The 144,179-nt window shown below is 38.9% G+C and overlaps 7 protein-coding genes and 1 long non-coding RNA gene across 12 annotated transcripts; 4 read left to right on the plus strand and 4 right to left on the minus strand.

Annotated features, from left to right (window-relative positions):
- The first annotated feature begins 813 nt into the window (after positions 1-813).
- On the plus strand, positions 814-14,676 carry LOC132127252 (chondroitin sulfate proteoglycan 4-like). Its single transcript, XM_059539036.1, has 10 exons — positions 814-1,200; positions 3,910-4,073; positions 4,740-8,258; positions 8,355-8,828; positions 9,029-9,205; positions 9,634-9,832; positions 9,921-10,052; positions 10,328-10,503; positions 11,578-11,755; positions 11,885-14,676. The coding sequence occupies exons 1-10, from the start codon at positions 1,116-1,118 to the stop codon at positions 13,966-13,968; spliced, it is 7,188 nt and encodes a 2,395-aa protein (XP_059395019.1). The 5' UTR covers positions 814-1,115; the 3' UTR covers positions 13,969-14,676.
- Positions 14,677-16,614: 1,938 nt separating this feature from the next.
- On the minus strand, positions 16,615-20,285 carry snx18b (sorting nexin 18b). Its single transcript, XM_059540080.1, has 2 exons — positions 18,631-20,285; positions 16,615-17,322 (listed from the first exon to the last, which is right to left on the minus strand). The coding sequence occupies exons 1-2, from the start codon at positions 20,075-20,077 to the stop codon at positions 17,075-17,077; spliced, it is 1,695 nt and encodes a 564-aa protein (XP_059396063.1). The 5' UTR covers positions 20,078-20,285; the 3' UTR covers positions 16,615-17,074.
- A 1,446-nt stretch (positions 20,286-21,731) lies between these two features.
- Positions 21,732-72,546, plus strand: arl15b (ADP-ribosylation factor-like 15b). Of its 4 annotated transcripts, none has more exons than XM_059540081.1 (5): positions 21,732-22,147; positions 38,219-38,363; positions 38,597-38,656; positions 43,102-43,310; positions 71,633-72,546. In XM_059540081.1, exons 1-5 carry the CDS (start codon positions 22,040-22,042, stop codon positions 71,783-71,785), a joined length of 675 nt encoding a protein of 224 aa, XP_059396064.1. In that variant the 5' UTR covers positions 21,732-22,039; the 3' UTR covers positions 71,786-72,546. The 4 variants fall into 4 exon arrangements, with proteins under 4 accessions (XP_059396064.1, XP_059396067.1, XP_059396065.1 ...); XM_059540084.1 differs by lacking the exon at positions 71,633-72,546 and adding an exon at positions 46,294-46,470; XM_059540083.1 differs by lacking the exon at positions 21,732-22,147 and adding an exon at positions 23,498-23,652.
- Positions 72,547-80,814: 8,268 nt separating this feature from the next.
- On the minus strand, positions 80,815-85,627 carry fstb (follistatin b). The gene is made up of 6 exons (XM_059539176.1): positions 85,438-85,627; positions 84,496-84,687; positions 84,095-84,313; positions 83,012-83,236; positions 82,509-82,739; positions 80,815-81,084 (listed from the first exon to the last, which is right to left on the minus strand). Exons 1-6 carry the CDS (start codon positions 85,520-85,522, stop codon positions 81,002-81,004), a joined length of 1,035 nt encoding a protein of 344 aa, XP_059395159.1. The 5' UTR covers positions 85,523-85,627; the 3' UTR covers positions 80,815-81,001.
- Positions 85,628-93,988: 8,361 nt separating this feature from the next.
- Positions 93,989-95,588, plus strand: LOC132127607 (molybdopterin synthase sulfur carrier subunit). 2 transcript variants are annotated; one of them, XM_059539547.1, is made up of 3 exons: positions 93,989-94,132; positions 94,307-94,428; positions 95,449-95,588. In XM_059539547.1, the coding sequence occupies exons 1-3, from the start codon at positions 94,121-94,123 to the stop codon at positions 95,573-95,575; spliced, it is 261 nt and encodes an 86-aa protein (XP_059395530.1). In that variant the 5' UTR covers positions 93,989-94,120; the 3' UTR covers positions 95,576-95,588. The 2 variants fall into 2 exon arrangements, with proteins under 2 accessions (XP_059395530.1, XP_059395529.1); XM_059539546.1 differs by having other exon boundaries at positions 93,992-94,132; positions 94,304-94,428.
- A 174-nt stretch (positions 95,589-95,762) lies between these two features.
- LOC132127606 (molybdopterin synthase catalytic subunit) lies at positions 95,763-97,419 on the plus strand. The gene is made up of 4 exons (XM_059539545.1): positions 95,763-95,877; positions 95,967-96,120; positions 96,207-96,330; positions 97,173-97,419. Exons 1-4 carry the CDS (start codon positions 95,763-95,765, stop codon positions 97,257-97,259), a joined length of 480 nt encoding a protein of 159 aa, XP_059395528.1. The 3' UTR covers positions 97,260-97,419.
- On the minus strand, positions 97,290-97,989 carry LOC132127609 (uncharacterized). Its single transcript, XR_009427555.1, has 2 exons — positions 97,950-97,989; positions 97,290-97,752 (listed from the first exon to the last, which is right to left on the minus strand). It is a non-coding gene; the product is annotated as an uncharacterized LOC132127609 (long non-coding RNA).
- An 848-nt stretch (positions 97,990-98,837) lies between these two features.
- itga2.2 (integrin, alpha 2 (CD49B, alpha 2 subunit of VLA-2 receptor), tandem duplicate 2) lies at positions 98,838-124,362 on the minus strand. Its single transcript, XM_059539548.1, has 29 exons — positions 124,252-124,362; positions 115,565-115,688; positions 113,551-113,660; positions 113,299-113,393; positions 112,996-113,110; positions 112,504-112,631; positions 112,274-112,422; positions 111,025-111,175; positions 110,746-110,911; positions 110,526-110,605; positions 110,294-110,432; positions 109,745-109,890; positions 109,513-109,656; positions 105,285-105,482; positions 105,071-105,201; positions 104,526-104,689; positions 104,167-104,426; positions 103,262-103,344; positions 102,693-102,834; positions 102,400-102,492; positions 102,247-102,323; positions 101,996-102,079; positions 101,058-101,160; positions 100,827-100,937; positions 100,610-100,720; positions 100,236-100,349; positions 100,070-100,159; positions 99,470-99,586; positions 98,838-99,390 (listed from the first exon to the last, which is right to left on the minus strand). Exons 1-29 carry the CDS (start codon positions 124,340-124,342, stop codon positions 99,295-99,297), a joined length of 3,612 nt encoding a protein of 1,203 aa, XP_059395531.1. The 5' UTR covers positions 124,343-124,362; the 3' UTR covers positions 98,838-99,294.
- Positions 124,363-144,179: the final 19,817 nt, after the last annotated feature.

Below are 144,179 nucleotides of genomic sequence, written 5' to 3' on the forward strand. Positions count from 1 at the left end.
TACTGTGGAATTACTCTGAAGTAGGAATACCATCCCAGCTAGTACAGCTACATTGTTTAAACACCCTCTGTTCATGGAGATGTTGTGATAATGTTGTATCTTATGTATTTAACACAGTATATCTTCTTGTATGTGTATTTAAATAATTAAAAATAAAATATAAAGGCAACAATATGTGAACTTGGTCTACTTATTGTTGGGCTACTACTTAAAAAAAAGTGATTTAGGTACACTGGCCTTAGAATAAAATGTATTGAGCTTCTTACCTGTGATCTGTGTGTTAAGGTGTTGTTTCAAAGGAATTTAGAAAGCGCATACTTAACTATTATCTCCATAAAGACACGTGCTACGAAGGAAGCAATATTAGATTAAGTGCACTCACGGAAAAAAACTGTTAAGGGTTAAATTAGGTTTTAACACGTTATGTTGTGTGGTCGCGCCCCCTCGTGGTCATTGTAAAAATAAATAGACTATAAACAAACACATCACTAAACGCAGATATTGAATTGATGTCTATCTTATGATATGCTTATTTTTTTTTACTAATATCATATTATTTATATCTTAATATTTCTACTTATTTTTTTTATATCTATAATGATTTGAAACGCTGGAATTGTTTACGTATGCTATATTTATAAAACAAGAACAAATAAACAAGCAAAACATAAAATAGACTACATACTTTCAAAAAAAGAAAAGAAAAAAGAATGACAAAATATGTCAGAAAAACATTGTTTTTAATATTATGATTATTCCAGTACGCATTCGAGCTAATGAACCGATCGATAAGGATGACAAAAACGATCCACATATTTTGCAGCTTTAAGATTTCAGTAGCATTCATCACTGCTACTAAAGTAGAAGCATACTGCAAAATATGAATGAGGAGTTTGGGCAGTTTCTGAGACTGGTATTTTCCTCCGATGGCATGAGAATTATGAATATGCATGAAGGGGCGGGGTAACCCGTCTCACACCCGTGACGTCGTTTAGTTGACAGATTTGCAGGTACAGTGATTTAAAGTTAACGATGATTTAAGGTCGCGCAATGGACGTACTTCAGGGAATATTAAATCAATAAGACATTTAAATTGACCTGAAAAGCTATGAAACATGTGGATTCACATTTCCTTTGAGCAAAAGTTTTTGTGGCGCGTGTTTGTGCTGCTCTCTTTGACTGTTGGAGAGGCTTTCGGAGGTGAGTGTGAGCAGACCACGACATTAATAATATAATATAATATAATAAATATAATATAATATAATATAATGATCAATTTCTATTTATATTTTAAGACTAAAACAACAAGTTTTGTTTTCAGTAGTTAATATAGGATCTCAGTAGAATTTCAGTTTGGTTTCAATAATTCTGTTAAAAATGGAACTATTTTTTATGTTGACGACATAAAATATAAACAATAATTCATAAACAACATATGTGGCGAGACATTTAAGGAGTAATTAATACCTCATTGTACAAAGTCACTTCTGCACATGTCTAATATGGGATTAGATATAATCCGATCTGTCCAAGTTCATTTTGTTTACTTGCAGCATGAATGGAAGCAACATCCCCCAGTCCAAAGCCAGATAGAGACCGTAATCTGCAATTCAATGCATTTTTAAAAACATCCTAACATTGCTAGAAAGATGAGATAATGTTTGCTTTAAGCCTTTAAAAATATGAACCACAGTTTTCAGCACTGAAATACTTTTATGAGTGTAATTCTTCTGTATTGAAGTTAGGTTATTGGCTATTTAAAGTTATGTAAACATTAATGTGATGTATGTTCATCCCAGTGCCCATGCATGGACTCACTGTTTTTTCAATAGGTGTTTATGTTCGCTGCCACTTTGTGGTGCATGATTTGACTAGTTTATACTGTTATTTGGACATAATTTACAATCTGTCTCTTACAGGTTGAACAATCAAATTAGAGCAATCTAATTTATAAAATAAAAATTCCCTGCCCTACTAACTCAGTATGGTTAGCATTTTAAAAAAGCATGTTCATCCGCAGTCACTGTGCTAATCTCTATTGACTCCTTTGACACAGTGCTCTAGAAATGAAGCAGTACTACTGTGCCCCTAAAAGGTGTTCAGCTCATTAAAATGCATTAATTGAATTCTGATAAAGCATTAGAGGGTTGCAGACACAACAGCACTTAGTCTAAACTGCATTAGGCACAGAGCAGCAGCTGTCACAGAGCTGTTCAGGCCAATAAAACTCTTAATTTACAGGGGGCAGTAGCAACTCGGATACATACAGTATGCACAAATTATCCATGCCATTATGATGAGACACAAAAGCTGAAGGGATGAAATTAAGTAATTTGAAAGTGTAAGTTGTATGTCTTAAACCAGTGGTTCCCAAACTTTTCCATTCTACGACCCACCTAGACAAGTGTAATCTATTTCACGACCCACCAAAATATATATATATAAAAAAAAATAAGAAAACGATTGACATTACTTTAAGCCTAATCTTAAAAGTTTGATGACAGAAATTAAGTATTTAATAAAAATAAAAAATTTTCACTACTAATATTTCAGTTTTAATTTTTGTTTACAGACGTTAAAATATGTAGTGTCCATAAAAACGTGAAGCAGGCTCACTCTAGTGAACTGTAATCTGCGCTGCTGTGTTTTGTTGCAGAAAATACATTCATGATCTTCCGTTTGTGTCGGCGAGAACGGAGCACAATCCAACACTTATTTAGAAAAGCATGAGAAGCAAAGCAGAGCTATCTAACACAGTTTTGAGATTAAAATAATTGTGAAATTGGTAAAAAATTATAATAAACAGATGTGTCTCATTTTAAATAATAATAAAAAAAATATATTTATTTTTGTGATGGTTAAATAAATGTTCAGCAATATCTTCAAAAGACTTCTGAACTTTGGCAAATTTTTCTCTAAACAGAGATGATACATCAAGGAAATATTGCAAACTTTTGTACATTTTGTTACGTGGAAATGTTTAAATCTTGTAGTGTTACAATTAATCCTGCATTTGTGCCCTGCTTATGGAATTACATTTGTTTCAATAATAATGAACGAAACTTTATAAAACTGAACGTAACTTTTTCAGAAACTATCAAAAATATGCCATTACAAAAGAAGAAAAACACTATGAAAATGAAAAAAAATTAACTCAGTCGCACAAATTTAACAGGCTCTTCAAATATGCTTCATTCTTTGTTAATGTTTTTCAAAGATTCGTTTTCGCTAATCGTGGATTCTGAATTCATTGCTACAGATTTCGCTTACGTTTCGCAGTTTTTCGTTTGGTGTTTTGACACAAACATCTCATGGGGGTGGTGTTAACAGTGATCTACTCTGATTGGATAGTGAGCTTTTGATGGACAGGTGCTCTCTGACCGGGAAGTACAGACGCCACCCAGTGGCCTCTCTCGTCCTTCACTGTCGTCGCTCCTCTTTTGTATACTTCCTATCTCCTCCGGGGTTCTCGAGACCGGTGAGTGTTGCAGGTGTCGCTCATTTCCCAATCACTCCACGGCTCTCGGCCCCGCCCCACTCGTCACATTCGTGCAGCCCTAGACTGAACTGTGTGAGTGTGTGTGTGTGTTTTTATTGAAACGCAAATTTAGCTGCAGCCAAGTGACTTTGTGTGACCCACCTTGTTCCATTCTGTGACCCACAAGTGGGTCGCGACCCACAGTTTGAAAACCCCTGTCTTAAACAACAAGACATATTGCCCTCTCTGGCACTTTTTGTTTTAAGGAATGTGTCCTTTGCCCCTTACTGTTGTAAACTGCAAAATGGGAAAAAATGTGTCATGTTTATGTATATGCTGTATTAAGCAATAGTATTATAAAACATCTGGATCAACAGGGGTTCCATATATATATATTTATAAAATTAATCCTAGTACAAATGACTTTGCAGCTTCTTTCTACGGAGATGGGTTTGTTCATTTGAAAGCAGTTGAGTTGTCTAGTCAGACATCTTTCCATGTACGGTTTCGAACCTCTGGACCTGGTGGACTGCTGTTCTTGGCAGCTGGGGAGACGGACTTCCTCTGGGTTGGGCTGCGTTCTGGTAGAGTACAGGTGATTTAATTAAATGCATTACATTTAAATTATTTTTCTAAAAAGATATTCATATACAACAGTATTTATAGGTATAGACTTTAATGCAATCTGTAATTTGATGTTTTGTAACATTTAAGTGCATATTATTTATTAGTTTCTAATTGTCAATTTCAGAGATAAGTCAAAAACAGAAAGATTATTTTAGCATAAGAACAGTACAATAATTGTCTTGAGATCACTGCAGTTTTGCAAATGCTGTAAGAAGCTGAGATTACTTAGCGAAATGTTGCTTATGTTGATCAGTTTAGATGAACTGGCTAAACTACAGTATGTTGAAATCTTATATGAATACTGAGCTTAACTGTCTTATTCCCATCTATGGCAGTTACATTCTTCTGACTTGTAATTAGGTACACACTCAACTCAGATATTTTTTGCCCAGAGGCAAAAACAAAAGGCAAGTGATTTCTTGTTGCTTCCAGACAAAAAAGGTCTGTTCATAGTCTTAACCTCCACATGCATCACTGTACTGACAAGTTTTTTCTTGCTAAGAAATACTGACACGGTGACTCTGTTGCCTGCAGTTAATGTAGTATGAGTGTCTTAGCAATACTGGTAGTAGTAAGCTTTTTAAGAGATTATTTCCTACATTACTATAAAGATCTTCTTGTCCATCTCTGTCAGGTGCGGATTCAGCTTGGATCTGGGGAACGGACTGTTCGTTCTGAGAAGGGTATTCCCTTAAATGATCTGACCTGGCATACATTAGAACTTCAACATGATAATGACAACATCACGCTTACTGTGGACAAAAACTCTATAACATCTGCTAAGATGCCAGGACCTGATTTTGAACTGGATGTCCAGGATGGACTTTTTGTTGGTGGTGTCGGGGATCTGGAAAAATCCTACCTCTCAGCAAATGAAACTCCTTATGGCTTTCGTGGATGTTTGGATGAGGTTCTGTTCAATGAGCATAACCTCCTGTCCTCCCTTAGGCCTTACTCTGGATACAAAATGGTTCATGAAGTGTCACTTGGTTGCAGCCCACAATTTTCAGGCACTGTCAACGATTCTATAAGTTTTTTCAGTTCCAAAGCATACATGTCCCTGCCAACATGGGACGTACCCCAAGAGGGTGTATTTGAATGTGAACTACATACAGTACATTCAGAGGGGATCCTTTTATACAGCTCTGCAGGAAACAGTAACTATTTTGCCCTGGAGATCCAAAAGGGTCACCTTGTTGCTGTAATTAAAATAGGTGTAACCAAGAAAGCATTGCGCTCCTTGATGGTCATCAATGATGGGGCATGGCACATTTTGCGGCTCTATTTGTCTCCTTTGAATCTTCAGTTTACTTTGGGTTTGGAGATGCACAATTCTAGCTTTGTGATAAATGCCAGTGCATTACAGTTTACTGGACCTCTGTTCCTAGGTGGGGTCGATATTAACACTTACACAGAGGTCCGCAAGAATGGATTGCTCTCTATGGTAGGGAAACGTATTGGAGGAGGTTCGTTTAAAGGCTGTCTTAGGAATATCAGAGTCAATTACCAAAGGATGGGCCTTCCTAAAGCATTGGTCACCAAGGATATTTCTGTTGGATGTGAACCAGCAATACAGCTTGGACCCAGTACCACAAGTCCAACAGTTATTACCATAGATTCTGAAAATATCACAGATGCCCTACCTGAGATGGACAAGAAAAATTTCCTTTTACTCAAGGATTTGGAGGTTCTTGAAGGCAGACAGGCACCACTTGAGTCTAAACACATTAAAATGAATCTAGAGTTTCGTAAAATTGGGATCCGTCAGTCACAGATTATGTTTCGAGTTGAAGAGCAGCCGGTCCATGGGCAACTCCGACTGGATGTTGACCCTGATCTGGGTGAGAACACCTTCAGTATTCTGGATCTCTGGCATGGAAGGGTCATGTATGTCCATGGAGGATCTGAGGACCTACTTGACTTTTTCATGTTTTCCATCTTCACCAACAGCAAAAAGGAAGTGCCTAGCTTTCTCAAAGGGAACCGTCTCCACAGATTTAACATCAGCATCACACCCGTCAATGATGCTCCTGAACTCAGCCTTCCTGAGGGCAGTCTCTTCATTCTTCTAGAGCGCTCAAGACGTCGCATGAGCACAGATGTCCTCAGGGTAATCGACCCTGACAGTAACTCCACAAACCTGATGTTCTCAGTCCTTGGAAACCTGAATGCGGGTTCAGGCTTTCTAGAGATTGAGGAACACCCGGGCAGAGCAGTTACCTCATTTTCTCTAAGTGATCTAGAGCAGGGTAAAGTGAGTTATGTCCACAAAGGTGTCAAGAACGCTAGAATGGCTATTAGGGTAAGTGATGGGGACAAGTTAAGCAACACAGTGGTACTCAGGATCATCGCTGTTCCTCTAGAACACAAGGTTGCCAACAACACCGGAGTAGAGGTAACCCAAGGTGAAGCAACATTTATTAGTAACAAACATCTTGCTGTGCAAGTCAATGTTCCTAAACAAGCAGTGGACATTCGCTATGACGTCACAGTGCCACCAATCTACGGTGAGCTTCAAAGGCTGCATTCAAGTGGACAGTGGAAGCAAACAAGCACATTTACGCAAAAACTTCTGGAAAAGGATCGTCTACGATATCTCAGCACCTTCCATGGGACACAGCAAAGTAATATCACTGACAGTTTCAAATGCAAAGCCACAGTTGGCTCAGTCATTACGGATGAGTTGTTGTTTTTGATTAGAGTACGCTGGATTCGTTATAGAATCACCAGAAATAAGGTAGAGATAGATGGTGAACAGAAAGTCACATTGACACCTCAACAATTCCATGTTGTAACCAAAGGTGCAAGACGTTTGGAAAATGACCTTCACATTCGTTTATTGACATTACCAAGGAAAGGACATCTTCTCCTCGGTAATAAGATTTTAAAAAAGAACTCAACTTTCAGCCAAGATGACATTGCTAATCACAAGTTGCAATATGAGCTCTTAGAAAAGCCAGTTGACGATACAAGAGATATGTTTCACTTTCAAGTATTCTCAAAATTTGCCTTGTCAGGGATTCATGAGTTCAGAATCAGTATCAAAGCAGATATTCATAACATAATTTTAAAAAATCATGGACTTTCTCTCTTGGAAGGGGAGAGCAAGGTCATTACTAAGGCAATGCTTTTCTCAGAGACACCCAGCTCTAGAGCAGTATATTACACTGTCACCAGAAGCCCTAAACGTGGGGTACTGAAAAGAATGAACCTCTCTAATTCCTCTGCCAGCAATGACAGCGTAGTAGAGTTCACCAATCAGGACATTTTAGAGGAAAACATCTTTTATGTCCATGATGATAGTGAAACCACCCATGATGCATTTACATTCCTGGCCTCTTTCGGCTCTCTGAAAAATAAGTCCCAAGGCACTCCAGGTACATTTAATATTTCCATCCAGTTGGTTAATGATCAGAAACCCATCCGTGTTGTGGATAAAGTTTTCCATGTGGTGCGTGACAGCCAGCGGTTGCTAACACTGGAAGATTTGTGCTACCATGATGCTGACACAGACTTTGATGACAAAGATCTGCTTTATACCAGACGAAAGATCCCTATGGGTGAGCTGGTCCTGGTAAATGACACCACACACAAGCTTTATCAATTCCATCAGTTGGACTTAGAAGAGAAGAGAGTGCTGTTCATTCACAAAGGGGTGAGTTATGGCCGCTTTGTCCTCTTTATATCTGATGGGAAGCACTACACATCAACACTACTTGAAGTGTCGGCCAATGATCCATTTGTTAAGGTGGCAAATAACACAGGTATTTTGGTCCAGAAAGGCCAGATGGCCAGTTTAGGAGTTGCTAATTTCAGTATCTCCACTAATATGGATGTCAGGCATGATGAAGAAGTAGTCTTTGAGGTGTTTCTACCACCGAGCCATGGAACTCTTTACTGCAATGATATAAAAGCAAATACTTTCACACAGCATGACTTGAAGATGGGTCATGTAGTGTATCAACACGATGACAGTGAAATCCTGGAGGACTTTTTTAATTTCACCAGCAAGGTTAAAGGCCTCAGTTTGGATGTTAGTGTGCCAGTTAAGGTGTACCTTGAGAGTCACCAGAAGCCTCCTAGAATCATTCACAATAACCCAATTGTAGTGGAAGAAGGAAAGCCTGTCAAAATCAACAAGGAAATTCTTCAGGTTAGTTTTGCTTTATTAAAATAATTTTCAGATAACAAGGTTATGAAATGTAGACTATTATTTACATATTTACTGTGTATATGTGGTGTGTTCCAGGTCATTCATGAAGATAACAAACCTTTTGAGATTGTGTATAGTGTGAAGGTGGCACCCACCTACGGTTTTCTGCGGATATCTATGCTAGAAGAAGATCACTACCGTGGCAGTCAGGAGAATCCCATCCAAAGCTTTTTACAGGGTGATATCAATAAAGGGCATGTTCAGTATGTTCAAACTGAGCATGGATATGTCAATGACTCCTTCTCACTTGACGTAACCAATGGCGTTCAAACAATCCGTGACCTTGTAGTCGTAGTGGATATTATCCCCTTGCACATCCCGCTTGAAGTGTCCAATATGACCCTGATGGAGGGTTCTTCTAAAGCTCTCACTCAGGACATCATCAAAGTTGTCGACCGACACTTTCATGGACTCCAAATCTTCTATCTTGTAACCGAGGGGCCTCATCATGGACGAATTGAACACTCAAGGATCCCTGGTGTCCCAATTCCGTCTTTCACAAGGGCTCAAGTGAGTTTCTGTTTTTCACTTGTTTACGTTGTTTCTCTTCACTCCCATACAACACAGGTTAAAACAAGGCGTTTAATTTATCACAGTTTATATTAATAAATTTAATATATGTATAATCATTATGAAAGGATGATTTTCTCTAGTAGTTTTTATAATAAATGTTGCTACAAAAAACTATTTTATTCTTTCTTTTGCCACAGGCTGAACAGGGATTCATATTCTATGTCCATGATGGAAGTGAGACCGTGGCTGATAATTTTACAGTGGTGGCCAATAATACAGATATCAGGAAGCAAAGTTTGCCATTTGTGGTTTATGTCAATATAACACCCATAAATGATGAACCTCCAATTGTAACTGTAAACAGAATTCTTAAGGTGAGGTTTTTCCTTTAAGCCAATGTGTAATCTTCTTATGTGTATAGTATTTGTGAAATTAAATCTTAAGTTATAAAACAAATATACAAACACACCGAAACAGGATTTTTCAAATGACAGTTTACATCTTTCCATAGACCCAACAAATGTGTGCACTAGCACTAAAATAGTGGTACATTTATCTAATATAGGTTTGGCACATATTGTTTTTCCATTTTCATCATGGAAAAAAGCACTGGTTAAAACCAGCTTAAACTGTGTGGAGGCCTAGACTTTGAGATGCCTGCTTTGGCCAGAAGGAGGCTCAATAAACACATTCTAAAATAGTCTCTGGTGTCAAAAAAATAAAAAAAGTTTCAAGTGAAAAATGTCAAACCTCACCTGACAAAACATGACCAGAACTGACAGCATCATGTTTCTTTCATTAGGTGTGGGAAGGTTCTGTGACAGAGATAACCACTGAAGACCTCAGTTCTGAGGATCCAGATTCTCTTCCTGAGAGCCTAGAATTCATCATCACTCCACCGAGTAATGGGCATCTAGCCCTGAAGAGCGCCCCCTCCAGGCCTGTTCTGAACTTCACCCAAGAGCATATCAGTCATGGCCAGCTGGTGTTTGTACATAGTGGTTAGTTTATGTTATAAAGTGCCCATAAGATTTGATAACCCATTTTCCTTGATCTCTCAGTAGGTCTGTGGTATTTATGTTTTGACAGGTGCCCTGTCTGGAGGATTTCACTTTCAAGTCAACGATGGGGTGAACTTTGCTCCAAGGCAAATCTTCAGTGTTGCAGCCCAATCTCTGGTCATCAGCTTAGAGAAAAATCAAGAGCTCAGGGTTTTCCCAGGTTTTATTTTATTGTGCTTTAAAGAAAATTCAGGACTTTTTTGTTGCTGTTTTCTTCAAATAAAACCCAAGTGATATTTTTGTACTGCTGTTTTTAGTAGAAAGAAGCTGGTAAGGGTGCTGTTTCATATGAAGCTATATGGTAGCAAAAGAACAAGATATTGTAGCAGACTGCAACAGATGGACTGGATTGTAAAAAGTGAAAAAGTCAATGAAACAGTAATGGTGCAATTGTCTGTGTGATGTAAAGGATGAATTTCCTGTATCCTTCTACAGGGTCTTCAGAGTTAATTACTGAAGATGAGCTGCTGATAATCACAAATGACTTTGATGATATTTATGGCAATCGCACCATCACGTACACTGTGACCTCACCTCTAAGATTTGGCAGCCTGATTTGGAAACAAGATGAAAATTCCACAGAAGAAATCTCATCCTTTACCCAAAACATGGTATTTATGAAATCTGCTTCTCAGTTTTGTTGGCTGATGTTAAAATGTGTAATTCGTTTCAAAAGTATGTTCACATGGAAGTGTTCTTCAATTCCAGAGAGGAATTTGTGCAGGACATTGCTAAGATAAAGGCAAAACTCTTTTGAGCTAGCAAGTTCTGCTAATGTTTAAAATTTAAAAGGCTCTATCACAAAGGTCATTCTTTTTTTTGCATCATTTTTTGGCATTTTTATTTGGGCAGTAAGAAATTTAGATGTAAACTTCACTCTCTTGCATGTTATCTGAATCAACCACATAATGTTAACACTTCCTCATGTTCTAGTGACTTGCTTGTTCTTTAAGCTGATTTATTTTTTAATGTGATATTAAATAACATTTATGCACCTTTTTCCTGAACGTGGAAGTCTTGCCCAACTCATATTGGAATGATGCTTTACATTTCTGGTCTCTGGTGTTTCTAGACAAATTATAGTCAAAATTTATTTTCCAAGTTAAACCTATGAAAATGGTTTTAAAAACTACATTGCGCCATAGTTTTATTACATTATAGTGTTGCAATATCCATATTTGTGCAGTTACTCAACTATAGTTGAGTGAGTTGATAACATGGTTAGATGACATGAAGCGACCCACGGTTAGCTGCATTGAAAACACATGAGCACACATATCCTACATAGAGCTCCCGATCAGTGTGAAGTTCAAGAGGTTTTGTCCATAAAACACATTATTTTATTATTTTACCTACTGTATTTTAACTTAAGCATTGCAGATTTGCTTTTGCGCAAAACAAGTACTTTTTGTACAGGAATTCTTGAATTTTATGGCTGTTACTGTGGCAGCCGATAACACAGCTTAACCCTGCCAACATTTTTATATTTAGTTATAAATTAAATTCATTCAGTCGATCTTTACACCATTTTAACATTAATTTCGATCGAGACGGAAAAATGTGAGCATCCAATCTGAAGTTAGAATCCATCATGACGACATTGATAGGTTATTCAGGAAAAAGGTGGATATGATCATTCTAACCTATTAACAAACTAAATTACTTGTGTTAATGTGTTATTTTAGGTGAAAGAACATGCTGTGCTGTATGCACAGACCAAACCCGTTTCATGGACTGCTACAGATTCCTTCACCTTCACTGCGTCATGCCCCCCAGCATTCCTCCCAGGTCATACCTTTAATATCCACATCTCTTATGAAAATACAGGTCCGGAGCACAGGAGTGCACTCTTAACAAATACTGGTAATGATTTCTGACTTCTGGTTATTTTAATATGAAAAACAGTTAAAAAAAATTAATCTGATTACCATTGGATTAAAAAAACAATAAAACACAATATATAACATATATATTTTCATATTTATTATTTAGGTGCTGTCGTCGCTGAGGGAAGTAGTGTTCTTATTGATAAATCAAAATTGGATGCCTCAAACGTTTTGGGAAAATTAGATGAAGCGGAACATAATTTCTATGAGGTCTGGTACGAAATCACCTCTCCACCCCACCATGGTACAATTGTTGTAGGTGAAAAAAATCTGACACATGAAAGACCAAAGTTCTCTCAAATCAACCTCCATAAGCATGGAATCATATATGTACATGACGACTCAGAGACCACTCATGATAACTTCACTTTTGACGTGTGGCTAATCCCAAAAGGAAAACTTGCTCAACGACCTCAGAATACAGATTATATAGTATCTGAATTATTTAACATCACTGTGACCCCTGTTAATGACCGGCCTCCTGTGCTTAAGACAGGATCCCCTCGACTCAAAGTAGTCAAAGGGGACACTGTGACCTTGGATCCTGAGAATCTTTATGTGGAGGACCAAGACACTCCACCTGAGGAACTTTATTATACTGTAATCAGCAAGCCCAAAAATGGCTTCCTTGCTTTGGAGGGTCAGCTCAATGAGTCTATCAGCACCTTCACCCAAGCTGATGTAAATCAAGGAAGAGTGCACTTTGTACAGAAAGGGGAACTCTCATCAGGGGTCATCCACTTCAGCATCACTGATGGATTCCACAGACCACTCTACAAGCTCTTCAGTGTTGAGGTAGAAAATATCACCATCAGTGTGGTCAACAACACTGGTTTGACTCTATTGCAAGGCCAGACCACAGTGACTCTGACATTTGAGAACCTGGCCGCAGTGTCCAATGAGAGACATGCATCCATTAAGTATTTAGTTACAACCTCACCAAATCATGGGAGTGTCATGGTTATGGAAGAACCGGTCAAACACTTTGACCAAGAGGACCTGCACACCGGCAGAGTATTTTATAACATGAGTGACCTGTCATCCCCTCGGGACTGCTTTGAGTTCACGGTCTTCACATCTGAGAGTAACCTGACCAACCAGGTGGTCAACATCACAGTCAAGCCACTGATCCACCTTGGAGAGCATGTCAGGATCCCAGATGGCATCCCAGTGAAGCTAAGAAAGGACGTCCTGGATGCAACAGAATTGGCCTTCCTTAGTGCTAGTGATCCCATTTTTGAAATTCTTGAGCCACCGAAGCACGGAAAGCTAGTCAAAGTCACATTTGACCTTGGTGGAGCCTCTCACTCGGTGGAGTCCTTCTCATTCAGGGATGTTGAACAAGGCAGAGTGGCTATTGAGGAAAACATCAACTTCCATGCCAATTATGGCAACACAACAACACCCAGGTACAACATTACAGCAGTCCATCCACTTAATGACTCATTTGTTTTCCTTTTGAAGGCAGCCAACATCCAGCCTGCCATTGGTGAATTTGTGTACCTAGTATTACCTTATGACCCCATTACAGGGAAGCATATGCTTTCAGAGCCGACCAAGATGCCAACTTTGAACAAAACAACAAATGCTATGTACCCTCCATCACACATAGATCCATCAACAAGACCACACAGGACTGCTTCAAAGCTAAAACCTCGAAACCGCTGGGGGAACCACACACGAAGCAGATCCACGGTTCCTCACGTGCCCCGTACCACTATGAGCAAGTTGGACCCCTCCCCGAAAAATACTTTGGTGAGGATGGAGACTTTACCGAGACCTGCATCTGATCCCCTGTTCATCATCCTGCCACTTCTGGCCTGCCTCCTCCTGATTGTTATTCTTGTGGTTCTCATACTCGTCTTCCGGCACCGCAGGGAAAAGCGGGCCCACCCTGCAATGATACAGCATCTGACAGGGAACCCTAGTGAAGATATTTTAGCCAGAGGCCCATATCTGGGTCAGCCTGAGAGAAGTCTCACTGTTCCTTCAGTTATAGTAACCCCCCTCACTCCGAGCTGCCCTGGTAGTCCGGTTTTACAGGAAGTACATAATGCACCCATGGTGCCAGCAATTGAACAAGCTGTGTCTCCATTTCTCCTTTGCACATGGAATCCACTTAACCCTGATTCTGCCCATCACTGTTCACCAGCAACACAACCCCTTAAACAAAACCAATACTGGGTTTGACTCAACCCTTTTTATCACATCCAGATGTTGCTTGAACCAATTTCATGAACTATCATTGTGCATGACCATGATCGGAGACAGATCTTAGCATTAAAAGCAGAAGAAAGTAAGCTTCTAAGTTTAATACCATACATTGAGAAACTTAATTATCTAATCAGACTCTGAAGGTCTCTTGGCTTAGTATCAAGGAAAAAAATCACCAAATAACTACAATTTTAACATAAATTTTTGATGTTAATCCTATTGTTTAATTTTTTTCCTGTCACAGATGCAAATTGTTTCTTACAAAACACAGATGGCCACCAATCTTATTTCAGAGTCACAATATTTTGCAGTTACATTTTCCAGTACACATAGTCAGAAAAACATGTGCAAAAATGTCACTGGGCAGGATCCTCAAAGGTACACTAATATGTACCCTTTATGGGTATATATGGTACAAAGGTAAACATTTGAGGGTACTACCCCGTGACAAACAATGGGTTTTTGCACATTTATTTGATGTGCTATGGATAGAATGAATGAACAATGTTTAATTCAGTTCACTGAATACAGTATAAACCAAATGTTTATCATAAATTTAAATCATTTGCTACATTTTAGAGGTAAAACACCACAAGTGTTTACATCCAGTGTTCTTGGTTTTTATAAAATACTGATATAGGTCACTATGCTACTTCACCCTTCATGTAGTAACAATACATGATTGTATTACATGTAAGCCTACAGGTAGGGAAGGTACTGGAATAGGGAAGGTAAAGTTTAATTCAGTGTATTCGTAATTATATAAAGTGCAAGATATAGAATAACCACTACTTCTACAAGATAACTAAACTGAATATTTCTTTCACAGTTTCTCTCTAAATGGTTTTCAAAAAACACTATAGCTTCATGCTGTACCTTAATGCCTTATGTTTGTTTATATGGTCTCATTTGCTGTAAACAAAGTCTGTCAGAAAGTAATGAAATTGAAGAGAGAACTGAAACTGCTTAAAGGTGCATTTTGAAGAAGTATCTAAAATTAAAATATTACGCTGAGCACAAAAACAAAAACTCCCTCAGAAATATTGCACCATAATTTTTACACTCCTAGCAAGATGGCATTAGCAGGAGATAAAACAGAAATGTGCTGATATTGACAATCTGTTATCTTGTAATACCTATAATTTACTTTGGGCTACAGATTTATGAATGTTCACATGTATGTGTGTATTTATGTCTGTGTGTTAGAAAAAGTATATCTGAGTTAATGTAAAAATGTTTGTCATTACATGTATAAATCTATGAAATAATAAATGATTGCTTTTTTATAGTCCTTTGACCAGTTTCGAAAAGTAAAAAAATTATATTTATGATTAATATAGTATATAAAATATATTAGTGTAGTTAGGGTTAAAATTGAATTGCATTACATTACTGGTAATTAATATAGCTAATTAATATAGCACCAAATATTGATATGAACAGTGGTTCATAAAAACACAAATGAACAGTGTAGTTATTCCTTTTCTCCTTATCATTGTTTTATGCGTAATATGTGTGGGCTTGTTAAGTGATCAGGGTGTGGGAATAAATTCTTCATGATTAAGGACCTGAGTGTGGAAAGAGAAGCCTAACTTTAGCTCTGATAAATAATTCAAACGCAGTGAGAGATTGACTGCTCTGGGCAGCTCTGGTTTTTCTCCCTAGTAAGCACAGAAACTAATAATGGTACAATCTCCTTCAAGAGGTCATTTGATTGGAGCTCTGAGGCCCAACTCTTGAGTATGCTGATCTTCCTTGATGGTTGATTATTTTTAACCTTTTTAAATGACAGACCATTTAAAGAGTAAAACAAAAATTATGAAACCCCTAACAACTCAAATCTCAAATGGGGCTCACATTGGTCGTCCTTTTTACAAGCCAACTATTCTCAAGCTAAACATTTGGAATAAACATTGATATTATAACTGTTACACTGACATGCAACAGCTATATTATCAAAGTGCAGAACCAAATTTGACAAAATTATGTTAACACAATCGGTTGATTGTTGTGTTAATAATAATTCATTGTTGTGAGTTTATTAATTGGATGATTTATTTAATGTTGGTGCTTTTTGTCAGATATATTTCTATATTTAGGTCTGTTTTGGTGAACCAGCCAGTAACAACTGGCAGATCACTGGGAATCTTTCACGGACCACCAGTGGTCCAGAGTTTGAGAACTGCAGTTCCATTTTTAAAGGTTTCACTTCAATTTTTCTTGCTCATACAGCTGGTAACGGTCTTGAGCTCTTAAAATATTTCCACTAAGCTCTCATTTGCTGTACTTTAACTAAAATACTTATGTTGTAACATGGGAGAAAAAGTCTAAACTGAATAATGAAAGTGCTGGTAAACTAGTATTGTGAGGGATCCACTCTACCTCGTCTGGAATGTCCTCTAGATAAAGAGGGTTCAGCCCATGTTTTCTAGGTCATTGTTCCTTTGCACTTTTCCTCCAGGGCTGAGAAACTGTGTCTCATCTTTCTCTTGCAAGCTCTTAATTTAAAACAGACACAGGCTTTCCTTCAGAGCAAATTAGATAAAGGTTACTAAAAGTATAACTTGCAGAGACTGACAAGGATCATAAACAACCTACTTAACAGACCGACACAATAAGATATTCAAGTGCATAATGTATCTTTATATCTCTATTAAAATCCATTGGAATCAGAGGACAGGTCAGAAGACACAAATGCCTTTAATTACCATCACCACAGGTCCATGGAATGAGTCCACTGACAGAATCGTATCAGTACAGGCACACAATTATAAGTAATCTATTTCATTTATATCGACTGTAACTACAAAGCCGATTAAAATGTAAACTTAAAATTGTGATAATGTTTCAAGGGTTTCAATTCAAATCAATTATGATTAAGTTATGTATAATCAGATTATATAGTACTCTAAATTTTAAGGACCATTGTCAATTTCTGCCACACGTTGTCATCATTTTTTGTTCTCAAAGCCACCCCAAACACTACTACAATAAAGTAAGTGTACTTTTATGATTCTATAATAAAAAGGTTGCGTATTTGTTTTATTTCAGTTCTCTCACAACAGTGTGGAAATGTAACGTCCTAAGCCTGGTCATACATGTCCAAGGCTTCCTCCAACTTGCCTGTGATTTTCTGAAAGAAGCTGATCTGCTGCTGTAAGAAATGCTGCATCTGTGCCTTGAAGTCACGTACACGTACGCGATGAAAATGCTGGATCTCAGCTAGCGTAGCACAGGAGATGATGTTGCAGCGGTCGTGGATGCCTCCACCTGCAATGCCATCTTTTTCCTCCCCGTGTTTCTGGCTCTCCTTAGCCTTAGTGAGGGCTCCTGGAGAAATACAGAAGTGAACAGAAAGTAACGGAAAAAAAAAACAATGAAAGCAATGGTTCATTTAAAGTATTAAAATCTACAACACCCAATCACATCTGTAAAAACACACATGCACTCTTTTGAACACATTAAACAGCCAGGCTTCTGATTTATGGCTTACGGCTCTCTTTGGAATTTCTCAAGGAAAAATCTATATTCCCTGTGCAGTCATGAAATGATCTCTTATTAACATTCTAATTTCACATTCCTGGTCTTATTGCTCATCAAAAATGTGATAACTTGCTCTTTTTCTCAAACAATATTTCTTTTTGCATGACTTCACAGATAACTTCTGCTGTTCACCCCTCCATTCTGACATGCAACGCCTACTTTTCATGATCCAATCAATTCCAGATGGAAAAAAATTCTGGCCTACATTTTTTTCTTGCCAAATATCATGTTTCACCCTGGGATATTTTTGATTACGGAAGTAAAATAAGCTGTGAATGTAGTTTCACATCAACGTTAAGAAGACAATCACATACAGTATATAAAATGTTTAGTTAAAAGATGTGTTTTTACATCCAAGGCATCAGAATAACTATGTGTGTTAAAATGTAGTGTAAGCGTTTACAGCTACCCTATGCTGGGGCCCTAAGTTTAGGATTAGGGCCTTCATCACAAAAGCTTTCCCAGCATCAGTTGTTTTATGTAGACAAGCTATTTCTCATACAAAACCGCATTAGCTATTTGCGTCATATAAACGCAGAGATACGATTCTGCAATAAAGAATGACATCATTAAATTTAATGTCACAGTAAAGGAAAAACTGATTAGTCAGAAGTACACACTTCCCCCACTAAAGGGATGTGGGAATTACAACAGGGTTGGCGTCATTCCACCATACCAACACACATCTCAAGCTGCAAGAGCTAGCAGGCCTCATATGCATCCTCTCTCTCAAACCATGGAAAAATCAGGACATGTCATTTGACACACTGCTGAGAACCTTGTGCCATTTGCTATTAGGTATAAAAAATGTATAAATCTGAAAAGCATGCCATTTTACATCAGCAGCTAGAACGCAATGCATCCAATTCAGTATGTATAAGATGCTTCTTAGTTTCATGAAAAAGCAGTTTATGATTCTGATTTAGGTTTCCTCTTAAATATTAACTTGATGCATGGTGGGTTGACAGGATAGTGCGTCACTTCTTTAAACTGATGGCATGCACATAATCTACTGACCTACTGACCTATATTCATTTTATGGCATGCCATTCTGACAAGTGGTTTTGGAGCAAACACATGAGAAAAATCCCAAACCTTTCTGAACGTGGATAATGTCTGGAAAGTTAGCAAGATGGCCTTGGTAAATCGCTAAAAGATCGGAAATTGGCTCCAAATCCTGACGGGGCTGCTCTGCAAAGTAATCCCCAATGGTCTCGTAGACTTCTCCAGTGTGTACCATGGCCTTATTAAATGGCACTGAATATACTTGCTGGTCAAACTCAAAGGCCTGACTCAGAAGTCTGAAAGCCTGTCCAACCCTCTGATATTCCTTTTTAAAACCAGTGATCTGCTTTCTCGCAAATTCGTTAAGAGTGACATTGAGCTGTATGATGTTTTCGTCCATCTTTTTGGTGAACGTTTTGAAACCATCTACATTGCTTTCCACCTCTTGTAAGTCAAGTGGTAAAGCTGGAGGACAGATAGTGAGGAAGAAGTTAGCACCGACTAAGTCGTCCTTCTCGGCCTTTCGCTTGCCTTGCTTCCAAGCCTTTTCGTCATTGCTGCTGCAGGTGAGAAAATGCTGGAAAACGTCACACTTAGATAAAATAGGATGACTTGTCATGTGATTCATCCACCATATTAAACCTTTTCTCCTCTTCGAAATGAAATCTTCTTCGAAACGACCCGTAGCTTGTTTCTCAGGCAAGTGAGGAACCGAAATGACAGGGAATTTTTCTACAAGCCGTGCATAAAGCCAGTCAAAGTGCTTGTATCTTCTATTCACCTGGATTTGAGTATGACTAGGCGTGAGTCCGTAGGACATATAGCTCTTCATGCCTTTAAATTTGGTCTGTTTTGTAGGATCATCGATAGTGCAAGTGAATGGATATGGGTTCTCTTGCCATTCAGGACCGTATTGGCTCATAACCACAAATATTTTATCTCCATCTCTGACCAAACCTGAAGCTTCACCCAAAACGAATGCCTCACCGCCCGACTTTACAAAGGTGGAAAACCTATTGAGATTTTTCCCAACTGTTCCTGTACTTTTGGACTGCTGCGCACTTCCACGTCGAGAAGCTGAGGTGCTTGTCATGGGATATCCCGTTTGAGCACTCCCGCGTTTTTCAGGTGTTCCTCCGTGTTCATCCGCCGTTCCGCTGTCATCCCAGTCATCGTCCCAATCCTCATCACTTCCCTGGCTCGTCTGAAAACTGTGTCGCTGTTGCTGAAGATGTCCCTGGTAAACAGCAGAATGAGTGGGAGTCGATTCATTTGAGGTGTCCCTCCTCTGAGGACTAGTTTGTCGGTTATAGTGCTGACTGGCGGATGTCCCGTTACCGTGTAGTGATGTGTCAGTCTTTATAATCTCCACGTATGATGCGGGGAAGAGCCCCGTCTCACCTCTGCTGTTCGTGCCCTCCAACCAACCATCGACAACCTCTTCACTAATCAGCTTTAGAAGCTCACTCTCTGTCACAGAGATCTCGCCGGGGTTTTCAGAGATAAAGTCGTATAAAGCTCTCGCCCTGAGCGCCATAGTTGTGTGGAAACGCTTTGTAAACTCAGTTTACAAAGTTTCAATAAACTCTCCTCCGCGCTGTCCCGTTAAAACAACCTCTTTCAGGAATTTACGCTCTCTGTTTTCTACCAAAACACGTCGATAACTTTTGAAGACATTATCCCGTGAAAACAGATAGAAATTCCTCTCAGTAGAGTATGTAAAAAGTGGGTTTTGTGTGCGCCTGCCTCCCTCTCCGCTGAATGCTCTGTGGTCCAAGGCAGAATAATCGAGGGTGGAGCCAATCCGAATAATCAGCCCTGGGGTCACGAATAAACCCCAATACCCCTTCATAGAGCAATATGATGAATGTAAACCATCATAGACCTTGTCTTATCGAAGACATGTCATCTTTATATCATCATATGTTGTTACATTTTTATAATAACTTTGTTATCAAAGTATAATGACCATTATATATATATGTATATATATATATAGCACTCTCTATCAGTGGTTATTTATAACTATTAAAACGTTCATTAATATTTTTTTTAAAATTGTAAAATTTAATGTAAAAATGATTGTTAATCGAATGCTGGGTAACCTCTTTTTCTCTAAAAAAAATACCCAGTATGTATAGCAGTATTGAAATCAGTAATTATTTATAACTATAATGTTCGTTAATCATTTTTTAAGCATTTTTTTTAATGAATGTAAAAATGATTGCTTACTGAACACTTAATAAATCACATTTCCAAATGTAATGTCTTTTTCGCTTGTACTTGTAAAAAAAATAAAATAAAAAAATAAAAAGGCTTTTATAGTTCACTTAGGTTGGATTGGGTGTTAAGAAGATAATGTGTTGATTAAAAAGTTTATCAACATACTTCATTGGCTGAAGATATATAAAAGGATAAAGGCCTAAAAGGTCATACAAGTCACTGTGACAAATTTAATGTAATCCTAAATAGACACATTACTTATGAAAAGTAAAACATGAAAAATACATCTCAAACATGCATGTCATTTAAACTTACAGAGCATTTTGTTCACTTTAACAGAACTATGCACAAACAACTGGTTATAATAGGTAGCAAATTAACCTTCAAACTCAATTTGTGCCAAAACTGAAATGTTATTGCACTATTGATAATATGGCCAAATGAGTATTAGGTCAAACATTGCTTCAAAATGTTCTAAATGTGTATATTATACTTAAAGGCAAACACAAAAAACGCTATGCATTATGATAGAAACTAGCAGCAGGTCACGTTTCTATGGACATATGATCTCAGATCACACAACACACTGTAGGTCTCCTGTCAATCTTTCTGAAGAATAATACATTACTTTAACCAGCAGAGGTCGCCGTCAAACAAAAGTCTGGCACCATTTGTTCCTTGTCATGTGATGTTAAAGGACCTGTAGCGTCACAGCTTTCAGATACGATCTACGATCACGTGATCGTTCAGATGTTCGTAGAAGAACCAGCACGTAGCCTACCTTATTAATATAACACAAAAACAATCTCGAAAGAGTGGCCAATTTATATTAGATATCGGTTTAAACAATTAAAAGTAGTAAGAAACGAGAAAGAATTTCAATCCACGTTGGATGAATGAACGTAATATTCCGCGTGACAGTGACGTCACGTGGAAGTCGTGACGCTCGAGCCTCTGTGGCTCGCGAACACACAACAAACAACAGCGTCTCTCCCCGCCCACACCACCAAACTGTAGTGCATTCGCCGAACATACATCTCAGTCCGAATTATTACGACTTAAATACATATATAGTAATGTCTTTGAATGTATTAAAAGCCTGAATATTTTGTTTGTTTTATACATGGACGTGTTTTAGTCAAATAATCGCGCGCGGGATTTACAGAGGAAGAGGAGTGCACAGCTAACACTGCTAGCCGCTTTATTCATATATTATTTTCCTCATCTAAGAGGCGGGGAATCCAAAACTGTCACAAAAAAAAATCGAGACTTTTGGATGCATTCAATTAACGACAGCGTTTCATTTCGTAGTCGCCTTATCTCAGGACTTCTATTTTCTGAAGACGACAGCAAGAAGCTATCGAGGAATTACATGGATTATCTGGTAATTTAGAGTGTTTTTTTATTTCTTTTGGAAGAATGTCAGAATATGTAGGATCAGGTGTTTTGTTTTCACAGTTTATGAACCTTGTTCATGATTGTTTTTGAACAGTTATGTTTTGATGCAGCTAATACAAATATACTCACTAGATGGGTGAAGTCACTTACAGTTTGCTGTTTGTTTCGCTTAAAAACAAACCTAAGCCAGTAGAGATGGGTGTCCAGAAAACATAGTTCTGAGCACACTTAAAATAAGGTCTTTCCTTACATACAAACATTAGATGTAATGTATAGTAGTTTTCTGTAAGATAAGGTAATTTATTAAGTCTGCAAAATTTATTTAATTTGCTGCACTTATTCGAAATCAGGTAACAAAACTATGCAAGTATTAAAGGAATAGTTTAAGAATGTGAATTCTGTCATTATGAACTCACCTTCATGTCCTTCAAAACCTGTACGACTTCCTTTCTTCCTCTGAACACTAAAACAGCAAACAGAATGTGCAAGCTGCTCTTTTCCATACAGTAAAAATGAATGGTATGGATGCCTGTTTTCACCACAGGATAATATATACTGTATATATTTTGTGTCACAATCCAGACTTTGTTTCTAGCGGTTTCTTTGTTTCTATCTCGTAATTGTCTTTTTTTTTTCCCTGGTAGTTGCGAGCTTATCTCAGTCACAATTCTGGCTCTTCTTCTCAGAATTGTGAGTTTATATCATGTCAACAGCAGTGCCCTTTCACTTTCATTTTGTGGAAAAGAGCACTCTGGGTACTCTGCTAAACATCTCCTTTTGTGTTTCTCTGAAGAAATAAAGTATAAGTTTCAGAAGAATTGAGGGAAAGTAAATGATGGCGTAAATGTCGTTTTTGGGTGACCTATGTTTAAGTCACATATATCAATGATACATATATCATATGATTTCTTGACACGTTTACAGATATTTGTGTGCTCTGGTTACATTTGGAGCTTATTGTTTGTTTTCAAAATGATCATCCTTTAATGTGACCTTGTTACAGTCCATTTAAAATTCACTACAATTACCTTTTATGACATTTCTTTTCATCTAGATATTATAGTGACATAAACAGCCACTTATGGTCACATAAGTAGTCACATATCAAATATAATCTTTTTTTTATGGTATTTTATGTTTACTATCAGCTTATTTGGCCTTGGTGTGACCTCTTTCAAAGTCCTTTCTTTGCACCATTCGTGTTATATAATTTGCCTACAATATTCAGTGTTATAACAACAGTTTCAGAGGAATGCTGCTGTATTGTTGTGTTGGTAACGCTCCACAGTGTGACAGTATTGAATTCTGTTGCCAGTACATTTCTCGCGCATTCAGTGCTTTGATACTTGACATATGCAGCTAGGTCACAGGGGTGTTTCCTTTGGGATGTTCCGGTCAGGATTCTCAGAATAGAACCATTTCCTCAAGAAACAGAGCTGAAAAGAGACTGGAAGTGCTGGCAGTGTGTGGATTAGGAGCATGCTTGATTATGTAAGTATTTTTATCCGGAAAAATCACACTTTTTAAGGACGACGATGTTTTTTCTCACTCCAGTTTTTCTTCAGTTGATACATTATAAAATTGAAGAGTCTTGTACTTCTTGAGACTTTTATTTCACTAGAATGTGGAAACTGGGTTGGACTGAAACCACATGTGCACACCAGCATATATTTGTAGTTAACAGGTTGTACACAACTGTAAACAGACTTTACGCTCTTTTAATCAACAGTTTGCTTAGAAAAAAGGCTTTAGCATGGTCAGTGAAAGCTTTGTCATGGGCAGCTCTTAAGATTCATGCCATGCACAGTTGGTTCCCCTCTCCTCGAAATGGGTGGAGCTAAAATCTGTGCCTTTGTAGTTGGCATGGAAACCACATCATTGTATCTACTTTACTGGTATGTTTTTCCAGAGCAGTGCGTTTCCTTCACGCTTTTTAAGTGCGGGCCGTCCGTGCCCAATGGTTTTAATGTTCGCTTTGAGTTCTAACTGTTCAGGTTTGAGTTCATTCTTCTGGGTGTCCCCACGGTTTTCCATATTAAAGGACACAGGGGATTCAGTGCAGAATCTTAGCTCGGTTTAATTATGGATCTGGCCTTATTTGGACCAGGCTCTGCTGAATTAGGAATGAATGGGCACAACAATGATCCTATTGTACTGTGTTCTGTTCCCTGACTCTGTATGGTTAATTTGTGAGAGGAATCATAATGTTTTCAAGGATTTGTCCAACAGCCGTTTTTTGGTGACCCTCTCATTAAATCAAGCTGGATCGCATACAGCTGCTGTATTATTTTAATCCTTTTTAAATGTTATATATTTTACGGACAGCCGAGCTAATTTACAGCCAACCGGAAGCTATATTTAATGGTTAACTGAGGGACTGAGGTCAGACGTAAGCAGAGGGGTCAGACGTAAGCAGAGAGTATGTTTATTTTTTAATTTAGTCTTTGGAAGACAGTGTTTTGGAGACAGGACATGCAGTTGATGGGGTGGAGGTGTTATTTTAGAAGTAGGTAGGGTTTTTTTTTTTGATTCCTCTCATACCTGCCTTATTTTTAGATTACCTTTGCCATCATCTGATGCTCACTCAAACTTAATCTTTAAATGCATGAATAATTTGATAAAGTAATCTACTAATCTTCAGCAGAAAAAATACTGTACATTACAATTTTGTGACACCTAAATTTACTAGCATTTGAATTGATTGGTACGGAAGTTTTAAGCGGCCATGCATTATAATTTTTATCCTTATTGTTTTATCGTTATAACTACTTAATTTTCTCGTTATCTTGACATAACCAAAGTCGTTTTCTCGTTATAACGACATGACAGTTTTATTGTTGCTATAGTAACGAACTCAACTTTGACAGGCATCTGATGGACAACCATGCAGGCGCTCTTATATATATTTTATATATATATATATATATATATATATATATATATATATATATATATATATATATATATATATATATATATATATATATATATTTAGCAGCGATACATTAACTGCTTAATAATGACAGTACTGTCATGACCTTTGCATTGTTACAAAAAATTAACTATTTAAAAAATATTGAACAATTTTAAACAGCACAAATGTTTTACAAACATTATCACAAACATTGATAATAAAATAGGCCCTAAATATTTATTGAGCAGTAAATCAGCATATTATAATGATTTCTGAAGGATCATGTGGCACTGAAGACTGGAGTAATGATGCAGAAAATTCAACTTTGATCACAGGAATAAATGATGTTTTGAATCAATTATACAACATTTTAAATTGTAATAATATTTCATAATATTACTATTTTAATAATAAATGCAGCTATGCTTTGCATATGACTGAAAAATCATAAAAAAAGTTTTACTGATCTCAAACTTTTGAGTTGTCACATTTTTTTCTTCTTCTAAATAATCATTAGTTGCAGCTCTATTCTCGACCATGGTATTCCATCACCCATCATACCACCCAGCCCTCTTTAAGAGTATGTGAAATCTCTTTATCCTAAAAAGTAAAACATCTTCTGGTTTTACTTAATGGACTTTTAAGGACTATTATCATAGCTTGTGGACATGGAAATTGTGTGTGAAACTGGATCAATGACAGTGGATTTTATGTTAATGGTTAGTGCTGTTCAAGTGCATTTTTTTGACAGAAGTCAATGACGCTTCTTATGGACTATTCTAGTGTGTTAAAGCCATTAAGCTAAAAAGTCACAATTATTATGTTTTTATGTTTCATTGTAAGTTGACGGTTGTATCATATTGGCTTATGGAAAATATGTGTCCGGGAACATTGTGTTTGAATTGTTTGTTTAACTTTTACCCTGGTGAGCATTAAAGCCTTGGTTTGAGTTTAACTGCCAAAAGAAACAGCAGTAGTTGTGAGCTCGGCTGTCTTTAAGCAAGAGAGAAAGTCGGGGAATGCAATGAGGAAGTCAGTGACTAAAGGTAAAGATCCAATGATTTACTATTATAAAGACACTTTATTCTGCCATTAATTACTAACCCTCATGTCGTTCCAAAGCCGTAAGACCTTTGTTCATCTTCGGAACACAAATTAAGATATTTTTGATGAATTCCGAGAGCTCTCTTGACCCTCCCATAGACAGCAAGAGCTGCAACATATGTACACGGATACATTGTTTACATTGTTTATGCTTTGATCTGAACGTAAACAACGTATCCATGTGCATACGTATCCACATTGCATACGTTGTTTACATATGTGATACTCTCCAAAATGGTGCTACAGAGTGATGCAGATTGTTGAATAAAGTCATTATTTTTTGCTCACAAAAAGTAGGCCTATTCTCGTAGCTGTGTAAAATTACGGTTGAACTACTGATGTCACATGGATTATTTTAACGATCTCCTTACTACATTTCTGAGCCTTGATCGTGTAAGGATCCTTATTAAAAATATCTTAATTTGTGTTCTGATGATGAATGAAGGTCTTACAGGTTTGGAACGAAATGGGGGGGGGGGGATTAAACTATCCCTTTAACTAGCAGGGCTGATTTGAAGATTTGAAGGATCTTCTATTGTGATCTCAGACTTACACATACAGAAACTGGTTTCTCTGTGGTGTGGACTAAATTATGCACTGATGCAATTAAACAATAATCTCTGCATCCATCTCTTGATTGCTTAATACCATCTGAGACCATCTTAGCGTTGCACTCATTAGCAGCGGCAGTGCTTATGACTGAACTCCAAATCTATAACACCGGACACCATTTTCTGCTCTTCCTAAATGCTTTATAATTAGCTCAAGCATATTAGATTTCTAAAACTCTCAGGCAATCCAAAATTAGAGTGGCCCTTTCCCTGGCGTATTTTCAAACTATCACAGCTTGGATAAAATTGAGAGGTTTGACACAGAAGCTCCTCTGTTTATACTCTCGGGTGGTGAAGTCTTGGCTCATCCTGCTCAATTATCTGCCTGGTGGCTTTTGCTCACAGTATGTCATTGGGGCAGTGGAGCAAAACAGATCTCATCTTCTCCAGGCATCTTTGGATTTCCTAGCTGGGTTTGGAAACTTCATGACGTGCTCTATCATGTTACATATATAGGGTCCTTCTCTAAGGGTTGAGTTCCTCTCGGGTCTTCTTGCAGGAGACACCCCTCATTGGTCTGGAGTCTGGAACTCCATCTCTGCTCTACATACTAAGTCAAACCTATAGTCAGGAGCAAGCATTAGTGACAAAAAAAAAAAAATTATTAAGAGTTTTGTCATTATGTTTTGTCAGGAGGTGACCTGAAAAGATCTGACCTCATATCTCCCACTGATAAAGTCAACATGAAGAACATCTCTCTGCTTAGTCAGGACTTGTTTAATTATGTATCTTCGCTCTTTTAATTTTCTTTATTTTAATTATTTAATATTATTAGTTTAAAGTGTTTAATGTTGCTGGTATATGGTATTGATGGGATCAAAAAGTGCATTTCTGGACTTTCACCAGTGATAATGAAACTTATATTGCCAAAGTCATCAGATTTTACTAATAGAATAATAATAATAATGAACTTATAATAAATAATTAAGTGCTACCAGCTTTCTAAAGTCATTTTTACACCCCTGGAACTTGGCTCCAAATTTCAGGTAAAAATTGTCATTTTGACCCCCTCTACAATACAGTGGATTACTGATTAAATATAAATCTGTGAAATGTAATATTTTGGCTTTCTACAGAAAAGAATTATAACAAAATAAAATAATTGAGATGTGGAAGTTTCTGAAATTTGGTACATTTGACAAGGAATGATCGAAATGTGAATATCTGCTAAAAGTGAATTTGGCAACTTTTACGTTGCCATAAAACAAACAGACATGGGCTGAAAGAGGTCCTTAGGCTTGTGTAATGTGGGTCATTTGTGCCCTGTGTGATCTAGTTTCAGTGCTAATGGTGTGTTAAACAGTCGGTTTATCAGGCTGATCTCTTAATGGATGCTATGAGGTCACTAGTCACAGTGACTCAAATGTTTATTAAACAGGCTAAAGCCCTATTTGATTCAAAGGCCATGATAAGATTCGCTGCTTGAGTGAAAAAAGTAGAGCATTAAGTTGGACCTCAGAAGCCCACAGGGGATGCACCTCTTCTTCTGTAGCTCACCCACACCTTGTTCACTGATCCTCTGATGCATATTGCACATAAAAATAATCAGTGCTGGCTAAAACCTACAGTTCCAGTCTGATTGACTAGCTTCATGCAGCATTTAGGATCCAGGGCAAGTATTTGTTTTGAATTAGTCTTGCTTAAAACATACAGAGTAATCACAGTGGCATATTAATTATATTACCATTCATGAGCAGTTTTGTGTCTAGTTCTTTCTGACCTGGGCTAGAAAAAATAAGAGCTTGAAGGTTCAAACCCCACACACTATCATCACTGTGCCCTTGACCAAGACACTTGCCCCAGGTTGCTCCAAGGTGAAAAAGGTGAAATAATTGACAATTTGCAGAGATGTTGCTAAGATAGTGAATGTAAGACTGCAATAAGCAACCTTGTAGAGAACCAACCCTTATGCTAGAGTTATCTTTGTTTACCGGTGGTTTAAGGTGTGAAACCAGTTAGGCAGTATATTTAGTGTCACTTTTGCACAATAAATGACCTCATAGGCTAGGTTAAAAAGGTTTGTATCCAAAAGCATGCATGCAACCCAAAATATGCAGACATGGTTAATCAGGTCAGTTTTCCAACCCAAACAACAGACTGGGCCAGAAATGTGATCTAAGTTACTGTGACTGTGAAAAGATTGTTGGTGCCAAACAAGGTCGTTTGAGTGTCTCAGAAAATGCTAATGCTCTCAGTTTTTCACAAAATCCATTTTTTTTATATATTCAGGGAACATATAATACACCCATATAAATATACACGTTGTAGTAGAGTCCAGCTCATTTAAAAGTCAGGAGTGAGACTAGAAGAGTAGAGCACTATTCAGGAGTCCACATGCTATCAAGTCTAAGCAAATAAAAATAAAAAATATGGTTATGGTCTTGGTATTCAATTCTGAGTCCAAGACCATATTTTTATGTCCTTTGTCTTGGTCTTCAAGTCTCAAATCTGACAAGACCATGAAGCGATATTCTTGGTCCTTGAGTCTGTTACCAAGGTCTTGAGAACCAAGACCATAAATATATGGTCTTGAACCCACACTAAAAATGTGTGGTCTTGGCCTTATTGGACTTCGACAAGACCACAAATTCTCCATCTGAAGTCCATGTATTCATGGTCCATGTATAGTCCAAAAGGACCAAGACCCTTGACATGGACTCAAGGGCCAAGATCATATTTGGTCTTAGACTCATATTGACTTGGACTGAACCCTAAGCCCTGTATATTTGGGCTGGATTTGGGGTCACCTGTCTTTGATAAGATGTATTTAATGTGAGCGTTTCAATAACATGCATTATAGTGTTCAATTAAACAGCATGCCAATGTAAACCAACTAGTCAGTTGTTGGATGACTAGTTGACCATCATGACTTTTTCCTAGCACTTCATTCTGTATGGTACAATGAGAGGGTGGACGAAATCTCTGGCAGACGGCGGCCCACACTGGAGACTGGCTGGTGTTGGAATGGAGACGCTATCCATGTATTCTGTTTGCTTCACATCCGTGCTTTGATAAGCCAGGATGTGGCAGTCAGGTCGCAGAGTTCCTCTCGAGCGGGGAATATCCCACAGTCCAGTATGGCTAGTGGGACCCAGGAGCTGCTGGGAATTGGAAGCCTCATCAGACCAAACAGGATACCACTCCAAATACAGCCCATCAAAGGTGGGAACTGGATGTAAATCATCACAGAATAAGAAAACAAAAAGAAACTTCCTGTATGAGCTCCCAGTGCACTGGATTTGAAGGCTGCTCTTGCCATTCCAGATTCTGGGACCATAACTCAAGCCATCTCTCACTGGCCAGTCGCTCGCTATTCAGAAAGTCTAAATAAAATCTCCATTCACCAGTTATTTAGGGAACGGCTTGACCTTGTGGACGATGTGATTGTTTGATGGTTTGATGGCTGAGAATAGTGTTGTTATCTGAAGTGTTCTAGCTGATGTTTGGAGATTGGAGCCTGTTATTCAACATGTTTAAATGCTGAAGGAGGGGTAACGGTGGAGATTTATAGCCTAACGGCATCAGTGCAGGAGCAGCTGGGGGAGCTCTAGCTTAGCTGGGTATCGTTGGGCCCCTTCCTTTGATCCTGCTGCAGTTTTAATACTGTGCAAATCCCCATGCGCTCTATTGACGCAGAACTCCACTATATGGAAGATAGTCACAGTGTATCCAATCACCACAATGAATTAGCATAAGAGGCAGAGTGAAAGTTCTCAGTTTACTGTTGAGACAGTTTTAAATCGTTACTTAAAGTTGAGAAAAGCAAAAATGAAGGGTATATTTAAAGCAGAAATCTGAAAATTAAATTTTTTTACTTTGATTTACTTTTGTATAATTTGATCTGTAAAGCTGTTAAAATTATTTTTATAGTCATTTTAAGTTTTGTGTTGCAATGAACTTGTGTATATACTATGTTGAAAATTTTCACCCAAGAATCTTGAAAAAATAATGTTTTAAACTAGGGCTGCACAAATAATCGAATTTGATCTCATGCACATGCGTATCTTTTAGTAAAGCATGGTTCTGTGATCAAATATGCTGTGCAGAAGAAAGGTATTGCACATGGTTCCGGGGTCATGGCTAGAAGGAATACCACTATGGCTGGAAACTAACAATAAAGCTGTAGTTCACTGACAAGCTCAAAACTGCTGTCATAATCACAGTAAAAATAATTTAATTGCGTGATTATGAAATTGATGAAATGGTTCTGCGATTATGAAAGTAGTTTGCGTAGCATGTCAGTGAACTACGGCTCTGGGTAGTAATGGCTTGAGATTTGCTTCTGTTTACAGAACCGTGCTCCATTGAAAGATAATCATGACAATCGCAGCTTTTGCCTAATCGCGATTGCGATTTAATTTCGGATAATCGTGCAGCCCTATTTTAAGCAAAAATATTATGCAATCCAACTGTTTTCAGCACTGATAATATGATAAATGTTTCTTGAGCAGCAAATTAGAATATTATAATGATTTCTAAAAGATCATGTGACACTGAAGACTAGAGTAATGATATTAAAAATTCAGCTTTCATCACAGGAATAAATGACATTTTAGAATATATTCAAATAAAAAACAATTATTTTAAATTACAAAATTTCACAATATTGCCGTTTTTACTGTATTTTTGATTAATTAATTGCAGCCTTAATGAGCATAAAAGACTTATTACAAAAAACATAAAATCTTTCAACTCCGAACTTTGCATGTATCTTTGCATAATTGACCTTAACTTGAACCCAGAATATTCCTTTAACTGGATAATGGCTGATAATATTGTTAGGTTAAAGGGAATCAGCTTTTCCACAGCGAATCTCAACTTATTTTTATTTTGCATCCCTTTAATCTTTTTTGAGAATTAAACATTTGCCAAGCAAGTCATCAGCTTGAAGTTGCTTGTGTCTTTCAGACCTTGCATCTATGATATGATTTTTCCACTTTCCCTTACCTTTATCCTAGAACAAACAGGTGCCATTTGCTTTTATCATGCGCCAGCATGTCTCTGGTGCATTTCAGGCATGAGACTACCTCTTCCTCCCAGTCCTCTGATTGTGGCATCAATCACAGTTTAGACCCTTCCTGTTTCCTGTTGTTGGCCTTTCCAGCTGGCATTGGGCCCAGCCTGTATTTACATGGAAGCACTATCATAACAGCAATGTAGAGTAATGTGGGCGTCATTGGCATGGGTGGCCATTTTCACTTAGATGAAGATGCCACTGGGACCTTCGGAGCATGCAAAAACAGCCACAGTCCATTGTGACTGGACCTCCAGAATTAGTCGGCATTTTGGCTTGTGGATATATCCCTTTGTACTGTTGTGGAAGCGTATGATGGTTATTATCAGTGATGTATCAGGATACATTAGGATTACCTGTGTAAAGATTGGTCTATTGATGTTGTTATGATGGTGTAATTTGCTCTATGCATGATTAACTGGGAGAAGTGGGTGTGTTTATACTCTTGTGATAGTCCACTTGATACTCGCATGCCATTGAACAATAGTTCAACTTCCACTTTTGGTCTTAATTTGTTGGTTAGTGGCATGACACTTCAAAAATACTTTTTAATTTAAATGCAGTGGCTCACCTTTTCTTTGAATTAATGTGTTTAAAATAACATAAAATGACATTTTCTGAATTTATGTTATTGGTATTATTGTGACCAGGGCTTGACATTAACACCCGCCAACCCGCCAAATGCGGGCGGATTTTGCTCGTGGCGGGTAACACAGTGACTCCAACTAGCCACTTTGGCGGGTTGAATAATTGTAGTGTTTTTAAAAGGCATCTGAAATAAGCCATATTGCAGTGTGACACTACGAAACTATAACTCCCATGAGTATTACATGCACACAGTGTTGCCTTGCGCTTGCGCGCTAGTGACAGAAACGAAGAGACAGCTATCCATTTCTTGTCAACCCACCCTCTACATTGCGAGTAAATCACTCGCATATGCGACTAAATCTTAATTCTGGCGACTAAATGATGTCTAATATTAGCCAATGGCTAATAAATTCTCAGATTTTACTCACCAGTGTGTGAGTTTGAGGCTAAGTATAAGTTTAGCACAGATATATTTTCACTCGCAAACACTCTTGACTCTGACTGAGGGCTTCAGAGTTTCACTCTCTGTCAAGCGATCTGTGATATTTCTCAGGTCATCTCAATGGATGCACAGCGCACCTGTATTTGATGTACCGTAAACTCTAGTGTGAAGGTGCACAAATCGCGGTCGCTTTCTCTCACACACACGCAGAGACTGAGAGAGAGAGTGAGTGAATTGACTCGCTACATTTAAACAATATTCTTTGTTTTATTTTCCTGTCAAAATGACAGCGTTCCTATGGAAGTCTTCAGCTTTTAAGAACAGCCGGGTTTTCCGGTAGTGGGTGGTGTTAATGCGCAAATGGCAATCCCAATTATATATATATATATATCAATCAGTCTGACGAGTAAACTAAAATATTTACTAGCCAATGGCGATTCAATTGCAAAGGTGTCCGTAGAGGGTTGCAACCTAACCAGTAGTCATTATTAGGGCCTGAGCACAAAAATGACAAAAACTGAAATGTGTTCTTTATGATGAGAGGAACGTTCCCCTCAAATTTTAATGAAGATAAAAGCAACTTTGTCCGAACCATGGCATGCATTTTTCGTGAGGTTTCGAGACTGACCTACTTTCCATTGCAACTTGTAACAAAGAATTTCTCCATGTGGTTCAATAAAGTAATTCTGAGTCTGATTCTGATATTTAAACAGAAAGGGTTTCTAATATTTTATCTTTTTTATTAATCTTCTACATCCATGCACCACTTTTATTATGCAATAAGAAGCTACTTTTTATGTCTTTATCTTAATACATGGTTTTATTTAAAAAAAAAAAAGGAGCTTTATACACACAACCTTATCAGAACTAATGATAATGACCTGCATTGTTATACATTTATTTAGTCTTGATTTGGGTGTGTACAGCGGTTATACATTTAAAGGGTTGTAAATATAGTTCAAGTAAATATTTGCACGCCATAGTCAACTTTTATCAGGTAATTTCACAACAACAAAAATGTGGCTATTAAAAATGCTGTGTGGCTAGTAACATTTGGAGTAATTAAAAAAGTTAATGTCAAACCCTGATTGTGACCAATTATTTCATGCATGATTATTTATTTATTTATTTATTGACTTCATTATTTTTATCAATGTCATGGATCTTCTGGTGAAACATAAGCCTTCTCTTTGGTGATGTATGCTGAATTTCTCAAATTGTTTAATTTACTCTATACTCTTTACTTTTCGAACAAACCTCTGTAAGCTCACATTCAGATCTGCCTCCATCCAATTATGAAGAGAAACCAGTTTGTGACTTGTGTAAGAATTTTTTTGAGTGTAAAGCATATTTTAATAGAATGTCCAATAAGAAAACATACCAGATGACATTTTTTTAATTGTCTCTCTGGGAAGGATTTTGGAATTTTATCATTAAATTAAATGTAAAAGTTCTGTATGATTATTTTTCAGTACTATTGTTGTTACTTGTATGTTTTTGTATAGTAATTGCTTTTAAAGAAGGTGTTATGTTATTGAAAATGATATATTAAAATGATACTGTTAATGTTGCCATTAATTATATAGCCATTGTTGCTGATATGGCATTAAAACATAAATAAACATATAATATATATAATACATAATACCAATATGTAATATAGTAATTTGTTTTCAAGCTAAAGTCATTTAAATGTAAACCTTTGTTGAAAATTATATAAAATAATACATTTTTAGAACCCAATTTTTTTTCCTTTTTTGTAAACACTTTTTGCTATTAACTCGTAAGTTTAGACTTCAATTTGGTGACACTTTATTAATTGTTTATAAACTGTAATTAAGGACATCTGATCATCTTAATGCATGCTGACAAGCTTGTGCATGAATCAGATCAGCTTTCCATGTCTAAGAAAGAATCCTTCAAAACACACCACTGTATATGTTCCTACTGCATTAGTTTAGAAACCTAGATCACCAATTACAGGTCTGACCTGTTTTACTCTCAAAATGCATTACTGTCCCCTGAGATGATGCTCTGCATGATAGAGCACTTTTGCAATCATAGGAAGATTACTTCTTGATTGAATACTTTGCATGTTTATCTTTTTATTACACTATCAAAAGACTGAAAAAAGTCAGTTTGAACTAGACAGGAACATTGTTAGTGCTGCCACCTTCTGTCTGTTGAAGTGCTTCTTCTAGCATTTACTCGCTGAGGAAGTTTTGAGGTAGTGTTTTCATGGACCCCTGCAGGCTGTATTTAGTTTTTGTCTCTTTTGAGAGAAAGTGGGGCAGATAGTGTACTCAGGTGACAAATAATGGGTAGTATAAAAGGAATAGTTTGCCTTAAAATATGGCTTCAGAAAACTGATACACGTGACTAGTTTATTCTGCTTAAATAGAACAGAGTAAATATTTTTAAATTAACTATTGCTGAAGGTAAAAGTAACCCCCCATACCCCCCCCCCCCCCATTTTACTTTTTCTTAAAATAACCACACACAATTACCACATTAAACTGACATATTAGCCATTGACTTTGGGCTAGAAAGCAGTGCCCAAAACACATTAGCATTGTGTTGGGTATTCTATTTAATAAAGAAATAATACAAAGTTTTCCTTCTAAACATGAAAGTCTAGATTTATTATTTTCCCTGTTTGCTTGGAGTGGGTTTATGTCAGTCAAGAAGTATTTCCGAGAATAGCAGGATATTCACTGGGAAAAACAATGTGGGGCGAGACTTGATTTTACCCATTGGGAATTGATTGAATTGTGAATGGTGGTCTCACCTCAGTTGTGGTATTGAAGGTGGAGAGAGCGCTGGTAATGTTGCTTTTCAAAAACTAAATTATAGTCTAAAAGTGTTGCTCATGGGCACTTAGTCCACGTACATCTCATTTAATGTCTTAAAAGAAGCTTCCAAAACCAATGGCCGCTGGTACAAAAGTCATAATATTGTAACCTATTTGGATTGCTTGCAAAAGCATTTAATCAGTATAAAGGGATACTTACTTTTGAATGACCATCAGTGGAGGCAGGATGCCTGCTGACCACAGGATGTTGTAGCATTTATGAGCAGGCAAAAACTCGACTGCTATGACGGTTTTCTCATTTTATTTGATTGGTGTAAAGCTCTGTGTGTCCACTGAAGGGCAGCATTTGCTAACCGCACACAGAAACTCGGTCTGTGTTCAATTTAGAGTGAAACACGCCCACACCCACAGTTTCCTCGCAGTCACATGTTCAGGCTTTATGATGTTTGAATGAAGGAACTAATTTATAGACTGTCATGATTTCTCACTGTATTGGTCACGGTTTACCCTCTTCTATACATTCCAGTGTTTGCTTGGCTCATGTGTCACATGAGAACTCACAGATATTCCCACCATAAGTGATGATGACGGAATGCCCTATTCCAGTGGCACTTCTCATAATCTCTTTAAAAGACTTGTCTGTCTAGCTCGATTTCACACATTGTGTCTTTTAATCAGTCAGAGCACAATTCATAGCATAGTAAACATATGGATTTTATTCAGAAAGAATTGTCAGTGGTATAGAGTGCAACTGTTGGGTTCCATAAGTAAAAATCCCATTGATTTTCTCTATATGAAAATTAGTTTTTAATGATAACTCAGAAATCGTTAACAGATAGACCTTATGTGAATTATGTGGTTGTTAATCAGTGGTGTATTTCTTTGTTGAAGCCAGTAGCTGGCATTATTTAAAAATATATATTTTTAAATGGTCTAACAGTGGGAATGCTGGTCAGAAACTACATTACCCATGATTCTTCAAAAAAACTCTACAATTTAGAGAATCAAAATCTTTAAATATATATCCATATTTTGCTATAAACTTAAAATATATTCCTTCTATATAATCAGCATGTAGAATAATTGTTTTATATTTTCCTGTCATTTTTATTTGATTGTCATGCGGAGTGCTTCATGGGATTGTTGTAGTTCTTCATTTCTTCATTAAAGCTGCAAAGTTCACAGTCTTGTACCTGTGCCTTTTTGTAAGATTTTCAAATACATTTTGCTTCAAATCATAGTTTGTAATGTTGTGATTCTCCTCGTAGCTGGTTTGATTCGTGACTCATAACTCTTTAACATCTTAAAACCCTATGCGAAAGATGCCTCCAGTACCAAGGCCACTGAAAAAGTGGGCAGCCATTGTTGCACTCTGTCTTCAACTTTTTGAGTATGGATGCAAAAAAAAAAAAAAAAATGTATTGCCATCTTAAGTACCAATTGACTGAAAAGTATTTTCTAAAATTCAACAGTCATATGGATTTAACTGAAAACTCTAGTTGTTCACCTAGACAGAAATGTAAGACATTGTTGCCAAAAAAGTAGGCTATTTTTCCACACAATGCTAGAATGCATTGCATGAAAAAGTTAAGTGAACATATGTAAATGTTTGAAAAGGAACAGCAAAAAAATCAACACTAATGTTAGTGTGCTATGTATTTCTATGCTCATTAGAATCTCATTTCATTGGCTTAACAACATTTTTTTTTTTGGCTTATGAAGAGGTCCAAGTCAATCACTTTGGAGGGTCTATCTGGGTCAGGATGCTATGTAGGCAATATAAAGTTTGTGCAGCAGAGGTTATTATAAGCCTCTGTTTAGAGATACAGCTATACACAGCCAACCAGATAAAGACCTTCAGATGTGAAATTAACTTTGTTACTCAACAAAAAAAAAAAAAGGGAAGAATATAATACAAAATATCGGTTTGTTTTGACTCGAAAGGGGCCTGACCGTATTACCCATCCCATCATAACAAAACAAAATGCTTTCTACTCGCACAAAATGCCTGTCAAACATGCTTTGGTCTTCCTTGCGTAGACCGTATAGTAGGAAGCGTTTGATCTGATGTGATGTGATCGGTTTAAGCAGTATTACGGGCTTTCTTTATGTGTGTGAGTGTGTTTTGGTGGTTAGTTCTACTCGCTCTGTCGAAATTTATTGGGTAATTTTTTATTTGCTTTATCACTCAATGTCATGACGTCAACCAAAGGGCTCTGACAGCGGCTTACAGAGAACAGGGCTGTTTTCTGGCGGAAATATATAGGGTTGCTTACTTATCCCAGAACACTGTGGTGACTTTGGGCCCATATGATTTCAATGGAGGCACTGTGTGGTAGACTTTGTTTTTTTCTTTTGCAGTAACTTTTCCTCAACCAGATGGTGTCAACAGATGTCAGATGTCTTTGAGATGTGTTTCTGTTTCTAGAGTGACACACGCATACACCCACAGCCTTTCTCGTGAAGAGAAAAAACGCATAAACACAAACATGAGTGGGACGTTTGTATCTAAATTGTTGTAACTTTTCTTACTTTCCTTCCTCCCCTTTCCCCTTCTTTGCCCCATCTTCAGTGCTTCAGGACGTTGTGCTGTAAAGGACCTCCCCCTCCCAGACCAGAATATGACGTGGTTTGTATCGGCCTGACGGGTTCTGGGAAGACCAGCCTGCTCTCCAGACTTTGCAGTGAGGCAACAGACAACATCGTCCCTACCACAGGTCAGCCCACCATCATAGAGCAATACCAGACCCGTCCTGGAAACACAAACACAGATCTTTGCACTTCCTCTTAGCCTTCAGATACGCTTTCCCTTGTATTGAGATTTTGCCTTGTGATTGTCTTTTAAAGTGATTAAATCTCAGTCAGTGTAGCAGTGAAGGTGTTTTAATGACTTTCTTTTATGAAATCCTCATGCCGGCGGTTGTTAATCTTGTTCAACTTTTATTTGCAGGTTTTAGCATTAAAGCTGTCCCGTTCCAGAATGCCATTTTAAATGTCAAGGAGCTCGGAGGTAAATGCTCTCTGTTGTTCATGAGAATACTGCTTTTATTTTTTTTATTTATGGGTCATTGACAAATAACCATCCAAATAACCAAATGTAATTTATTCCCTTGATGCAAAGCTGAATTTTCAACATCAATACTCCAATCTTCACAGTCACATGATCCTTCAGAAGTCATTCTAATATTCTGATTTCTTATTATCATCAATGTTGAAAACTGTTTCCATTTTTATAGTAACCTGATGCATTTTTGTAAGATTCACAGAGAATTCTAAAGAACAGTATTCATGTGAAATAGAAATCTTTTTTAAGGTTATGAATGTCTTTACTCTCACTGTTGACATGTTTAATGTGTCCTTGCTGAATAAAAATCTTACCTACTCCGAACTTTTAAATAATAGTGTAAGAAGTGCATTCAAGTCATTGTAGAGCAAATGATTCAGTCCAGACAAAAAATGTGCATTATGTAATTGACCCATTAGAGAATATCTAGCGGACGCATCTGTAACAACATTTTAAGCTGTTATTTCACCATTATTTCACATGTGATCTTTTGAAAAGTAAACTTTCGCAACACATCATCTGACATATCATGACGAATATGAATGTAATTTGACACAGATGTTACATGAGGGCTCGACCAGAAAGGACACAAACTCATTTCTTTGATGACTAATAGTTTTCTCTTCAAGGTAAATTGAACCCCAGGAAGCGCAAGTGCTTGGATGCGGCACGCAAAGGAAATGTTTCAGATGTCACTCGCTCAATGAACCCAGAGCCATCTTGGCCCGAGTTTCCTTTTTCGTATGAGTGATGGGCTGAGGCTTTGAATCTGTCTTTAAAATGAGTGAGTGATGACAAGAATAAGAGGGTGTTGAGGATGCAGGGAACCCGAGGGGAAGGGAGGGCTAGATAGGTGAGGAGAAAAAAAACTGCTGGAACTGATATTAAAGAGGCTGTGTATTGACGCCTGTTATAGAAAAGCAGATGTCAGCTTTTCAAAGGAATAGGTTCTCCAAAAATAAAAATACTGAAAGTTTGGATGTTGTTCCGAACTTCCGTCACACAAAAAAAAAAAGTACTTCTATCAAACAAAAAACTCTTTCTCTTTCTTACATCTGACTGCTAGTGCGCATTCATTCACATCTCAAAATTTACCGTATTTTCCGGACTAAAAGTAGCTTTTTTTTCATAGTTTGGCTGGTCCTGCGACTTATAGTAAGGTGCGATTTATTTATCAAAATTAATTTGACATGAACCAAGAGAAAACATTACCGTCTACAGCCGCGAGAGGGCGCTCTATGCTGCTCAGAGCTCCTGTAGCCTACACTGAAAACATAGAGCGCCCTCTCGCGGCTGTAGACGGTAATGTTTTCTTTTGGTTCTTGGTTCTAAATAAATGCGACTTATACTTAGGTGCGACTTATAGTCCGAAAAATACGGTAATCACAGCTTTAAATTTTGACCTGTTCCTGACACAAGTCTTGGAGCACAATTATGGTTCTATGCGATTTTTCCTTCTTTTTGGAGCTGAAAGCTTTGAGGTCCCGTTAAGGGTGTAGCAGTATATTGTGTCACAATATATCACAATACAAAAATGCAACAATTTTTATCATGGATAGTGACCATACAATAATAAATGTTGAGTGAGTGTTATTTTAGGTATTATTTTACATGTACTCAATGATCAGTACACTTACAAAGAGCTCATCAAATATGGTAAACCCAGACGCTCACACATTTTATGAATGATTATTCACAATTTCATTATAACATACAGTTATTAATTAAAAAACAACAACAATATTTAAACCTTTTTAAATATATGTATTCATGGACAGAATGTCTTTCACATAATTCTGTATTTTTAGCTAAGTGGGAAAATGTCTTTCTGGATAATGAACAACACTTTTTGTTAACAATTGTTTTATATGTTTTGAATATGAAGTAGTAGTTTATACATTTTGGCTTTGTTTGAAGTATCGTCAGAGTGTCATGTTGTGAAATTAGTTTTGTGTATCATGACACAGGTGTATTGTTCTACCCTTTATCCCCATTAATTTTAACTGCATGGAAAAGAGAGATCAGCACATTCTTCCAAACTTCTCTTTTTGTGTTCCTGTAAAGTAAATGATGACAAATGTTCATTTTTGGGTGAACTAATCCTTTAAAAGTGAATTCTTATCGGTGAGAAAAAGCCCCACAATGGGAGATCGCCTTGAAATTGATGAACCTCTGAATTCTCCTTGAAAACCGGTATAATTATGTCCTGTTTTCCTTTTAAGCACTTTGGAAACCTTTCCTCCCGACCTTCAACGAGTTCAGCTCTATGTCAGGGGCCTGCGGAGCACGACCTCTTTTCCCCAAAAAATATCAGTGTAGGGTTACGGCTGGGACATTAACCTTGAATCTGATGCGGAAGGCTCATGTCACACTTTATTGATGGAGGTTGTATGCCGGCTTGGCACGCTGGCTCTCCCGCCGTTTACCGTTCTCGCGTGTTATTGCTTGGTCTGCCCGTCTGGCCCGTGTTTTGGGTCTGCATGAGTGATGTCAGGAAGCCGGGAGACATTCAAAGCGCCGCGCTGTCTCCGTGCATTTCCCATCAGTGTCACGATGACACCCTGTGTGACCTGCCAGGCTGACAGACACACCAGAGAAGGGAGCCCCACATGCTCACATTTACCATCTCGCAGCGACCATCTGAAAGCACTTAGCAGACTCTCTCTCTTTGTGTCTCTGGACCACATCCATGATGTAATGATTTCTGCGAAAATGTGCTTTAGTTGCATTATCACATGAGATTGTAATGCACCAGCCCATTGCTGATAAATGCTGTTTTGTTCCGTCACATTGTTTTCGTCTTAATGCACATGTTTATGCATTTGAAATGAAAGTAAACTGCTGCTTTTCAAAGCCCAAGACCTCCCAGCATTTAGATTTTACTTTCACAGCCAGTAGATGGAGACTTTGAGTAAAACTATACAAAAGCCCAGCCACCAAGAAAGTGTTGATGCACATTTGAGACTGATGGGATGTTGTGTTTTGGAAAAGCCAGGCCGTATAGGAAAGAAATATCAAGCTGAGTGATTATGCGTTAATAGGGCTTGGTAAAATGGCAACAGCAGATCAAACGCCTGTTAATTAGATGAGTCAGCCTCGGACATGGCCTGTCTGTGAGGATCCCAAATATTTATTGTGAGTCACAAATTGTCTAAACATCTGCAAAAAACATTATTATTTCGTTGGCCAGCGTGTGCTGTTGCTGTCAGGCTTGCATGTCAGCGGTTGGAAAGCTGTTGCAGAGTACCGCAATGGATAATACCTAATAAGAACTGGAAGTATTACATTGTGCATCATACACGGTGATGATATTGGAGAGAAACTAAATCTGATTCCTAAATCCGGAGTGTGTTCCAAACGTGAACCGAGATCTCTAGAACAGTTTTAGTGCTGATAATTTGGCGAGGCATGACTAAGAGCTCAATTTGTGGTGTGACAAAGGCTTAGAAGTTTGGAAGTGGAACCATTAAACTTGCGTCCAGTGTGTTTAGGGAGGGGAAAAAAGGATCGCACAGCTGCTTAGTGTCAAGCAAACAGCTTATACGTCTTGGCCAAGCTTCAAGAGCTTTGAATAAAGCCGTCGATTACTGTCTGGCATTGATTTAAGACGCCACCTTTTCGAAAAGCATTCTGTTTATTATTTCATGCTTCTAAATGAATACAGAGAAATAAAGCTACTTTTTAGGACTCCTCGTCATAGGATATGACGCGCGCAAGGCATGCTAGTAATTAATACGACAAATTCCATTCGGGAGACTCACAAAGACCAGAGGTATAGACAAACTGGTCTCTGTTTTTTCACGGTTAGGGTACAGGCCCTGCAGTGACTCACTTTAACCAAAGCCATGCTGTGCTTGTGTGTCTTGGTGGCCACATTTTTGTACCCCTAAATTGCTGTGCACAAGAGAAACCATATGTTCACTGTAAAAGTGGGCCCATTTGAACTGTGCTGTAGACTGGCCATCAGAAAGAAACCATTTTTATATGCTCTCAGGGTCGACTTGTTGCATTGAGCGCTCTTCATTTGGACACGGCTTTTCCCACAGGCCTCCCCAAGCGAGAGTGCGAGTTGGCATGTGTTCTTGAAGTCATAAAAATACATAATGCAATATCCGCAATGATTTTTGAAAGGAGGTCTGGGTCCTCACCAAATGCATTCCAGCAATGTTCGAACTGATGCTGTGTCGAAACACGCTGTAGTCCGTTTCCCACTCAGTTGCCAGAAAGTTTCTCATTGTGCTTTTTGTTTAGAGCTTTGCCTGGTTTTCGGCGTCGGATTTATTTCGGACAGGAAAACCACCTTTTTTTGACGAAGTGGTTAATGTGTGTATTAAATGTTATGACTTCCTCGCTGCGATCCTGATGGTGTGAATTTGTGTTTTGTGTTGCAGGAGCAGATTCAATTAAAAAGTACTGGAGCCGGTACTACCAGGGCTCTCAAGGGGTGGTGTTTGTTTTGGACAGTGCTTCGTCGGAGGAGGACTTGGAGGTGGCGCGTACGGAGCTCCACTCTGCCCTGCAGCATCCGCAGCTCTGCACGCTTCCCTTCCTCATTCTGGCCAACCAGCAGGACAAACCTGCTGCCCGCTCTGTACAAGAGGTAACCTAATACTCGCTTAACACTTCCCTTCCTCACCCTGGCTAACCGCCAAAACAAACCTGCCACCCGCTCTGAATGAGCCGTAACTTTACACTCGCTTAATACTTCCCTTCATCGTACTAGCCAACCGCTGGGACAAGCCTGCCGCCCCCTTTGTACTAAAACGAACCTAATACTCGCTTTATACCTCCCATCATCATCATATAATGGTCATAAACTCCTTTCAAGAGCCATCTCATGTCATTCCAAACCTGTATGACTCACTTTCTTCCATGAAATGCAAGTCAGCAGGGTCCCAAACCTGAATTACATGTATAAAAATATATATTTTTAAAATATCTGTTCATGTTCATTGAATATGTTCAGCAGATGAAAGCAAGTCATACAGGTTTGGAATAATATTATGGGCGAGTAAATGATGACAGAATTAAAGAGGTTTCCTAAATCCAAAGTCCCTTTTAAAGCAAAATATCGTCTTCTGCCCTAGGCAGCTATTTACAGTAATGCAGCTGCAGCTCATAAATATGGTACTTTAATCAGAATAGAACAAAATTTCCTCAAACTATGTATCAGTGTTGCATTAAAACAATAATTTGGCAACAATATTGGTAATTTTTAGCTCAAATCCCATAAAAACACCCAAAAAATTGATGCCTTTATGAAAACTTTACAGCGGGACCATAGCCACCATATCTGATGTTATATTTTCTTTCTTGTTTTTATCACTTTTAAGTTGTGCTCACTTTAGCAAAATTTTGGAATGCTTTCATGGGGGAAAAAATTATGGAACTTTTCACGTGAGGAACGTTTTACCCTTACATTCATTTCCTGATCCTTCTTTTTTCTCCAGCAGTATTAACAGAAGAATGGTAAATGCAACCACATCTTTAGACCTTTGCTGAGATACAAAAATGTGTACCACTTTTGAGATATTTATTCTAAATGTTGAATGATTATTTCACCCCAAAATGAAAATTGCCTTAATTTATTTACCCTCATGTCGTTCTAAACCCATACGAAATTTGTTAATCTTTGTAACGCAAATTAAGACATTTTTAAATACAACCTGAGATAAACTTGAAACTTTAAAACATTCGTAAAGAGGTAAAAAAAGATTTGGAGATTGATCTTCTGAAGAGACATGATCAGTTTATATGATGACCAGATTTAATTTAGGCTTTAATTCACATAAACATTGATCATTGAGCATAAATAGAAGCTCAACCACACTTTACTTGATGCACAAGAACAAAACTCATTGGTTCTTTCAGTGAGGGACAGAAATCTGTCAGATGATGAAAAAATCTGATGGGTTTGGAAAGTCGTGAGGGTGAATAAATGATGCCAGATTTTTCATTTTGGGGTGAACTAACCCTTTAAAGGAGTGGTTCACTTTCAGAATGAAAATTCTATCACCATTTACTCACCCCACTTGTTCCAAAAATGTCGGGATCCAAACAGTTGATGAGCACCATTGACTTCCATAGTAGGAAAGAAAATACTATGGAAGTCAATGGTGCTCATCAACTGTTTGGGTCCCAACATTATTCAAAATATCTTCTTTTGTGTTCAACAGAAGAAAGAAGCTCATACAGGTTTGGAACAAGTTGGGGGTGAGTAAATGGTGACAGAATTTTCATTCTGAAAGTGAACCACTCCTTTAAATGACAACATTAGGCAGCTCTGTCTGTTTCAGAGGATTCGATTGTTGTTTGCAAACACTGACAGGCCGCAAGACATTCTCCCACAGATCTGCAGCACCCAGCTTACCCACTTTCTCAGGCTTTCCTGACAATAAGTCTTTGTATTGTTGGGAGCCCAAAACTCTGGTGGTGTGGGGAAACACTACAGCTGTTGTCCCATCTCATAAGAGTGTATTCATTTTACCGATGACTCTATTTGAGATTCTTTCAAACATCGTTTCAAAAGCAAGTGGCACCGAAATTAAGATGAATTGCTGGCCGCTGTTGGTAATCGCAAACATTTGGAATGTGTGGCATGTCTCTGCTGTCACATTTCTATTTTAATGGTCCCCTTGTCACTTTTATGTTTGGAGGATTGAATTACTCAGCCTGTGCGTCTTTTCCTGAATGATTTGGTGTCTGTGTGTGTTATTTGGCTGATACCATGCGTGTTGGTTTGTGTGTCCGTGTGTGAACGTCCATGCGCGCACATCTGCTCTGAGTGGAGAAATCGGTCCACGGGCTGCAGGGTATCACCCAATGCACAGAGCGCTAATTAACTGGCTGAGAAGTGGTCCTGAGTGAGCAGTAAATATCTGCCTTTGGAGAATAACACATCCCAGTTCACTGATGAGTGTCAAAACGGGGCTTTTCAGTTGGCAGCGACACTCGCTCTCCTTGCTGGAGATAAAACTTGGGTTACACAATATCGGTCCTGACCAGCTTGTTTTCCATTAAATTGCTCTCAATCGATTTCAGACTGGATCAGATCTCCTGGACCTCCTATGGGCATTTTTTGAAAGAAGAAAAGATCCACAGTGTAGAAAACAGAAAGTGAACGGCTCAAATATTTTTTGTCATTATAAGAGATAAAGTTGCTGCCAGCATTAAAAAAAAAAACCTTCAACTGTTATGAAAAACTTTATGGGTGACAAATTACATCAAGCTGTTTTTCAGCTTCACCGCTATTTAAATGTACCTTTGAGGCTTTATATAAATAAACCAAAGAGTATTTTCTTATTTTTATTTTTTGGACTGTTTACTTGCCACACCGCTGCATTTGCTGATTAAGTCCACAAGTCTTCAGCCAAAAGCCTTGCTGTTAAATGTAATCTTGAAATACAATCCTCCCTCTGTACTACTTCATCTGCACATGCTATTCTGTGGAGACATTTTAGATCGTTTTTCATTTTTGCCAGATATAAATTGCTGAATGTATCAAATGAAGGCCTGCATCGCAATGTGGTTTGCATGGAAGTGGCCTGTGCGCCAGCATCAACCTGTTTTGTTTTATATTTCAGGGTGTGAACTGTGATGGATCATCTGTCTTGCCCTGAATGACCATTTCATAATGCTTTTGATTCCAGTAAACATTTCTGTACTTCTAAGGTTACTAAGTAATCCACCTATGTCAAGAGTTTGCAAATATTTTATTGCCAGGGAACTCCAAATATGATGATCCCCTTGCGAGGAACCCCCTTCCCAAAATATGCGTGCAGCTGTGTATTTTCCATTATGCAGATTCCTAAAAAATAGTAAACCTGATATTTTAAAGATAGCGTGTTGTTTGCAGAGGTGAATGATTATGTTTTATTTCAATTTATACTTAATCCTAAATAAATTACTACGGACTGGTTGAGTCTCGATTGCTTTTACTATAGTTTGTCTTTTGACATTAGCACATAAATATTTTTTATTTACAGTAGGTTACTGCTATAAAATGAGTTTGAGATGAATGAGCATAGTTTTTTGTTTTTGGATTAGGGTTGAGCAGGAGCAAGAGGACTAACTAGTTGTCCTCCAAACAAATGGTTGATTATTGAAGTTTATCTGGATTTAAATGTTTAGCTTTAATGGTTTTAGCCACGTTGCACTAAATACGACTAGTTGACTAATCATTCAGACAACCCAATGACTAATCAAATTTGAAAATATTTTTGCATATCACTAAACAGCATATATGGTTTTGAGCACACAACTTGAGACTCCGTTTTGCCCAACTGTGTTTGGATTAGATCTGGTCAAGTGTAAAATTGCTGTCTGGCATACAATATGACGCAGGAGAAACTGAAAAAAAATGGAATTTCAAAAGAACCCATTAGTGTTGACTGCTAGATTTATGACTATGTTTTCTTTGCTCTTTATGAAGATGAGACGAAAAGCAAATTTAGGACCTGTTGAGATGTTTGAGTGTGAGAATAATACAAGTGATTAAAAATGTGGCAGTAGGGACCTATTGTACCGAAACTGAATAAACCAATGCATGACTGTCTCAACAACCACATGAAAAATAATGTATAATTCTCTCCTTCTTATGTGCCAATTTGACCAGAGGCTGTAATTAAGGTTGCTTAAGGGGACAAATGTAACTATACAAAGCATATTTTGATGAATGAGATTTGAAAGGGAATGAGGAGTTTCTTTTCTCGCAGATTTGGAAATCTGTCGTCAAACCACTGCACTGTTGACAATCTAGAGCCAAATGGATGGAAAAAAGTTGTGACAACACAAAATTGATGAAGATCTAAAAGAGAAAAGCCAGTTAGGCAGTTAGTACCATTCAGTTAACATGTTAACAAAAGACTAGATCCAAGAAGTGATGTGAGAGACCGGCTCAGTTCAGTCAGTACAGACCTGGAATCTGTGTCCTTCGTGGTCACACAGCAATCTGGGTCCGAACAACAGACCCGTTTGTTGTATTCCTCGGGGGCTCGGAATTTGCTCAGCCGACATTGGCATGGTTTTCAGTGCTGGGTGCCAAGGCCAGTGTCTGATCAGCAGGAGAAACACCATTCTCCCTCATACCACACGCACACACACACTCACTCCACTGTCTGGGTGTCTGTCTGGCTTTACACCCCTTCCTCAGTCTCTCATGTTACTTGCTGTGGGAAAGATTGGTGCTGTCCATTTTTGCTCCTTCCCCCCACTCTATCTTCTTTCTTATTTTGGTTATGCAAAGATACTAGAGTCCAGTGACTCTTTAGACCGGTGGCTCTTGACTGGTTTCGCTTCAGGACACAGCTTGACATTGGACATGAAGTGGCAATTCAGCACAGTAGCAAAATATTTTATGCAAAAGTAAACAGAAATGTCAAACATTGAAATGTATTCATATATTTATTCAATACTAATTAAATCTTAACATTCTTGTCTTTATATTTTGTGCAGGACTCTCTCCACTTTAAGATTTCTGTTTTGCTTGGCCACATTGCAAAGAAAAAAAGTAGCCAACCGTGTAAAATGACGACTTGAAGGGTTAGTGCACAAAAAGTTAAATTCTGTCATTAATTATTCACCTTCATGTTGTTCCAAACCTTTAAGACCTTCATTTATTTTCAGAACACAAATTAAGATATTTTTCACGGTCCAGAAAGGTAGTAAGAACATCGTTAAATTGATGATTCATGAAATTCATGAAGCTACGAGAATGCTTTTTGTGTGCAAAGAAAACAAAAATAACAACTTTTTTCAACAGTTTCTTCTCTTTCGTGTCAGCTTTTGTGAATGAACCACCGATGTCACATGGACTATTTTATCATTGTCCTTGCTACCTTTCTTTGCCTTGAACATGGTAGTTGAGTTGCTCTCAATGGAGGGTCAGAAAGCTCTTGGATTTCATCGTAGTTTGTGTTCTGAAGATGAAAAAAGGGCTTATGGGTTTGGAACAACTTTAACTATCCATTTAAAGCCTCAGCTTTTTCCATCAACAGTTCACTGAGAAAATCCAGAAGCACCCATTCTCCTATGACTAATTACTTTTTCTTCATTTGCCAGATCAGTTAAGACTATGAGGCAGACATCATATCATGCCATTAATATTCATGAGGAAAACATTTAAAAGTTTCAATGTAACAGAAGTGCTTTAGATTGAAAATTATTGTTCTAAATAAAGGAACATATGCATGAATTAGAAATAGGGTGAATAGAAAATAGGGTTTCTATTTCAAGCCACCTTTTAAGCTTTATATACTAAAGTAAATATAAATATTTAATCCTTGTTTCATCCTATATTTTAATATTGTCTGATTTACTTAGTTTTGCTCATTCTTTTGGAGATTGCATAACCTGTCCATATTGACGTTTGTCTAATTTGACATAATTTGGCTTTGATCGCCAGAAAAACTGACTTAAACAGAGCTACAATTCTAAACCAGTCTTACAATTCTAAGGAAATGACTTTTCAAAGCAACACTCTAATGTTGACTATTTTTTATTTTTTTATTTTTTTAAATTTATTTTATTAATGCAGAACACAAAAGCATACAAAAGTATAAACATACATCACATAATATCAACCATAAAAAAGAATGAATAAAAAAAAACAATAAAGAATAAAATAGAACTAAAGAAAAAAAAAGAGAAAGTAAAGAGGGCCAAAATGTAAACAAAATTACACAAGGAGATCAAAGGCAGAGCAAATTCTAACAGTCCTTATAGCCTTTTTACTAGGTGACACTGAGATTAAATTCAAATAGTTTTCCATTTCTTTTAGGAAAACAGAGAAGACAGGTTTACATTTGGAGAATTTGCATTTGTGAATGTGAAATTTGCTTAGGAAAAAAATTTAATTGATGATAAAACTGACATTTTCGTTTGTGGGGTTGGAGTCATAATACCCAAATATAATGTTTTTAATATGTAATGAGAAACCTGGCAAAATCTTACACTCGACAAACACACTGATATCGTCCCACAGTTTCTGAGTGTAATGACATGACCAAAATAAGTGTACCATAGTTTCTTCAGAACTCAAACAAAAAGAGCATGTAAGATCAATGTCAAATTTAAATCTTTGTAAAAACTTCTTTACAGGGTAGAACCTGTGTATGAGCTTAAAACAAATTTCTTTCACTTTGTTAGTGAGAAAGAATTTTTGTGGTAGAGACCAGATTTTCTTCCAAATTAAGGTTACCAAACAAATTATTCCAAAAGGAGATCACAGGTGGAACAGAAATCAGATTCTTAAGAAAAAAAGACCGTATTTTATCATTTTTGGCTTTCGACTCAGAGAAACAAATTTGACCAACAGGAGTATCACAAGGTTTGGGCAAGGATGCAGTAGATACTGAGGAACCATTACAGTTTTTAAAAAGCATGCATAAACCAGAGGGAATGGCTCCCAAAACTGTAGCAAATTCTTTTGGGGTTAGTGGTATTTGGAAAGAAATTCTGAGTACCTGAACAAAAGACCTAGCTCATTAAACAATTGCTCCACCAAAATTAAACCGTTACTGAACCAACTATCATAAAACAAAGACTTATTCTTGAATAAAATGTTCTTATTGTTCCAAATAAAACATCTTTGTGGTGAAAAGTTATGCTTATAAATTAGTGCCCATGCTAAGAGAACCTGTTGATGAAAGTTGGAAAGTTTGATCGGTAGTTTGGATATATCATAATCACACATTAAGAGAAAATTAAGGCCACCAAGTTGTGAAAACACTAATTGAGGAAAAACATTCCAAATAGAAGATGGTTGGTCTAGATATTGGTTCAGCCAATTAATTTTGAATGTATTGTTGAGAGAATCAAAATCAATAAAGTTCAGACCACCATTATTATACCCATTTAATATGACTGATTTTCTCAAGTAATGAGATTTATTTTTCCATAGGAATTTTATTAGAACCTCATTAATTAATTTAGATGTGGGCTTATCCACAAAAAGAGACTGAGCTGCATAGGCCAAACGAGACAAACCCTCTGCCTTAGCGAGCAGTGTTCTGCCTTTTAGTGACAGATCCCTTTGTAACCAACAATTCAATTTTTTTTGTGTTTTGGTAATAATAGGTTTGAAGTTTGCTGAACATCTACATTCATCTTTAGTAATTAATATACCAAGATATGTTACCCTATTTTTGATAGCAATATCCTCAATAGAGGTAAGAGAGCAATCTTTAATTGGAAGCAAGTCGCATTTATTAAGGTTTAATGTTAATCCCAAAGCTTTAGAAAAAGTCTGAAGAATAGTCAAAGCCAATTTAATTTGTGATGTATCATTCAAGAATAAAGCTGTATCATCCGCTAATTGACTCATTTTAATTTTAGTGTTACCAATTGTGATATCCTTTAATTGACTATTGTTTATATGTGTGCTAAGGAACTGTGTTGGAATAAGAAACAGGTGAAAAATCTAGGTGAAGTACCATTACTTAATTTGATAGAACTGTTTCCGTTTATGTAAAGCATTTGGACCATCCTGCAAAAAGCATCACCAAAGCCAATTTTTTTATAGAGCCTGAAATAAAAATTCATGTTCCAATGTGTCAAAAGCTTTGTAATAATCTAAAAAGAAAATGAAACCATCACTGTCAATTAAATCTGAATAATCTAACACATCTAGAACTAACCGTATATTATTAGAAATGTGCCTTTTCTGCATAAATCCCGATTGTGTTTCGTCAATTATGGAGTGCAAAACATATTTCAATCTTTTTGCTAAAACTAAAGCTATAATTTTATAATCATTATTTAATAATGTAATTGGACGCCAGTTATCTATTAAAAGGGGATCTTTATTTAATTTTGGGATAAGTGTTATTAAAACTTGACATAATGTGGCTGGAAGCAGTTTCCTCATAAACCTTTAATAAGAATGGTGCTTTACTACAACTAAACAGCTTGTAAAATTCTGAGCTGAGTCCATCTGTTCCGGGAGATTTGTTAGCTTTTAAAGTATTAATAGCTTCCTCTATCTCTTTCAGTGTAATAGGGGCATCACAAAACTTTTTATCTAAGTCACTTAGCTGGTTTATATTAGTTAAGATTTAAAGAAGTCATTCATATGTTGTTGGGATAATTTAGAAGTATACAAATCACAAATTTAGTGATCACTAATCACTAAATTTGGCACAAAACTTTATTTTTTGGGTCATCCCTAATATTACCATTAATCATAAATTTGTTTATTGCTTGCTGCCTTTCCAGTGTGAAAAAGTATGCAGAGTTCTGTTCACCCTCTTCAATCCATTTTCTACGCGATCTAATAAATGGCCCTTCTGCTTTCTGTTTATATATGTTGTAATTTGCACTGTAATTCAGCCAATTCAGCTTTTTCACAATCTAGTAAATCATCCATATTTTTAGATAAAAGATTAGTGATTTTGTATATAACAATATTTTCATCAGTTTTTTTCTTTTTTGCCACATCACTACTAAATGTTCTAAGATATTTGCCAATTTCGTATTTAGTAAATTCCCAATTGTTGCTGTAACTGTTCTCATCTTTTGCTTTATTCCAATTTTTGTGAATTATCTTTTTGATTTCATCTTTTACTTCATTATAAGAGAGAATAGAATTGTTAAGTTTCCAGTAAGAACAAAACCCACGGACATCATCAGAAGCAAGGAAATGGGCACGAATAAAGATACTCTTGTGATCAGAAAATAAAGATGGTAAAATATCAGAAGAGGTATTGTAAAATTCCTTAGAAACAAGCCACATGTCAAATCGGGACTGGGAGGAGAGAGCGTTATTAATCCATGTGAACATCTTTTGAGAGGGATGTAACTCCCTCCAACTTTTAATCAAAGAGAATCTTTGCATAAACATTTTCAAGTATAAACTACTATTGTCAGGCAGTTTTGGAGGCCATCGGTCTATGCTGCTATCTAAAGCCACATTAAAATCACCACCAAAAATAAGCATGGAATTTGGGTACTTAGTCAATAATTTCAATACATGTTCCTCTAAGCGATTAATAAAGGCTTAATTTTCTTTCTTCTGATTATAACCGTAAACACAAACAAGGATACAAGTCAAATTTGAAATTTCAGTCACTAGACTGATAAAGTGTCCATCTACGTCACTTTCACTGAGTAACACCTTCCCTTTAAACTGATTTTTTAAAATGCATACACCGGCTGAATGTGACGTGCCATGAGACATCCATATGTCCAGACCCCATTGTGATCTCCAGAAATTAAGATCCTCTACAGATGAGTGACATACTTGGAGGAAACAAAAGTCAGTTTTAAATTGTTTGAGATATAAGGAAACATCCTTTCTCTTAGTGAGATTTCTTAGCCCTCTAGCATTTAAAGAAACAACAGATAAAGACATGAGAAGAAGCAAAAAAAAACTGACTACAAAATAAATAAAACAATTGAATAGACCTATTCAAAACAAATACCTTGTCTAGAACTTTAACCGGTCAGGAAATGACAAGGATGAGAACCACAACTCAAACAGTAGAAGATATATTAAGATGCAGTATGAAATTCTTAAGTAATACATTAAATGAAATTTAAGAACATAAGTATAACACCAGAGCTTATACGTTATGAGGAGATTGTGTTGTAATATACAAACCAGACAACACACACCTCAGACGCTTCGAAAACAGCTCAATAACTATATTATATGACCCACCAAACTACAACATGTTCTAGAATAGAACTATTTAAATCTTGTGAAAAGGCAGCGTTGTCTTACATAGTAATCAAAAGTGTAGTACCGCCAGACAGGTGTCTTCAGTGTCTTGAGAAGAACTGTAGACTGGTAATGGTCCAGAGCAAGTCAAAATGGTGGAAGCAGTATTAAAGTCAAGAGATAATGTGAATGAACAAGAAACGTATTCTAGTCATACAGGAGGGAAAATCTCAGCTCCCTCAACAAATGCCATTCCACCCACAAAATAAGCACGCTTATTTTCTTTTCTGGCCTTTTCCACGACGGGCCACAGCTTGTTTCTTCATTCTCTATCTGCTTGCCACAAATCCTCTGATATTTTCAGGTTGTTATTTCTAAGGAAAACTGAATCCTTAGCAGCACGCCAGACCGCGTCGCATTGGAAACGAGAGACAAATTGCATGATGATTCCTCTGGGCTTACTGTCGTTTAGCCGTTTTCGACCCAGGCGATGAACGGTATCCACGGCATCCGGTAGCTTTTCTTTTGCGTCAGGCAGAAGCTGCTGGCAAACGTTGATGATCTTACCTCGGACATCTTCCCGCTCACTTTCAGGGACCCCGTGAACTCTGAGACTCCAACGATGTGAGTAAGCTTCAAGGTGCAGAAGCCGTTTTTCCTGTTCATGCCGGTTAAACTCGACTCTTTTGGCTAGTGACTCAGTTGCACTGACTTTGACTTTCAGCTCTTTAACTTAGGCGCTCATAAAGTCAATCACATCCTTCACTCCAGAAATCTGTCTAGTATTTTCGTTGATTGTTTCTTTCTTACTAGCGATAATACGTGAATTTTCCCCCACCATTTTTTCCAAAGCATCCGAACGATTATTAATCAGCCTCGAGAGCTCCCCAAGTTGTGAGAGGATGGCCGTTGTGTCAGCGCTCTCTGTCTTGCGTAGTTTGATGGCAGGGGACTTACATGGGGTTTCTGGAAGACAGGGAAATTCTTCCTCACACAGCATGAATTCTGCAGAGTCAGTGTCATGGCCTATGTCGTCATGCATGTTCTCCATCAGAAGTTCTTTTCGGGCTTGACTTGTCTCATTACTGTTTTTGTTAGCATTAGCAGCAGCTAAGTTCCAGCAGAGTTCTATTCTTACTTTTTCTTTTCTCTGATTTTCCCATTTTGACAGATACTACAAAATTTAACGCTGGTAGTACGTTGAGAACTGGTAGTACTTAATTATGCTCTTCTTACTGCATTACAAGATAAAATAAACAGCTGAGTTTGCGGAGCTTATCAACATGCCTCTAATCAGAGCGCCATCTTGGACCACCCCCTTCTAATGTTGACTATTACAGGTGTGTGTGTGTGTGTGTGTGTGTGTACTTTTTAAATCCCTTCCTCATGCTAAAGAGAAAGACTCTTGTATCTTTGATATATGGTACCCCTGGAGCTCTATGGTCCTCAAATGTAAGGGCTTGGCAGTTGAAACTCTATCCAGCAGAGTCACAGTCTCCGGTGTAATTTACTTCCCCCATCTCCCCATTTGCTCTTTGGAAGCAGCTCCCCCTCGTGTGGTAATGGAAGGGGTCAATGTCTTACCTTAAACAGAACTGCCCGGTTTTCCCCTGCATGACCCAGTCCCCCTCCCCTTCTCCCAAGGCTGATCTCACTGGGTTGTGATTTAGAGTAATAATAAAATAACCACGGCTCTGGAAGTAGACAGGGCACCCGTAACATCTGGCTCTAATAAAGTTATGACTGATAGAGATGGATGCACACAGAACCAACATGAGTGGGAGACACACACAGACCCCCAAGCTCCAGAATTGGACCTGTTTCTGATGACCAGATCAGATCTTCGATTCCTCTCCACTAATGTGCATCTGTCATTTTACATCGCTTTCCTTGCATAGAGAGCTGGAAAACAAACATGTTTGGTGTTTGGCTTATCTGCTCTTCTTATGTCCTCACTGACCCTTTTGCTTTTCTCATTTTCAATACTCACACACCGTGCTTTCTCAAGAATACTCTCATTCCTGGACACTGCTTGCTCGCCAAATTCATTTAGCTATACAATGGAATTGAATCCCAACGTGTTGACCAACATTATGCAATAAGATGTACAACATACCTTTAGGCACTTTATGTAACTAGTCCAGAGTGGTTTGTTGTGAATCTCTAAAATACATTGGGTGAGGAAAATCTTGAAGTCCTCATTGCCATCAGGCGCCATCAATTGAATGTTTTCTTGGGGGAGGAATTTTTCCTCATCCTGAAAGATGTGTTTGAGATGTGAAGACAAAGGCCATCTTGTTTGCCTGAAGGAGACTGAACTGTGGTAGAACTGTCTGGCTGGGTGCACTCTGTATTCTGTCTGGCCTGGAAAGAAACATGCTGGCCAGACATTATTGTGTGTCTCGGCTGGCAGCCTTACTCAGGGCATTCTGCTGGGAGAGGTCACTGGTGCTGCCACATGGAGTACTTCTGTCTGGTGGCAGTGCCCAGTGTCTGAACAACCAGCAGCCATCTGCTTGAAGACCATATATTCATGGTATCTTGGATAAATGATGAAGTTGAACTATCCAAATTCTTGCAGTCCAATTGTGTGGTTTTTGGACAATGTGCTTTATTGAGATTACAGTAAGCAACTAGAGAACAAGTTGTCATCGAGATCATGGTAAATAATTTATTGTGGTGTACAAAGCATTTCAAAGGGAAACATCATGTGCTGGAACATCTTATAGTTTTATGATGGCAATTAATGTTCTTTCCTCTGCACTTTGAACGGACGTGTGACGTACCGTCTGGCAGATGATGCCCACCTTGTGTATAGAGCACAAGCAAGGCAGTAGTGCAAAAGCTCAGAAGCATTGACAGAGGAGATCTAGAGGATGTGTCTAAGATACCACCATGTATGAGCAACACAATCCATTGTTTTAGCAGATCCCAGTGTACCTTGATCAACCCACATTGCTTTACTTCAGAGATGGTGCTGGTTCTTGGCTGCATCCACGTTTCTGATGACAGCACTGAATACTGATGTCTAATTGAATATTTTTCATTAAACTCAGCATTTAGCATTTCTTGTCATATCTCCTTATTAGTAATTCTTAATCCTTTGCAAATTCTCTAATTTCTCTTCAAACCATGAGGTCTTTCCAGAAAGGATCCAGCCATGTACAGTAATATGAAAAATATAAGGTGAGTGATGTAATACGACGAAAACAGCCACAGCTATGGGCAACTGGGTTATTGGCAGCTTCATCACAAAATTGTGCCTGTTTATCTCATTCAGATTTTTTTGCCAAAAAATGCTCTTCAAGTGACTCTCAGAGCAGTTCTGGAGTTTATGTTCATGTACTCATATACTGAGGTGGCAAAGGCTGAAAACAACATGGGCGTCACACGGACATGTGTGTAGTAAACGAAACCGTGCACCTGCGCCATTCATTCACACTGAGAAGCGGAGAACCAGCAGGATTAATTTTTAAATAGTTTTACATATGAATAACAATTTTTTGTGGCTTAATATTGACAGACAGTTCGTATCGGATTTTGATTGATTTACTTATCTAAAATTTGGAAAATTCTGTGATTTTCTGTGTTATACAGTAAATTCCATTTTTATTACTCGATTTTGTGAATCCGTCTGCATTTTCCATATCACGGAAGTCATAGGGCCCTATCTACAGCCCAAATTTGGCACCCTGCGACTTTGCTTTTCCCCAAACTAAAATAACCTTTACAGGAGACTGAGGCACCATTGTCCTATGTAAAAAAAAAATTGTATCTTGTATACTCTTTGATAAATGTCTCTATTTTTCATATTACATGGCTGGATACTTTCCGTATAGCCCTAAATGTACAACAGTAGTTTTCAGTCCTGATCCTGGGAACTCAGCACTCTGCAGATTTTCATTGTCTCTCTTATTTAACACACCTGATTCGGAGATTAGTTTGATAGGAGAGCACCATGAGCAGAAGTTCTTGTAGTTTTTGTTGTAATGTTCAGAACTACTGCCTTACTACAAATGTTAAAGGAGTCATGAACTGCCTTTTTTATTATTTTGTACTGTTCTCTGAGGTCTGCTTATAATGTTATCAAGATTTTGTACATAAAAAAAAAACATAATTTACATTTACATTTAGTTATTTAGCAGACGCTTTTATTCAAAGCGACTTTTGATTTTACATTTCATGGCATCAACACATCTCAAAAAAGTTGGGAGAAGGCCATGTTTACCACTGTGTGGCATCCCCTCTTCTTTTCATAACAATCTGCAAACATCTGGGGACTGAGGAGACAAGTTGCTCAAGTTTAGGAATAGGAATGTTGTCCCATTCTTGTCTAATACAGGCTTCTAGTTGCTCAACTGTCTTAGGTCTTCTTTGTCGCATCTTCCTCTTTATGATGTGTCAAATGTTTTCTATGGGTGAAAGATCTGGACTGCAGGCTGGCCATTTCAGTACCCGGATCCTTCTTCTACGCAGCCATGATGCTGAAATTGATGCAGTATGTGGTCTGGCATTGTCATGTTGGAAAATGCAAGGTCTTCCCTGAAAGAGACAACATCTGGATGGGAGCATATATTGTTCTAGAACTTGGATATACCTTTTGGCATTGATGGTGCCTTTCCAGATGTGTAAGCTGCCCATTGCCACACACACTCATACCATAAGAGATGCAGGCTTCTGAACTGAGCGCTAATAACAACTTGGGTTGTCCTTGTCCTCTTTAGTCCAAATGACATAGCATCCCAGTTTTCCAAAAAGAACTTCAAATTTTGATTCGTCTGACCACAGAACAGTTTTCCACAGTCCATTTTAAATGAGCCTTGGCCCAGAGAAAATGCCTGCACTTCTGGATCATGTTTAGATATGGCTTCTTTTTTGACCTATAGAGTTTTAGCCGGCGACGGCGAATGGCATGGTGGATTGTGTTCACCGACAATGTTTTCTGAAAGTATTCTTGAGCCCATGTTGTGATTTCCATTACAGTAGCATTCCTGTATGTGATACAGTGTCGTCTAAGGGCCCGAAGATCACAGGAATCCAGTATGGTTTTCCGGCCTTGACTCTTACGCACAGAGATTATTACAGATTCTCTTTATTACAGAATTATTACAGAAACTCCTTTCTGATATTGCTCCACTATTTTTCGCTGCAGCATTGGGGGAATTGGTGATCCTCTGCCCATCTTGACTTCTGAGAGACACTGCCACTCTGAGACGCTCTTTTTATACCCAATCATGTTGCTAATTGACCTAATAAGTTGTTAAATTTATCCTCTAGCTGTTCCTTATATGTACATTTACCTTTTCAGGCCTCTTATTGCTACCTGTCCCAACATTTTTGGAATGTGTAGCTCTCATGAAATCCAAAATGAGCCAATATTTGGCATGACATTTCAAAATTACTCACTTTCAAAATTTGACATGTTATCTATATTCTATTGTGAATAAAATATAAGTTTATGCGATTTGTAAATTATTCCATTCCTGTTTTACTCACAATTTGTACAGTGTCCCAACTTTTTTGGAATCGGTTTTGTGTATATATATATATATATATATATATATATATATATATATATATATATATATTAGGGATGTGCATTTCAAGCAAAAGTAGTAATCGATAATCGCTGGGTATTATCCGATTAGTAGTCGATAATCGTCCCCCATCCCGCGCATGCACCCACGCACGCATAAACACACCCCCATAAAAGGAGAGAGAGAGGGAGAGAGACTATTCTGGCTTTCAATCTGTATGATAACAAACGGTTTAATTCATTAGAGAAAGGTCTATCCTAATCCAAGCCAATTGATGGTTGTATGATTTCTGAAACATTAATATAACATCACCGAATGACGGCACTAATTAACATAACAGTCTATCGATTATCAACTGCTAAGGCTGTAGGAGCCTAAGACATTTCTATTTTAAAATGAGCATGAACATTTATGGCATTTTTAAAAAAGTTTACAGATTAATTAAGATTAGAACAGATTAATTTAGACATGAATATTAGGCTTAAAACACAAAACAACAGCCTGAATGACGACACTAATTTGAACATTAATTTTAATGTCTGTATTTATAACAATAACCTATTTCCTATTTGTATTTTTAAAAATGAGCATGTCTGCAGTTATTGGCACCACCCTCTGGCATTGTCTCCCTTCCCACGTTGGCCTGTACTCACACTGCACTTCAAGCTCCGGGCCGGTGTTCTGTCGATCTCTGCTACCATGTCAGATTCTGTCCTCTTCCATGAAAAAAGTAGGAAGTACTTATATGGGCCTGCCAAACCGAGGGGGAGCTTTTAATTGAAACGAGGGAACTAATATAGAGCCTTACAAGGCCCTGCCCGGGGCTAATCAGATTTCTCTGCCCGAGTTGCTGTCCTCATTACACAGCTGCTGTTGCAGCCATTTTAATAGTTTAGTTTTGGTTTTTAATGGCAAAGTGGTTTCGTTTCGATATTTCGTTTCGATTCTTTATTAATTTAATTCAGAAATATGATTGGAACATTTTATGTTTGTTAAATTCAAGTTTGTTTGTTTTTTAAATAGCCACAAAGCGGCCAGAACAAGACACTGTTTTGAGCATTTTTGTCAGTTCATCCTTCTCAAAAAAAAAAAAAAAAAAAGATTAGCGTCATAATATTTTAGGAATGAAGTCAAAATTACATTGCATGAAGTAAAATGGAATATATTACACCTGTATACTTATTATAAATATTTATACATGTATAAAAATAAAAGGTATTTGGCACCTGTCATTCTACACGTTTAAAACGAAAAACAGCAATAGGCTTACTGACGATTTTTCAAACTCAAATTGATTTATTTCACGAGACACTCATTTGTATTAAATTGTTCTGGGTTTTTTTCAACATGCATTCAAATATTTATTCGGTATTATTTTTGTGCTGCAAATATTAAACAGAAAAATATAATTGATTCACATGCCGCATGAAAGGAGGCGAATATCTCACTACAGATTAAAGAGTGTAAAAACATTTATTTTTTGTATTTTATCTTAAAATTGACAGAAGCCTGAGGCTTTGTGTTATAATAAAAAGTAACAAAGCCCAAAGCTTATTGTGATTAAAACATTACATATTATTTCTAATTTTTAAATGGTTTAAAAAATGTTTATGGTTATCAAACCACTAACTTGATGGTGAAATTGTGATGAAACGATGGGTTTGCTGGGTTGAAGGTGATGGTCCTTCATTCTGTAAGAAATGTCTGTTAGACAAGCTGAGATGCGAGCAGCTACCATCGGATCATCGGGATGGAATGAGAGGTAGAGTTGAGTGTCATCAGCATAGCAGTGGTATGAAAAGCCATGTTTCTGAATGAAGAGAAATGGTACAAGAACTGAGCCCTGAGGCACCCCAGTGGTTAGATGTTGTGACTTGGACACCTCACCTCTCCAAGATACTTTGAAGGACCTATCTGATAGGTAAGACTCAAACCACTGGAGTACGGTTCCTGAGATGCCCTTTGTCAGTAGGGTTGACAGGAGGATGTGGTGGTTAACCGTGTCAAAAGCAGCGGACAGATCAAGCAAGATAAGTATTGAAGATTTGGATTCCGCTCTTGCCAGTTTTAGGACTTCAACAACTGAGAGCAAGGCAGTCTCAGTTGAATGTATACTTCTGAAGCCAGATTCTATACATTTAGAAGTAATAGGCTATTTTCTGTAATGTTTTGACCCCCCTCATCACATTTACGTTTAGTCATTTTGCAGTCGCTTTTATCCAGAGCGACTTACAATTGTGAAATACATAAAGCAGTTCTTCTTAAAGAGGGAACAAGACACAGGAAATGCTCATAATACCAAGTTTCAGGCATTTGTTCAAATAGATAGGGAAGGAATAAATACAGAGAAGGAAAAAGTTTTAAAAAATGTAAAAAGTTTATTTAGGATGAAGTCAAGTAGCGTCGAAAGAGATTTCAGCTGTCCCTTGAAAAATGTTCAGGGATTCAGACTTCGGATAGAGGTGGGAAGATCATTCCACCAGCCAGGAATGGTGAACGAGAATGTCCTGGAAAGTGATTTTGAGCCTCTCTGTGATGGTACCACGAGGCATCGCTCACTAGCGGATCTCAGACTTCTGAAGAGGATGTGGATTCGTAATAGTGAGTGGAAGTAGGCGGGTGCTGAGCCTGTGGCTGTTCTATATGGAAGCATCAATGTCTTGAACTTGATGTGAACCACAACCAGTAGCCGGTGCAAGGAGATAAAGTGAGGTGTAACATGGGCTCTTTTGGGTTCATTAAATACCAGTAGTGCCACTGCATTCTAAATCATTTGTAGAGTTTTTATTGTGCTTGATGGAAGTCCAGCCAGAAGAGCAGTGCAGTAGTCCAGCCTAGAAATGACAAGAGCCTGGACAAGAAATTGCTCAGCATGTTCCGTTAGAAAGGGTATTTCTGATGTTGTGCAATGCAAACCTGCAAGATCGAGCAGTCTTTACAATGTGGTCTTTGAAGGTCAGCTGCTCATCAAAGATTACACTTCAAAAAGATTAGATTTCTGACCGAAGTTGATGGGGTAATTGAAGAAGAACCTAGCTGACGTTTTTTCATCCATGCCGAGATGTCTGCCAGGCAGCTTGAGATCCGTGCTGCTACTGTTGGATCCTCTGGCTGAAATGAGAGATAGAGCTGTGTGTCATCAGCATAGCAATGGTAGGAGAAGTCATGTGCCTGTATGATGGGATATAGTGTATATGTAGAAGAAGAGGGGTCCAAAAACTGATCCCTGTGGAACCCCCATTGGCCAGTTAATGTGCTTTAGATACCTCCTCTCCCCATGCCACCCTAAAAGACCTACCAGTGAGATAAGATTCAAACCAGAGAAGTGGAGTTCCTTGTGATACCCTGTGATGAGGGGGCGGACAGGAGGATTTAAAGACTGACAGTGTCATCAGAACTCTCTGTTTGAATAGGCGTAGCAGATTTTAGAATCCTACGTAAACACCCACTGCTATGATTGGGTGATAGTTGTATTACGTTGAAAAAATGCATAAATACTCAGTATGTCAAATTATCTGTAATAACAGACAAAGCAATAGTGATCACATAATAAAAGCAGTTACTCACACTTGTGTGGTGCGACATTGGATCCAATATAGTTGACACAGCATCGTCTTTTAGTTTCAATCTTTCTGAAAATCCTTTGTCAAATTTGCCTTGTTTGTAAACATATCTGTGGTACAATAAAGTTTATCTTTTGGTTTCTGCATAGACCTGCATTTGCTGCTCTTGCAATGTACCTACTGTGTGCGCAAATTGGTGGGTGGGGCTAAACAGGCAGCGACGTAGAAGCAAGGGGCAACTTGATGATTAACCTAGTGACTACACTTTTTTTTATGCACCCCATTCCCTGACATAGAAACAAAGTCATTTTACTCAGCGGCCATCTTTGGAACGCCTCCCTGGCATGCAAGTGCAGCTCCTATCTTTTTTTTAATGGGGAAACATCAAATTCTCCAAAACTGTTCACCAAACTTACGCTTAAATTTCATATTCAAAATCACCAAATAATTTTACAAAAACTCTCATAAATGTTGTCTTTTTCTAGACCAGCCAGTGTGCATACTCTGTCCTAAACGCACATCCCAGAATGCTGACTGTTTCTTTTCCAATGCTTTGTACGACACGTTACAGTTAGGTACAGCTCACTTTTGGGGGGTTTTCGAAAGGGTACAGTACCTAGTACCTAGTACTTTTTCAGCACTACCTCGGATGAGGTTACAAGCAAGCCATACCATTACCAAAATGTAAACCCTGCTGATGACTGATTGGCCGGAGAGAACTGTCACTACCTGCATCATGGAACTTGCGATACGAGACACCAGACCCGCTAGATTTAAATCAGCACAGCCAGCGAAAGATCGGATATATCATATTGAGCATTGAATTTTTTTCCATTCACAACTATACTAATGATATGTCTTGGATATTCTATAGTCTTTAAGCAGACTCCTGATTCGAGACTGTCAATCATTTAGGGCTGGTATGGAACTGTTTTTATGATCCGCAGTGTTTTAAGAATGGGCACACGTATAATTTGTTGAAAAGGGGCACCAGATTGCTCATCTTTTAGTAGACCATTTTTACTTTTGCAGACCACATTTGGCCTGCAACATCCACTCTAATTGAATCATGTCTCTCATGAGCAACAGTTAGAATTGGTTATTTTTAACCAATTTGATTTGCAGTCTTGTGAGTCTGAACAGCAGGCCTTGCCTAACATTTGCATTTGAGCATGTCACGCTAGAAGAGTGTGAACGTGTAAAGGAAAGTGAAATAGCTTATGGATGACTGTCTACTGGGGTAATATCAAGATTAGAATTTTTGTCTATGAATCAGCAATGATATGACCTGGGGCTCCCGGTTGGGATTATGTTTAGGTAAAGTGTTGTTGAAGATATACAGGGGGCCAGGTTCAGCTCCTTTTAATATGTTCCTAATGTTCTGGAGCCAGACTGAGTTATAAGAACTCTGAACTTCACTTCAGTCTTCACGGTAACTCAAACACATGCTTACATAAGAGCCGACCAACACTAGTCATGACGATGGGAAGTTATTGTTTGGGGTTGACTTTCATGGCATCGGAGCAGATGGTGCTTTTTCATCTCAGGTGCACGGAGAGATCCAGTGAGTGCAATACATTTTGTTCTGCACTGGATTTGACAGCTTAAACTATGTGTCTGTTGCAGCTTTGTCTCTTTGTTCATGTTCTAAATTTGCAAAGACATTCCTGTCAAGAGAGATTGAGCAATACATAACGCACATGTATACACCTCTAATACATGCACATGTATACCCATATTGCTTGGCCAGCACTTTTTGTTTTGAAACTTGAACACGATTTTGGCTGAAGCTCTTGTTCTGAGCTACTTTTTCAGGAATGTTTCTTCACTGAGGAATCCCCAGCGACAGGGCCTTCGTTGCCCTGCATGAAATACTGTTCGATTATTAATATGAGGAAATCTCTTCAGAAAGGGAGTGCTGCCTCCAGCATGTGAATAGAGGGGGCCCATGGAACTGCTGTGGTTTGCTATGGAATGAGCCTGAGTTAACATATGAATAACAGAAACTAGAGCTCCACAAAACAACTGGACAGAGTCTCAGTATTTGGGGGAGGAGGTGTGCTCTTCACCGTTTCTTTATAGCAGTCTGCTTCAACTCCATCTTTGGACTGAAAATTTGTAATGTTTTTCTCTTCACAATTGATGTGACTCTCTGTGCTGTGATCCTCAAAACGACTCTCCCAATGGTAACACTTGCAGTATGCTTAAGAAATTAGCACTTCCATTGGGGAATTTCTCCCTTTTTGGGGAGCAGGCCTACAGTGGGGTCTGTGTGTGTGGTTAAGCATAAAAAGTTCAGTCTGATGGATATCAGATGTATCATAGTTTAAGCAGGTTTGTTAATGTGGGCTCGCCAGCAGGTCACCTGTCAGTGCCTTAGGCAGTGCATCTGTGGACATATGTTCTTTCTTTGTGGTAGAGATCCTCACAAACGCACAGGGCAAGAGGTCAACTGATTGGCGGTTGGCTAGTTTGACCAATAAGAGACCTTGAGGTCCTGCAATGCTGCAGTTAATTAGCTCAATCTCAGCTCCTTTTTATCGTGTTGCAAATCCAGATGTGAACTGTCAAGCTTAACGCAAATTGAGTTACTGTAAATCTGCTCTATGACCAGGCAAACACACTATGAAAGTGCACAGGCCAAGAGACTTGTTCGTGACATCTGACCTGGAACCTGTGAGCTTCTGATTTTGTGCAGGGGCATCAGTAGTCAGGTCTCTGACAAAGTGATTTAGTCACGGCTTGTCTCCAGTAAGGGTTTTTCCCACTGACCCCGGAAAGGATTCATATCCAAACATGTCATAAAGAGAAAGATCTGCAGTAAACCAGGTGTAAAAGCCAATCTGGCTTGAAGAACGTGCAGATTTAGTTGGCGCCATCTGAGCCTTGCACATGTCCTGAGGTAAGCTTCATCTTGAGCTTAGCCAAAGTTTCTCTGTAGGGATGCATGCCTAAATTTGTGTAATCGTATTTGTGTGCTGATACTGATATCTGGTTTCTTAGAACATCCATAGATACATTTAGATATCCTTTTATTTTTAAGAATAATTACATGGTTTTGTTTGCATCATTTATAGTACTATGCTCTGTTTTTGAGTCTGCAAATCATTTTAATTTTCACCTAAAGCCCCATTCAGACTACATGATTTAAGCCTGATTTTACCACGATCTGCTTGACATAGGGTGTCATGGGCATTTGTATACGACAGTGGGCGTTGGGATGCACGATTCAATCTTTTCCTCTCGTGTAGTGTGTCATAGTGCACGATGCCTCTGCGATGCTTTACGACGTCGACACAGAAAGACTAGTGTGTTGAATTTTTTTCCCCCATCGTACACAATAAGTTCCATCACAGTTATGACACTGGCCAATAGGAGCAAAGAAGCGCCTTTGTACGAGCTTTCAAACATTCGAAATGAAAGGGAGACAATGGTATCGGTCCTGCTAGGTGTAATTTTACAATGGAGGAAAATGTTCGTGGAGCTACAGCAACAATACTCCTGAATTTATGATGAGGGACTACTGCATCTGACATGTTTCTTGTTCATGACACGTCAAGATTTTATGAATCAAATCACATAATCTGACACAGTGACTGTTGTTACAGACAAAAAAATTGTGTAGTCTAAGCGAGGCTTAAACCACATAGATATTTTCCTGAGTTTTTTTTTCAGCTTTGATTTGCAGAACATAATTGCATCTGCTGTTAAACAAATGTCTGTGTTAACAGCACATTAATTAAAATCCCATTCAAAACAAATGGCTTTTTTTTATGGAAACGCTGTGTTTTGGCCTCCCATCCACATGTAAACATTTTAGTTCACTGAAAACAGAGGTTTCGGAAAACACTTCAAAATGCTGTTTTCCTTGATGTGTGTGAACACGTGAAACAAATTTTGGATCACATCAAGAGCACTGTTGGTGCATGGCAACAGTTGATTATAAAAATGTGCTGGAATTCGTCAAGAAGGATTGTGACCACGATAGCAAAATGCTGCATATTTTTTTCTGTGGTCAGATGTCATCCATGACATTTACAGGTTTGCCTACAGTTGTTAAATGATTATACCGCTATACGGAGGAGTATACATATACGGCATCAGTAAATTATACATTGGCAAAAATGTTCTTAACTCTGTCTCTACCACTGTCACAATTTTCTGGTTTTCTTTGTTTCCACTGTTGTATTTTAGGGGGGCGCTATTACACATTTCCTTATTGAATCCCTAAATCAAAACATGGTGAAAAAGCAGAAACAACAATCGTGTATCATCTTTTTTGATCATTGTTGTAAATTCAATTAAGATGTAGTACAAAAATGCAATTTTCTCAGCATACATGCTTTGCTAAATATGCATGTGTTGCAAATTTGCCAAGTTCAAATGTTAAAATTAAATTAAATTAAAATTAAAAATTTATGCATTTAGCATACGCTTTTATCCAAAGCGACTTACAGTGCATTCAGGCTATCAGTTTTTACCTATCATGTGTTCCCGGGGAATCGAACCACCAACCTTACGCTTGCTAACGCAATGCTCTACCACTTGAGCTACAGGAACACTATGAAATGTTCATGAAACAAAATATTATGGTGGCCAAGGTTTCGTTAAAATGATAAAAAATGCCTGCAGATTTTTTTTGTTAAACGCGGGCAGGGAAATAGAGTTGAGTGTGTTTCGCTTTTTTTTAAGATTCAATTTTTTGGTGTTTTGCCTTTATGATAGGACAGTGTAGTGCAGTGTGGACAGGATTTTATTTTTAAATGCAAGACAAAAATGCTTTCCTTTTACAAATTTACATATACGTGCGATAAAAGGTATAAACACCACCCATAGTTGTTCTTTCTGACCCATTCCTTCTGCCTAGTTTTTTTAGCTGTTGTGCAATTTATAGATGATACACATTTTGCTGCATCAGCTGTCGTCATACATACCAGCACTCTGCATCAATCTGTATCATCATTTTAAGTACTTTATCTGAATGTCACTGGCAGACCGTCCTAAACCTCCTGTCTTCTGCAAATGTTACTTTTGCTTTTCAAGTCTAGATTTGGTTTCACTGTGAAACAATAGACAAATATGGCTTTACGTTCCAAGATTGTTCTTGCTCTTTTAAGCAGCAGGATTGTGTAATTTTGTAGCAATGAAGTCCCAGACAGGGAAATCTTAATCAACATTCTTGGCATAATAGGAAAGCTTTGGCTCAAAGGATGTTTTGTTTGATTATTTCATTTATTTTTTTCCTCTTATTGCACTCTCAAAGGGAAGTAAAAAATTCCAACAACTTTTTTGGCCCCTTCCCGCTGGCTGTCAGTTAAGCTCAGTCTTCCTAGATGTGACACTGATGCCATATTTTCAGCACTGTGAGTGAGTTTAAACATGGAATCACAGGCCAGGCTTGACGAAGTGCTCCCATTGGGGTGGTCTTTCTCCACAGCAGGGAGGTTTGGGGCTGAACCAATCAGGTGACGAGACAGGCTGGCTTCCAGAAACACCGCCAAAACAAGAGAAAAATATTTTGGGTTTCTTTTGTGTAAGGGATGATGTGAGTACCTCTCAGCCTTCACTTTCCACACCTGTGCTAGTGGCTTACTCCATATTTATTCTGGGCTTCTTTAAGTCCCCCAAGGTCAAAGGTCAACGATTTTGGTACAAGGATAAATTAGGACCTGGAGGGGAGAAATCACTTTGACAGGGACATTTTTGGATGTTTAGATGCTGTTGTTGTTCATGCGAAGGTCAAGGTTTTTTTTGGCATCATGCTAGTTCAACCTATAATGATAAATCTGTCATCATTTGCTCTTGACATTTTAAACTTTTATGACCTTTTTTTCCCCTCTGTACACACAAAAGATATTTGTGACCCTGGACCACAAAACCAGTCATAAGGTCTAATTTTTTTAAATTTAGATTTATACATAATCTGAAAGCTGAATAAATAAACTTTCCATTGATATATGGTTTGTTAGGATAGAACAATATTTGTCAGAGATACAACTATTTGGAATCTGGAATCTGAGAGTGCAGAAGAATCTAAATATTGAGAAATTCACCTTTAAAGTTGTCCAAAGAAGTTCTCAAAAATTAAGTTTTGATATATTTAGAGAAGGAAATTTACAAAATATCTTCATGGAACATGATCTTTACTTAATATCCTAATGATTTTTGGCATAAAAAAAAAATCTGTAATTTTGACCATTACAATGTATTGTTGGCTATTGTTACAAATATACCCCAGCGACTTAAGACCAGGATCACATTTTATAAATGTTATGTCCGTAAAAAGTGCCCAATTTTATCCCTTTAAGTTCTAACTGATGAATGTTTAGGAAAACACACAACAACCCCAAATTTAAACCACATGAATTATGTATAGATATCTTTGCAATATAAAGCAAAAATATTGTTCAAATATATTGTTTTTTTTTTTAAAGAGAAATCAGCTAAACTAAATTGCTTTTTCAATATTATGAAAATTTGAATACTTGGTAGAACATGTTAATAGTTAAAGTAGAAAAATACACCTGTGGTTACTTTGACAGGACAGAAATTGCTCTAAAAGTAATGAGAAGCGAATGCAATGACATTCAGACATATTAATAAAGGGATAGTTCACCCAAAAATGAAAATTACCCCGATATCTACTCACCCTCAAGTCAATCTAGGTGTATACGACTTTCTTCTTTCAGAAGAGTTATATTAAAAAGCTCTTCCTAGCTTTATACTGGCAGTGAATAGAGGTAGAGATTTTGAAACCCAAAAAAGTGCATCCATCCATCATAAAAAGTGCTCCACACAGTTCTGTTGGGTGAATATAGGTTTTCTTAAGCAAATCGATGCATTTGTGTAAAAATATCCATACTTAAAATGTCATAAACTGTAATCTCTAGCTTCTGCTAACTTGTCATACATGCATTGATGAGAGAGTGGCGTTCCAGTGGATGATGTAGGATGTAGCGTAAGCTCCAGTGAGAAGTGACAAATGTGTCAGTGCAGAGGAGTATACAAAACAAAAAAGGATTTATAAAGAAAAATGACGGTGGATTTCAATATAAGCCAAGAGGAGACTGGTTTTCCTTTACTGTAAACTAGTTTATTCTCACCAGAGCTTATGCTACGCCTATGCTACGCCTATGCTACTCTGTCGTGTACATGTGTATGACAGTTAGCGGAAGCTAGAGATTACTTTGCTTTAGAAGGCCTTTATTTTGGGTGAATTGTCCCTTTAGGTGGTTTTTTTCTATCCAGAAGTTTCCAAAAGCCTTTTGGGACCACTGTACATGTTACACCTGGCTGTTTTAAGTTTTAATTAAATGGTTGTAGATCTTTCCTGAAGGGCTTCAAGCATGGACATCGCTCTTGTTGAAATATTTGTGTTTGTTGCTTTCTGTTGTTGCCATGGAAATTCTGAAAACACAGAGCTGATTATAATCAGAAGAGCCTTATCTCATGTAATGCTGCGATCAGTTCTGACATTACTGTCCCTCAAGTCTTTGTGTCTATCATGTTTACTAATCATAAGATTGTAATATATATATATATATATATATATATATATATATATATATATATATATATAATTTTTTTTGCTGCATTTTTTACATTTTTTTCTGTTGTTACCTCAAATCTTCCTCCACATCATCTGCCATAGCAAACGCTGATCAGTGCAGTGTGTGTGCATTCCTGTCTCCCCTCCCATGTCTGGCCCGTTGAAAAGGACTGGCGCTAGTGCTACAAGTTTGTCCTCATATTCCCCTGGCTAATACACTGGAATTTCTTGGCTGATACCTCATACTTGCTAACTTCAGTAGAATAAAGATTTAGTTGTTTTATTTTGGAACTCATTTACAGGCTGAATATTTACAGATTCAATTTATCTTGTGTTATTATTGGTCAATAGGGGAAACTTGTTCCAAAATAACAACCCCAGCCAAATGTTCGTTAAAAACTCTTGTTTAAAATCTCAGGATGGATTTTTAGTACAGTCCTACAATATTAGTTGGATAATTACCTTGATAAAAATTGTAAGCCAACACATGCTAGCAATGTTGTTAACTAGCGAGTCATGGTAACTCCAATACAGCATTTGTTAGCATGTTAGCTAATGCGTTGCAGATTTGATTCATGTCTCATTCGTAAATGAGGTAAATTACAGCAACAGTTCAGGGCAACAGATTTTATATTGGACATCACATGGTGATCTAGCCTGACTACGTCAGACTTTGTACTTCCGCTAATTTTCAGTTCGCTTCTGTACTCGGTCTGAGATAGCAAACCATCTCCCAGTTTTCCTCCGGCTCCAAAACAGCCGGCCAATCAACAAACAGAGGGCGGGCTGAGAGCTGTGACGTAGACGCTACACAGACGCTAACAGTTCAAGGTCTGTAAGTAGCAAAAATAACTCCCACACTCTATGAGTGCCGTCTTCAAGTGCACATGCTTTCCTTCAGAAATTTCTTTCAGACAGTGCGCACATACAGCGAAATGAGTTGTTCTCTTTTAATCCGCAATGCTTTAAAACACATGCACACAGTACGTTTTTATGACCCAGAGTACAACAAAATCACATGAGCGTGTAACTGTGATACAGAAGATATTCTAAAATATCTCGGTTGACAGATTTGTACAGTTAATCGTGTCTATTGGTATATCGCATTCCTCTTATTGCATATTTTGGTTGTTACAAAGCTGGGTGCATTGTTATTTAAAAAACTTGCTAATCATTGTCATTTTATGATTGATAACTGATACGTTTCCTCTAAATAAAAAAATAAAACACTAAAAAGTAAAATCAATCTACAAGAGAATTTAGGCATCATAATGTGCAGCATTATAGTGGATATTCATTTTGAGTTTGCTAAAGATTAAATAATGTTTGAAAATGTTGGCATCTAATTTAACTAGCTTCTACCAAGTATCCAATTAATTTACCTTTAAGTTTAATTAGATGCACAACCTACATCATAATATTTGTCCTGTTATTATCCCATTAATCTTTTCTATAAATGTTCACTCTGTTTTGCATTTAACATTGGTTTGTTCACATGGTTCTCGACCAATCAGAATTAAACCAGATTAAAACACGTTTTCATTTTTTTTTCTTTTACCTCAAGTTCATAGTGTAAGATGCCTTCACCGAACTAAGTTTTATTTCTTTATCCCACAGATAAAGAAATACTTTGAGCTGGAACCTCTGGCACGAGGCAAGAGCTGGATTTTGGAGGGGAGCACAGTGGACAACATGGACGCGGTGAAGGAGATCTTCAGTCAGCTCATTCATCTGCTCGAAGAGAAGGACCATGAGATAGGCAGGATATGACCCGGGAACGATAGGCAACATCCCAACATCCCACAGACACTACCGAATGCCAACTCACCACAGGCCAGCACATCCCAGTTCAGCCTGGCCATCGTGTTAACTACATTGTTACTTTAACTCTGCTACTGTGGTGAAACAAATTGAGCCATGGGAAAAATGGACTATGGTAAATCCTCATGTGAGGATGCATATCTGCAGAAAAAGAAGGTACCTCAGCTCTTAAGTTTGATACCTTCTCTCAAACCACACGTATTAACCCAGAACAAGCGTTCGACTCACGATTACCATTCTCAGTTAAATGGTTGTATCTGTCCTTTTTAATTCCGACCTAGTTGCACATTGCTACTAAATAGATAATGTAGTCATATGCTTGGTCATGTAGGGCAACCGGAAGTCTTGTAGTCTCTAGTTTGTTTTCTTAGCACAGCGTGCAAGTGATTGCGTGAATGTGTGTTTGCGAGAGAGATATGTCAGTTTGTACTTAAAAGCCTTAAAAGTGAGTGCTAATGTGTTTTTAAAACAAACATTTCATTGTGTTCTCACAAACGACAGTCTTTATATGTAATTCAAATAAGCCGTCTTAAATATTTGTGGCTGTGAAGTGAAAAAGAAGAGTGATTCCTCAGTCGTGAATATATAAATATTCTATAATATCTCTAAACTGCACGGAGCCGCACTTGATGTACCATTGGAGCTTTAGAGTGACTATAAATGCACATCTTTAATTTGGGATCATTGAGGACACTGATGTTTTCATAACTTGGTCATATCCAGGATTTTGCTCATCTGTCTCTTTATCTTGGATGGTAATGGTTGACAAAGCCCTACTGAAACAAATAACACTGCTTTGACTTTGTCTTTTCTCCAAAGACACTACAACCACAATCAGCCCCTTTAGGTGAACGGTGACACAGCCTTTGATGTTGTATGTATGATGTATTTACCATGTGCTTGTTGGGATATCACGTTATTTGAATTTCTGTTGGCCCTGAATGTAACATGCTCTCTCTGCATCATCACACATCCTCTAGTCTCAATGTGGTCCCATTTAGATGAGTTTCTGGAGGAGGAAGCAATGCAAGAGCCCAGTCTGGTGTTAACCGAATCATTCATGTGCCACATCAGCCACACTTCCAAAAGCAAGCAAACACCTTGAATGCATAATCATCATCAGACTCGGGCAACATCTTGGGTTTTATTTATATCTACTACAATTTTATACCCTCCGAACCAATTCAGCTGCCTTTTTGTAATTCAAATATTTGTACATTTGTTACAGATCAGTCGCTGGAAAGACATGTGCCTGTCTTTGTACTGGAAGATAAAAGGTCTAGGTGGACTTTTAGCTGTTTACCAAGGTGGCGTCAAGTCATTCACATGTTTGACAATGTTTATGTGTATTTATGCATAATTTCCACTGAGCAACATGGAAAATAAAGGCTGAAAAAGGACAAATATGTGGTCTTTGGTCATTTATTTATAGGATGATATCATGTTTCACATTTTTGACTGATGAATAATGGATCAAATGATCTACTGTAGACCTTGACCCAGAGTTGTGAATGTCTTCAACGATCTTCTCTATAATATGGCTTTCTGTCTTTCTTTTTTCTGCTAATAATTTTAATATATTAACAAAACATCGTTATTGTCTTTTTTTTTTCTAAAAAAGTATTAGTAAAAGATTATGGAAAACTAGTTAAAGGAATAGTTCAACCAAAAATGTAAATTAGCCACAAATGTACTCACCTTCAGACCATAAATTAGTTTGTTTCTTCTTCACTTGTTCATCAATGGATTCTCTGCAGTGAATGGGTGCCATTAGAATGATAAAAACATCACAATAATCCAAAAGTAATCCATACAACTCCAGTCCATCAGTTAATGACTTGTGAAGTGAAAAGATGTGTGGATTATTATGATGTATTTATCAGCTGTTAGGACTCTCATTCTGACGGCACCCATTCACTGCAGAAGATCCACTGGTGAAGAAACACACTCATCTACATCTTGGATGACCTGAGGGTGAGTACATTTTAAGCAAACTTTCCTTTTGTGTGAACTATTCAAGTTTTGCTTTCAAGAAATGAATTCTTTAGATTCACTTTTTTCCTCATGATGTCAAGATGCCATCCCTTTATTTCTGACTTCATGTGCCCAAATTTGTTTTAATTCAGATCCATTCATTTTACTGTCCCATTTACCAATAATCATAGTTGGCTTCTTTGATATTTGCCTTTGTTTTGGTAATCTGAATGGCTTTGAGCTTGCCACTGACTAAAGCGTAAGGAATGCCAGCATCTCTGTGGGTCATCAGCACAAGAGTGATTAGTCATAGTGTTTCCCTGTCTATGGATTAGTCATCTACAGTCATTTCCAGCTGTCCTCATAACACACAAAACTATGACATGGAGGCAGTTTCTTTTCATTGGCTTGTAGGGAATCCCATAAATCAGACTCTGAAGTTAATATATCCATGTATCCAATAAACATAATGTATCCATACAGGAGCTTAACAAAACCAGATCCTGCTACAATGTCAAATTACACATTTATAGATGCTGGGGATTTAACAAAACAAAACAGAGTGCGGACAAAAACATCTAAAAATGTTAAAGCTTTAGGGAACCTGGACCACAATCACTAGACCACATTGTTATTCTACGACTTTAAAGAAACTTTCTTCTAGTTTCAGTTGACAGCAGACATCCGGAAATATAATTAGGCGCCTAAAGTTTAACCTCGCTCTCATTTCTCATTGACCAGAGGACAACTTAAGTAAGAAGCAGCACAGACACTGATGATCAGATAATGATTTCTAAATACAACATTGAAATTGTCTGTGACTTTGCTTTCTGGGGGCAGACAGAAAATTACTCCTCTGATTTTCAGATCTGACTGACAAAACCTGTTCTGACAGAATGAAATGCAAATGAAGCTGTTGAAAGAATGAACTTCTGAAAAATCCATCTTTTGGTAATGGTTATTGTGTCTGGCGAAGAGACATTATCTAAAATAACCTGAGACCATTTGAAATGACTCACCCACGCGATACCAGACGAATATTAGTATGCAGACAGATGAACACTTGGGATTAATCTTTCAACTTTAACCATGTCTGAAGAACTTCACAAAACTGTCTGCAAGACAAACTTTCAATGTTTTCTTCTTTTTCCCCAGTGTCAGTCTGACAGCCTTGCGCTAATCTTCTTAAAACGTCTCTGCTCTCTTTCACACCTGTGCAACGGGAGAGTTTCAGAAAGTTTCTTAAAATTAAGTATTATTAGTTCTTTTGCAGCTCTTAAAGGAATAGTTCACCCTAAAATTGCTCTTTATTCTGTGAAAAACAAGATATTTTGAGATATGTTTTTGTACATAACATTTTTTGAAAGTCATTGGCTTTCATTAACATCAGGTTAAAGAAAAATGACAGAAAGTTCATTTTTAGTTGAACCATCCCTTTAAGTCAAGGTGTATAAATAAAACCAATATTTTTTTTGTATTACACATTTTCTAAAATGTACATTGTACATACAGTATATGCAAATGAGACAATATATCATTAAATTAGCACTAATATGTAAATAATTCCAGAACAGGAATCTAAACATTGGATAAAGTCATGTTCAAAATCCATTTTCTTGACATTATAGAGAATATTTCCAAAGGAGGTTTTGGATCTCTTTTTAAAACAGAGAATTATGTAAACATTATGGAACAATTCAGGTCCCCCAAAACCCACAGCACCCCACCCCACCCCACCCCCCAACCCTTCAAATAGGAGAAAAATTGTTATAACTGTGACTCAAAAAGTCAGAATTGTGAAATAACAAAATTGCACTTAGCAATTGCAACTGAAGTGGAGATTTCTTGCTAAATATATATATATATATATATATATATATATATATATATATATATATATATATATATAGAAAACAGCTTTTAAAGATAAACAAAGTAATTGTAGGCTATAGATGCAAATTAAATAAACACTAAGTGTATTATGCATGTTTTCTTTCTACTGTTCTGACACAGCATCCTACGAAAAGCCAAACAGCCAAAAAAAAAACCTCAAAATTGTGCAGGAAAAAACAATGAAACTCAAGAATCCCAGAATTGCCCATGAAAATGAACTTAACTAGGCCAGACTCACTCAAAGCAAAAGCACATGCATCTGAAAAGCAATGACCCTTTTGCATTGCTTCTTTCCTTCATGCTCATGAGAAATGTGCAATTCCTATTGGCACTGTACCTCCACAAACATGTTCCCATGACTGATTATAATGAGTTAGGGCTGCAGCTCGCGTTGCCTCCATTAGTGAATGCCATTTTGCATTGTGTTACAACACAAGGGTCAAATGTAAGGACAAAATGTACATTCTCCGCTTTACAACACTGGGACATCAAAACAGGCCCATCTGGGGTAACGAGGCATGCATGCTCATTTGGGACACTTTCTCCATCAGCGAGTGAGAAAACCTTACTAATGTTAGGACTAACAAAGATAGTCTCTAACAGCGGCTCTCTGTGATCTGGTTTCAAAGCCTCAAGCCAGGGTTTAATTGCTGATTGTTTTTAACGGCAGATTAAGTTCCCTCTCAGATTCGACTACGATTCTCTGTAGGCCCATTGAAGTTGGAGGAAGCATACGCCTCTTTTGATGGCTCTGTGCATTCCATTTCCTTGTTAAAATTCAAACCAAATTTATAAGACCGCTAATAGAGAACATTTCTGAAATGGCAAAAACAGTCAACAGCACATTAATAAGCGTGGATTTTCCATACAGGCCCATCAGTCACTCGCTATGCAGCGATCCCTGGTTTTAATAACGCTCTATAAACACTAAAGACAACAGACTGAGTGTATAAACCAAGATAAAGGTCTGTATATTGCGTGCATGAGCTGCAACAGAAACACTCTGGTTTGCCTTCATCAAAAGTGAACAGAGACAGGCAGGAGAGACTGTTTTGACTGCTATCCAGAGTGGCAGAGCTGTTCGATTACACCCCCAAGTACATTTCTCAGTCTATTTCCAGGCATCTGTCGCACATAGAGTGTGCTAAGCTGACCAGTGGCTGTCTGTCTCGCAGACATCGACTGACTCGCACGTTTGTATTCAACTTCTATGAGAGACCCAGCGGGGATCCGGCAGACTGGTTGCTAGAGAGACGCAATGAACTGTCAGGAAATGACCCACAGAGCTCAGTTCTCTCCAGACGGCTTCTCTTCAAACATTTTGTTTGCGCCACAGAACGCTTTATGCTTTTTTTGAGCACTGTCCTTTTGTACTGGTTTATACCTAGAGAGAAAAAGGGTGTCCTTACATCAACTTGGCAGAAAACTGTAGGCCTTACAAATCAATGGTGACTGTTTGCAATACAAAAATTATAATTTTCTTAAAGGGTTGGTTCACCCAAAAATGAAAATTATGTCATTAATAACTCACCCTCATGTCGTTCCAAACCAGTAAGACCTCCGTTTATCTTTGGAACACAGTTTAAGATATTTTAGATTTAGTCCGAGAGCTCTCAGTCCCCCCATTGAAGCTGTGTGTACGGTCTACTGTCCATGTCCAGAAAGGTAAGAAAAACATCATCAAAGTAGTCCATGTGACATCAGAGGGTCAGTTAGAATATTTTGAAGCATCGAAAATACATTTTGGTCCAAAAATAGCAAAAACTACGACTTTATTCAGCATTGTCTTCTCTTCCATGTCTGTTGTGAGAGAGAGTTAAAATAAAAGCAGTTTGTCATATCCGGTTCGCGAACGAATCATTCGATGTAACCGGATCTTTTTGAACCAGTTCACCAAATCGAACTGAATCGTTTTAAACGGTTTGCGTCTCCAATAATCATTAATCCACAAATGACTTAAGCTGTTAACTTTTTTAATGTGGCTGACACTCCCTCTGAGTTAAAACAAACCAATATCCCGGAGTAATTCATTTACTCAAACAGTACACTGACTGAACTGCTGTGAAGAGAGAACTGAAGATGAACACCGAGCCGAGCCAGATAATGACTCGTTCTCGAGTCAAGAACCGTTTCTGTCAGACGTGTCCGATTCGAGAACCGAGGAGCTGATGATACTGCGCATGTGTGATTCAGCGAAGCAGACCGACACACAGAGCGTCTGAACCGAACTGATTCTTTTGGTGATTGATTCTGAACTGATTCTGTGCTAATGTTATGAGCGCGGGTAAACAGAAGGCTTGAATCAAGGGCAATCATCGCCAATGACGCCATTATACGTCGAGCGCAAAATAACCGTTTTCTTGAATCGAACTGTCCGAAAGAACTACTGGTGATCCGAAAACCGATGCAACTGGTTCTTGACTCGTGAACGAGTCATTATCTGGCTCGGCTCTGTGTTCATCTTCAGTTCTCTCTTCACAGCAGTTCAGTCAGTGTACTGTTTGAGTAAATGAATTACTCCGCGATATTGGTTTGTTTGAACTCAGAGGGAGTGTCAGCCACATTAAAAAAGTTAACAGCTTAAGTCATTTGTGGAAAAACGATTCAGTTTATTTCGTTTAAAACGATTCAGTTCGATTTGGTGAACTGGTTCAAAAAGATCTGGTTACATCGAATGATTCGTTCGCGAACCGGATATCACAAACTGCTTTGTTTTGAACTCTCTCTCACAACAGACACAGAAGAGAAGACAATGCTGAATAAAGTCGTAGTTTTTGCTATTTCGTATTTGAACTTCCATTTTTGTGTAGCTCTATAGCTTTATTGTTAAAGCTGGTGAAGTGGATTTACTTATTGTAGAGTTCAGGGCCGCTGCTGGCCAAACGGTAACAATTGTATAATTTATAAATTACAATTGTTGCTCTAGACAGTTAACTATGGCTATGATTTTGTTAATACAATTGTCTGGTTGATTTCATAGTCTCAAGCATTCGGAAATCACACAAAATAAAATTAAGCAGTTTTACTAAGATAACCACAGATAATTTTGGTAAGGGTTGCGATGTCTGCATGTTTTGGTTCGCAAAAATGTGGCCAAAAATGACATATTAAAATTTTAATAAAATGCTCGGTCAATATTAAAACAAGTTTTCTTTTCTCTGTGCCGGACTACGCTGATGTCTTTTCCCTGATATAGCCTAGTTGTCCATTAAGTATGATGATCATTTGTATTCAGCTGCAAACATGAGGTGAGAGCGAGCACGGACACAGATGCAGGAATGGCACGTCATGTGTGCTTATACTGCCTAGCCTACTGCTATTTTTTATTATATATATATATATATGTGTGTGTGTGTGTGTGTGTGTGTGTGTGTGTATAGAGAGACAGAGAGATTTAGATTATGTTATAGATGTTAAAATTTTTATTTATGTATATTTGCTTGCATATTATTGCTCTTTTGATGATTTTGATTGCTTCTGTTGTCATCATTTGTTAACTGCTTTGAATAAAAGTATCTTCTAAATGATTAAATATAAAATATAAAACCTGACCATAGGATTTTAACTTCATCAGCATGAGTATAGGAAAAAGTCACTCCTCTTTCATGTAACATCAGCTGTTTCTTAACATTGTTATAGTGGTGGCCTGCTATTTTGTTCAAAACAAAGTTAGAGACAGTGACACAAGTGTTAACTCTTGATTACGATCTTCTTCATTGCAGTCATTTCAGATATGACTACTCTTCCCTGTTTCTGAGCCATCACAGATGCCGCCCAGCAGGTATCAGCGAGACCCGGATGCCCATATTCCCTCATGACAACAGCTGCTGATTCAGCCGCCCGGCGACACAGATCATCTCTGACAGCACAGACACACTTCACCTTACTGAACACTGTCTCTCTTCATACTTCAGTTTCAATGAAGCCAAAGTAAGTTGGAGGTCACTGGATGCTCTGTTCGTAAAGAGCTTAGCTTAGAGTCTAGACAGAACTGTTGTCATAAAACCAGTTAATTTGATATTTTAAGGCATCTGTGTGGCAATATCAGATGAAGAAAAATTAGTTCCCACACTGTCTGAAAAACATCTCAGTGGGTTTGAATTAACGATAAGCATCTAATGAAGCCTTGCAAAGCAAAGAGGTGTTGTCCCTCTGCTTTCCAATTAGCCGTCTGTGTGACTTCCTGGCAAATTAATTTCCTCGCTGCAGCTCAGACAGTTCCGGTGGCTTCTGCAGAATTTGGATTGGCTTATGTGTGTGTGTGTGTGTGTGTGTGTGTGTGTGTGTGTGTGTGTGTGTTCAAGGCAATCTGCTTGTGACTAGAAAGGAATAACAAATTTCCACTTTAAGGATTCAAGGTCAGGGCCAATTAAGTTCTTAAAGGTTCTTTAAAATCCCATCACTAAAATGGCAAAATTTACATTTCTGTGAAGGTTTTGGAGAGATTTCCAGAGATTAGTTTCGCTGCTGTAATCTTTTAAATCCAACCCCAGTGAAGTAGGAGACATATTTGGTTCAATTTTTACTTTTTATATTGCATCTTTACATCATTAACTTTATATACATTAAACAATTACATACAAATACAAAACTAGAAATTTATAGCTGGATCTCTAAAATAAAAGGACAAACAATATATGGAAAGAAAACAATGCTAAAGTTGATATGGTTAATTTTATACAACATACGATAAACTCCTCTCTCTGAGCACCCACATAAAAACAAAAAAATATTAGCAAAAACGGGTATATTTCGCTTTTTAGAAAACACTAAAATTAACATGATTTCTGTAAAATTAAACCAATTTTTGGTGTCAGAGTGAAAACAAATCAGACACAGATTTGACTGACAAAGCTGTTTTTGTCAGCTTTGATTGTAAACCAATCCAGATCTACAAAGTACATTTATTAGTGAACATTAGATTGATAAATAAAACACATGCATGTTTTGCTGCAGATTTCATTTGGGGAAATGATGAAAACGATTCTTTTTTTTCTTTTCTTTTCTTTTTTTTTAGCTTCACAAAATGTAACGCTTTTCAAAACACATTTATCTTACATAGAGTAACATTGCACATTATAATAAATAATAGTCTTTCAAAGACGACAAAGGAAAGACGAGAGAGATCATTTATTTGGACTATAAATGTATAAATAAAAAAGGCAAAAAAAAAAGTATAAATAAACATCTACAACAATAAGCATCTTCCACGTGGCTGTGGAAAATAAATAAGAGTACACGTCTGTACAACATGAACATGACTCTGTGCTCAAATGGAGTCCTGCTGTTGACGGTGGTTTATCCAGTCAGTAACAGAGATTGATGGCTATAATCCGTGTGATCTTCATCATCCTCCTCTTCATCCGTCTCTTCAGAGAGAGCTACGGAGGAATATAGCAGCTGTTGCATTAATATAAAACACAACAGCATTCAGGCACAGAGTCTTACTGCATCTTTCTCCCAAAGAAATCTCTAACTGATGCTTTGCAATTCACACAAGGTTGTGGGATCACAGCTCAGAGAGGAACGAGAGGGTGGGATTGAGTTTCTCTGTGGAATGGCGCTTTACCTCTGTCTTTTATTAGTGGAGACGATTTCTTGTATTTGTCAAGTCATTGTATAAAATCAAATCAAATCAAGCAAAGAGACACTACGTAATCCCTTCATATAAACAAAAATATCGCTGTTTGGAAGATGATGATTCTTCAATACCACACACAGACTCGGCCCGGTAAAATATGGTTCTACTTTAGGGCATTAACAACTGATCATCTAAACATGTTCCTGCTAAACATAAAATCACATTTTTCCCACATGAGATTTGTTATGTCCCACATTTTAATCATTATAAGGTTCAAATGAAAAAGTGATATTTTCTTGAAACGTGAAGAAAGTCATTTCTTCTAGATGAAAACATAGCTGTTTTCATTTAAAATACTTATGAAACACAGAATATGGTTAGAAAAATCTTTTTTTTTCACATTACGTAAAATGGACATAACAAACCGACAGTGAAAAAATGGAGTTTCCCTTTATTACATATAGACAATAGACAAAAGGTGTTAAAGATGTTAGCTGGGGTCAGAAATGAACGTCCGCAGACAATATTTGTCTCTCGGATTTGATTTTCTGGGCTTATAAAACATAGCATACTGACCATTACAAAAACTGCAATTAAAATATGCGTCAGAAATACATCTATATATTAAAATACACATAAAAAAAAAATTCTGCCCCCGTATATTTTATATTTCCAGGGCATTTTTTGTCACTTTTGCAACTGGTGATTTTCTGGCCATGCACCATAATGGCACCAGTTACGCTTTTCTTTGTCCATCACAGAGCCGGTCAGCCTGCCATAGGGCGAAAACAACAAGACGATTCACAAACAGAGCACGGTAATTGAGTTTACGTCCCTATGCACCTTCCACATGACACCGTCAGACACGTTTCTGTCTCTGATGCGCAGACAGTGAAACCAAATCAGAGGAGCAGCATGTTCAAAACTGTCTCGCATCCCAAAACGGAAATCCTTCAGACTTGACCTCAAAGATTTTGGCTTAACACCTCATTGAAAGAGAGGAGCAGGGGACAACTGCACTGTCCCGGACACTTCTAACATCTCATCGCCACTGAGTTAAGTCTTTGCGTTAGGAAGCCGACACTATGGCAAATACACGCTCTCTCTCCGACAGTCCTCGTGTTCCTCGTGGGCGCAATGGGAGGGGCAAGAAAGAGGGGTGTTTTCGGCAGGGGGAGGGAATGCGGGACATGGGTGCGGCTAGGTTTAGCATCCTCTACTTACAGTTGCAGGAGCCCGAGTGTTTGACTTCCAGGACAAGACCCAAAGAGCAGGCGGCCTGCCTCATGGCGCACTCGCTCGGGTAAGTGGCGTTGTCGCCGGCGCAGACGCTGTCACCCGGACGACTCTCGGGACAGGTCTCCTCGCATACCACGCAGCGTCCCCGTCCCGTCCGCTTGTCCCAAAGACACTTCCGTCCCTCCCGGCATTTGATATCTTCACAGGACCTGGCGTCTGTGGAGTAGACAAAGAAAATTAGAAGTTTTCCCAAAGTATGATTTCACTTAACTGTATATAAAACCTATTTTCAAGCCCCTGTCGGCTTTTAATTTTAGTTTTATTCCACTCCGTGTGGTTTGAGGAGGTATTAAATAATGCAGAAAAGCAGCAACAGTCAAAGCTACCCATGTGAAACATGAATATGTTATTGCAACAGAAAACAGAGTAATGAGAACCACATGTTTAAGAGAGGATTGTGCAAGCACAGGATTTTGACTTATTCTCACCTATGCATTTCCCCTCGTAGGCGACTCCAATGGACCATCCCATGATGCACGTGGCCCTTCGGATATGGCAGGCGCTGGCATACACAATCCCGTCGTTCCCACACAGGTACTGCTCCGGTGAGGTCACCTCAGGGCAAAGTCGGTTGCAGGTCACACAGTAGGCGTTGTTGGTCTGATCCAGTACACACTTCAAGTTTCCAGGACATTGCACATCATCGCATGATTCTGTATGAAAATAATAATCCATCAATGCTGGCAGCTTCTGTTTAACAAACTTTTACACCTGGTTACGTGATACTGATGTGAAACTATAGCTTTATATTCTGTCAATGCAACATAATATATATATATATACTGTATTAGTAGGCATAGTATTTTTATTAAAAAGACATGAAATTATGCATGTTCATTCAATTACTAGCAAGATATCATTCAGTTCCTTTTAAATGCACATTGTATTTAAAGAATTGAGAATTGAGTCTGAGTTTTAGGCTTAATAAGTCAATGTGAAACAGCATTTGCAACCATTTTACTTCTGTAATGTGGTATATTTCTGAGTGAAAAAGGATATTTAATGACAATTTTGGTCGAAATTTTCATTTCCGGTATCCATTGGGAATTCACGGGGTTCGTCAAAAGTGGGTGTTACTGTACATAACAGAATGTAATTTAAAATGCTGGTTTAAACTGATCTTATATGATCCAATGAGATCGCATGGCCTGCATGATGTCACCGGACTAAAAAATTGTTTCAGAGGCAGAGCAGATTAGTATTTTGTGAACATTTTAATTCTGTAATGTGACGTTCTGTAATGTAAAATTGTCACAAAACAGGATATGCAGCAAGAAAAATTTAAGTCGGGACCTAAATTTTCTATATCCATTGGGAATTGAGTGGATCATGAAAAGTCTTAACCAAATGTAAACAAAAATGCAAGTTTCTTAAAAGCAATTCTTGCATTATTCCTGTTGTCAATGAAAAAGTTGTTTCAGAGATGGAGCATGTTATTATTTTAAAATATTTAAGCATTTAAATTTAGATTTCATTTTTAATTTTAAAGTTTCAGGTTTAAGTGACCGTACTTTTGCATTTTCCCTGGTACTGCGCAGTCAGGTCAGGGTGTCTCTTGCACTTAGCCCTAAGAAGGGCACATTCGTTCCGGTATGTTTTCCCATCAGAGCCACACACTGGCCCTTTAAAGGTGACATTGGAGCAGTCTGGGGCACATACGCAGCGAGGCTTATTCCGCTTGTTCATTTTGCACCTCTTTCCAGGACCACAGTCCACATTATCACAAGTCTCTGTGGAATCAATAAAGAAGGCTATGATTAATTGACATGTCAGTTCTGGACTGACAAATGATCACAATGTTCATAAATGTTCCCTTAAATTTCCTGTCTGAAATCTTTATAGGCTAACAATTCAAAGCCTCTTCCAGATTATTTCCACTCATTCAAAAGATAAAATTACTCTTATGTGGTACCTTTACAAGGTATGCAATTCGGTGCACCGCCATTGAAGATCAGCCACCGGAAGAGCGTGTTATTGGGTACATCCTCCTCGGTCCACGCTGTGCCCAGGCGACCACTTCTACAACAGTCTTCCCGACTCATCCCAGACATGTAGAGAACTTGGCATCTCCCATTCTTGCCCTGCTGAAGCCAGCAGTTGCCAGCTGCAAAGAGCCACTTTATTACGTGCTGAATAATATTCTGCTTATATATCACTCATAGCAGGCATGTAATTGACTGTAGCTTACTGAAACCAAATAGTGCCAAGTAGAGCCACAACTACTTTGGACACTGAAGGGTACATGCTGGAATTTTTTTTTTTTTTTTTACTTTACATGTCTACAATTTCTAACTTTGGTCCCTTCAGTATTGAATATCTGGTTACATCTTTAGTGACAACTTACATTATGAAATAACCACAGATTTTGCTTGATCCAGGTAAAAGCTAAAAAAAAAATGTCAATGGTATTTTTAAAAAGGAACTCGGGTTTAAATTCCAATTGTTCAAAGAGTCATTTTGCCATCTGAATCCACTCAGATGGCTTAAGAAACACTATATTGTGGTTGTGCAAGCGTTTTTCTGTTTGTTTTTTTGTGCATTGTTTCATGCTCAACCGTTTAGACATAATACCATTTTAAACATCATAAATAATACAAAATACCACACTTGCTATTGCACAACGTTTGACGTAATGTCTGAGAGGAAGTGCCTTTAAAATACATATCTATGGTAAATTCTTATAGGCGTCTCAAAAACAAGTTAATATAATTTTTCTTAGTTTTTACGCACGAGAGGCACCAGCGCGCAACCGGACCGCTGCTCAAGTCCAAATAAATGCATGAATGGCTTTATCACTGCATAATATCCCCCATTCAGACTTCAGACTGCACGCGAAGGATATGTGTCACTTTACCTTGTACTTTCTGCTGTTCCATCAAGTGCGCGAACCATATGAGAAGCGCGATCACGCTCTGGCGGAGCTGCGGTAACTGTAGCATCCTCAGAAAAAGTGGAGACGCGCGTTGGAGACAGACGGACAACAGACGGACAGATGTTGTCCCGATGCTTTGCACTCACTGACTGTCATACACACCGAATCTGTCTCGCTTTTTAAATCTATATGGGGTCTCGAGTTGGGTGCCTGTGGTGGGCGGTCTTCATACTTCATAGGGGGGTGGGGAGAGCATTGTAATAGTTTGCCCACCGAAATTTATCAGGTGACACTTGGAAGTCTAGAAACTTTCTCCCCTCAAGTGCAACATTATGATTTGGGGCTGAGTTCGGGAGGATTTCAAAGAGTTGGAAAACAGCAGAAAATTGATTTGGGGTCTGTTTGTGTTTAATGTGGAAAGAAGGCTGATTGTTACAGCATAATATTTTTTTTTTCTTACAGCATATGCCAAACTTTGAAGTTGAACTGTTATGAAACAAATCAGTTATGCAAAATTGCACAATAAATACTAGTTTATTTTTGATGGGGTAACATTTGATTGTTGTAGGATTGTAAACATTCTCAGAAAATGTTAATGTTAATAAAGTGGGATGGCCATGATGCTAAAATGTTATATATAAGAATAACAGAGTTGAGTTTTATGCTTAATATTATGCTGCTCTTAAAATCTTGAAACTACAAGGTATCTTTCTGCAAATATCTAGTTTTTTTTTCCTCAAACATATGGCAACAGGGTTGACCATTTTAGATTGTACTTGCCAAAAATCATAATACAATATAAGATGATGAAAAATACAAGTTCACAATGATAATTACTGTTATTATGATTTATTTTCATTAAATTATGGTATTATACAGATAAGGGGAATTATAAGGGAAATGGGCCGATGTCTAACCTGGAATTTCATGTTCTTTTAATAAAAAATGTGTGTGTATGTGTCTGTGTGTATAGTGAGTGAGAGAGAGAGAGAGAGAGAGAAATTGTTCATAGAATTCTAAAATGTTGATGTGTTCTAGGCAATTTTTTATGTATGCATATATTTTTTATTATTTCATTTATTCATTCTTGATTCAGTGTAAACACTATGCTTTGACAATACATTGTAACAATTTGCATGCCAATAAAGCACATATTGAATTGAAAGATATGAGAGAAAGAATAAAGAAAAAATACTTTAATTAATGTATTTTTAGTTCATTAAAAATTTGCTAATACAACAAGAACAGGGAACAGACCAAAAACTCCAAATAAATAATACAACATGGAGAAAGAATACATAAAAAATGTTTGAATTATGAAAAAAAAGTTTCTTGAACTTTGTAGTCTCTAAACAAACAGTGAAAGTTAAAGTCAGTTTTTATATGATGCACAAAGTGCACCCTTATCATTTAATCCTATTGGCTTATATTATGGCCTAACCAACAACAAAAAAGGTATTAGATTACTAAAAAAAAAATTTAATTTTTTTTTTTAATTACTACACTCTTTATCAGTAAAGCTCTATATACTCTACTGTATAGCAAATCAGACAATATGCATAGAGACAAAAGCATCTCTGTGCCATGGCAATACGTATGAACTATTCAAATTCTCTGCTTTGAATGGATTTGACACTTTTTCATCTATTTCAGATGGGATGATGAGTGTTAATCTTTTAAAGTGGCCTATTACTGTGAATTTTGATGGGTACTAATAGAATGAAGAAGTGCGGTTATTCTAATAATAGTTGAGACAGTTGTTTGGTCCTCAGGGTCAAACCTGTAAATATAGCAGAACAAATTCTCCTTCAAAAGGGAGCAATCAGGGTGTTTCGTTACATTCAGTTTAAACTATTAGTGATGCGACGTGACACGACAAACTCCTATGAAGCTGCTGACGTTGCACTCTTGAAAAGTAGATGACCCTTTTAGTTCCCTTTTTGAAATGTAACTCCCATTTGACGAATATTTAGAGAAACTCGTGTTTAATCGATTGGTTGTGCACAAACAAATGGTGTTCAAGCCCACCAGAAGGGGCGGAGCTGAATGCGATATAAGTCAGCTTGGAGCGCCATCTTATCAGAATCTTCTGCTTCAGTGATGAGACCATCTCTACGCTGACTCTGTGATCTATAAGCTGAAGACGGAAGAAGCACAGCCTTCAGCTCGCCTCTGTAGAAGCACGATGCAGAATGGCAGTGAGTGAGTCACCTGTCTAGGCAGTGCCCATGCAGAGACTCTTCTCCACTCCCGAATTACCTTCTTAAATGAAGGCAACCGTTGGCAAGAACCTGTGTGCTCATTCTCCCCCGGCACTTTGATCTGCTGGTGTGGGTTTTACACGTGAGATCTGTAAGAGATTGCTCTTACATGGAGCAATTAAGATCGCTGACAGCTTTGCATTTGTGTGTGTTGCTGATGCTACGCTCACTGGGACAGGCTGCTTTCACAGACGAAAGCTCGAGTTGTCCCTGCATTGCTCGTGGATCCCCTTTTTCAATAAATATGGCCCCACTTCCCCTGCTCTTGTGTTTCTCCCCTCTCAGTTACCTTGGGGAAGAAACGGCAATCAGGCTTGAGTGATTTTATGAAGTAAAGGCTGTCATCAGTGATTTCACATCACTGACAGCCTCGGATTTGAGTGTGCCACTCCCCTGGGCTACGCCAATGCTGAGGCTGTGCTCACTGAGACAGATCGCTCTCACTGTGAGAGTGTGTGTCTCGATCTGCTGTACTCCTGGTTTGCCTTCTTCAATGAAGGTGGCCCCGCCCCGCCCCGCCCCTCCCGCTCTTACGTTCTCCCCTCCAAGCTATCTTAGAGGATGAAACAGTAAAGTCACAGGGCTGAGCAACTAGGCTTGAGTGATCACATGTCAGCACATCTTCTGTATGCTCTATTCTTCCCACAGTGCTTTGATCCACCATTGTGTGTTTACACGTGAGGATTAACCCCTCATTTGCACAAATTATTTTATCCTTTTTAGGCGGATACACACAGCACTTTGATCTGCTGGTGTGTTTACACTTGAGGATCATCAACACCCCTCCTCTAATGAACTGTTTTATCTTTTTAGGCGGATTAAAAAGGAGAATACTGACAGATTCAGATTAGACGCATCTGGACCACGCCTACTCTGACGTTGTGCTCACGGGGGCTGGCTGCTCACACTTAGTCTAGCAAAGTAGAACTTTTGAGAGGAAAAAGAAAGGATCAGTTCACGCTGAGGCTGGAACTTCATCAAAAAAAGCTCACGCTTGCTTTTTTATTCATCTGTTCGACACTGAGCGATGAAAATTCTATTCAAGCTAGGCACGTCCTTCTCATTCAGCACATGCCCAAGCAAACTACCACTGTGATAGTGGACCCACAAGAGCAATTCTCCTCTCTTCATACTGCGAATGCTAGTTCCCCGCCCCTGTGCCGTAAACTGCCATTAGTAGGAAAGTAACCGCTTGCCGCCTGGCTCTTTGCTTGGAAAGCAATCCCCAGTGTGTCAAGCTGAAGCTGGATACTAAAAACCATGGAATGAGGTTACTCTATTATTCACACTTCGGTACTGGACAATGCATGTTCTTTGGTCCGAAGTACATACACTGCTGGAAATGGTTCCCTTAGCGAACAGTGAGTCAGGTTTTTACAGCCGTTACTTCCACGTTCCCAAGAGAGACGGTGGGACCAGACTAATACTCGATCTCAGATATCTGAGCCGGATCCTCATGCAACAGCTTTTCAGAATGTTAACTTAAACAGATCCTCACGCAAATATTCCTGGGGACTGGTTTTTGTTGGTGAAAGACGCGAAAGACTAGTGGGAATACACTTTTTGAACTACCTCGACGACTGGCCATATCAGAATGGGACATTTTTGCTCACAGGTTGTTGTTGCTTAACCACCTAGAGTGTCTTGGGCTGAAAATCAATTCAACTTGAGTTTTCTGATTCCCAGACAGTGAGTGACTTTCTGGGAACATTTATAGACTCTGTGAAAATTCAAGCTTGGATTACACCAGTACATTCCTGACGGCATTGTTCAAGGCCTGAGCATCCAGCCCCTTCAATATTGTCAATATTGGCTAAAGGCCCACGTCCCCTCCCACGCCTAGCGCCTGGGCCTTGGTTATGTCAGGGAAACTCATTGCTGTGTCAAAACTGTGGCCCCATGGACAATTCCCTGCCTGTTTCTGTTAGGCATGCAGTTGGGAACGACCTCCAGAAGGAAGTGTGTCACACCTGGCACCTCCAGCTCAGGCTGGGACGTTCTGTACGAGGGCAATCTGGCATACGGCTCCTGGGTGACCAATGAGCGATGCTTACATTCAGGCTGCCTCAAAATGATGGCTGTTTGCTGGCCCTGAAAACCTTCCTGTCAACCTTAAAGGGGAACAATGTCCTGGTCCATTCAAACAACACGACTATAGAAGCCTTTATCAACCGCCAAGGCAGCCTTAGGTCACATCCCCATCACAGGATCACTCAACGTCTCCTGCTTTGGGCACAGAGAGAACTCATCTCACTACGAGCAGTTCATGTGCCAGGCAGACTGAACCAGGGAGCAGATACGTGACTCCAGGGGAATGGAGGCTACATCCCCCGATGGTTTAGATGATCTGGTCAGTTTTTGGCAGGTCAAGAGGTCGACCTTTTCGCCTCCAAAGACAACTATCATTGTCCAACCTATTTTTCAAGACAGCGGGATTCTCTGGCCCACGATTGGCCCAAGACCCATCTCTATACCTCCAGTCAGGGACACAAAGTGCTCTCTCCTCCTTGTGGCCCCTCTCTGGAGGAACAAGTCTGGTTTCCAGAGATGATCTAGCTGCTATCTGCAGCACTTTGGTCAATACCACTGAGGAGAAACCTTCTCTCACAGGCACAGGGAAAGATTTGGCATCCCCTGCCGGAACTGGGTAGCCTTCATGTTTGGCCGCTCGACGAGAATCAAGCCAACTCCCAGCGAGTCACTAATACTATTTTAGAGGCTAGAGCTCCATCTACAAGACACCTCTATGCCTCTATGGAGCCCTCGCTGAGTGTCCCTGGATTGAGCACGTGGAGCAGGCTAAATTCTGCATCTGCTTATAGCACAACGCTACTGGATACGTTCTCCAAGCAGTTGTCAAACGACGATGCAATTGAAGTAACCTTTCAATAGGGAATGCTCCAGTTACTCACGTAACCTAGATTCACTCAAATAAGGGAACAAGAGCGTTGCGTAATTTGCCATGCTATAGCTGCACATGATTGATGGCTGTCGCTTCAGTCATATGATTTTGATGAGATGGCACTCCCAGCCAACTTATATAGTGGTTGGCTCTGCTTTGTGCAGCTACACAAACGTTAACCAATCAGGCTTCAGTAATACAGTAAACAGGAGTTCCCTTAAGCAGACATCAAACGACGATGCAACATTCATTCCCATATCTCAGGGAACCTGAGGTTACATGAGTAACTGGAGCGTTTACCAGTTTCACACTTGCAGTTTAGATGAGGTGTTACATAAGTGACCTGTAATGTTGAGGTATACATAAATAAAAACTAGTGGTGGGCATATATTAATTTTTTATTCTAGATTAATCTCACTGTAATCTTGGAATTAATCTAGATTAAAATGGCTCATTTGAATTCTGCCAAAGGCATTCAGAATATGTGTGCTACCCAAATAAAATAATGACTAAAAGTAAGTCTTTTAGAACAGGTTTCTCAAGCCAGGTGGTGCATTACGCCTGTTTCACACATACTCCGTCTGCAGTGCGTATGCCTTTGCTTATTTTTTTACGCACCCATGTTAACGGATTCCAGCGTTCACACTGCATGATTTTGCAGTCCGTCAGTGCGTTCCAGGAACAGTGCGTCTGCAGCAGTGCAGCGATCATTTATGTACCAAGTCTATTTTTGCTGTGCGGCATGCGCTGAATTAAAGTGACAGCGCATTGTTCGTGGTAAAAATTAACATGGATTGACACAGAAATGCAGTAATTTCACAATAAACGTATACTAATTAAAGCCTACTGTGTTTCACATGCAACACATGGGTTTTTGGCTAGGGTTAAAACTATAAAAAGAGCACCTTTAGATAAACGAGCCAACATAATATATGCACTTTTATGGAAGCAGGAAAAACAAAGTTCATTAAGACCCGTGGGATTGCTTGTAATAAAAATTTAAATGCAAAAGGCACGAGAGATGACTGTTTCTGTCAGTGGTGTTTTAATCTTTGCGTTATCCTAACAAGAAAAGTAGGCAAAATGTTGTGTTTAAATATTTTGCCGCTTGCTTGAGCAGCTTATTATACAAACCTAGAAGTCAAATGCATGAATAATATTTTTTTTATTGAGTTAACTATTGTCTATGATTATGAAAGATTGTAACTGTTCTGTGATAAAAGAGTCACAATGCTGAAGAGGAATGTTTTTTTTACATGATTTGAAATCTAAATAATGAATAAATGTTGAGTTTGTGGACTAAACAGCCGCGGATCAGTAGCGGACTGCAAACGCGTCCTGTGTGAAAGCACAATGAGTCCGTGCTGCTTCTGGACCACATACGTAACGCACACGGACTTCATACGCACTGCAGACGGAGTTTGTGTGAAACAGGCGTTAGACCAGGGGCTCATCTCCTGTTTCCAAAATGCATCACAAAGTGCTTGAGAAAGCTGTAAACTAATTCCACATTGCACAAGGTGCAAACAACCTTACGCCTGTTTCACACATACATATGTGTTTCATATTTTTTTATGCACCCATGCTAACGGATTCCTGCGTTCACGCGGTTGCGGCCCTCAGTGCGTTCCAGGAGCGGTGCGTCTGCAGCAGTGCAGCACAATGAGTATGAGTCCGTGCTGCTTCTGCACCACATACGTAATGCACACGGACTGCATACGCACTGCAGATGGAGTATGTGTGAAACAGGCATTCGTCTTGTCGAGGTTTCCATTGGGAAGCTTCTTAAAAAAAATAAAAAAATTCCCTGAAGCAAACCCTGCGGCTTCAGCTGCATCCATGTTAGCATGTCACGTTTGATGTGGTAATTTCACAGTAGGCATACACACAGGTTTAAAGACTCGTTCTTGCCCCCTACAGATTCAGCTAGGTATACATCCGCGCTAAAATATCAAGGTGAAAGTCATCATAGCTCGCCTAGTATAGACCCATCTCTCAACCCAACTTTGAGAATAGATTAACGGCGATCTTTTTTTTATCGCCCAATAAGAGTCTCCCGTTAATGCAGCACGTTAACGCCGATAACGGCCACCACTAATAAAAACACAAACCAACACATTCTTAACTGTGAAAGGTTGTTCCATTTCTTTAAGAATTTAAATCTTGGTGGATTTTTCTAACCAGAGAATGTGCAAACGCATTGATTTTTACGGTGATTGACGAAACGCTGACTATCCCATGATGGCGGACATGTCGAGAGTGGTCAAATGTGGGATCTATCTATTCATATCTATGGTACTATGTTTGTATACCAGTTATAGACCTTATTTGGTTTAGCATATTGAATTCAACATGGATGAAAATGAGGCTGTGAGGGACAAACTTACTAACCTAACGATGGCACACACTGTATAAAGTTTTCAAACTGTTTTATGGTGTACTTGTCTATTGAAAGACATTTAATCAGCTGAACAATAGCTTTTAAACATCATTGCTGTCAATTAAACACTGTACTTCTTTCCTTAGATTTTTTATATGGTGCCACCCTGACTTAAGTTTATTTTAGTTTTACTAGTAACAATTTATTATGTAATACTTCACATAACTTATTTTTTAGTTATACATACTGGTATCTATTAACTATCTGTCAGTAGTAACATTTCTTTACATATAAATATTGCACTCACAATTAGATTATTTAGTCTATTATTAGGTAAAACGAAGTAGTAGGCCTACTGGTAACATAAAACATACTAGTTTTAAGAAGTAAATGTTTAATTGGCTTGCCAGATATGTCTGGGTGTTGCCTTGCTGTCCCTCTGTTGAAAAATGGGGAGAAATGAGACTCTGCAAGTGTCTCCTGCCACACGTTGTTAATAACAATGGCTGTGAAACGGGGACATAAGTTGCACAGCTGTGGTTTGTGGTTGCAGATGTCACTGGATTGATCGAATGCCACACAGGATTGTCTTACTGAACAAAAACAGCTATCGGCTGTTTAATAATGCCGAAACGAGCGTTTGATCAATTGTTTTAAAATTGTTTCCCTATACGGAATGATTTAAAAGTTAGATATGCGCATAAGGATTTACATGAGTCTAAATATAGTAACCCTGAATAAAGTGAGCCTATACTATATTATGGACCTAATTGTGAGGTTGGTGAAGGGCTCAATTTGTTATGTATTGTAAATATGGGGACATCTGCTGGTGAAAGGTGGAATGAAATATAGGGCTAATTTCAGGAACGTTTAAACGCCGCTTTTTCAACGATAAAAGCTCAATTAAGACTTAATAGATAAGAAGAAGTGCGAATTCATAATATGTAATTTTAAACATTCACAAACTCATTGAGTTCCGGAATAAACAGCGTCACGTGTCTGTCTTCCTGTCACGAGTCAGCTGACCTGAAGCAAAACCAATCGGATTTGGGCTCACAGGAAGACAAACCGACGCACGCGGCGAAGGGTTGAAGTTTACTTGTGTCCAGCCAATATACATACATGAATACCGAGGTAAGTCTGCTATTAAAATAGTTTATACAATGTCTTATCAACCTCCTAAGCGAAAATACGAAACGTGCCATGTTTACTTAACGTTAATCACTCAGTGAACTTATTGAGTGTTTTGGGAAGTTTTCTCTGACTCTGTTCTAATAAATATCTAACGTTACGTTATTTGTTAAGCAGGTGTCGGTTCTGTACTTTGCAAAAAGTGCCGAATTAACGGGACTTAAAGCAGAAAACATAACGGTTCCGTCAAACATATCCTCTCTACGGCTGTGGCAGCATTTGGAGACCAGACATCCAAGGTGAATTATTATTTGAACTACATTAATACCACTGTTAAACTTTCAGATCAGTGATTTCAAACTGCAAGTCACCAACGCGATAAAACTAGAAAAAGATCAAACAGATGAGATGTTGCCACTCAGTCCACCAATCAGAGACTTCACTAATAATACAACTTAATATCAGCAATAACAATATTTGTGATGATAATTAAGTATATATTTTTACATGTAATAACATTCGGCATATTTTGACATACAAATACTATTTATAGTAGTACTACTTATTATTAATACATATTTTTGAATATATCTTTGTTATATATTTTGTTATAAGTTTTTAATTGCAAAGAGAATGTTTAAAGCATGTTTATAAACTGTAACTTTCATTGCATTACAAGATATATATATATATATATATAATATAATGCTCAGTGTTATTACATTAAATATCATATATATTTAATGTAATAACACTGAACATTATATTTGCAGTGTAAATATTTAATTCATACTTTGCCCGGAATTGAAGTCTTTTTATGTGAAATGTATTGCTCTGTGCACACTCGTTAAGCATGTAAAATTAATTCTCTAGAAATTACTACTTTGCGTTGTTTTCCAAATGTACAAGAGCAGAGGTGTCCAAACTTTTCTTAATACAAACAACGATAAATCAAGCTTAATTGAGGAGGGCCATGTGCCAAAAATATTTTATAATAAAATGTAGTAGTAAATAAGTAATTAAAGTAATATTTAAACATTTATTTACTAATGTTAAACATTAACTTTTTAAATATATTTGACATTTTAAAAAATCATATTAATATATATATTGTTTTTAACATTTAAATGCAACTATTGCAAAAATGAAACATAAAAGAGATAAATATAGTAATCGAAATGAAAATATGCTTTAGTGGGGTTTATCCCCTGGGCTCTGGTTTGGGTATTTCTGGACTAGAGCATCTGTTCATTTTATTTTAATTTCTGTTCATTATGTATAGTACTGTTTAATTCCTGAGATGTGTGTCCGGCTCGCAGACTCTCTGTGTTACGGGATCAGGTGGTTCTGGCCGTGTGTCAGGAGTACGTGCCTCTGGGAGAGCAGCCGCTCACCCTTAGAGACGGAGACGAGGTGGCCATTATACCGCCCCTCAGTGGAGGCTAAAGACATTAATAAGGTGGGCATCAAATCCAACACCCGTCTGTCTTTGTTACAGTGTTTTATTTTTTATCTATATAATAATAAAACATTAATATAAACCCATAACAACGTAAGGGTTTCATAGTGTACTTCATATTACATTCATTATATAGAAAGCTATTTTATAAATAATGATTTTTTTTATGCAGGAATGGCTGCAGACGGGGGTCAGGATCTAATTACACTCACTGTTGACAAGCTCTCTGCTGATCGTGTTTCTGAATCTGTTACGTGTCCCTCCTGTGGTGCTGTATCTCTGTTTATTGGTCAGTCTTTGTAATGCCATCATTGCTTCGGTTTAGACTTGGCTTTCTTACAGCTACATATCAGGTTTATATGTGATCTCCTCTTTCAGGGACTACCAGAGATCATTTTGAGGGGAAGAAAGTGATCCGGCTTGAATATGAGGCGTACAGTCCAATGGCAGAGTCCGAGCTCAGGAAGATCTGCAGTGAGGTCCGGACCAAGTGGCCCAGCGTCAGACACATTAACATACAGCATAGACTCGGGTGAGTCTCAAAGCTTGTTTAGATAATAGAAGTTAATCACTTTAACATCATTGTATTTAGAGGATGTTTTCCCACCGTGTCCACAGTGTGGTTCCTATAACAGAAGCTAGTGTTATAATTGGGATCTCATCACCGCACAGAAGTGATTCCCTGGAGGCGGTGAAGTACTGCATCGACACACTCAAAGCTACTGTGCCAATCTGGAAAAAGGTCTGTGTAACCATATAGAACATGAATAAGGTACAGAAAAAGACCTTTGAGAAGGAGGTGCTTTACAAAAGTCAACCTCAGGAGGTCAGAATCAATATTAAATTAGCTTTTTTTTTTTTTACAAAACCATAATGTGGCACATTTTAAAATCAATTTGTATGATACTATTACTGTCTAGTAATAAACACTAAAAAGACATGGATGATACAACTTGAGAAAACTTTTTAATATAATAGCAAGCTATTAACAATACATTTTTGTTAAACTTACATTTGCAATAAATTATGGGTAGTATTTAAGTTGATAAATGCAGTCAACACTACAATTTGGTTAATAAAGATAAAATGGATGAGTTTTGTTTGTCTTCCGATCATAATTGAAAATGAAATGTTACTCTAAGAAAGGTAAACATTTAACCATTAGAATTAGTTAAATAATTGTTTTTAATTCAGTGATTTAAAAATAAATTCAGCATATTGTCAAAATCATGGCTTGTGATTGTAATTATTGGATATTTGATAAGATCAAAATCTGGGACACACTTAAAAAACAGATATTTTTCATTTAAAACCAGCTATTTTTATGCTAGGTAATCTTATGTAATCAAATAGTTTTAGCAAAACAAAAAAAAATATTTGTGCCTCTTTAAGTATAATTATTATCTTTGAAGTTTTTAAGTAAAAATAATAAAGTTATAAGACACTACAGTGTACCCTGTTTGTGGAACCCTTCCTTTTGTAAAATAACTCTTAATTATTGCCATCAAAGTGTAATAATTTCTCTTCATATATTACATTGCACAATTGTTTGGAACATGTTTGTAATTATTTTGTTCTTTTCAGGAAATATACGAGTCTGGGGAGCCGTGCTGGAAAGAGAACAAGGAGTGTTTGTGGGGGGATACTGGGAAAGATCCCAAACAAAGCTGAACTGTTAACTAGCAAATGAGCTACAGTAAATCTCACGAGGCATTAAGAGGTTTTTATTGAAAAAATACAAAGCTCAAAGTTTTCCTGTAACACCTGATGAGACAACGATTTGAAAAAAAAAGAGCATATTCTACTCTTCTCTTGAATAAAAAGTCTTAAAGTACCAGTGCAAAAACATCATGTAAACATTAAGGGAAATCTTTGTCGTTTATGTTGTCTTTGATTAGACGGGTCTCAAAGATTTCATTAAAATGTCACATGACGACATCAGTAGAAGTTAAACCCTGAATTCATGTAGCAATTTACTAAAACTTTCATATACATGCAAATGTGTTGGACATTTCAGAATATTTGACTACATCATATAATGCTTTGATCATTTGTTAAAGCAGTCAACTAGTTTGAAATGTCATTATACATTTGCGCATTAAAATTAAGCTCTATTTAATGTTTACAAATGGCAAGTTAGTAATAAGAAACAATGCAGAAAACACTTACATTTATCCATTTAGCTGACACTTTTATCCAAAGCGACTTACAATTGCTATATATGTCAGAGGTCGCACGCCTCTGGAGCAACTAGGGGTTAAGTGTCTTGCTCAGGGACACATTGGTGTCTTACAGTGGATTCGAACCCGGGTCTCTCACACCAAATGCATGTGTCTTATCCACTGCGCCAACACCACCCACTTAATGTTTAATTAACATCTTAAAAGTTAACATCTTAATGCTTACATCATTTGTTACTGTAAGATTTAATGTTAAGTTTTTAAAGTGTTTCTTATTACTAACTTAATTCATTTGTGCAAGTAGTCACAATAATTTATTTTCTCATGCAGTGTTAGTCCATTTCCCTGGTGTGTTGCATACAGTGGCACTGGTTCATTTTTACATCATATGGACAACAGTGGCATAGTAGAATTTACAAAAAGCCTGCTTTGCCAGTGCATTGCTGCTTTGGTCATAAACATTTTTTTGAGTTTGTAATTTGGTTTTGCAGAGATGGTCTCACTACAATTTTGTGAAGGTTTCTTTTCACTGATACTGTATAATTTGGAACATATGCCTGGTATTCTTTAGAATTTGTGGGAAAAGTTTGGGAATTTAAGTACTCCAGTATATTAAAAAATTGCCACCAATTTTCACATTAGGCCTAGTATGTTAGGGTATGCATACACCTAAAATCTTTGGTGACACTACAGTATACACGCATTCAGCTCAGCTTTAACTCTGAATAGCCGCAACTGAACAGGGTTAAGGCTAGAAGGGATAAAGCAGCGGCTACTGGGCATAATTTTTGTCACACTGTACAACAATAATTACTATTTTTTGACATTATTGTAAGGGCTAGGTTTAGGGTTGGGGTAGGTGTTGACGTTAATAAAAAACACAAATAAGAAGAAAATAAAATTTCATTGTTAGTTTCTGGTTGGAGCTGTATCCCTTCTAGCCAAAACCATCGAACAGCCCTAGTACAATGTATGGTCAGTTCACATGTGCACTTAGATTTTTTTTGACTAGTTTGTACACAAGGTGGCAACGCAGTGCCAGGCCGTTGTTTCTCAGTCAGAAAAGAAACAATAAACTGCTTCTGTGGTGGATGGAGACCCGCAACTTTAGTTTAAATGAGTACAAAGACACTCATAACTTCTGAAGAGAAATAGCGCAGACACTGGACAAGGGTGACTCTTTCTAGTGCACGTGTCCAGTGCCTGTGTTTGCACACACTATCAAACGGAGGATACTTTGACAAGCTACATGCAAAGTGAAGTATACTTTGGGCTAGCTGAATACTTAACTATTCAGGAAATGAATGGAAGTGGTAAGACTGCTTAAAAAATACACCAGAGTTCAAGTCAAGCAGGAGAAAAAGACATAAGAAAGATGAATGGGATTTGAATGCCAATATGTGACTTGCAGCGCTGAAATCAAATCGGCAATTTTTAAAAACCCAGTTTGCTCTCTCTTGACCTTTCTGGCTATTACTGTCAGGGAAGGAAGCCGTGATAATGCTAAATGAGTCTTGGCAGATTTCTTAGGGTGTCTCGCTGTTTTCCTGCAGTTCCTGGTTTTCCGCTTCATTCTCAGCCGGGTTCATCATCGGCTGATACTTCCTCTTGAAGAATCCAAGCTGAACGCAAACAATACATGGATTTTTAAAGAAGACAATGATAAGAACGAATAAACATTACAACGGCAAAATAAAGTACCTTCCAAAGCAATGCGACGGCAAGAGCCAATAACAACAGACCGCCGATAACACTTCCTATAATGGCACCCACTGGAACATCTCCTTTAGCTCCAGGTTTGCTCACTTTGACTTCAACCTGCAATCAAGAGTTGAGCTGTAAATTTAGCCTACATTGGGTAATGACTGCTGATCCCATACAGCAATTCATATATTTATTCTTCAGGCCAAAAAATGTTTTAAATATATGCAAAATATATGAAATATAAAACTTAATGAAATATATTTTTTAAAATGAAAATGTATGTAGTTTTAAATTTCACATACCAAAATATATTTCAAAATGTATTTCAGGAAAAGAAAATACATTTCCAATCTTACAGTAAAGGCTAAACAGTTAGATAGAATAGCCTATTAGAGATCAAAAATAATTTGATATATTTTTATATATATATATTGGCAAAAATGTATATTTACATAAATACATTTAGCAACATTTTAACAAAAACACACATTTTTATATATATATATAATTATTTATTTTTTTGTATAGGATATGTCATATATTTGAGGCAAAAATATTAATTTCCAAATTAATTGATCCGGCTTGATTTGACTGTACCTGCAGGGATTTCTGTTCGATGAGCAGCAGCTCCGGTTGAGATGTCTCTATATCAGCTCTTACAGAGAGCACGGTGTACAGGAAATCAGCCTGTGATACACAAACACTGTTAACCCCAATATTAGCCCAGACTGATCCAAGAAAAGCACTGAGATGAGTTTATTACCAGTGCAAAGGTACCATTCCATATGTTCGTTGTCACATTCACATAATAATCACTCTTCTCCTGTAGGCCCTTCAAGACGCACTGCACTGAGCGGCATATGGCCGTCCGGCAGTCCTGTGGATGGTCAACAGATGATCAGTACGGATGGAAATAAAGACATCCTGTTATTTGTAATCAGAGAGATGATTTGTCATCATGCAAACCAACTCCATTTAGATCAAATTAAAAACATTTATTACACAAATAATTATTAATGGGTTTCATACTTAATTCATTAGTACTCCCTTTGTGTGTCACGAACAATAACAAAAGCAAATGTTTTCGGCACTCTTGGATTTCAAGATTTTTTAAGATGAAGATCCACAAGCACTGACCAGTACATCTGTTCCTCTGAAACTCTCCTCTTTGAATCGGACTGTATAAGGTTTTTCACTGATCTTAAACGGGTCGATCAGTTGACTGTCTGTACAATGGATTTGTTCAGCCTGTTGTGGGAAATATCGTGTCAAATCATTTCCACAATCACAGAGAAAGCGTTCGCTCATGTTTATGATGGATTGAGTGTATAAATGTGAGGTTATGGATCCTCACAGGTGAGGTTTTAATGCTGGTTATGTAGATGAGAGGATTTCCTGCTCTAGTGCTGTTGGGCAGCGAGACAGTGAGGTAAACCAGGCTGACTGGGACACTTCCTGTAGAAACCTGGAGAAATAAATACACTCACTTCAGCATTACCAGCAACTTCATGTTCAAAGCAAACCAACAGATGGCAGCGGTGAAGAGCCTGAGGGATCCATCCGTTTCACTACCACGTGAACTCACCTTTAAATTAAAGTTAAAGTCTGGGCCGATGTCCTTGAAATTGCTCACTGTGGTTGTAAAACTGTTCTCTTTTTCAAGCAAGTAAACATCGATGGTTGATTCTCTGAAGAAATTAAATCATGATAAAGACAGTGAGAGAGGACTTGTAGTCAAACATTCGGATGGTTAAAAGGTTTTGTTTAATAATTTGATATCAAGTAGAAACACTGTTGGGGAAAGTTACTAAAGTAGCACATTACAATATTGCGTTACTCCAGAAAAAATTAACTGTGTTACTTAGCTACTTTTTATGTAAAGTAATGTATTATATTGTTTTTGCCCAGCTCAGGTGACAGAAAGTAAATTAACTTGCATTATTTATTTGAAAAAGCTACAACTACTCAACACAGACACGCACATCTATTTTAAAAAGTGGTTTTGAAAGTGATGTATAATAAACAATTTCTGATGTAATGAATAGTTACTTAGGATTTTTCGCAAGCAACGTTCCCATACTTTACACATTTTCTAACAATTAATAACACAATTAATTGTGAGGTCAATGATATATTTTTGTTTGTATTTATTTTGATAGTTTTTGAAAGAAGACTCTTATGCTCACCAAGGCTGCATTTATTTGATAAGCAAAATATTGTGAAATATTACCATTGAAAATAACTGTTTTCTATATGTGAATTTATAATACAATTTAATTTATTCCTTTATTATTTTCTGATCACATGATGAATTTCCAGATCACATGATCCTTCATGTGTCCCTACAAATGTCTTTACTCTCACCTTTGATCAATTTAATGCATCCTTGCTGAACAACAATAACAACAACAAAAGTATTAGTCTAACTGACCTCAAACTTTTAAGCAGAACAAACAGATGTCAGAATGCAGTATAGACCAGTCATAAAGAAAAACTGGGGAGAGCATGTGTTTCATGTCTGACCTGCTGAGGATGATCTCAGAGTTGTATTGGACAGGAATGGAGACAGAGATCTTATTATTAGCAGGAGTTTCCTCTGTGCTGTCACTGCAGTGCAAAATGAACCAATAACCTTTAGTCACGCGTGTAATATTATCATTCTTGGACAGTCAGATTTTTTGCAATATTCTAAATAGCTTTTAGCATACGCACAGCGATAAAATTAAATGATAAAAGTCATTGTTAAAAAAATGTAATTGGGTAAAACAGTTTACCTTAAAGCCTCAAAGACAACAATGGCATCTTTTTGAAACCGATTCAAGTTAAAGTCAAAGTTGAGCACAAATGTGACCTATGGAAAACATACAAAACCATTACAATCACATCAGTCAGCTATGAAGATTAATGCTCACAGATGTCGGTCTCACCGATTGGTCCGTCCTCAGCGCTGGATAACTCACTTGGCAGATAAGTGTGTCTGATTCTTTCATCAGAGTGCACTTTACCTCTGCTCCCTCAGTCTGCAATATCAGATTGAATAAACATAACATAGCTTTTTTCATAACAAGAATGTGTGACGTGAGCAAAATATGCATTTTATACTGCACTTCAGTTATGTTTAGAATAGTGTATATGCTAGTGTTTGGCGAGCCATAGCCTCCTGCCCACTTTTGTTCTGCTGATTTTAAGTACAAAGTAAGTGATGAATAGTTTGCATTACCGGTGGTGTAACAGAAGCATAGAACAGGTTACTGGAGTAGCTGGCCAACACTCGTGCATTGTATGCATTTTCCTTCCTGTTCATCACGGTCACAGTGAAGGAGAGTCCTCTCTTGTACTGGCTGACCACCAGTGGAGTTTTGCTAGAGATAAAAAAAAAACACATATACCAATTATACATGTTTTTTTTTTTTTGATTGAATAAATGGATGCATTGCCAAAAAGTTTTGCAAATTAAATAGCGTGCTTGTTAATTAGAGAATAAATGCACATTAATAAGACATGGTTGATTAGTATTTTGCTCTGTTTTAAGGTCCTTGCACACTGAGTTCTTGTGAGTTTTTTTTTTTTTTTTTTCGTCAGTCTTTCCTATCAAAATGCTTGCTACGGATGCCAAAAAACCCCACAGAAAATTGAACCCGATCCAAGTTTTTTTTAGGACGGAGGAAAGTTTCGGAGGTGGTATGTGAATGTGATTGACAACGTAAGGTTGTATTTATTTTATAAAGTGTGAAGAATTTGAATGAGAGTGTGCAGTGACCTTCAGTCATATGCTTGAGGAAATCTTACCCAAGTGTCTCTTCACTCTGCACACTCAGTACCAAGTCACTGATGCAAACTTCATCTTCACCACAGTCCTTTGAGAACGGGATCTGGACCAAACCAAAACCACAGTGCGGATTTAGGAACAGTTTCTGGACATTATTCTGCATTCTCCAATTTTAAGTCAGGGTTTTTAAACTGGTGTCCATGGTGGTCCATGGAAAAATTGAGAGATTAAAAAAGTATTTTAATAGTAAGAAATATTAGATAGATGTCTATAGTTTTGTAAAAAAATAAATAAATAATAATATAAAAAATAAATTATATATTAAATTATAAATTATATATTATATATATATATATTTTTTATTTTTTTCCTAGAACATTGTTCATCTGTCCTTGGGATGTATGTAATAATTTTATTATTTGTATATTTCTAGAGTTTTTTGTTGTCTGTTTATCCTGCTCACTACTTGCACAGCAATATTTTATAATAAAATGTCTTTGGAATAATATTTTTATTAAAATTGCTATACAAATAAATGTTATCTTGTACTTAGTTTATTTTATATACAATTAATAGGATATAATTTACAATCAAAATATGCATATACCGGTATATGTGTGTGTGTGTGTGTGTGTGTGGATATAGATATATAATTAATTTAAACTTTAATAATAATTATATATATGCATTTATTATTATAACATTATTTTTCCTCACATAGCATACTATAAATGGGTCTGTATTAATGAAAACATATAGCTGTCGTTATATGTTAGAAAGGGGGTTGCTCATCAAGGGGATCATCATATTTGGCCATCATAGTTGATGTAATTGTTTAGATGAATTGTCTTTTTTCTTATCACATGTCCTTCACAGTAAACCAAAGGCACTTAAAACTTGGAAATTTGCTTCCTGCAACACTCACAAAAGATTCCCACGCAGTAGGACTGAAGATGTCCAGAACAGGGTTGGCGTCTGGATGGCTGAGGACCACATCCACACGCAAAGAAATCGAGTTGACGAGGTCAGGGGTCTCCTGCACATAGACCTCATGCTCTTCACATACGTCCTGCGCAGGGACGCTGATGTCTTTCTGGACGACTCGATCTAAGTTGCTGAAGTGACCTCTAGGGCTGACCCGAGACGACTGTAGGTCAGCATCCAGGGTCAAGTTGTACTTGAAAACTGTTCATATAAAAGAAAGTTCAAATACATCACTTTCATCAAACCAAATGTGTCGTTCTCCAAAAAAAATACAGTCCAGATCAGAATCGGTATCCTTACCCACTGTCCCAAGTGGATTCACTGGTTTAAATGTTGCACTAAAACACACTTTAGCCTTGAAGCAGGACACCTGTCTCCCGCTATAACGGCACGGTTTACTCAGGATACTGATCTTGTCAGGGGAGAAGGAAACCTTGGCCATGACCACTGCAACTCCTCTACTCCTAAAACCATATGATGAGAGAGGTCAGGAATGCATCAATTAAAACACAACACTTCAAGTGATTTATGGCTTTTGGAACAAACAGAAGAGTCCCACAGAAAGCTGATGCTGTGAGGATTTCTGAGGTGAAAATGGGATTCCAGAGGACAGCTGGAGCAATCATTTCCCTGGCCACAAACACATCTACATATCCCACCATGACTGAGGCCATCCCTGCAGCTGTTCTGCACTTAACTCAATTGTTGAAGGTGGGGCGTTAATGAAGTATTACTAATTAACATTGTGTTGTGTTACATGGGACGGTCTAATCGAGCTGTTTTACACCCCCACAAAGTATGAAAATCAATTGGTGAAATGAAGGCTGATGTGTTTAAATTCTCACCAGAGTTGGACCACTTTCCCAAAAGCCCCCACTGCCACATCTGGGATGGAGTCTTCATTCATATCTTCTCTGCCGTCTAGAGAGCGGCCGAAGAACTTCAACGTTGGGTCCAGTTTCGCTCCGACAATTTTCTGAATGTGTAAGAATGTTTTGAATTTGGACACTAGCTGATATATTTAATGTGTGTTGAGGACTCTGTGAATTTCGGTCCTACCTGAGAGCTCTGCTTTCTGATGGTTTTTCTGTCTCCATAGTAGATGTAAATGGCACCTTGGCCATTGCCTTCCAGCGGAGCACCAACCACAATGTCTCTGAAGCCGTCCAGGTTTAGATCGGGGACAGCAATGATGGCCGTCCCAAACCGGGCATTCTTTTGAGAACCCTCCAATAAACCCTGGTTACTCAAGATGCCCTGTTAAAAAATAAAAGAAATAAATAAAAACAGATACAGTATGTTAATACCTTATGTTTGCTACCTTACTAAATATTAACACACAACAAATTATGACTTAATTAAGGCAAAAGTCATAGTTAATGGTTTGTTAATGATGAAAATTGGATCATAAAAAATTCAGACAAAATAAATGTTTCTTAAGCAGCAAATCAGCATATTAGAATGATTTCTGAAGGGACAAATGTATTGCAATACAAAACAGTTTTTTAAAATTGTAATAATATTTCACTATATTACTGTTTTTACTGTATTTTTATCAAATAACTGCAGCCTTAGTAAGCATAAGTCAAAAACGTTAAAATATTGTACCAATCCCATACCCAAAACTAAATTTGGAGGTATTTAGTGAAAATAAATCTCCTCCCGGTAATGGTGGCAGACAAAAATTACAGTACAGAGGATGAAAAAGACAATGCAGAAAAACTGAGCAGATGTGGCGTTAGACGAAACTTGAAATTTACTATAGCATCTATAATGTATAAACATCATAAACAGTAACTTAAACAACACTCGCACTCTTTTTGCTACTGTTGAGAGACTGACAAACTCCCCAAGTCAGATTCCCAGTCAAAAGCTCTCCAACAGCAAATGCTTCCTTCTTTTCTGAGATCAATAATATCAGGAAGGCTATTAGTACATCCTCAAGTTTTACAGAAGTCAGACAGATTCGACCGCAATATCAAAAACAAGATACTATGTTTTTGAAGCAACTAATAGCAAAAGTTTGGAAGAAATAGTGCAGCACCTTAAAGTGTCAACCTGCTATTTTGATACACTGCCCACATCTTTTTCAAAAAGTGTGCTTAACCGTTTAGAATCAGATCTCTATGAAATGTGAATTCCTCTTCTTTCTGGGACTTTTCCAAACTCGCTGGAAACTGCAGTTGTTAATGTTAAGCCACTTCTGAAAAGGAGCAATCTTGATAACACCATTTTGAGCAATTCTAGACCAATACCAAATCTTCATTTTATAGTCAAGATTATTGAAAAGGTAGTTTTTAATCAGAAGAACAAATACTTAAACTCAAATGGATACCTCGACAATTTTCAAACTGAATTCTGACCACATCACAGCACAGAGACAGCACTCATTAAGATAATAAATGATATTTGCTTAAATTCTGATTCTGGCAAATTATCAGTGCTGGTCTTACTAGATCTCAGTGCTGCATTTGACACTGTCTATCATAACATACTACTAGAGAGACTGGAAAACTGGGTCGGGCTTTCTGGGATGGTACTCAAATGGTTCAGGTTATACTTAGAAGGGAGAGGCTATTATGTGAGTCTAGGAGAGCATAAGTCTAAGTGGACGTCCATGACATGCAGAGTCCCACAAGGCTCAATTCTTGCACCGCTCTTGTTTAGCTTGTATATGCTCACACTTTGTCAAATAATGAGAAAGATCCAGTTTGCCTATCAGAGCTATGCTGATGATACCCAGATTTACCTAGCCTTATCTCCAAATAACTACAGCCCCATTGACTCCCTCTGCCAATGCAGAACTTTCTTCAGTTAAACAAGGAAAATACTGAAGTCATTGCATTTGGAAACAAAGTTAAAGTTTTCTAGGTGAATGCATACCTTGACTCTAGGGGTCCAACTACTAAAAATCAAGTCAGGAATCTTGGTGTGATTCTGGAGACAGACCTTCAGTTTCAGTAGTCATGTCAAAGCAACTAAATCAGCATACTATCATCTAAAAAACATTGCAAGAATTAGATGTTTTGTTCTTGTCTTTATCACCAGCAGAGTGGACTATTGTAATGGTCTCCTCACCAGCACCAGGTCCTTACACCGGCTTCCGGTTACATTTAGGATTGATTTTAAAAGTACTTTTACTCATTTATAAATCACTCAATGGCCTAGGACCTAAATACATTTCAGATATGCTCACTGAATATAAATCTAACAGAGCACTCAGATCATTAGGATCGAGTCAGTTAGAAATACCAAGGGTTCACACAAAACAAGGGGAGTCCACTTTCAGCTATTGTGCCACCCGCAGCTGGAACCAGCTTCCAGAATAGAGCATATGTGCAAAAATGTTAGTCACATTTAAATCCAGGCTAAAAATTCATCTGTTTAGCTGTACATTTATTGAATGAGCACTGTGCTACAGTACATCCGAACTGATTGCACTGTATTTTATATATAATCATTTTCTATTTTGACTGGTTTAAATTCACTTTAAAATTTTTTAAAAGTTTTTAAATCCCTTGTTTTATTGATATGATTATTTTTTTTATGATTATTTTACTTCCTTTTATGTAAAGCACTTTGAATTACCATCGTGTATGAAATGTGCTATATAAATAAACTTGCCTTGCCTTACTCTTCATTAGTAGTTTGTAGTGTAGCTCACTGGGTCATTCCTGGGATTCGGCAATATTTCAGTCCTCCTTTCAGAGTTTCTAAAGTGGTGGTTCACCAAAATTAATTTTTAGAAGCTTTTCACAAAGCTTTGGGATGCGCATTATAACAAATAAAAATAATTATTGCATTTTAATATTTTTTAGCATAAAATAATGTCTTATATCTATCTTAAACCAAGCAGTTTGCCATCTCCCTTCACTTCACTGAGTTTGAACTCAACAAAATGTAAGAATTATATATGTGTGTTCCTTTCTTTTATATATATATATATATATATAAATTTTTTTTCAATGCATATTTTTGAGCCATGTAATAGTCAGGTAGGGTACTGTCAAGCTTAACAACTCAACCCGTCATAAAATGGAAAATTATTACTTTTTCAACATTTCATTTTAATCCATAAGTATATACAATGTACTTATTGTCTTGCTGCCATATATGGTTTACTCTCCTACAGTACATGAGGAGCAGTGGCCATTCTGAGTAAAAAAATACAACCCACATAACCAGTCTTAAGTCACTGGGGTATATTTGTAGCAATAGCCAAAAATATATATATTTTTTTTGCCAAAAATCATTAGGACATTAATTAAAGATCATGTTCCATGAAGAACTATTGTAAATTTCTAACTGCAAATATATCAGAACTTAATTTTTGATGAGTAATATGCATTGCTAAGTGTTTTTGCACCCTCAGATTCCAGATTTTGAAATATTTGTATCTCTGCCAGATATTGTCATATCCTAACAAATTTATCTATTCAGCTTTTAAATGATTTATAAATTTTTTTCACTTTTTTATGGTCAATATCACATACAGTATATGTATTTCTCATTGTTAAGGGGGTTGTAAACTTTTGACAGGGTTGAGCTATTTGCTTAATTTATTAATAATTTTAATGAAACAAAAATATATAAAATAGTCATGGTTTCAGTAAATATATATACTTCAAAATTATGACAACTCATATTTTGTTTTAAATATAATTTTTTATGTAATATGTCCACTTAAACGTTGACAAGCATGACAAATCAGAAATTGCGCCCACATTTGCGGCAGAAAGACAATGCTGGCCATACAGATATGTTTTCTCATAAACAAGGGGACAATATGAGAGAGAAACAAAACCAAAAATGTACATTTAAGGCAATGTATCCCATCAAATGTATTACAGTCTTCAACCCGTCACACCTTGTCAAATTAATATTTTTTGAAAAATATAGGGAAGACAATTAAGAACAAAAGGATTTCTTGTTGATTACTATATGACAAGTGAAGGGCTAAGACAATAAAAGTGGTTTTAGTTCAAATTTAAAATTACAAATAGTTTTTTTTACAAAAATAAAAAGACCGTAGACAAACAAATTGGTATATTTGTAGCTTCATTAATAAAAGGTAGTAAAATAATAAAAAGTCTTTAAAGGCAGAGTTGGGAAAATATTATTTTTTTTGGAGATTTAATGATGTGGGGTACTTAGAAGTCGAATGTAGTTGAAAACCATGCATATTCCAAGTTGAAATATTACCGAATCCCAGGAATGAGTTCCTCAACTACAGGAAGAAGAGGAGGGCATCCGCAGAAAGGCAAAGGAAGACAAATAAGAAAAGCACCTTGGTAATGGTGTAGAGGTAGACTCTTCCTGTTTCAGATTTCTCCTCGCTCATGTACATCGGCGCTCCGACCAGCAGCAGATCCGTCACACCGTCAGCGTCCACATCGACAGGACAGAGAACGCTGCCAAAATAAGAGCCGATCTGCAAACCACACACCACACTGATCTAAGACAGGACTTGAGTGTGTAACACAGCTAAAACACATTAAAGATCACAGACAGACGAGTACCTGATCTCCTCTCTGTGAATCTATGATGAGCGGCTGATTCTGGCTGTTCATACTGTAAACTACAACCAGTCCTCTGTGAACGGCACGAGGAGCACCGGCCACATAAAACTCAGACGAGCCGTCAATCACAGACGCCACAGAGTATCCTGAACACAAGACAGGAAATAATTAAACTGAGGAAATAGAAACTAATTGTTTCCCATTACAATGTCTAAACATCCACCTAAGGCCTGTTCTCACACATCATATCTTGAATATAAAGTACATTGCTCTTGTTCTATTACCATAATTTTTCAAAACGCGTTTGCATTTGTATCATGTTTTAAGGAATTATCTTGTTTTATCTTTTCAAAACTTGATTTAAGGATGTTTTGATGATTTTGTAGTCTGTTTAAGCATAGATACCAGATAATAATATGAATTTTGTCAGCGATTTAATCTAATTTGTGACCTTTTAGTGAAATATTGCAGTGTTAATGTAAAGGTAAATTATAATTAGGATATTTCAGTTCATTAGATGCAATAAAACTAACCAAGCACGATACTTACCAAGTAATGAACTGTGGTTTCTGTCATCCAAGACATTCTCAAAAGCAGCTTTGGGCAAAACATCTGATTTCTGAGCAGTTTGGTGCACAACGGTCCCGATCCAATTATATGCTCCAGCTGCTCCCAGCAAGATCAGATCCTACAACCAATAGTCAGTGTACTGTAAGCCACCAGGAGGAAGAAGGTCTTTAAAAAGCATTAATGGAAACACATGGACATATAGAGCCGGAACCTTATTTCTGGTCTGGTGTGCACTGAATCCGACTTGGGACATTTCCATTTTGAAATTATCCCCAGTACCCTTTCCAACACCTAAACACATCAGTGAAATGAACAAAGAAAACGATCATTGACATAATACACGTCAATAAAGAAACCCATGTTCGTTACATTACTTTTAAAATAGCTTTTATTTATATATAACATATAGCGAAATCGACATAATCATGGACCTTCAATGTTGAAAATTCGATCTCCAAGAGTCCCGACGATCTCTATGAGCGCTGCCTCCTCAGACACATTGAAAAAGTATTTTTCGGTTGGATTGCTGGCTATTGACTTAATCTCAGCGATGAGTTTGCTTGTGTCAATGTCATTCCTTATGTAATATCCAAGCACCTAAAACATGCAAAAATCCATTTCTGCACAACATTCAAATACTGAATATTGAGACCCATATATGAATCCATGACTGCATATCTGTTTTTTTTTTTTTTTTTTTTTTTACTAACCGCAATACCAAAGCGAGTGATACTTTGGCTCTCGCAGGCCGGGATGACCGTGTTCCTCAGATTTGCATCATGTGACTCTCCATCAGTTACCACCACCATCACTTTAGTGGCCCCAGGACGACCTCCATTTTTGGCTAGGAATGCATTCTTTCTACGAGAGCCAATCATCCGACAGACATGCACACCGGACCACAAAATCAAAAGAAAATGTTTAGTGTAAAAAAATGTGTAAGAACTTTTTAAGAAGTACAATGATAGTGTTTTTACATATATATATAAACTTTGGGTACTTTTTGTTTGGGGATTTTTTTAACTATTTATATTCCTTTATTATTATTATTATTATTATTATTATTATTATTATTATTATTATATTAAACATGGTAAAACGGTATTGTAAACTTTTTATCATGCCTTCATTATTTATTTTTTGCAACTTTTTAAATGGCTTTAATGTATGTTTTATTTTTCCTTGAGATACAGTATATGAAATAAAAGTGATACTGTATATGAAGCAAAACAAAACAGGAAAATATAACTTGCAAGTCTAATATTTTGATGGTATGTCACCTAATCACAATAATGGCAAGTTATGCAAAAAGTGCAAAATATTGATAACTAAAATAAGACTAAAAAACTAACATTCTTTTCCATACAGGGATAACATTCATATGCTTTTGCGAACAAAATGTACTAACACTTTAGTTGATGTGTTGCAATAATGTAGACGTACAGTACATAGCAACCCATTAAAAACAACAACAAGCCATGAGTTATACTTGAGTAACAAGATGATGTAATCAAAAAACTGATCTTGCCTTGCCAGTAACAAGAGAGGAGGTTTGTTGAATTGCACATAAGGAGAACCAATTATAGTAGAGAAGAATTATGTAATGAACATGTAATCTTGCCATGTATCTATGCTACAGTATATATCTGTTGTATTATTTTAGTTGTGATAATTCTGTGACTGGTATGAGGTCCTCTTGGCTTTGATTAAAGCATATACAAAGGCATCGTCTGGAGTCTGTCTGGTTATAGGTGTAATGAAGCACTAGAGATCTTAGTCTTAAGTGATAGTGTTCAAAAGGGATGAGATGTCATCTGAATCTACATCACCAGAGAAACGCCAATAGTATCTATTTACAAGTGCTTTGTGGATACGTCTCCAGAGATGAGACCCCAACAGGAATCTTAAGTCGGGTGTGGGGGAATTTCAATGACATCTCTCAGAAAGAAGCATGCATACCTTGCAAAATCAATGGCTTTGAAAGTATTAGTCTCTAATCCTTGTTTCTGTTGAATATTTGAAGCTGCTTTAATCATGGACTCTTTTGTCCGATAGGAATTCAGGTAGAACTCGAAGGAGGTATCAACAGCGTACTGCATCACAGTCACCTGTTATGAATGAAATCAGAAATATATTAACTATAAATATTACAAAAACTGCTGAAATGGCACACCAGCTGTCTGACTTGCCTGAGTGGTTTGAGGTCCAATATCTAAGTTTTCCAACATTTTCACGAGGAAGTTAACAATTGGTTCCCATGGGTATATACTGTTGGATCCGTCCAAAACTAGGGCAATGTCCATTTGATTGCTACAAGCTGCGTGTAGACACGAAACAACACAAATGTTAACAATTTGCTGGAGGGATAGTTAAAGGGAGAGCCCTTCGTTCATTTTCGGCACACAAATTAAGATCTTTTTTATGAAATCTGACTGATTTCTGACCCTGCATAGACAACAGATCTACCATAACAGTTTAACCACTGATGTCACACTCACTATTTTAACAATGTCCTTACTACCTTTCTGGGTCTTGAACGTGGTAGTTGTGTTGCTGTCTATGCAGGGCCAGAAAGCTCTTGGGATTTCATCCAAAATATCTTAATTTGTGTTCTGAAGATGAACAAAGGTTTTATGGGTTTGGAACGACATGAGAGGGAGTAAACTTTCATGCTTTCATACTTTGAGCAGCAGGAGAGAAGGATGACTGGAGCGTAAACTGTGGGCTCACTTCAGCACAGACTCCAGGATAAAAGTACAGACTTCCACAGAGTTGAGCCCACAGAGGACCACACGTCTGAAACACAAACGTAATGTAAGGTAATATGAGTACCATGCACATGACATCCTACATAAACCACTCAAATGCATTTCTCAAAAAAAGAACAGAACTTCTCATTTATCATTTATAGACATACGGGGAACTTCCTTGGTGTGGGCGCCAAAACAGCATGTTAGAAAGTAAACAGAAAATAACAGTCTCACCATAAACCCGCCGTTTTTGGTTGTTGGAATCAGAGTGAGACCAAGACTCATGTTGATGTTGTTGCTGTTGGATATGCTTGTCACATTGACAGCATCTGAGAGCACATTAACCACAGTGATCTTTAGCTTAACTACTTAATACTTCTAAAAGATGTATTATTAAAATCTAAGACTTTGCTTCTGGTCTCCACAGATACTTTCTTAGGACACTGTTGATGATGATACTGGGAATGATGGGAAATGTTTGCTTACTCTGAAGGTTAAGTGACTGACAGCTGGCTCCAGGGCTTTTAATCTCACACTTATAGACATCTCCCTTCCGATTCTGAGGGTATCCTTTCCATGGTGAACCCACGAGGAGCCTGGGGAGCAGTGAGAGATGTTAGATCAGTACTATCATCCTGAAGTACAGGATAAGGTGAGGCTGCAGAGCACAGAGCAGTTATTAAGGATATTCTACAAGACAGGATTGTGAAAACAGCGTTTAATGACCAGTGGCACAGTAGGGTGTATATTTGAAAGCATATCTGAGATTACATGTGTGTAGGTGCATGGGCATGCATTATATCATCTAACACACCCACTTAATTACACAGAATATCACTACTAGGTGGCCATCATGTGATAAGGTGCTCTGCCCAGACTAAAAACAGCATTCCTCAAACACTGACACACAAGCTCAATCACTTCACATCCTTTGACAGTAAAAAACAAACTGGGTTCAAATGTGTGTGTGGGGTATGTATTTATGTATGTATGTAAATACACATATTTATGAATTTTTTTAAAATTAAAATTAAAATCGACAATGCAAAAAAAAAATCAATGACATTAAAAATACATAATATTATATACAGTGCTATAAATGATTAACTGATAACATTTATAAAGTAAATAAAAATAAAACTAAATAAAAAATTGCAAAAAGAAACTATACTCAGTAGGAGCAGGCTAATTAGAGAATAGCCGATTTTAGCTAATAATAATACTTGTTGATAAACTAATTGTTTTTTTGTATTATTTTTTTCAATCATTTTTGGTTAATATTTGAATGATTTAGATTGTTAAATAAGATTAACACAATCTGTAAAAAAATTTAAAAGAAAAGAAAAGAATAGAGAGTGTTGTATATTGTTGTATAATTTTATATGCTGGTTAAGGGGTTAAAGGGATAGATATCTCACCCAAAAAATCTGTTTATGTTTACTCACCCTCAAGTTGTTCCAAACCTGTGTGAGTTTCTGTCTTCCTTAGAACACAAATGAAGATATTTTGAAGACTGTGTGTAACCAAACAGTTGACAGTTCCCATTGACTGCCATAGCTAACAACATTCTTCAAAATATCTTCTTTTGTTTTCAACACAAGAAAAAAAAAACTCACACGGGTTTGGAACAACATGAGGGTGAGTAAATGGTGACAGATTTTCTACTTATTTTAGGTTAGATTAATTAATAGTCTTTCATATAGTTCTTACAACAACAAAAAGCATACTATCTGTGCTTCTAAGGAGTAAAAAAGTAATGGGATTCTGAGGAGGGAAAGTTTAGGGGATTTTCGAAAACATGCAAGTACATGTGAGTAAACAGATACAAGGAATTCTGATTGAAAAGGACTGTGGGTAATAATGACTCATTGTCTATAGAAATGGTTGTTAGGGGTCTCTAATGTGTGTTTTGTGGGAGTTCAGACAGAGCTAATGCTGGACTCACAATGAGAATGATGTCACCAACACCCCCCAAAGCAGAGCAGGAAATGCCTCATCTGACCTGCTGCACACCAGCGTGGATCTTAAGAAATACATGCATTTAAAGACTGTCTAGACAGTGAAGATGACCATAAGTGAACAATAACACTTTAGGGGCATGACAAATAATAGTGACCCAGTCTGTGACCCTTCTGTGTAGCAATTATGGAGTTAGCTGATGTTAGGAAAGTTGTGCCCAGTGTTGATGTACAATGTGTGACTTTTTAATGGCTTTGGGAACATGTATTACTGCAGTTGGGAATAAGAGGGAGACCTTCATTTTCCTGCAGATAGATGGTAGAGGAACTTGGCCTCTTTGTGATCTCCCATATACATACAGAGCAATTTAACAGCCACAGGAAGTGTGTCTGCTGTGTATAGAGTGTACCGAGAGAAGTGATACTGTGGGGGAAATCAGCTGCCAGAGTCTCTGTGCTGCTGTACATACAGGATATCACAGGATTATTATTAATCGCTAATTAAATGAACAATCAATTTCAATTTTTATTTTATGGCTCACCATTTTCCTTGACTGTTGCTAAACTGTTGAACAGAGTAGCCAAACTGTTCTGCTGCCAACTGAGAGAAGATCTTAGCTCCAGAAGTCCCCACATTAAAACCTTGAGCTTTATCGATGCTGAAACCTGTAGAGACATACAAATATCAGTCTTTTGTCTTATATACAACATACACATATTATACTAACAACACTAACAGAAGAACAAAAATAAGGAAGCAGAACAATATCTGTTCTGATAAGCAACATTATACCCTCTGTGTATGTGTGTGTGTGTGTTTGCATGTGTGTGTGTGTGTGTGTGTGTTGATATGCAGACAAGCTACTGCACGAATGTGAACCTATGAGAGATGGAGCGACTGAGTGCGGGAAAACTTTAATGTGATCATTCTTGGAGACAGTAAACAATATTTAAAGAGACGAACCTCACGGTTTTGTGAAGGAGCTTTATGGGTCAAATGACATGAGTATGTTATTGATAAAGGAACAACCTTTTAAAAACATAGTTTAAAAGTGTCTCATGTTCTAAAAATATAATATTTGCATTCACGCTGGTTTCAGATGGGTTTAAACTTAAAAAAGAATTTAAGACAAGATTCAATTTAATGATTCATTACACTTTGAATCATGTGAGTGCACAAATCCTAATCATTAACTTCAACAGTCTCAGTTATGTTCCTGTTCACCGATACTGACTTTTGATGAGGAAGTTTTCAGATGATTTTGAGTTGATAAAGAGACTGTAGAAACATCCCTGAGCAGAGCTTCACTAATATCATCTAGTATTTTATGTTATTATTTTAATCTGAAGCTCAGTAGAAATGACATAATCTGCTAAAAATAATTGTGGTCAACATGAATGAAGTGACATAGTGACATGTCCTCTATATGAGTTCTCCAGTCATTATTTAAAGAGACATGCACACAGTCAGCACACAAAGACAGCCTTTAAACAGTGTAGGGAGCTACAGTGCTGATGGACACATGAAACGAGACAGAGGATGAATTGAGTCATGAACAGAACTGAACGGAAACAAAGGAAGGAGAGGTCAGACTGTAGGGTTAAAGAGAGAGAATGTGCTTCCGTTCCAGTGCACTCTTTATGATCAGTAAGCCAGTTTAGACACTGATCTGTGACACCATTCAGAATATCTACAACACTTTTGAAAAGCATCTTGCACCTTTTAACCATGATTTTTTGACCACTGTGTGGGTAAAGCCACATTTATTACTAATGATAATCTGAATAAAATATTATTTTACCAAGGAATATAGATCACTAACTGTTTGTGGCAGTTTGTGGTTGCCACGCACTTTAAAATAGCGGGGTTTTCTATCCCATAGAAGAACCAATTTTGGTTCTTGTAAAAACCTTTCAATGAACAGTACTCAAAATAAGCATGTTTTTCTGTGTGAAGAACATTTAAATAATCGAAAGGAAGATTTCCCCCCCACTTTAAAGCACATTTGAGGAATGGAAAGATTCCATGGATGTTAAAGGTTTTTCATGAAACCATTGATGCAAGAACTGTTATTTTTAAGAGTGTAAACAACTTATTTAATCAGAACCATGATATACAGTATATACAGTGCCCTCCATAAGCATTGGAACAGTAAAGACAAAATTGCTTTCTCTGCTGTGGAGTCAAGACATTTGCAAATATTATTAAAAGATATGCAACAAACTACAGGATGTCACATTTTATTATTAGGTTTTTCGACACATACATGTTTTACCAAATTAAAAGGACAGCACTTTTATAGTTCATCCCACTATTTGATGTGAGCATAAGTATTTGTTACATATCTGGACTCAGTTTGTGTGTTTTTGCCCCTGTGACCCAGTTTCTGTCTTCCGTGTTTGGATTGATTAGTTTCCAGGTGTGTCTCTTCATTTCCCCATGTGTTCCATGTCCCTGTTAATTTAGTCATGCCATCCACCTGTGTTTTCCCAATTATCCCTCGTACTTAAACCTTGTCCTTTGAGTTCTGTGTTGTCGGGTCTACTTACTCACTAACCAGTGACTACCAACTTACGTGTGTCTACCTCTGTGCTCCATGTGTTGGATTTAATAAAAACCTTATTTCGTGTATCCTCGGCTCCGTGTTCCTTCCGGCAGCGTAAACGGTAACAGAAGACCCGACCTGAAAAAGTTTAAAAAACAACGTGTTTTCCCCTCAGTTTTGTTTTCCGTTTTTTCTTTTCATTATGTCGATGGATCCCCTCTATAGCCCCGAATTCCTCCTCCTCCTGCTGGAGCAGGAGGGACTTTCTCTCGAGGACCATACCAAATGGTTTCTCTTGCTAGCTAATGCCACCAGCTACCCGGACCACGCGCTCTGCTCCTTTTATCACGCCAGCCTGAACTCCAAGTGCAGAGCGTTGTCGCCCGAAGATGGTCCTCGGGAGGATTTGGCCGCATTTATAGAGTGGACTCTGGTGAGAAATGGGTCACCTCTCACTGTCAGCCCAATGGAGGATCTCGCCAGGTCCACTCTGGACCCAGAGCCCAGCCTACAATCTCCCTACGGTACGGGGCATAAGCCCGAGCCCACCGATGACGGAGAGCCAGAGAGCAACCCGTCAGACCAGGTGCGTGAGCCGGCAACAGCCGTCCCTGTGGGAATTGGTGGACATTGATACTGGGGAGGATTGGCTAATTGACTGGAACATGGAGGCACTGCTTTCCACGAGGGAGCAAAATGTGGAGCGCCAGTTGGGTCAAAATGAGGTGGAGGATCGTACAGAGTGTGATTCCCCCGTTAAGCCCAGGACGGGCTCCTGATCCCCCGTTAAGCCCAGGACGGGCTCCTGATCCCCCGTTAAGCCCAGGACGGGCTCCTGATCCCCCGTACAGCCCAGGACGGGCTCCTGATCCCCTGTACAGCCCAGGATGGGCTCCTGATCCCCCGTTAAGCCCAGGACGGGCTCCTGATCCCCAGTTAAGCCCAGGAAGGGCTCCAGCTCCAGAGTTCGCTCCAGTGCCTGCTCTCCGAAATTCCCACCCACTCCTGCCTCCTCCTCCGCTGTCGTCTGGCAGCCCCTCTGCTCGCCCTCAGCCTACCATCATTGTGGTGCGAGCTCAGCGGGACCGCCATCCTCCAGCGCCGCCTTGGTCGGCGTCTCCCTCACCTCCGCCTCCAGCCTCTGAGGCCTGGACTCCGCCTCGGCCCGTTGACCCATCGGCTCCACCATGGCTCCTAGCTCCTTCCTCTCCGCTGTGGCCCGGCAGTCCACATGCTCTGCCTGGCTCCCTCGTCCCTCCGGCTCCGCCTTGGTCTGGCGTCGTCCATCCTATGCCTCGGGACTCCACTCCTCCGGCTTCGCCTCATCCCTCCGTCCCTCCGGCTCCGTCAGGCTCCTTCATCCCCTCGGCTACACCTCAGTCCTCTGTCACTCTGGCCTCGCCGCGGCCTTCCGGATCCACATCGCCGCGTCAGTCACCAGAGCCATCTGTTCCGCCTAGGACCTCCAGCGCCTCCCCGTCACCCTGGCTCTCCGTCTCCGCCTCGGGCTCCTCCTCCACTTGCTCCGTTGCCGTGGGTCGAGTCCCTGGAGTCGGCGACCATGGCTCCTTCCACCGTCGGCCCCACCGTGGGCCGTTATGGCTGTGGCCTGGGCCCTGCTGGGTGCCTCCTGCTCCAGATCCCTCCGGTCTCCTCCCTGGCTCCTCCCTCCGTCGTCTCCTCCCTGGCTCCTCCCTCCGTGGTCCCTGTCTGCTGGCCCCCTCCTGGGAGTCCGTCCTCCACCGGAACCTCCTCCCAAGTTCCCACCCACGCCTCCCTCTGTTGTTTCTACGGTGCGAGGACGCACCTACCGGGAGGGGGGAGTAATGTTACATATCTGGACTCAGTTTGTGTGTTTTTGCCCCTGTGACCCAGTTTCTGTCTTCCGTGTTTGGATTGATTAGTTTCCAGGTGTGTCTCTTCATTTCCCCATGTGTTCCATGTCCCTGTTAATTTAGTCATGCCATCCACCTGTGTTTTCCCAATTATCCCTCGTACTTAATCCTTTGAGTTCTGTGTTGTCAGGTCTACTTACTCACTAACCAGTGACTACCAACTTACGTGTGTCTACCTCTGTGCTCCATGTGTTGGATTTAATAAAAACCTTATTTCGTGTATCCTCGGCTCCGTGTTCCTTCCGGCAGCGTAAACGGTAACCGTATTGGAACGGTTGAATTTAATTAAGGCAGATGTAAAAGATTCAAAGCTAATATTTAGTTGCAGATCTCTTGCATGCAATCAGAGCAGTGAGTCTGCAACCCATAGACATCACCAGACTCTTGGTCATATGCTTTGAAATGCTTTTCTTCAGCCTTTAATGCATCCAATTCTAACTGTTGCTTGTTTTGGGGGAGTTTCTGGCTTTAGTCTCAACTTCAGCTGGTGAAGTTAATGTTCAATTGGACTTAAATCTGGAGATTGATTTGGGCAATCTAAGACTTTACATTTCTTTTCTCTGATAAAGTCCCTGACTGAACTGGCAGGGTGTTTTGGGTCATTGTCCTGATGCGATATGAAGTGCTTTCTAATGAGTTTGAATATTGGTAACCAAGATGATTTTGTACTCTTCCAAATTCGTTCTGCTAGTGCCATTATACGTGATGGCACTAGCATCATTACAATGAAGAGGTCCTGTTCTAGAGACAGCCATGCATGCCCACACCATGACTCCACCTCCACAAAGCTTTACAGGTGAGCTTGTATGCTTAGGATCATTTGCAGTTCCCTTTTTTCTCCACACTTTTGCTTTCCAATCACTTAGATAAAGGTTAATCTTTGTCTCATCGGTCCATCAACTCAGATCCAAAACTGTTCCAATAGTTCTGCTCACATCAGATAGGGAGATGAAACACTAAATGTCCTGATCTTCTTAGCTGGTAAAACATCTTTGCGTTTAATCACCCAATAATAAAATGTGACATTCTGTAGTTTTGTCTCATTTTCATCTATTAATCATATTTACAGATTTCTTCCAATACTTATGGAGGGCACTGTAAATTCATATAATTCATATTATAAATACATAATATATAAAAAAATGTTCTGAAATATATGTGTGTGTATTTATATATACGTAATAAATATACACAACACACAATTATTAAAATTTATTTTATGTCAATTTAATTTCGGATGCGATTAATCGCGATTAATCATTTGACAGCACAAATATATACAGTATATATATATATATAAAATTATATTAGGTTTTATTGTTTTGTCAATACACCAAAAAATGCTTTTTGAATTTATTTTTAGACATACTTTTTTAGTTGAACTTAGGAAGTTTACCCGATACAGTTTTCACCTACAAACTTTTTATGTCATGTTCGTTTACATGACAACAGCATTTTAAAAATGATACTTTACTGTCTCCATGACTACAAAAATGTGAATTTGTGAAAACGGTGATGTCATACTCGTGCGTATTATGTGTTCAGTCTATAGATGTGTGTGTGTGTGTTTGTGTGTAGCCGTGTGGTGTTTCTTCACAAATGACATCGCCATCTACTGGCATGGTATGAATAATATGGAATTTTTAATAGTTTTCGTGAATCCATGTGAACAGGAATCATTTTGACAACATCGTCTCTACATGATCGATGTGATCCACCCATATCTAATCATATAATCACTTACAGTATATCAATTATGAATCACTGGTGTACAAACTTCATTCATTAAAATGTTTTTGTTGGTCTTACTTAAAACAATTACAACCCGAATTCCGGATAAGTTGGGACGTTTTTTAAATTTTAATAAAATGAAAACTAAAGGAATTTCAAATCACGTGAGCCAATATTTTATTCACAATAGAACATAGATAACGTAGTAAATGTTTAAACTGAGAAATTTTACACTTTTATCCACTTAATTAGCTCATTTAAAATTTAATGCCTGCTACAGGTCTCAAAAAAGTTGGCACGGGGGCAACAAATTGCTAAAAAAGCAAGCAGTTTTGAAAAGATTCAGCTGGGAGAACATCTAGTGATTAATTAAGTTAATTGATATCAGGTCTGTAACATGATTAGCTATAAAAGCTTTGTCTTAGAGAAGCAGAGTCTCTCAGAAGTAAAGATGGGCAGAGGCTCTCCAATCTGTGAAAGACTGCGTAAAAAAATTGTGGAAAACTTTAAAAACAATGTTCCTCAACGTCAAATTGCAAAGGCTTTGCAAATCTCATCATCTACAGTGCATAACATCATCAAAAGATTCAGAGAAACTGGAGAAATCTCTGTGCGTAAGGGACAAGGCCGGAGACCTTTATTGGATTCCCGTGGTCTTCGGGCTCTCAGACGACACTGCATCACTCATCGGCATGATTGTGTCAATGACATTACTAAATGGGCCCAGGAATACTTTCAGAAACCACTGTCGGTAAACACAATCCGCCGTGCCATCAGCAGATGCCAACTAAAGCTCTATCATGCAAAAAGGAAGCCATATGTGAACATGGTCCAGAAGCTCCGTCGTGTCCTGTGGGCCAAGGCTCATTTAAAATGGACTATTTCAAAGTGGAATAGTGTTTTATGGTCAGACGAGTCCAAATTTGACATTCTTGTTGGAAATCACGGACGCCGTGTCCTCCGGGCTAAAGAGGAGGGAGACCTTCCAGCATGTTATCAGCGTTCAGTTCAAAAGCCAGCATCTCTGATGGTATGGGGGTGCATAAGTGCATACGGTATGGGCAGCTTGCATGTTTTGGAAGGCTCTGTGAATGCTGAAAGGTATATAAAGGTTTTAGAGCAACATATGCTTCCCTCCAAACAACGTCTATTTCAGGGAAGGCCTTGTTTATTTCAGCAGGACAATGCAAAACCACATACTGTAGCTATAACAACAGCATGGCTTCGTCGTAGAAGAGTCCGGGTGCTAACCTGGCCTGCCTGCAGTCCAGATCTTTCACCTATAGAGAACATTTGGGGCATCATTAAACGAAAAATACGTCAAAGACGACCACGAACTCTTCAGCAGCTGGAAATCTATATAAGGCAAGAATGGGACCAAATTCCAACAGCAAAACTCCAGCAACTCATAGCCTCAATGCCCAGACGTCTTCAAACTGTTTTGAAAAGAAAAGGAGATGCTACACCATGGTAAACATGCCCCGTCCCAACTATTTTGAGACCTGTAGCAGAAATCAAAATTGAAACGAGCTCATTTTGTGCATAAAATTGTAAACTTTCTCAGTTTAAACATTTGCTATGTTATCTATGTTCTATTGTGAATAAAATATTGGCTCATGTGATTTGAAAGTCTTTTAGTTTTCATTTTATTAAAATTTAAAAAACGTCCCAACTTTTCCGGAATTCGGGTTGTACAACTGAATCAATTCATCTGAATTTAAACAGTCTGTGTGTTCGATTTAACTGAAAGAACTGTTATTGTTTAATGTGCAGCTACGTTAGACATCTAACGGAGTTTCTGTAGATTATATTCTGTGTGGTTGATGCTTGAGGTGTAGATGTGCTGTGGTTTGATGTGGCTATCATGCACAAAAATGTTGCACGTTTGTCTGATGGGGAGGAGGGGCCAGTAGAATCAGTCCATCTGTTCTGCTGTAACTCAAAATAGGTACAAAAGCTGTCACATGGTTGTCACCTTATCAAAAATTGTACCTAAAGGGTGCATACTTTTATCTTAAATATAAATATTATCCGAAGTGTGCATATTAGTACCTAAAAGGTACAAAAGTGTACCTTTTTAAAAAGGTATTGCCCAAATGACTCCCTTTTGTACCTTTTCCCCCCGTGTGTACCTACATCAGTTCTAATGAATAGTTACCCCAGCATGTGTTTGCATACGAAATATGACTTCATTCATATTTCATGCATGCAAATACAAATAACAGTTAAACACTTAGCACTGACATTAATGAATGAAGTGTCATATCAAGCACAGTCCAAAGATATCAACCAACAAGCTGACCACAAGCTCTACTCTTAAGCACCATTGAAACCACAGCAACTTCAGCAATGGACACTTTTACATGTTATTCAGTTTTACTGAACATTAAAACATAACAGCTCTTTCCCTTTACTCAAAACACATAAATAACACCTAATCTCAAGAATCAAACTCCAGATTCAGTCCTGTGCAAAGCATGATGGGAATTGGGAACTAAAAATCAACAAGCAAAATATTGCACTGCTAATGTAAAGGATGGTCTTAAATAACCAAATCTGTTGCTTTGATTTTGTACAGTAAAAAAAAAAACTGAATAATACATTTCTTTCTAACAAACATTTATTACTTTCCAGACCTGGAGTTTAGTAATAGCTAAATTAAGAGAAACTGTCAAACTTGGCTAACATAGCTACATGAAATATGTAGACTGAGAATTTATTAACACGTAAATATATATTTGTCAAAGTGCAAAACATGCTAAAACCAAACTACTACGTCATAAATTGTGTGAAAATTGTATAAAATTGTGGGAAAGTGGATACATTCTCATCGTTTATACAGTGAGCCACAAAAAACTTTCCTCACAGACCCGTTCAAAGGAAACAAAAAGGCTAAAACTGGTAAATAATTTCTCACATATACACAAAACCCATTCTTCTCCTGTACAAAGTAGTTTCTCAAATGACTTATTTATACTTCAGCTGTAAGTTCAGAGTTGTTGTCATTCAGTTTTACTGCATGACAATATTGTAATACAAATATGTTTGCATACTTACACAGAACAGCGAGCAGTACCTGCAGAATATTCATTTTAAGTCCACAGTGTGATCCAGCATCGAGCTCTCCAGTGTGTGTGTGTGTGTGCATCCAGTGAAGTGTGAGTGAAACTGCGGACTGTGCGGAGCAGCGCTCGAGCTGGGCGGAGGAGGAGGAGGAGGAGGAGGAGGAGGAGGAGGAGGAAGAAGAAGCTGCCGCCTCCCACAAACTAAACCCAAGCTCACCTTCAAATGCAACCATGTATGGTGGTGAAAGTACGTCGAACAGGTGACTATATAGGTATTTTTGGTGCAAACCAACTGAGCGCCTGTGACAGTGGAGCTTGTAGTGTGTATCAGTAAATTCGAAGTAAAAGAAAAAAGTTGCAGACTTGTAGATTTTTTTTCTTCTTTCACAAACACACAATAGTTACACCCAATCCTTCACTGCAGGTGCACAAATCCAATTCTACGAACCACAAATCAAGAAACTCGTATTTGCATGTGTTGTGTAGGGTGACCACCTGCTAATAAGCCCAAGGGGGGACAAGGGGTATGTTTCTGAGGGACAATGTGGGACACTGCCTTGCGCGGCGGTGCACCCACACCATGGGCAGACTAACTGATAGTGGTTTACCCATTTCTAGCACATACCATCTTACATGGTATTATTAATAATGCCATATTCCCCTAAACGTGTAACTGCTGATGTATGCTCATGACAGAATAGACAGATGCACTACTTCCACTTATGATTTACTTTAGCTATTTACTTTTATTTATTTTTAATTACAATTTATTCACTTTAAATAAATTATAATATAAAATTATAGGATTAAAATGAATTGTAGTTGCTCAACACCACAGGAACAGTTAAAAAAAAAAGTCTAAACTCACAACTCCAGAGGTTCACGGGGAGGGAGGATGGTGAACTCGCATGTTAGTAAAGGCAGGCGCATAAAAAAAAAGTTTGAAACAGGACACACCTTCTCTTTTTTAATTGATGATGGCGGTGCCTAAGAGTCTCTTTCTCCATTTTTCGAATTGGAAAGCGTGCATCTAAAAGTTCCTTCCCAGTGTGTCTGGTATGCACATGCGTGCGCTGTCATGACAAAAACGAAAAAGTGGACAACAACCTAGTCAGCAGTTCAACTGAGGGGTGGGTGTGGCATCAGTAGCGTGCTGAACTGTCAAGTAATGTTCGTTTGGCTGCCTGGGGCTCGAGGATATAGAGCGACCAACTTTTTTTGAGCAAGCATTGATTATGCTAATTAAGAAAGGCTACAAATCCTCACAACACATGCAAATTAAGAAACACCTACAACACATGCAAATTAAGAAACAATTAATGAAACATTGCTAATTAATTTTCATTAACCTTGAAATTATATTTAGTTGAGGATATTAAAATTAGACATCTTAATAAGTAATGTTTCACAGTTAATCATGTAATTATTTAGGCTAATAATATCCAGAAGATAAAGAAATCATGCAAAAAGGGTGTTAAAAAAACCTCACCTTTCAGTTCACTAACAGCTCCACTGACCAGGGTCTCCTTTAAACATTTCCATTGTTGTCAGTGCTATTTGCAGTGGGTTTGTTAATTTGCATGTGTTCTGAGGATTTGCAGCGTGTTTTGTTATTTGCATGTGTTGTGAGGATTTGCAACACTTGTGTTGTCAAACTGATGAAGATGTTTTCTTTATTTGCTTGTGTTTTTTCAGTTTGCATGTGTTTTCTTAAATTGGAGCATGTTTGAGATCAGAGAGTTTGGGCCAATCAGAAGAGCTAGTTTGGGAGCCTATCAGCAGGGAGGGGAAAGCTTGCCTGTAGCTTTTTTATTAATCCTACTTAAGTTAGCTGATAGAGGTGTGCTTGATAAGGGTTTAAGCAACAGCAGCCCTCCAGGACAAAGTCTGCCAATCCCTGCTTCAGCTCACAAAGATACTTTATTAAAGATTTTTTAAACCCTTTTATTTAATGGACTATTATTAGAGTGTCAGATCAGTGATTATATTTCATATATTTAAATTAGTGCGCGTCACACTGTTTAGATCTCGCGTAATGGCGGCTTCTGCTTCTGGGAATGGAGAAAGTTACATTCTATCACAAAAACAATAGGAAAACATACTGGTGCTCTCCGGTGTTACGGTTTAACTGGTTACCGTGTTATCTGGTGACCAATTTCCTGGTTCAGGTCTCCGCTGCAGATGTGATGGAACGACTGCAGCAGATTCGGCAATTCTAAAAGCACAAACTGATGTGATATTATTAAGTGTATAATAAACGCAGATTTGCTCATTGCATGATTCTGATATTCTTGTAAGGATTACAAGTTATTGGTATGATCACCCATAGCGGCTGAAGTAAGATAAACAAAAAAATAAAAAATAAAGTAAGTCTGTGTTGGCGCGGGTTTCGAACAAGCGTTAAAAGACGGCGCACCGCGAGACAACAGTCACAAACCACTGAGCTACCGATCTACACCGAATCAGCTCCAGATCTCTGCATTCAAGACAGGACTTTCGGCGGCACATCGTGCAGCCTCTGAATCAAGGAAATGTGATCGTGTTAACTTGTGACCTGTGTTTACCCATTATGAAAATAAACCATAGCAGAACCCTGACTACATTTTATGGTTCATGATGTTTCATGACATCTCAGACAACTGTAAATTTGTGGCTACTGTGGTTTAATTATAAACGCTATCGTTAACTCATATATACCATAGTAAAATAATTTTCTTTACTTCTTTATTTTTGTATACTGTAAAAACTTCAACAACATTTAAGTATTTTTTGGAAAAAAAAAGAAAAAAGGTTGAAATATTATATTAGAAGTTGTGCTTATATTTTTGGTAAAGTTATCCAAAGGATTCATTAGCTAATCAAAAAAAGAACACTAGATTAATAATTTATTTGAATAAAAATAACCGTTAGAACAGTCGACTAATCGAAAAATAATTGTTAGATTAGTCGACAGAAAAAATAATCGTTAGTTGCAGCTCTAATTTAAATTATCAACTAATGTATGGTATTTTCTGCTGTCAGGTCTGGAAGATGCTCGCAGCTCAAAAACAGTTTTATTATTATATTTCTCTTCCTGCTCATTCAGGTGCCAACTGATAAGAACCTAAACTACACTGTAAAGAGATTGCTGTACATTTTACAGTAGATGATGTATTACTGTATTTTCATTTAAAGTATTATCACTGTATTGTCAGAGTTAGTACTGTTCAGTTTATTTGTATTTTTTGCCTGTATACAGTAAAAAAATCCAATTGCAATACAGCACTGTAAACGATATTTTTTACTACCCCATAAAAATCACAGTTACTCATTAGCATTTGTCCTGATAATTTTCTTTTTAATTGTTGAACATTTTCTTTTAAAAAATACAAATTACAAGTCTTGACCTATAGCATGCACTAGCTGAAAAGGGCATCATCACAGTCACCCCAAAACAGGCTTTACAGAAATAAAAGACAGTAAAAAATGTGTTTCTGTTGTTGTGTTAAATTTCAATAATTTTGGAAAAGCTGACGAGCTCTTTGATGAGAAACACCATGAGTTGATTCAAGCTGATGCTTTTTCTTTGCACCCTCTTTTCTGAACTGTATCAGATCTGTGACTTTGAAAGGCATTTGGTGACACCAGGGTTGACTCTCAGAATGAACCCGTCAGGATAAATAAGGAGGAGTGAAATCTCAGTTCTTTATTGAGAAAACAAAGAGTTGTAGAGGTGGGTCAGACGGGAGCAAGTGCATGATCTTCCTCTCCTGGCAGCACAGGGACGCAGATGGGCAAACAGTCTTCCGTGGAACATGAGGAATGGAACGACCATGAAGACAACACAGAAACCAGAACAAAAACATGGGAACAAAACAGCCAGGGACAGGACGACTCACAGAAAACTCCAAACGATCTGACAAAGACAGGAAGTGAGATGAGAACATATATAGGCCAGTGAAGGTGACTGCAGCTGTCGGTGGTGATCAGGTGAGTGGTAATCAGTGGCCACGCCTCCAACACAACCAAAACAAACACAGAGAGCATGAGCCAGCGGATTCAAGAACCGTGACAGTACCCCCCCCCCTAAGAGCACTCCCAGGAGAACATACCCGTCGATTGTAATCATTGATAAGGGAGTGATCCAGTATGTCCCTGGCAGGGACCCAACTCCTCTCCTCCGGACCATAAACTTCCTAGTCCACCAAGTACTGGAATCCACGTCCCCTCCGTCTAGAGTCCAGAATACGATTTACGGAGTAAGTTGGTTCCACATCTACGAGTGGTGGCGGGGGAGGTATCTAAGCAGGCGGATTAATGTGGGAATGAAATAATGTCTTTCATTTCGAAACATGAAACACGGGGTGAATCCTCCCCGTACACTGGAGGTAGTTTGAGGCGGACTGCTACCGGACTAAGGATCTTGGCAACAGGGAATGGCCCAATGAATTTAGGAGCAAGCTTATTACACACGGAGTGGAGAGGAATATTTCTTGATGAAAGCCACACTTTTTGACCTACGACGTAGATGGAAGGCCTAGACCAACGGCATTCGGCTTGAGTTGGCTCGCTCGGTTTGACCATTGCTCCCGGGATGGAAATCCAAGGGTCCGACTCACAATCGCCCCAGTAATCTACAAAACTCCCTCAAGAATTTGGATATAAATTGGGGCCCCCTGTCGGAAACCAGATCTATCGGGAGGCCATGTATACAAAAGACATGATCTACATGATCAAAATAGTTGCTTTACCAAAAAACTGATTCGATTAACTCCTGGATGACATGCCACATTGGAGCAATGACTCCATCGAATACGTCTGACTGTACTCTCTCAGGCACAAATAATCAACACGCTGGACTGCCAGGCAGAGGCATTACCCCCTTCTAAGGCCAATTTGACCTTCAACTCGATCTCCCATTTGAATGTGAAAACAATGCGTTTCTCAGGTAAAATGCACTCGGGAGTAGACGGGCGATCAGAACGGTCAAAAACACGTGACAAAGCATCGGGTTTGATGTTCTTAGACCCCGGGCGGGACGATAGGGAAAAATCAAATCATCCAAAAAAAAAGAGCGACCAAGTCTGCCTTGAGTCTTTTAGCTGATCTGATGTATTCCAAGTTCTTATGATCGGTCCAGATGATAAAGGGAACCCTGACCCCTCTAACCAATGACGCCACTCCTCCAATGCTAACATGACTGCCAAAAACTCTCTGTCACCAAAGTTGTAGTAAAATAGGCATAAAATGTGCAGGGATGCATCTTGTCATCCGAAGGAGAGCGCTGAGAAAGAACCGCACCTACCCCCACCTCTGACGCGTCGACCTCCACCACGAACTAACGTGAGTAATTCTGAGAATCCATGTGTTTAAATGTACTCTACCTTAATAACAGAATTTATCCATAATTTTCTGCATATCATAATCTTTGCAAACCTTCTCTGCATCCATACAATAATAGAAAACTTATGCTGTATGCCTTTAACATCAATCATGATAATGTTCTGCATATACATAGAGTTTAAGTGTCTTGTAGAAGTCTTCACGGGTCCAAAAATTCATGGCCGAACCCGAAAGAGACCCGTAATGTACTACACCGAACCGACCCGGACCCGTCTAATATTTCAAAAGCTGGACCTGGACCCGTGTAGATCCGAGAAATGCCTACCCGGACCTGACCCTGGACCCGTCTATTATTTGAAAGCTGGACCCGAACCCGTCAGGAAGACACAGACCCGACTGGACCCGACTGTCACATATTCCACCTTAAATTGCTATTACAAGTCAATAAACCTGTTGCGAAAAATACAGCTTTTTGTCTTACCTAATTTAAGGAGCCGTAGTCTCTCTACCTGACTGCCTGTGATGCATTACAATCCTCCGACAAGAAAGTTATCCATGTTATTCCTCTCGTTATTCCAAGTCCAAGCTTAATCCACTCATTATTTCAGCTTCAAAAGTCCTCTTGATGTCACGGTGACGGATGACAAATGCAACTGTGCACATGTACATTCTGACTCGAGTTAACTCGCATAATAACCTCAACTGTTTGCCCTTTTGAACTATAATAACAATAGCTCGTGTAATGCCATGGCCGCTGATGTTATTTATTTGCTAACATCTCTGTGCTCTCTGCTCTGCGTCGAGTCTGAATCTGACCAATAAAACTTTAAGATTAAACGGTTCATTTATATTATTATAAAAATGGAAGAAAATGTAAAGCGCAGTTTGGTGGTCAAAGTGTCCCTCACTGGTTGCCATAGAAACATGAAACGCGATCGAGACTGCACATGCATGCTAGCTGTATCAACCTAAAATATGCTTTAACGCAATTTGAGCATCATAGAAAACATTCATGTGACAGTTCACCTCAGATTGTGTTGCTGATTTGAAATATATTAAATATTAGTGTGTCAAGTCTGCAAGCATTATCACCATGCGTGCACTTGCATTAACTCTGAGTCTGCGCGCTCTGATTCTAAGGGCAGAGAGAGAGAGAGAGAGAGAGAGAGAGAGAGAGAGAGAGAGATTTTTTTTGGCTCACTCTTTTCTTTTCCTAATTTTACAAGTTGCAAGTTACAAAAAACACAAGCAGTGTTTGATCACGGCCGGGTGTTCTCCGAGTCCAATGACTCCGATCGCACGGGTATTATACACAATGTTAAACAGACCCGGGACCCGAGGTAATAGACTTGAACCCGACCCGGACCCGGCTGATCATTTAAAATATAGACCCGAACCCATACGGGTCCTGGGTCGGGTCCCGGGTCGACGGGTCTCGGGTGCACTGTGAAGACCTCTAGTGTCTTGTGGATTTATTCTGAACATTTATTATAATAATGTAGTGTAAGATGTCTTGTAACTTTAGGAAGATTATTTCCAGTTGTTTGGCTTGGGATGAAGAAAATGTATATTGTAAATATTTCTAACTGTGTATTCAACTGGGCCTGCTTAAGTTGATTCTAAGTACTCTTGGCAATATTGTTGTTTATAGAATGTTCTAGGTTTCAGAAATGGGAACAGAAACTAGACTGCGTGACATATCAAGTTATTTTCATAAAGGCAAGATGTATATGATTGATATCGCTCATTTGCGGTTGAGACATGACTTCAGCTTGGGACATAAAGTTTTTTTGTTCTGGTGCACTTTAAAATAGGTGTCCGGCGCCCTCCCTATTCAGTCTTCATCTTTGACTTCTCCTTTCTCTCGCTCTTGCATCTTTTATTTAAGTTTTATTTCCTCTTTTGTTACAGGCTTACATTTCAATACTTTGACTTAGACTTTCACAGGTTTTTCTTTTACAGAACAGTCCCTTAAAAAAAATGTCCAAATCCTCCACAGTAGAGGCAGAGTGCCTTCATTATCTGCCTCTCTCTGTCCTCCCGGGAAAGCCGAGCTCTACCGACCTGCATGGGTTCATGATCGAACTTTGGACTTGTAGGGGAATTTACAGTTAAAACCCAAGGACCAGATATGTCGCAATGAAGACCAGGAGTCAGAGATGAGTTCAATTAATAATAATAATTTTACTTGAAGAAAATAGTTTGCAATTTCATCAGCAGAAGTCAGCTTCAATACTCTCGACGGAGTTCGTAGGCCGCCCCCGTACAACTCAAAATCAACCACAGTTATACCCTGACAGAGGATACTAATTGCATCAATACATAAGTCAACAAAATTCTGATTGGTTCCAAAACCTAGATAAACTCTCCAAAGACGTATATCTGATACGCTGGACACTGGCAGTTGATCGTTTGTCCTGGGACTGTCTTAGCTTCTCCCTGTACAGACAGATACTAACACACATACTCAGAGAACTTCTAAAATTCAAGGCTTTCTAGCACTGGCGAGTGTCTTATCATTACGATTGGATACACACACATAATATGTGGACATTAATCTTAAGGAAAAGAAATGCAGGGTAGAACAGGATTCTTTAATATCTCATAAGCGCACATAAGGTTACATATATCACTCTTGCCATAACTTGATTAATAGTCAAACAAGAAATCATGTAATAATATAATTAATATCAGTATTAAGGATATGGCAACTCGGCATCCACTCCTTCAGTCCCCCGTTTTAGATCAATGTGGGGTCCAATACCCCACATCTGGTCTAATAAATGAGGTCAGGTGTAGTTATTACTTAGTTCTAAACGGCCAAATATTTATTAAAGGGACATCCTCAGTTTCTGTAAATCTGTATTGAAACAGTATACATTATCAAAAAGCCCTGTCAGTGTTCACAATATTAATTTGATTTGACTTGACAGGTGTTCATAAGCAGCTTCATAGAGCCTATTACAATTGTGTTGTTTAAACATAATTTTTTTTCTGTGCTATTTCAATTAATTCAAACCTCTTGTTATGGTATTCCTCCATTAAGGGGCTATCCCAGGAGATCCACATGTTTTTGTTCAACTTATCTCTGTTCTACATAAATCAAACTATTGCGTCATTCAGACCTTGAGGACTTACAAAGCCTTACGACTGCTTTTGCTTTTACCCTAGGTTACATAAACAGGATTCACTCCTTTGTTTTCCCACCAGGCTTCTTTATGTGAGGGTGCTCTCTGGATAATTTGGTTAGTGACTTAGCCAATCTGTCACTGTTTTTCTGCCGTCAAGTCTAAAATATTTATCTTTACCATTCAAACAACAAAGTGTTAACTTGTTAAAATTTAGACCCTAATTTAAATTTAGGCATGGATTTTAAACCCATTTTGGACGGCAATCTTAAATTTCACAAATCCAATCATATAAACACTCTTAAACATATTAATCCAGAGAGTGATTTAAATCAGCATTATAAAAGACAAAACAAGTCAATATTACCAGTAGCAGACAGAGCTGGATAACCAATCCACTTAAAGCTCGTCCCATGTTCGGCATTGTCTTTTCATTAGTTTCACTCAGAATTATCACCTTCTGTAAAGTAATTTCACTTAACACATCTGTAATGATAAAACACTCATTCCAGAGGTTAGTGACTCAATATATACAAAGCAGAAACAGAATTGCCCTCCAAAATATACAGTAGTCATCCTCATGCGTGCACATACTTAACATAAATATTTAACATCTCATATTCAAGGTTTGCTTTTGGTGTTAAATCGGAAGGATTTAAAATAAAAAAAATAAAAAAAATTCTGTATGTTTTACCTAGTTTGTTCCTAGTCTCTTATCTAGTATCAAAGTTTGCCCGTTCATTAATGCTTTTTATTTAGAGAAAAATCAGCTGGGTTGTTTTGGTCTTAAAATCATTGCTCTGTTTTGGTTACTCTTAGAAGGCCGATAAGAGAAGCAGAGCACCATCCCTGCCTCCACTCAAGCACTCTCTCTCTCTCTTACTGTGCAAAATATTGGTTATTTATTTATTTGACAGTTTTCACCAAACTTAAATAGGATAAAAATGTCAAAGTTTCTATATCTCAAATCTCAGTTTAGACTGTTTAAAATACAAAATGCTAGGAACATTTCTTTAAAATTCTTTTTTACCTTACATGCTTAATTCCCTTAACCTTTGTTATCTAAACCATCTCTTGTTTCAGCAAAAGCAGTCCTCATTTTTAGCCACCACCATATCTTGTAATCATCTTATGCCATGCCTAATGACCTGCATGAGTAAAGACTATGATATAGACATATTCAATACCATTTTAGCCACATAAGAAATTTTGTCTCAAAATAATGGCTGTCATCACATGGTCTCAGATGGTTCTTGACAGCCCATTGCCATTAACTCTTTATAAATAAGCCTCTTTTCCTCAGGGTCTGATCCCCTGGCATAGTTGCATCAAGTTGTGGACGCTTGTCACAAGAAGCAATCAAGGAATGCGGTTGCTGGTGATCAGGTCTGGAGGAGCTCACATTTTTGAGGCAGATTGCTGTACTTCTTACAGTTCCCCTCTTAAAGGAACACTCCACCGTTTTTTGAAATAGGGCTTATTCACATTATTTCCTACATTTAGATAGGTGGGCAAATGCATTTTTTTGTCAGTGCATGCATTGTTTTAGTTTGACTGGGTCGGCGTTAGCTTAGCTTAGCACAATGAATGGAATCCTTTGTTGCCAGCTAGCATGGCCTGAGTAAAAGTGATCAAAAAAATTAAAAAACCCCACCTAATTACTTCTTGTGGCCTGCGTATTCACAACAAGTACAAATAGCGATCCAGATTAACACTAGGCGATTTCCTAGGCAGATATTGATTTGGGACTATATTATGGGGAAGCACAGGCGAAGCACTGCTGCTTAGGCGAAGCACTGCTACTTCGGGGCAGAGATATCACGCAACACATGAAATCCCACGACTTTCGTCAACATACTGGCGTGAATAGTAGCTGCCTGGCTATTTTCCTTACAGTACACGAATGGCGATGAACATGGCTGATTTTGAGAGAGACGAAGAGGGTGACTTCTCAGACAGTCAAGAACCAGAACCATACCTATTTGAACCAGAGTTTACAGAAGACGAGCTGCGTGCTTTGACAATAGAACGACAGGAGGAGGAGGTTGCCCTCCAAAATATACAGTAGTCATCCTCATGCGTGCACATACTTAACATAAATATTTAACATCTCATATTCAAGGTTTGCTTTTGGTGTTAAATCGGAAGGATTTAAAATAAAAAAAATAAAAAAAATTCTGTATGTTTTACCTAGTTTGTTCCTAGTCTCTTATCTAGTATCAAAGTTTGCCTGTTCATTAATGCTTTTTATTTAGAGAAAAATCAGCTGGGTTGTTTTGGTCTTAAAATCATTGCTCTGTTTTGGTTACTCTTAGAAGGCCGATAAGAGAAGCAGAGCACCATCCCTGCCTCCACTCAAGCACTCTCTCTCTCTCTTACTGTGCAAAATATTGGTTATTTATTTATTTGACAGTTTTCACCAAACTTAAATAGGATAAAAATGTCAAAGTTTCTATATCTCAAATCTCAGTTTAGACTGTTTAAAATACAAAATGCTAGGAACATTTCTTTAAAATTCTTTTTTACCTTACATGCTTAATTCCCTTAACCTTTGTTATCTAAACCATCTCTTGTTTCAGCAAAAGCAGTCCTCATTTTTAGCCACCACCATATCTTGTAATCATCTTATGCCATGCCTAATGACCTGCATGAGTAAAGACTATGATATAGACATATTCAATACCATTTTAGCCACATAAGAAATTTTGTCTCAAAATAATGGCTGTCATCACATGGTCTCAGATGGTTCTTGACAGCCCATTGCCATTAACTCTTTATAAATAAGCCTCTTTTCCTCAGGGTCTGATCCCCTGGCATAGTTGCATCAAGTTGTGGACGCTTGTCACAAGAAGCAATCAAGGAATGCGGTTGCTGGTGATCAGGTCTGGAGGAGCTCACATTTTTGAGGCAGATTGCTGTACTTCTTACAGTTCCCCTCTTAAAGGAACACTCCACCGTTTTTTGAAATAGGGCTTATTTAAATTATTTCCTACATTTAGATAGGTGGGCAAATGCATTTTTTTGTCAGTGCATGCATTGTTTTAGTTTGACTGGGTCGGCGTTAGCTTAGCTTAGCACAATGAATGGAATCCTTTGTTGCCAGCTAGCATGGCCTGAGTAAAAGTGATCAAAAAAATTAAAAAACCCCACCTAATTACTTCTTGTGGCCTGCGTATTCACAACAAGTACAAATAGCGATCCAGATTAACACTAGGCGATTTCCTAGGCAGATATTGATTTGGGACTATATTATGGGGAAGCACAGGCGAAGCACTGCTGCTTAGGCGAAGCACTGCTACTTCGGGGCAGAGATATCACGCAACACATGAAATCCCACGACTTCCGTCAACATACTGGCGTTCCAGTTCCACATTAGATGGAATTCTGTGAAACATTACATTCGTGTATGTCCTTTGCTTGTTCTCACAACCTTTTGCTATGCAGGTAATAACCATGTTTGCTGTAACTTCTCAAAATAAATCATCCAAAAGCGAAGACACTCGGTGCAGGTCACGCCGGTATGTTCTTCTTCTTCTGTTTTTTTGACGCGTTGCACGCCGCTATGTTGACGGAATTCGTGGGATTTCATGTGTTGCGTGATATCTCTGCCCCGAAGTAGCAGTGCTTCGCCTAAGCAGCAGTGCTTCGCCTGTGCTTCCCCATAATATAGTCCCAAGTCAATATCTGCCTAGGAAATCGCCTAGTTTTAATCTGGATCGCTATTTGTACAATGTAGCTGCTATTTGTAGCTGGGTCTGCCTCCTCCAGGGGAAGCGCTTGCAAGTTCACCACCTGATCCCTAAAAGGAGTGGTGGGAACTTTGGGCACGTACCCAGGCCGGGGTCTCAAGATAACGTGAGAGTTAGCCGGCCCGAATTCCAGGCACACTTTGTCAACTGAAAATGCCTGCAGGTCTCCGACCCTCTTCACCGAAGCCAAAGCCGCCAGGAGCGCAGTTTTCAAAGATAAAAACTTTAGCTCAACTGAGAGCAAGGGTTCGAAGGGAGCCCTCTGCAGTGCTGATAGAAACACTGCGAGGTCCCAAAAGGGGACTTGCTGAGGGCGAGGCAGATTGAGCCTCCTTGCTCCTCTCAGGAACCTGATGATCAGATCGTGCCTCCCCAGAGACTTACCTTCAACAGGGTCATGATGAGCTGAAATGGCAGCCACATAGACGTTGAGGGTGGAAGGAGACAGCCTTCGTTCCAACCCCTCCTGAAGAAAGGAAAGCACTGACCCAATCGGACATTTCCAGGGGTCCTGACGCCGTGAAGAACACAAAGTGACGAAGAGGTTCCACTTCAAAGCATAGGCGTGTCTGGTGGACATGGCTCTAGCTGAAGTGATGGTAGCTACCACCTGTGGTGGCAAGGTACCTAAACCTTCCGTGACCCGTCCAGGACCCACACATGTAGGTTCCACAGATCGGGACGTGGGTGCCAGAGGGTGCCCCGTCTCTGAGAAAGAAGGTCGTTCCTCAGAGGAATTGGCCAGGGAGGGGCTGTCGCGAGGAGTACAAGTTCGGGGAACCTGGTCTGGCCGGGCCAAAAAGGCGCAACCATGAGGACCTGCTCCTCGTCCCCCCTGATCTTGCACAACGTCTGTGCAAGAAGGCTCACTGGGGGAAACGCATACTTGCGCAGGCCCAGCGGCCAGCTGTGTGCCAGGGCGTCCGTGCCGAGAGTGCCCTCGGTCAGGGAGAAAAACAACTGGCAGTGGGAATTTTCTGGAGAGGCAAACAGGTCTACCTGAGCGTCTCCGAATTGTTCCCAAATCAGCTGAACCGACTGGGGGTGGAGTCTCCATTCCCTGGGGCGAGACTGCTGCCGTGAGAGCTCGTCGGCTGCACGATTGAGCCTGCCCGGAATGTGAATGGCACGAAGCGACCTCAGATGCTTGTGACTCCACAAGAGGAGATGGCGAGCGAGTTGCGACATGCGGCGGGAGCGTAGACCACCCTGACGGTTGATGTACGCTACGGTCGCAGTGTTGTCCGTACGGTCCAGAACATGCTTGTCCTTCAGCTCTCTTGCCCTCGAATTGTCTCAGGCAATTCAGCAGTGACTTCGCGCGATCGTTCGTAAGCCACGCGAACATGGCGACTGAGTCTATTTCCATACCGAGGAAAGAGATCCTCTGCACAGGGGAGAGCTTGCTCTTTTCCCAGTTGACCTGAATACCCAGTCGGGCAAGGTGTCTGAGCACCAGATCCCTGTGCTTGCACAACCTCTCTCGAGAGTGAGCTAAGATCAGCCAGTCGTCGAGGTAGTTGAGGATACGGACACCTTGTTCCCTGAGAGGAGCCAGGGCTCCCTCCACGACCTTCGTAAAGACACGGGGAGACAGGGCCAACCCGAATGGGAGAACCTTTTACTGATATACAAGCCTGCCCCTTGAAAGCAAACCGAAGAAACGGTCTGTGTCGAGGAAGAATGGAGACATGAAAGTACGCGTCCTTCAGGTCGATCGCTGCAAACCAATCCATCAGACGAATGCATTCGAAAATGCGCTTGCGCATTAGCATCTTGAACGGGAGTCTGTGCAGAGCTCAGACGCTCGGTGGAAGTTGTGGACGCTTGTCACAAGAAGCAATCAAGGAATGCGGTTGCTGGTGATCAGGTCTGGAGGAGCTCACATTTTTGAGGCAGATTGCTGTACTTCTTACAGTTCCCCTCTTAAAGGAACACTCCACCGTTTTTTGAAATAGGGCTTATTCACATTATTTCCTACATTTAGATAGGTGGGCAAATGCATTTTTTTGTCAGTGCATGCATTGTTTTAGTTTGACTGGGTCGGCGTTAGCTTAGCTTAGCACAATGAATGGAATCCTTTGTTGCCAGCTAGCATGGCCTGAGTAAAAGTGATCAAAAAAATTAAAAAACCCCACCTAATTACTTCTTGTGGCCTGCGTATTCACAACAAGTACAAATAGCGATCCAGATTAACACTAGGCGATTTCCTAGGCAGATATTGATTTGGGACTATATTATGGGGAAGCACAGGCGAAGCACTGCTGCTTAGGCGAAGCACTGCTACTTCGGGGCAGAGATATCACGCAACACATGAAATCCCACGACTTTCGTCAACATACTGGCGTGAATAGTAGCTGCCTGGCTATTTTCCTTACAGTACACGAATGGCGATGAACATGGCTGATTTTGAGAGAGACGAAGAGGGTGACTTCTCAGACAGTCAAGAACCAGAACCATACCTATTTGAACCAGAGTTTACAGAAGACGAGCTGCGTGCTTTGACAATAGAACGACAGGAGGAGGAGGTTGCCCTCCAAAATATACAGTAGTCATCCTCATGCGTGCACATACTTAACATAAATATTTAACATCTCATATTCAAGGTTTGCTTTTGGTGTTAAATCGGAAGGATTTAAAATAAAAAAAATAAAAAAAATTCTGTATGTTTTACCTAGTTTGTTCCTAGTCTCTTATCTAGTATCAAAGTTTGCCTGTTCATTAATGCTTTTTATTTAGAGAAAAATCAGCTGGGTTGTTTTGGTCTTAAAATCATTGCTCTGTTTTGGTTACTCTTAGAAGGCCGATAAGAGAAGCAGAGCACCATCCCTGCCTCCACTCAAGCACTCTCTCTCTCTCTTACTGTGCAAAATATTGGTTATTTATTTATTTGACAGTTTTCACCAAACTTAAATAGGATAAAAATGTCAAAGTTTCTATATCTCAAATCTCAGTTTAGACTGTTTAAAATACAAAATGCTAGGAACATTTCTTTAAAATTCTTTTTTACCTTACATGCTTAATTCCCTTAACCTTTGTTATCTAAACCATCTCTTGTTTCAGCAAAAGCAGTCCTCATTTTTAGCCACCACCATATCTTGTAATCATCTTATGCCATGCCTAATGACCTGCATGAGTAAAGACTATGATATAGACATATTCAATACCATTTTAGCCACATAAGAAATTTTGTCTCAAAATAATGGCTGTCATCACATGGTCTCAGATGGTTCTTGACAGCCCATTGCCATTAACTCTTTATAAATAAGCCTCTTTTCCTCAGGGTCTGATCCCCTGGCATAGTTGCATCAAGTTGTGGACGCTTGTCACAAGAAGCAATCAAGGAATGCGGTTGCTGGTGATCAGGTCTGGAGGAGCTCACATTTTTGAGGCAGATTGCTGTACTTCTTACAGTTCCCCTCTTAAAGGAACACTCCACCGTTTTTTGAAATAGGGCTTATTTACATTATTTCCTACATTTAGATAGGTGGGCAAATGCATTTTTTTGTCAGTGCATGCATTGTTTTAGTTTGACTGGGTCGGCGTTAGCTTAGCTTAGCACAATGAATGGAATCCTTTGTTGCCAGCTAGCATGGCCTGAGTAAAAGTGATCAAAAAAATTAAAAAACCCCACCTAATTACTTCTTGTGGCCTGCGTATTCACAACAAGTACAAATAGCGATCCAGATTAACACTAGGCGATTTCCTAGGCAGATATTGATTTGGGACTATATTATGGGGAAGCACAGGCGAAGCACTGCTGCTTAGGCGAAGCACTGCTACTTCGGGGCAGAGATATCACGCAACACATGAAATCCCACGACTTCCGTCAACATACTGGCGTTCCAGTTCCACATTAGATGGAATTCTGTGAAACATTACATTCGTGTATGTCCTTTGCTTGTTCTCACAACCTTTTGCTATGCAGGTAATAACCATGTTTGCTGTAACTTCTCAAAATAAATCATCCAAAAGCGAAGACACTCGGTGCAGGTCACGCCGGTATGTTCTTCTTCTTCTGTTTTTTTGACGCGTTGCACGCCGCTATGTTGACGGAATTCGTGGGATTTCATGTGTTGCGTGATATCTCTGCCCCGAAGTAGCAGTGCTTCGCCTAAGCAGCAGTGCTTCGCCTGTGCTTCCCCATAATATAGTCCCAAGTCAATATCTGCCTAGGAAATCGCCTAGTTTTAATCTGGATCGCTATTTGTACAATGTAGCTGCTATTTGTAGCTGGGTCTGCCTCCTCCAGGGGAAGCGCTTGCAAGTTCACCACCTGATCCCTAAAAGGAGTGGTGGGAACTTTGGGCACGTACCCAGGCCGGGGTCTCAAGATAACGTGAGAGTTAGCCGGCCCGAATTCCAGGCACACTTTGTCAACTGAAAATGCCTGCAGGTCTCCGACCCTCTTCACCGAAGCCAAAGCCGCCAGGAGCGCAGTTTTCAAAGATAAAAACTTTAGCTCAACTGAGAGCAAGGGTTCGAAGGGAGCCCTCTGCAGTGCTGATAGAAACACTGCGAGGTCCCAAAAGGGGACTTGCTGAGGGCGAGGCAGATTGAGCCTCCTTGCTCCTCTCAGGAACCTGATGATCAGATCGTGCCTCCCCAGAGACTTACCTTCAACAGGGTCATGATGAGCTGAAATGGCAGCCACATAGACGTTGAGGGTGGAAGGAGACAGCCTTCGTTCCAACCCCTCCTGAAGAAAGGAAAGCACTGACCCAATCGGACATTTCCAGGGGTCCTCACGCCGTGAAGAACACAAAGTGACGAAGAGGTTCCACTTCAAAGCATAGGCGTGTCTGGTGGACATGGCTCTAGCTGAAGTGATGGTAGCTACCACCTGTGGTGGCAAGGTACCTAAACCTTCCGTGACCCGTCCAGGACCCACACATGTAGGTTCCACAGATCGGGACGTGGGTGCCAGAGGGTGCCCCGTCTCTGAGAAAGAAGGTCGTTCCTCAGAGGAATTGGCCAGGGAGGGGCTGTCGCGAGGAGTACAAGTTCGGGGAACCTGGTCTGGCCGGGCCAAAAAGGCGCAACCATGAGGACCTGCTCCTCGTCCCCCCTGATCTTGCACAACGTCTGTGCAAGAAGGCTCACTGGGGGAAACGCATACTTGCGCAGGCCCAGCGGCCAGCTGTGTGCCAGGGCGTCCGTGCCGAGAGTGCCCTCGGTCAGGGAGAAAAACAACTGGCAGTGGGAATTTTCTGGAGAGGCAAACAGGTCTACCTGAGCGTCTCCGAATTGTTCCCAAATCAGCTGAACCGACTGGGGGTGGAGTCTCCATTCCCTGGGGCGAGACTGCTGCCGTGAGAGCTCGTCGGCTGCACGATTGAGCCTGCCCGGAATGTGAATGGCACGAAGCGACCTCAGATGCTTGTGACTCCACAAGAGGAGATGGCGAGCGAGTTGCGACATGCGGCGGGAGCGTAGACCACCCTGACGGTTGATGTACGCTACGGTCGCAGTGTTGTCCGTACGGTCCAGAACATGCTTGTCCTTCAGCTCTCTTGCCCTCGAATTGTCTCAGGCAATTCAGCAGTGACTTCGCGCGATCGTTCGTAAGCCACGCGAACATGGCGACTGAGTCTATTTCCATACCGAGGAAAGAGATCCTCTGCACAGGGGAGAGCTTGCTCTTTTCCCAGTTGACCTGAATACCCAGTCGGGCAAGGTGTCTGAGCACCAGATCCCTGTGCTTGCACAACCTCTCTCGAGAGTGAGCTAAGATCAGCCAGTCGTCGAGGTAGTTGAGGATACGGACACCTTGTTCCCTGAGAGGAGCCAGGGCTCCCTCCACGACCTTCGTAAAGACACGGGGAGACAGGGCCAACCCGAATGGGAGAACCTTTTACTGATATACAAGCCTGCCCCTTGAAAGCAAACCGAAGAAACGGTCTGTGTCGAGGAAGAATGGAGACATGAAAGTACGCGTCCTTCAGGTCGATCGCTGCAAACCAATCCATCAGACGAATGCATTCGAAAATGCGCTTGCGCATTAGCATCTTGAACGGGAGTCTGTGCAGAGCTCGGTTAAAGGCACGCAAGTCCAGGATTGGCTGTAACCCACCTGTCTTCTTGGGTACTATGAAGTAAGGGCTGTAAAAGCCGGACTTCATGTCAGCTGGAGGGACCGGCTCTATCGCACCCTTTGCCAGCAGGGTCGCGACCTCCGCGCGCATGACAGGGGCATCTTTGCCCACCATCGTCGCATGGACACCCCGAAACCTGGGGGGACGCCGGGCGAACTGAATCACGTAGCCGAGCCTGAGCGTCCAGATGAGCCAGCGGGAAGGCCTGGGGAGCTCTAGCCAGGCTCCCAGGAACCGGACCAGCGGGGTCAAGGGGACTACAGGCGTACCCACAGTGGGGCAGCGTGGTGGAGCAGACAGCCCTGGCATGGGAGGCATAGCGTCCCTTAGCGGGGGCAGAGTGCAGGTGATCGTCTGACTCCCAGTAGCAAAGAGGGCATGAGAAGGCAAAGCGTTCTTGAGACGGCTTTGCATGGAAACTGGCTAGGGGAGAGGAGAACGAGAGTGGTGAGGAAGCACGTCGCCAACTGTCGTTCGTGGCCTCTTGGGACCCGGAGGTAGAGGAAACAGCTCTTTTAGTGAAGGTTTGGGTACCACCGGCCGCAGGGCCAGTGGCGGAACAAAAAGAAAACGAGAACAAAGGATTCTCCCCCGGCCCTCCTCTGGGGGAAGGAGTGGTCCTGCTACCATCTCCTGATGAGCTGACGTCTCCAAATCCGGGTCGCCCGTCTCAGGAACCCCGCCTGGCCTGGCGTTTGGCAGGCTTTAGGGGCAGAGACGGGTTGCGCCGCCCTTCTGCGGCCATCACCTCGCTGCAGCCGGGGTGAAGGCTGCTGCTGTGGCCGAGTGGGAGTGGAGGAGGCCGAAGGGGGGCGCCCTCGGCGACGAGCAGGCTGAGGCAGCTGCGCCGGCGGCGGGGTGGAGGCAGCAGTGGGCCGCCGGGGCAGGATGTGTCTGATGGCCTCAGACTGCTTCTGGGCGGCATAGAACTGCTGGGCAAAGCTCTCTACCGCGTCGCCGAAGAGGCCATCCTTGGAGACCGGGGAGTTGAGGAGCTGAGCCCGATCAGACTCCCTCATGTCTGCCAGGTTCAGCCATAGGTGGCGCTCCTGGACCATCAAGGTGGACATCACCTGACCCAAGGAGCGCGCAGTGACCTTCGTCGCCCGGAGAGCTAGGTCGGTAGCAGTGCGTGCCTCTTGCAAAACCCCTTGGTCAGCACTGCCCTCGTGCAGCTGCCGGAGCAGCTTGGCCTGATAGACCTGAAGTGAGGCCATGGCATGCAGGGCAGAAGCGGCCTGACCCGCAGCTCTGTAAGCCTTGGCCACAAGCGTGGATGAAAACTTGCAGGCCTTGGAGGGCAGCTTGGGACCGCCACGCCTAGCGGAGACGCTCGGTGGACACAGTTGCATCGCAACAGAACGCTCCACCGGGGAATCCCGGCATACCCCTTGGCCGCCCCGCCATCGAGGGCAGTGAAGGTGGAGGAAGTACCAGAATGGTTTCGGGCAGTTAAAGGTGCCTTCCATGAACTGGTTACTTCCTGGTGCACTTCCGGGAAGAAAGGAACCAGAGGGGGGTGCTGGCGATCCGCATGAGCAGCCCCCAGGAACCAATCATCCAGCCTCAAGCGCTTGGGACAGGGCGGAGGATTCCACTCAAGCCCGATGCTCTCCGCTGCCCAGG

Source organism: Carassius carassius, chromosome 45 (assembly GCF_963082965.1).
Source record: "Carassius carassius chromosome 45, fCarCar2.1, whole genome shotgun sequence".
Lineage (NCBI taxonomy): Eukaryota > Metazoa > Chordata > Actinopteri > Cypriniformes > Cyprinidae > Carassius > Carassius carassius.

Coding starts and splice junctions, on each gene's coding strand:
- LOC132127606 (XM_059539545.1), top strand. CDS start 95,763: ATGGCTGCAGACGGGGGTCAGGATCTAATTACACTCACTGTTGACAAG. Junction 95,878..95,966: donor TGCTGTATCTCTGTTTATTG/GTCAGTCTTTGT, acceptor CTCCTCTTTCAG/GGACTACCAGAGATCATTTT. Junction 96,331..97,172: donor CTGTGCCAATCTGGAAAAAG/GTCTGTGTAACC, acceptor TGTTCTTTTCAG/GAAATATACGAGTCTGGGGA.
- snx18b (XM_059540080.1), bottom strand. CDS start 20,077: ATGGCGCTCAGGGCGAGAGCTTTATACGACTTTATCTCTGAAAACCCC. Junction 17,323..18,630: donor CATTATCCACGTTCAGAAAG/GTTTGGGATTTT, acceptor GTATTTCTCCAG/GAGCCCTCACTAAGGCTAAG.
- arl15b (XM_059540081.1), top strand. CDS start 22,040: ATGCATTCAATTAACGACAGCGTTTCATTTCGTAGTCGCCTTATCTCA. Junction 22,148..38,218: donor GGAATTACATGGATTATCTG/GTAATTTAGAGT, acceptor CCCCATCTTCAG/TGCTTCAGGACGTTGTGCTG. Junction 38,657..43,101: donor AAATGTCAAGGAGCTCGGAG/GTAAATGCTCTC, acceptor TTTGTGTTGCAG/GAGCAGATTCAATTAAAAAG.
- LOC132127607 (XM_059539546.1), top strand. Junction 94,429..95,448: donor TTGGAGACCAGACATCCAAG/GTGAATTATTAT, acceptor TCCGGCTCGCAG/ACTCTCTGTGTTACGGGATC.
- itga2.2 (XM_059539548.1), bottom strand. CDS start 124,342: ATGCACACACACACACACACTGGAGAGCTCGATGCTGGATCACACTGT. Junction 104,690..105,070: donor GGGAAAGTGGTCCAACTCTG/GTGAGAATTTAA, acceptor ATATGGTTTTAG/GAGTAGAGGAGTTGCAGTGG. Junction 100,721..100,826: donor CCAGCATTAAAACCTCACCT/GTGAGGATCCAT, acceptor TTCCCACAACAG/GCTGAACAAATCCATTGTAC.
- fstb (XM_059539176.1), bottom strand. CDS start 85,522: ATGCTACAGTTACCGCAGCTCCGCCAGAGCGTGATCGCGCTTCTCATA. Junction 84,314..84,495: donor GAATTGCATACCTTGTAAAG/GTACCACATAAG, acceptor TTGATTCCACAG/AGACTTGTGATAATGTGGAC. Junction 82,740..83,011: donor CTACGAGGGGAAATGCATAG/GTGAGAATAAGT, acceptor TCTACTCCACAG/ACGCCAGGTCCTGTGAAGAT.
- LOC132127252 (XM_059539036.1), top strand. CDS start 1,116: ATGTGGATTCACATTTCCTTTGAGCAAAAGTTTTTGTGGCGCGTGTTT. Junction 8,259..8,354: donor TCAACAAGGAAATTCTTCAG/GTTAGTTTTGCT, acceptor GGTGTGTTCCAG/GTCATTCATGAAGATAACAA. Junction 11,756..11,884: donor TGCACTCTTAACAAATACTG/GTAATGATTTCT, acceptor TTTATTATTTAG/GTGCTGTCGTCGCTGAGGGA.